Source organism: Balaenoptera musculus, chromosome 18 (genome assembly GCF_009873245.2).
Source record: "Balaenoptera musculus isolate JJ_BM4_2016_0621 chromosome 18, mBalMus1.pri.v3, whole genome shotgun sequence".
In the NCBI taxonomy this organism is placed as follows: Eukaryota; Metazoa; Chordata; class Mammalia; order Artiodactyla; family Balaenopteridae; genus Balaenoptera; species Balaenoptera musculus.
In genome coordinates, this window is record NC_045802.1 from 21398641 (window position 1) to 21542819 (window position 144179).

A 144179-nucleotide genomic window follows, 5' to 3' on the forward strand; every position below is an offset into this window, starting at 1 on the left:
GCCCCCAGTTCAGGGAACACATCCTCCTCCTCCAAGAAGGTTGCTTCTCACCTACTGGGTGGGCTCTAGGAGGGGCTCGGAAAAGTTCTGTTGTAAAGGTGGCTTGAAGGGTTGCATTAAATTACCACTTAGAATGGCAAGTGCAGTCAATTATTTAATGAATCTTCCACTGCAGGGTTTTGGGCTTTTGTTTTCTTCAAATTAAAAGTAAAGCGGGGGCTTCCTTGGTGGCGCAGTGGTTGAGAATTTGCCTGCTAATGCAGGCGACACGGGTTCGAGCCCTGGTCTGCGAAGATCCCACATGCCGCGGAGCAACTAGGCCCATGAGCCACAACTACTGAGCCTGCGCGTCTGGAGCCTGTGCTCCGCAACAACAGAGGCCACGATAGTGAGAGGCCCGCGCACCGCGATGAAGAGTGGCCCCCGCTTGCCACAACTAGAGAAAGCCCTTGCACTGAAACGAAGACCCAACACAGCCAAAAAATTTTTTAAAAAATAATTAATTAATTAAAAAAAAAAAAAGGTGAAGCGGGGGGCTTCCCTGGTGGCTCAGTGGTTAAGAATCCGCCTGCCAAGGCAGAGGACACGGGTTCGAGCCCTCGTCCCGGAAGATCCCACATGCCATGGAGCAACTAAGCCCGTGAGGCACAGCTACTGAGCCTGCGCTCTAGAGCCCACGAGCCACAACTACTGAGCCCGTGTGCCACAACTACTGAAGCCTGTGCTCTAGAGCCCGTGCTCCACAACAAGAGAAGCCACCGCAATGAGAAGCCAGCGCACCGCAATGAAGAGTGGCCCCCGCTCGATGCAACTAGAGAAAGCCTGCACCCAGAAACAAAGAGCCAATGCAGCCAAAAATAAAAAAATAATATAAATAAGTTTACTTTTAAAAAATGAAGGGAAAAAAAAGCAATTTCAGTGAGACTCTGCTTGACAGTTTTTCAAGCCTGTGGAGTTTCATTTCCAGCTCTACCCCCAGAAGAAAAGCATGTCAATCATGGACAGGTGTCTGCAGTCAGGAGGGGGTTTCTGCTGTTCTGGGAGTGAATGGGACCAGAGGTGTGAGGCCACTCACGGGCTGCAGAAAGGGACAGTAAACACTGAACTTGTGGGGCAAGGTTGAGCCTGCTCTGGCCTCTGGCTCACGGGCTCCCCTTTCTCTTTAACTTTTTAGTTTATATTGGAGTATAGTTGATTAACAATATTGTGTTAGTTTCACGTGTACAGCAGAGTGATTCAGTTACACGTGTATCTCTTCTTTTTGAAATTCTTTTCCCATTTAGCTTGTTACATAATATTGAGCAGAGTTTCCTGTGCTATATAGTAGGTCCTCGTTCGTTATCCATTTTAACTATAGCAGTGCGTACATGTCAATCCCAAACTCTCCAACTATCCCTCCCCACCAACCCTTCCCTCCTGGTAACCATAAGTTGGTTCTCTAGGTCTGTGAACCTGTTTCTGTTTTGTAAATAAGTTCATTTGTATCATTTTTTTTAGATTCCGCATATAAGCGTTATTATATGCTATTTGTCTTTCTCTGACTTATTTCACTCACTATGACAATCTCTAGGTCCATCCATGTTGCTGCAAATGGCATTATTTCATTCTTTTTTTTATGACTGAGTAGTATTCCACTGTCTATATGTACCACATCTTCTTTATCCATTCATCTGTCGATGGACATTTAGGTTGCTTCCATGTCTTGGTTATTGTAACCAGCACTGCAATGAACATTGGGGTGCAAGTATCCTTTCGGACCATGTTTTTCTCTGGATATGTGCCCAGCAGCGGGATTGCTGGGTCATAAGGTAGTTCTATTTTTAGTTTCTTAAGGAACCTCCATACTGTTCTCCATAGTGGCTGCACCAATTTACATTCCCAGCAACAGTGTAAGAGGGTTCCCTTCTCTCCACACACATGGGCTCGCTTGACAGGGGGAAGGAAATAGCATTTCTCAAAGTCCTTACAAATGACAAGTGCTTTATATGCCTTATCTTTCTGAGTCCCCACATCAATCCTGCATAGTAGGTACAACGCTGTGCATCTCATACAAGTGGAAAATGGCTCAGATCAAGTAAATAACTTACACAAGTTAAACCAGATGGTAAACTTGTGTAAGTAGGACTCCAGAGACCTCCCCACTTCCATCAAACCACAAGTTCCATTCAGCACCCTCGGAGGAGGAACCACAGCAGCTCGGGAGAGAGGAGGTTTGCAGCTGGGGTGGAGCAAAGAGGGGCTGGAAAGAAGCAATGAAATGCAGTGCTGCTAAAAAAAACAAAAACATAAAAACAGCGGCAAAAACCCAGTCATGGCCAAGTCCTGGGGGACTCTGAGTGCTGGAGGGAGGCTCACTGCCCATGTTGAGTCATTAATGGGGAGCCATTGAGGACCATGAGGAAGGGAGTGCCAATACCAGATCTTTAGGAAGGTTCCTCCAGCCTTGATCTGGGGGACACACCCAAATGGAAGGACCCCCTACATACGAACGAGTTCTGTTCTGAGAGCACGTTCATAAGTCCAATTTGTTTGTAAGTCCAACAAAGTTAGCCTAGGTACCCAACTAACACAATCGGCTATATAGTACTGTACTGTAATAGGTTTATAATACTTTTCACACAAATAATACATAAAAAACAAACACAAAAAATAAAGTTTTAATCTTACAGTACAGTACCTTGAAAAGTACAGTAGTACCAGCTACATCACTGCTGTTTTTTTAAAAATAAATTTATTTCTTTTATTTATTTATTTTTGGCTGCATTGGGCCTTCATTGCGGTATGCAGGCTTCTTATTGCGGTGGCTTCTCTTGTTGCGGAGCACGGGCTCTAGGCGCGCAGGCTACAGTAGTTGTAGCACGCGGGCTCAGTAGTTGTGGCTCACAGGCTCTAGAGCAGAGTCTCAGTAGTTGTGGCGCATGGGCTTCGTTGCTCCGCGGCATGTGGGATCTTCCCGGACCAGGGCTCGAATCCGTGTCCCCTGCATCGGCAGGTGGATTCTTAACCACTGCGCCACCAGGGAAGTCCCTCACTGCTGTTTTTAAGCTTGCTTCTGGACATCCTGGGCTTGAAATAAACATACTGTACTACTGTACTCTATACAGTACTGTAGAGTATACAAAAGCACAACCACTTGTAGAGGATGCACATACGTGACAACGTACACCAGACACGTGAACTAACTTACGTGACTGGACACGCAAACGCACGTTTGCATCTTTGAAAGTTCACAACTCGGAGGTTCATACGTAGGGGACTTACTGTATCTGATGGTGATGTCGGCCTCAGGGTTAGACTCTCCCTGTTCTCTGAGCGGGTACACTTTCTCCCTTCCTGTGCACATCTCCTCGTGGAGGAGGCGGCAGAGCGAGGTGGTCGAGAGCTCTGCTAAGCTCTGCCTCTTTGCAGCTGTGTGTCTGGGGCAAATTACTTTCCCTCTCCGAGCTGAGTTTCCTCTTCTGTAAAATAAGCATAATACTATGCACCTCAGAGGGTTGCTGTGAAAGACACAGGAGAAAAAGGTTATGCATCACATGGCAGAGTGTTACACGTCTGTGAATGACACTCATTATTATCACTATTAGGACACATCAAAGTGCCCTGCTTCTTCAGTGCAAGCAGGTCTGACCAAAATCAAAACTGTGAAGAAAGGGCAATAAGCCTTTGGTCTCCTTTTATCTGTACCCACAATTCCCAAGCTGCAAAAACTCATTTGGTGGCAAAACCTGCCCTGAAGTCAAGGGAACCTAGTGACAGACTGTATCTCACTTAGTGTGGGACATACCATTTTACTGCTGAAGTGCCTGTGTGCTTGACGATGCGAGGCTTGGCTACGGTGCCCACCTGTTTGGTCATACAATAGTCTAGCAGTTGCTGTGAAGATATTTTAAAGATGCAATTAACACCTGCTATTAACTGACTTTCAATAAAGAAGATTAGCCTCAAATGTAGGTGGGCCTCTGTATTAGTTTGCTCGGGCTACTGTAACAAAATACCATAGACTGGGGGGCTTAAACAACAGACGTTTATTTCTCACAGTTCTGGAGGCTGGAAGTCCAAGATCAAGGTGTTATCAGGTTTGGTTTTTTCTGAGGTCTCTCTCCTGGGCTTGAAAACCTTCTCTCTGTGTCCTCACAAGGCTTTTTCTCTGCGTGCCCCTGCCTGGTGTCACTTCCTCTTCTTATAAGGACCAGTCATGTTGGATTAGGACCCCACTCTATGACTTCATTTAACCTTAATTATCTCTTTAGAGACCCTATCTCCAGATATAATCACATCGGAGGTTAGGATTCTAACATGTGTATTCTGGGAGGACAAAATTCAGTCTGTAACAGTCTCATTCAATGAGCTGAAGGTCTTAAGAGCAAAAACTGGGATTTCCTGGAGAAGAAATTTTGCTTCCAGACTATAACACAGAAATCCTGCCTGAGTTCCCAGCCTTCTGTCCTGCCCTACAGGTTTTGGACTTGCGAGCTCCCACAATCACCAATTCCTTGTATCAAATCTCTTTATACACAGCATATATATGTGGTATATAATATATGATCCAGAATGGCTAAAGAACATGTGATATACACACACACACACATACATATACACAATGGAATACTACTCAGCCATAAAAAAGAATGAAATAATGCCATTTGCAGCAACGTGGATGGACCCAGAGGTTATCATACTGGGTGAAGTAAATCAGAGAAAGGTAAATTTCATATGATATCACTTGTATGTGGAATCTAAAATATGACACAAATGGACTTATTTACAAAACAGAAACACATTCACAGACATAGAAAACAAATGTATGCTTACCAAAGGGGAAAGGGAGGGAGTGATAAATGAGGAGTCCGGGATTAGCAGATACAAACCACTATATATAAAATAGATAAACAACAAGGTCCTACGATACAGCACAGGGAACTAGATTCAATATCTTGTAATAACCTATCATGGAAAAGAATATGAAAAAGAATAGATATACATGTATAACTGACTTTGCTGTACACCTGAAACTAACACAACATTGTAAATCAACTATACTTTGGTTTAAAAAACTATGATCTATAATAGGATACATATATCACATGTGGTATATAAAGGATGAGTGCTGTGCACACCTGACTTCTGGCTTCTCCGTCAGGGCTCTCCGTGCCATGCCGTCCGGCAGCTGAAGGTCCAGGACCCGAGGGCTCAGGGCACACACTCCTGGAGTGGAGTAGGATTGAAGAGAAGATGGGGGTAATGTAGGTTCTCCAGAGTAGCTCGCTGAATGTAAGTCCTTATTCCGTAGGCACTGGCCCTTTGAACGTGAGCCCCATTCAACGACGTGGAAACTCTTTCCTTTCATTTCCCTCGATAACATGTTTTCTCAGTCTTTAGTGATCAGTCCTTCCTGCCACCTCGTCTTGTCCATTTTCCTTATAAATGATCTCACTCGTGACCCTGAGCTACTAATTAAGTCAGTTAAACACTGTGAGTTTTCTACCTCCAGCGATGCTATAGAAATCGGGGGTTTTGCCGGTAAGTGACGAATCTGTCTGAATATATTAATTACTGCACGACCTGTTAGAGCTTTGAGAACATCCTAAGAGCACTCTAAGAATACCTTGGTAATAAAACATCTCCCTGCCGCCCCCGCCGTGATTCACCTCTTCGTGGTCGGGAGAATATCTCGCACCAAAAGAAAGCCTCCCTTTGTGTAAGGCACTCCAATAGGCACTCAAAACAAGCACTCAGAAACAGAGACCGTGTGAATGTGCTTGCATATTTGTATCTGTGAGGACTGGCCAGGTTATACTGCAGTAAAACAGCCCCCCAAACCCAGCAGCTTAAAAAACAAGTTTCTCTCTTGTTCATGCTACTTATCCCTAGGGGCTCTGTTCTGGGTCATGCTCACATTGGGAGGAATTCGCTGGAATGAATTAGGCCTCCTTCACAGTGACATCAGGGCAGCTGTGGGTCAGAGTCACATGCCAATGAGGCAGAGGAGCGCAGCCTGGAGGTGCTAGGGCACCAGAAAGAGCACCTTTGGGGACAGACAGGCTTGGGTTCAAGTTCCAGCTCCAGCACGTCCCTTGCGTGCAACCTCGGACATGTTCTTTTTTTTTTTTTTTTAATGTTTTAAACAACAGATTTATTGAGGTATAATTTACATGCCTTAAAAGTCACCTAATGTAAGTGTACTGTATAGGTTAATGATTGTAGTACATTTACAGTTGTATGATCATCGCCACAATCTAGTTTTAAAACATTTCCACCACCCCCAAAAGTCTACTCGTGCCCTTTTGCAGTTAATCCCAGTTCCTACCACCAGCTCTTGGCAACCACCAATTTATCTTGTCTCTATAAATTTGCCTTTTCGAGACATTTCCTATAAATATACTTATACAGTATATAAACTATTGCATCTGGCTTCTTTCGCTTAGCATACAGTTCAGGGGGTTCATCCGTACCGTAACATATATTGATGCCTCTCCTCTTTTTGTTGCTGCGTTGCTTCATTTCATGAATGCACATATATTTTGTTTATCCATGCACCAGCTGATGGGCATTTGGATAATTTCCACTTTGGGGATGTTATGAATAATGCTTCTATGAACATTAGTGCACATGTCTTTTTGTGAATGTATGTTTTCATTTCTCTTGGAGAGAGTCTTAGGATTGGGATTGCTGGGTCAGAGGGTAATTTATGTTAACTTTATGAGAAACTGCCAAAATGTTTCACAAAGTGGCTACGCCATTTCAGTTCCTATCAATAACGCAAGAGGGTTCCAGTTCTCCACATCTTTGCCAACACATGTTATTGTTTGTCTTTTTAATTATAGCCATGCTAATAGATGAGAATTTATTAGTGATTTTTGTATATTTCATTGTGACTTCATTTTCTATTTTCCTAATGAGACTGAATATCTTCCATCTTCTTATGTAGTTCCTAGCCATTCATATATCTCATTTTTCTTTTCTTCTTTCTTTCTTTCTTTCGTCTATTCAAATCTTTTTTTTAACATCTTTATTGGCGTATAATTGCTTTATAATGGTGTGTTAGTTTCTGCTTTATAACAAAGTGAATCAGCTATACATATACATATATCCCCATATCTCCCCCCTCTTGCGTCTCCCTCCCACCCTCCCTATCCCACCCCTCTAGGTGGTCACAAAGCACCAAGCTGATCTCCCTGTGCTATGCAGCTGCTTCCCACTAGCTATCTATTTTACATTTGGTAGTGTATATATGTCCGTGCCACTCTCTCACTTCGTCCCAGCTTCCCCTTCCCCCTCCCCGTGTCCTCAAGTCCATTCTCTACGTCTGCATCTTTATTCCTGCCCTGCCCCTAGGTTCTTCAAAACCATTTTTTTTTTAGATTCCATATATATGTGTTAGCATATGGTATTAGTTTTTCTCTTTCTGACTTACTTCACTCTGTATGACAGACTCTAGGTCCATCCACCTCACTACAAGTAACTCAATTTCATTTCTTTTTATGGCTGAGTAATATTCCATTGTATATATGTGCCACATCTTCTTTATCCATTCATCTGTCGATGGACACTTAGGTTGCTTCCATGTCCTGGCTATTGTAAATAGAGCTGCAATGAACATTGGGGTACATGACTCTTTTTGAATTATGGTTTTCTCAGGGTATATGCCCAGTAGTGGGATTGCTGGGTCGTATGGTAGTTCTATTTTTAGTTTTTTAAGGAACCTCCATACTGTTCTCCATAGTGGCTGTATCAATTTACATTCCCACCAACAGTGCAAGAGGGTTCCCTTTTCTCCACACCCTCTCCAGCATTTATGGTTTGTAGATTTTTTGATGATGGCCATTCTGACTAGTGTGAGATGATACCTCATTGTAGTCTTGATTTGCATTTCTCTAATGATTAGTGATGTTGAGCATTCTTTCATGTGTTTGTTGGCCATCTGTATATCTTCTTTGGAGAAATGGACATGTTCTTTATTTTCTCTGAACCTCAGTTCTTCTGTCCAGTGGGATTAACCACATCTCCTAAGGCTGATGTGAAGATTTAGGAGGTGATACTTGGAAAGCGGGAAAGCATTGAGCTCCATGCTTGGCAGAGAACAAGTGCTCAGTCAACGTGGGCATCCTTTTATCCTTTCTGCGGCTCCGATTTCCTCTGAGGCCACCTCCACACGCACAGAGACACACCACCACCACCCCCGGGCAATGAGAAAATCCTGAGTTTTATAAAAATACCATTCTTACCTTAGGAGCCTTTAGACTGGTGTTTTCCCAACTTTTTTGATCACAGCCCCCAGTCAGAAAAACATCTGAATAAAACAATGTGTGGGCTGGTGGGGGGGAAATGGGTACAAGCACTGAACTGCACCTCACCAGGGAGAACGTGCAGGAATCACAAACCCAACACCCCTCTCCTGTGTATCCAGAGAAACTCCTTTGCAGGTGTGCCAAGAAGATGAAGGAGAAGGTTCGTAGCAGCACTGTTTGCAAACACCCAATCTGGAACCACCCCCATGTCTACCAGCCCTGGGGCGGAACATGGATCTTGATGTAGTCATAGGAGGAAAAGTATGCAGCGCTGAAAATGAATGAATTCCACCAATGGGAATAATCCAGCAAATATTGAGTGGAAGAAGCAGATCCCAGAAGAGCTGTTACGAAGAACTCAGAGACAGGCCAAACTAAACTCTGTCTTTCCTGATGTATACATGGGTGGAAAAATTATAAAGAAAGCAAGGCGGTGATTATCATAAAAGTCAGGATAGGATAGCGGCTGCCTCTGTCGGGGAGGAGGGGGAATGAGGGGAGGAGGGTCATTCAGATGGTTTCTAGAAGGCACGGCTCTGTCCTAGTTCTTAACCGTAGTGATAGGAATTCAGGATTTTGCTTTACTAGTCTTTAAAATATATAAATTGTATACATGCTGCTGGGAGTTTAATATATTTCCCAATAAAAATAAAGATTAAAAAGAAACCAAAAATACTTTTTTAGGTCCTACCCCAGTACACACATTTATAGACCTGTGTGTGTGTGTATATACTAGAACAAAAATTTTCCAAAGAAATCTACCTTTATTACGTGAGGTGTATTCATGTGTTTATTTTATTCAATTTGGTTCTTTTTTTTTTTTTTTTTTTTTTGACCGCTCCACCCGGTTTGAGGGATTTTAGTTCCCATAACAGGGATCAAACCCATGCCCCCTGTGGTGGAAGGGTGGAGTCCTAACCACTGGACCGCCAGTGAATTCCCTCAATTCTATTTTTTAATGCTAGTTGTAAACTACTCAACTGATTTTAGACACCCCTAGTGGATCATGACCTATAGTTTAAGAACACTGCCTTAGACTAATGATAAATACCAACATCCCGCCCTGCTTAGATCAGAAAGGCTATTTGAAATATTTGGCAAAGCGCAATGTGGCAAAGCCAGACCTTGTTCTTGGAAGAGGTTTACTGCTTTTGATCAGCCGTTTGCAATTCAATGGCAAAGCTTTTCCTCTGGGGAGCCGGTACGATAAGTGATTGCGGGTTATTGTACTGCAGCATCAGGCACCCGATGAAAAAAAAAAAAGGCTGGACGCAAGAGTTTGGGGGCTGTGTTTCTGGCGTGGAATAACAATGTTTCTGAGAGACAAACTAAAGTGTATCATCAGGAAATGGGCAGTGGAAACTATTTACAGATGCAGCAGGGAGTGAGAATTGCTGTAGGCATCTCTAAAGGAAGAAGGATGCTGAGATGAAAATGGCATTGTAACACAGCCTCCCACGGAAGAGTGTTTTGTTCAGGTGCTGTCCTGCTGTGGTCGGCAAATTATGTGGAGGGAGTGACTTGGGGGTGAAGGTGGTGCTGGCCCGCCCGATAACAGAGCAGCAGATAACAGAGCAGTGTTTGCTGGACAACCAGCAAACACTCCATTAGTGTTTTAATTGCTCCAAATGTTCCTTTCCAGTGCTTCAGAGCCACCATTGCTTTCACCGGTTGAGTGGGACCCTGGGCAGAACAAGCCAAGTCCCCCAACTCAGACCCATGTGAACTGCACATATGCTCTAAGGAGACCAGACGCCTCTGGCCTCATGCCTTTCGGGATCCCTAGAGTGAAGGCCTTGTTGCCCCCTGACTTTCCTGTACCTCCCAAGTTCAGAAACGGTGACTCCCTCACAGGCCAGAGTGGAAGCCTATGGAATGCTGTCTCCAGGGAGACAAAACCCCATCTAGCAAAAGCCCATATGGACTATTGCAAATGGCCTCTGCCTTGGGCTGGTCCCAGGTCCTTCTCTGGAGAGTGAGCAGAGGACGTTAGGCTCTGGCTGCTTGTAAGTACTTTGGGACACATTCCCTTCAAGCCTTGAAAAGATAAGTGGATAAAGCATCCAGGTGTTACCGCCAGGAGAGGTCAGAGCTACATGCTGCCCTGTTCCTGCAGGGAACTACAAGAAGGCAGAGCACAGATTCTGGTAAATACCTGGCGGGTAGATAGTGTCAGGACCTGTGACATGAGCTGCCAGGAGGCAAGGACATCACTTGGGCTCCAGACGGTCCTGCAGTGATGCCAGGGCACCCAGTCATAGGGGTGTCCATCTAATCACTGGGGTGGGTTGCACTAAGACAACGGCAGGAATGAGAGAAAATGAGAAAGGAGAAATGACGAACTCTCACATTCCCCTGCGTTCTTGACAATCACTGAATATTTATAGCCAGCATAATAAAACTTGGGGTCCCCTGTCCCTTTCATTGCAGCATTCCTCTTCTGAAGCAGGAAGGAGAAATGGTCTGCATTCTTGGCGCTTTACAAATCCATTATCATCTTACAGGCAGAGAAGCAGACCAGCCCCAGGTACAATCAGCCCATATATTCTCGGCCTTCCTTCTGCATCAGGGTTTACAGCAAGGCAGAAAATTAGGAACCTCTCCCCTTTGAAAGAACCCACAAGGGAGGTTGGCTATGATGACATGAAATGTGTCCCCTTTGTCCCCAGAAAACTGTTAATACTTCTTTGTGTTGTGGATAAGAGCCTGCGATATTGCAGCTCTGTGTGTGTGTGTGTGTGTGTGTGTGTGTGTGTGTGTGTGTGTGTGTGTGTGTGTGTGTGTTTGCATGCACATGTGTTTGCTCACACAACACAGAGAAGAGAGAGAACAAGCTTCTGAGAAAGACCAGAAAGGGATGGAAACACAGTCTATGAAGCAAATGTTGACATGATCAAGACCAGGTATCACCTTCAGGGAGCAGCTTTTATTTCATGGGGTCCTCTTCCCAGTAACCGTGGCTCTTGGCTCTTAGCCCAGCCTGTTGATCAGTAGTGCCTGCTTCTAACCTACTTTGTAGAGAAGATGCATATATACATTTTAGGTAGCCCCTAAAAGGAAAATCAAGGTTTGAGAGGCTGAATATGCCATAAAAGCTTTGTGAAACAAAGACTATGTTTCACAGTAAGTACACACTTCGTGGTAACAACAGAAATTAAGCTGCGGTGGGTTTTTCCTATCCTACTTGTAAATGCACCCAGTGGGTAATAAGCCATGAACACATCCAATAACTCTAATAATTGAATAATAAATAAGCATTGAGTCAAGACAGACGGTATGAGGGCGCAACGCCAACAGGCAGAAGCAGCACCTCCCCAGGTGGCACAAAGGCAGGTTGAGACAGATCGAAGAGGAAGTATTAGGACAACCCTCTGTATGTAGATTTCCTGTCCTTGGCATTTGTCCAAGACACGTGGTGCAAACAACCTCCTAAATGCACACCTAGCACACACCTCCGACCTCCTTGCAGCTCTAAATGAGCCTGCTGAAACCGTGGTTGTTCTGGTGTGGGCTTAAGATAGCCACTGGCAGCTGCAAGGCGATTGCCTGGAGTACTTAGACCATCACAAAATTGCATGGATTCTGACTTCAGCATCAATCAGCTTCTTCCCTGAGGGGGAAAAAAAAATGTGTGCAGTGGGGGGCAGGGAATTAGGTTATTGAGTTGGAAGAATTAACATAATGGAAGGAAATGAGGAGCTACAGAAAGTGCACGAATTCACTGCCATATATAACTCACTCCTGGAAACATTTTTTTTTTTTCTTTATGATCCCTGGAGGATTTGACCCAGTGATTTGGGGGCACTTGGGAGGCGCCATTTAAATCTCAGGTAAGGGAAGAGTGGCGCTCCTTCACTGAAGAAAGACCTACAGGTACCAGAGGAGTAAGGAAGGAAGGGCTGGTGCGTGTAATGAAATTCGTAGCTCACGCTTCTTGGGGGAGCTCAAGTTGGGGCCACTGCCGAATTACAGGGGCAGTCTCCCTCTCCCAGGAGCTCTCATCGGGGAAGCCATGGCCACCTTTAACAGAAACACCCAGAGCTTGCCTCTGGCCATGCTCCTTTGGACCCTGGGAGATGGGGAGGGGCATGGGGCCAGCAAATCGCTGTACATTCTATTCACGTTATTAGCACGTCCTTCAAAGAAGTGACAAAGTGCTAGGATATCGTTAGAAATGGAAGATACGGTCTCTTTCAGCCCACGATGTAAAACTACACCATGAAAAACAGTTCTATGAGCACGCATATATTGATCCAACAGTTCTCTGTATTCATTTTACGCATTTAGCATGGTACTCTGTGCACAGGTCCTCTGCTGAAGGTTGTGTGATGATTGGAGGACAGAGGAGGAGGGGGAGAGGGAGAGGAGGAGGGGGAGAGGGAGAGGAGGAGGAGGAGTTGCTGCTGAGGATGGCTTGGAATCGTCTGGTGCAATCTTTTCTGTAACGAGGATGGATTAAGTGATCTAGACTACTCCTTGTAATCTACGAGAAACCACTTTGCTTTCCTATTCAGTCCAAAAATTCTATAAACGTGAGTATTGTACCTTTCAGGATTGTGCACATAACAGTCGAATAATAAATACCTATGGACTGATTTTACGAATCCATTTCATAGACCTTAAGTGGAAGGACCTGTTCCACCATCAGACAGCTTGTCAACAGTGGCGTGCAAACAGAAATGGACCAGGCTGGGTCCCAGATACAGAACAGGCCCTTGAATAATGAGCCCTTTGGATTGCATTGCTAAATTCACCTTTTCTGCTGAGAGGGGAAGCGTAAGGAAGCATCACAGTGGTGATGTTAGGGATATCAGAGCCATCTCCTCTCTTGAAAAGGAAGAATCACATACAACCACTGAACCATTAGGAGACTGAAAAATCAGCTTTTGTTTTTCCTAAAGAGCTTCAACTTCTTGTTCTCTCTGTCAGTGGAAGTGAGGAAATTTTGGGCCCTACTGTCTATTATTCATTCATTCAATGATTCTTTTTTTTTTTTTTTTTTTTTTTTACTGAATATCTGCTAGGTACTGTACGTCATCAATGCCAAGCCAATGTAGAAACTGTCAGTGTCCTCAGGGAGCTTGCAATCTAGTAAGAGTCTAAGAAGTCTTCATATTTTACTACAATGCAAGGCAGAATAAGTTAAATGCCCTGAGAGAAATGCAAATAAAGGCTAGTAGGAGTTCTGAGGTGGTAGAGACATGGTGAGAGAAGAATCTATCATCTCCATGATTAATGAGAATGGGGAGAGGCAAGTGGCCCATCAAAACGCTGACTGCCTGGCCTCCTGAAGCCCATCTGAGATTGCAGATACAGGGGTGTGTGTCGGCCTTCCTGCCTGCAATCCCTTTCTCCCTCCATCTTGACTCATTATTTGCTGCCTCTTTAAGAAATAGAGTGATTTTGGCCGTCTGCTTGGTGTTTCAGGATCTAGAAGCCTGAAACTACTTCAAGTGGCCCTAACATATGTGCAGTCAGGAGACTAAACCTCTGATTACAGGTCAACGGTGCAAAAGGAGAACAGGGTAACATGATTATACGCTGGCATTTCTGCAGTGTCCAATCTGAAAAGTGCTGGCTGTTTTCTAGGTTATCTACACTATGAGCACTCAGGGTGAAATGTCCCAGTATTATCAAGAAATAGCATCATTTCAAGCCCTGCTATTACATACACTAAAAATATCAGGTCTCATGGTTGGCCAAGAGGAAGAAAAATTATCAATTCTGCTTACAGAAACACACACACACACCTATCAAGGTTTCTCAGTGCCACCTTTGTTTATACTCCTGACTTCTGGTTTTTGCCATTAACCCCAGAAACTTCTTGATGAATTTTTGTTAACAAACCTCAAAGACTGCAGTCTTTATGACAATATGGGTGCTAGGGCCTCTTATGGGATTAAATGGCTGCTTTATCTTGCAATGGTTCATGATCTAGACTTGTTAGAAAGAGCTCTCTGGTGTTGGTGTCTGCTAGGATTTCCTTTTTTACAAGAGAGAGAAAATCAATCTGAGAGGTTACTGTCAACACTGACGTTAAAACGCCAGTGGAGGGTGAAAAATAACAAATAATGCTGAGTACAATTTTCCTCCTCAGATGTCCTGATGGGCCTCAAGAATACACAGCACTCACCCTTCTAATCAAGGATGAGCAGATCGTAGGGCAGTAAATAATATCCAGGAAAGGCATTTTCCCCCTTGATTTTCTTAGTTATATTGATACAAATAATCATACACTCAATGTAGAAAAATAGAAAATACAGATATTAAAAAGAGTTAACCAACCAACATTCTATCACCCAGAGAAGATGACTGTAAATATTTTGGTGTATATCCATTGCTATAGATTGAATGTTTATGTCTCAAATATAAATTCCTCTGTTGAAATCCTAACCTCCAATGTCATGGTATTTGGAGGCCATCTCCAAGGGCCTTTGGCAGGTGATTAGGTCACGAGGGCAAAGCCCTCATGAATGAGATTAGTGCCCTTACAAAAGAAACCTCAGAGAGCTCCCTCTTCCCTTCCGCCATGTAAGGAGACAGTATGTAAAAGACCGCCATCTACGAATCAGGAAGTGGGTCCTTAGCAGACACCAAATGTGCCCATGCCTTGATCTTGGACTTCCCAGCCTCCAGAACTATGAGAAAAAAAATTCTGTTGTTCATAAGCCACCTTGTCTGTGGTATTCTATTATAGCAGCCCAAATGAACTAAGACATCATCAAAACTTTTTCACATATCTGTGTGTGGTTATTTTTAATGGAATTAAATCTAAATTTAATATTTTGTGACCTACTTTTTCCCCTTAATGTATCATGAATATCTTTACACACACACACACATGTGCACACATCATCAGCTTATTATTTTTAATGGTTAAATAATATTCTACTCTCAAGATGGACTGTAATTCATCTATTCGATCCTGGATATCATTGGACATTTAGGCTGCTTGCAGGCTTTCACTTTTAAAAGAAGACCCTAATGAATATCCCTGTACATATATTTGCGTACTTGTCTGTTACTTTCTTAAGGATAAAGTCCTTAGAATGGAATTACTAGGTATCTTTCCCTTTTTTAAGCATTTGCTAAATATTTCCAAACTGTACGCCAGGATGTGTACCGACTTACACGTTTAGCAACAGTGTCTAAGTGAGTCTTTTTCCCTAGGTGCACGAGAGGCACCTTTTAAAATCCTGTGTATCATCTTTGCCCTTGAACTCCCAACCAGGACACACTCCTTTCCCGACTGCAGCTTACAGAAAGAGCTCTGTGCCACTCGTGTGCACCAGACAACAGCTGAGATGGGCTGTCAGGACACAGCGAAATTTTGCTCAAGAGAAAGAAAGAAAAGAGTGAGGTGTCAGCCTCAGAGGTATGTGGCTTGGTTCCCTCTTCCCTTCCTTTTGGTGTTAAAAGCAGCAATACTTTCTGTTTCCACAGCAAGGTTTCAGCTTTCAACCCTTTTCCAGATTCAAGTATAATTGATATCTGTGCGCTTTGACACAGATGATCGTGGCAAGTCCTCCCCGCTACCTGATTTGGTGCAGGTGTGATTATCCGCCTCACTATCGATCAGGACACTTGCCTAAGTGGCAGGGTAGAGTGTTGAACCTCTGGTCTCCAGTCTAGAGCTCCCTTTAAATATTTCCCTCTTTCACTTAATATTTAAGAGATTGGAATAAATACATTATTAACCCCAGGACCTGTGGTAGAAATTGCCTTTTTGACATAATTCCTGCTATCAACTTTTGCTATGCTTTGACTTTCTCCTAAAGAAGGGTGCAGCACAAATAAAGAAGAACTGAAATCTGGTCCCAGCTATTTTGCAGATGCCATGAAATGAGCTGCATTAATGGAACTTACTTATTGTGTGAGTGACTCTCTGGGGTCATGGTGACTGACTCGTAAGGAGGTACCAATGTTTGGACAGTGCTCTAAGGGGCCCCGTCATGGTCAATTTGATCTGTCAACTTGGCTAGGTCATGGTACTCAGATATTTGGTCGAACATAACTCTACATAATTCTGTGAAAGTATTTTTTGATGAGCTTAACATTTAAATCAGCAGACTTTGAGTAAAGCAAATTACCCTCCATAATGTGGGCAGGCTTCATCCAATTAGCTGAAGGCCTTAATAGAAAAAACTGATTTCCCCTTAAGAAGAGGAAGTTCTGCCTCCAGACTGCCTGTGGACTTGAACTGCAGCGTTGGCTCTTCCCTGGGCCTCTAGGCTGCTGGCCTGCCCTGCAGATTTTGAACTTGCCAGCATCCATGATGTGTGCACCAATTCCTTAAAATAAATTCCAACCCCCCAGCCCCTGCTCTCTCTCTCTCTAATACATAGAGATTATATATATTATATATAATTATATATAATATATATAATTATAGCTATATGTAATAGAGAGAGATAATATATAACATATTATATATGTATATAATATGTATACATATTATATATGTAATATTACATTATATATATATATATATATATATATATAAAATCTCCTGCTGGTTCTGTTTCTCTAGAGAACCCTAATACAGGTCCATTGCCAACTTGTGACATAACTTTCTGGTCAGGGTTTCTACCTACTCTAGTGTCACTTTCAAATCCAAGAAGCAAGCACAGGTGAACTCCATTCCTTCCCACTTTTCAAAGACATGTTCAAAGACAAATGAGGACGATAATAATAATAGCATCACAGAAGCTGTGCCGAGTTCATAACCCAACACTAGGAGGCTGGCCCTGGCGTCCCCACTGACAGAGAGGAACCTAAGGCCTGGCGAAGCCGGGCCACCTACTTCCATCCTTGTAAGTGTGACTCCAGTGAAATAATAGATAACGAGTAATGAATAAGCAGCTGGGATGGCAGGCCTGGGGTCAGATCCAGGCTCCCCTGACTTGCCTGACCCTCAAGTTCAGACTTTTGATCTCTAGGCCATTCTGCTGCGTTAAAAGTGGTTTGGCATTTGAAAAAATATTCAGCCTCAACTGGGCACGAGCAGGGCTCTAAATTCTCTTCCCTTCTGAGCAAGTGAAAACTGCCCAGAGACTGTTTCAGGTTCTGAACACACAAAATGAGGTTCAGGCAGGAAAGAGAGTCTTTTCCCTGAGCCAGGGCGTCAGAGCTGTGAGTTTCTCCAGTTCGAGAATGATTTTGATGCTCAACATCTGCCACCGATCGTCTCCGTAGCTCTGTCTTCATCTCCAGCTCTGATCTCTCTCTGAGGCCATCACATGCAGATCTGGGCTCCAGCCCTGCTTAACTCGCCCTGACTCAACTCTTCCCAGGCTCCCAGTGTCCCCACGCGGGCTGCCTTGTGGCCAGGGAGCCCTTGGCTGAAAATATCTCCAGCACACTCCCCAGACCTGCTGCTCTCTTTCCCTCCTCACTGCCACATTCTCCTTGCTTCATCCTCTTCCTTTGCAGGTAGAAAGATCTGGAGGCAGGAGCCAAGGGGAGGAGAAGAGGAGGAAGAGGACCAAGGCTATTCCTTTCCTCTCTTCTTCCCTTGCAAATCCGGACACAGTCAAAACATAATAAGCATCTTTCAGCCACGTGAATAGATGCTGCAGTAACTGTCACAAGAAAACATCAAGGTGTTTTAACACTCAAGGGGATAGAGCTGTAAGAAAGCCCCGTCCACCGCTGTTTGGAGTCACAGACGGGAAAATGACAACATGACAAGAGGGACTGCGTTCCTATTTAGTTCGAGGCAGATTACAATGTGAAAAACACCATTTGCCTTTCACTGATGACACTTTAAGCATTATGGAAGCATGTTCACCCAGAAAATAGTCAATATTTTACAGTATTCTTTCCTATTTTCCTAGGAAAGACATACAGAATCATTCTGCCTCTTTATTTCTCCTGTTTTCTCCCTCCCCTCACCCTCCGCAATGCCAGAAGCAGCTGCTGTTGCCTTGGCAACATTACAGAATAAACTTGTTGCTTTTGGACCATCTGTACCCAACCTGGGCTATGTCGAGGTGGTCTGTTTCCTTTTCCTGTTCATCACCTACCAAAAGCCAGACTTCATAATTCAGATGCTGACCTTCCTCAACAGTTATGTGAGGGCTAACTTCTCACGCCCATCTCAGAGTTAGAAGGGCTGGCTTATTCCTTTGAATTCAGGTCTTTCCCAAAGGACCCTTAATAAAATATATGCTTGTTACTAGGGAGATGGGACCCATCAACACACTACAATGTCATTAGTCAGTGTTCTTGCAGAAAACAGAATCTCAATGGACAGCACAGGGCCACCACATGTAAAACAAGTGTTAAAGTAAGATGCTTTTTTTCCCCTCACTATAGACATATTTTTAGTAATTTATCTATTTGTCCTTATTCCAAGAGATAGTGATTATAAAAATATTTGCATCTTAAAACAGATTTGAAAAATACAATATTCCAAAATTACCAATAATCCTGCTACCCACACACATTGTTACTATTTTTGAACATTTTTTTCTCTTGTGCTATATGTTTCTTCAAAAAATAAGACGGATTTGTTTTATAAATACAATTTTATATTCTGATTTTCCTAACTTAATATACATTGGGCATTTTTGCACATTGTAAAAACTGTTTGGAACATGATGTCTTTCTCTCTCCTTTTCCCCATCCCTCTCTCTCTAAGCACTGTTTCATTTATTTATTAAAGAACCTGGTCATTTTTCCTGTAGAGTTTCCTACGCCCTGGATTTTGCTAATTGGATCTCCATGTTGTCATTTATCATGTTCCTCTGTCCCCTGTATTTCCTGAAAATCAGTAGCTACATCTCAAAGATTGATCAGATTCATGTTGTTACTTTGGTAAGAATGCTTTGTTGTGACTTCCCAGGAGGTACGCAATACCTCGTTGTCTTTCTGTGATGTCAGCAGCCAATGATGATCACCGCCCAGATCCATTACTTCATTAGGAATTTCAAAAAGGTGAATATTCTCATTTTACCATTATTTCTTCATACGTTAACTGCTATAAAGAGATACTTCTCCTCATTGACTATTTAATTACACTGAGGTACAGTTCATCGAAGAAAGGCAGGATAAATACCTTATTTATTCCCTTTATTTGCCAGTTATCAAAATAATGAATTAAGTGTCAGGCACCATGCAAAGGGAACTAATTAGTTTTTCTGGTATCATTATGAACGTGTGGATTTAAACATATTTGATGTGTTTCAGTCCATTGCAGTTATTATTCTTAATCATGCTCCAACTGTCCCATCTTCAGGCAGTGGGAGCCTCTTCACATTGCTTTCTGAATCCTGAAAAAGATCCTCGCATTTATTTTCTAGTACTTTTAAAAAAATTGCATCCTTACTTTCTGTTGTTATGGGATGTTCCAGGCTCATCTGAAGCATTTTCTGCTCCAGATCTAGAACTAGCCATTTCTTTAAAGAGATCTAGTTTGTTTGCTTTTAAGTGGGAAATTTTATATAGAATCTGGGTTTTAAGGTATTCATTTTCGAGGTCTTTTCTGTGGACAGAATTAAGAAACTTTGCTTTTGCTTTCCCCTGTCCCTCCTCGTCCTCCTCCTCTCCTTCTTCTCCTCTGCCTGCTCCTTAACATAAAATATACCGTTGCAATGATTGCCATTTGAATTCAAGATTACAGTATTTTTTCTAACCTCATCAATCTTACACCTGTGGCTCCTTTCCCTTACATCAATGACGCCAACATAATTACTCATTTGCTTCATTAACAATACACACACATCAAATTACCGCAAAACTAATGGTTCAAAGCAACAATAAACACTAATTATGTCACAGTTTCTATGGATCAGCAAATCAGAAGCAGTTTAGCTGCACAGTCTGGGTCTGAGTCTCTCATGAGATTGCAGACAAGATGTTAGCCAGGGCCACAGTCATATGAAGGTACGAATGGGGCTGGGAGATCTGCTTCCAAGGGGACCTACTGACATGGCTACCAAGTTGATGCTGGGTGTTGAAAGAAGACTTCAGTGGGTCTCAGAGGGCTGCTGGAGGGTCCAGATGGCATGATTTCTGGCTTCCCCCAAAGTGAGCTATTCAAGAATGCAAGGTGTAAATGGCAATGCCTTTGGTAATCTAGCCTCAAAAATCACACAGTGTCATGTCTACCACATTCTATTGTTATAAGTGAATCATTGTATATGGCTCATATTCAAAGGGAGAAGAATTAGTCTCTACCCACTGAAAGGGGAATGTCAAAGAATTTGCAGGCATATTTCTTTTCACTCTCTGGCTGCAACTTAATTTACATTATAAATGTAAAATACACTCACCCCTACCAAAGACTCCCCCAAAGTCTTATTCTCTTACAGCATCAGCTTGAAGTCCATGATCTTGGTACTAAATCAAGTACAAGTGCAGAGAAGACTCCTCAGGTGTCCTAGAGAACAGCTTCTCGAGTACAGTTCCTCACAATCTGAAGACCTATGATCTAAAAAGAAAAGTTAATTGCCACCTACACACACACACACACACACACACACAACATCCAATGGTAGGGTAAGCACGGGATAACTACCATGGACCATCACCCCACCACCACTACCATCATTCAAAATAAAGGAAAATAGGAGACACACAGAAGCAAAAGATAGGAAAATCCATCAGGGCAAATGTTGAAAGTTCCTTGTTTAGGACTCCAGGTCTGAAAATGAGTCTCCATAGCTTTAAGCTCCAGCCTCTGAGCTCTTGTTTCCACCCTGTAGATCATCCTCTCTTTTTCATAAAAGGTAGCCCATGTTTTCTACTGAAGAGTATTCTCAGCTTGCTTCCTACCAGTAGAAGCTTCAGGGTCCAAAGGCCTCTTATCATTTTATACTAATTCTGCCCCTTTCAATCCAATCCACGTGGTACTTCTGCCAGTTTACTTCTCTTAAAAACTTTATGGATCTCCTATGATTCTGGTTGTAGCCCACTCAGACAAAACCACATTCACAAACTCTTCCAAAATAGGCCCTTCTTGATCTTGGGCTTCTATTCACAGTCTTTTTGAGGCCCTTTAGGCTTTCATTAATACTCTCAGCTTCTGTCCACTGCCCAATTCCAAAGCCGCTCATAAATTTTAGGGTTTTGTCATGGCAGCACCCCAGTCCTGGTATAAATTCTGTATTCGCTATCTATTTCTACATGACAAATTATCCCAAAACTTAGTGGCTTAAAGTAACACTAAACAACTATTATGTCACAGTTTCTGTGAGTTAGGAATTTGAGAGCAGCTCAGTTAGGTAGTTCTGGTGGGAAGTTTCTTATAGGTTGCAGTAAAGAATTTGACCAGAGTTGCAGTTATCTGAAGGCTTGACCAAGGGTGAAGGATCTGCTTCCAAAGTATCTCATCTGCACGGTTGGCAAGTTGGTACTGGCTGTTAGCATGAGACATTAGTTCCTTTCCATATGGGCCTCTCCAGAGGGCTAGTTGAATGTCTTCATGGCATGAAGTCCGGCCCCAGAGCAAGTGATCCAAGAGAACAATGGGGAAACTGGAATTCCTTTGATGATCTAGCTTCAAAAATCACACATCATCATTTCCACACTTCATCAGAAGTAAGTCATCAAGTCTGGTTCACATTCAAGGGGAGAGAGATTAGGCTCCACTTTCTGAAGGTGGTGATATATTTTTAAACCACTACAGACACTACCACCAGCAATACATTTGTTAAATTTTTTGAACTTCTTCTTGTCTTTGGTGTACATTTTACTATGGATTTATAGTCATCTTACTGTGTTCCAAAGTAACTTAAAATTGTCTTTTCTGTGTGCATATGCCACCAACTTGTAAAATAGTTGATTTGTTTTATTATGGTTTTGACTTTTGAGGATTTCTTTTTTATTTTTGTTTTATAATTTTATAAAATAATTTCAAAGTTTTGAAGTCCAACTAAAGAACAAGATATATTCAGATAAGTCTAGCTTTATTTTTGCCTCCTCTATCCTCTTCCCTTCTCGCCCCATAAGTAACTTTGTTAGTTTTTAATTCATTCTTCCATTTTTAAAACATAAATAACAAATAAATAGATATTCCCCATTCTAAGATAAATATTTTCATGTTATGCACAAAATTCTTCACATTACTTGTTTTTTTTAAATACATTTATTTATTTATTTGTTGTGTTTTTTTGGGGGGGCTGTGTTGGGTCTTTGTTCTGTGCGCGGGCTTTCTCTAGTTGCAGCGAGTGATGTGCGGGCTTCTCATTGTCGTGGCTTCTCTTGTTGCAGAGCATGGGCTCTAGAGCGCAGGCTCAGTAGTCGTGGCACACGGGCTTAGTTGCTCCGCGGCATGTGGGAATCTTCCCGGGCCAGGGATCGAACCCATGTCCCCTGTATTGGCAGGCAGATTCCCACCCACTGCGCCACCAGGGAAGCCCCTCACATTACTTTTTTTTTAATCTACCAAGATAACATGAATTCATTGCTTAGCAGTATTTGAAGATAACTGTCATTTCTTTTTATGGTTAATTGTCACCATTTTATAAATGTATATAGTTTATTCAACCAGTCCCCTATGGAGGGATAATGTGGAGGTTTCTAGTCTTGTACTATTACAAATAGTGCCACAGTGAATAGCTTTATGCATACGTCTTTCTATATTTTTTCCAGAAACCTATTTTTACAGCTATAATTTATTCCATGCTGTGGCTAGATGTACCTTAAATTACTTAAGTCTACTTAAATAATTTTGGACACATAGGTTCTTTCTATTATTTCCAGTAGTATAAGTGATACAACAATGAACATCCTCATACTTAAATATTTGTTGACATTTCTGTTTATATCATAAGAACAGATTTCTAGATATTTAGTTAGTAGGTCAAAGTTTATGAACGTTCTTAGGCAGTTAATGCATATTGTCAAATTGTTTTCAAGAAAAGGGTACAACAAGTATACACTCTCAGAGGCAGTAAATCTCAGTATCTGGCACTGCAGAAATCTGGGGTCAAATCCTACCTTTACCGTTTACTAGTTAAGTAACCGTGGACAAGTTAATATTCCTGAGCCACAGCTTTCTTGTCTGGAAATGAGAAGAATATCTGATGGGGTTATTGTGAAAAGGAAAATAAGATATTTGACTGTAGATATACTTGACTACAAAGGCCAACTATTTAGCACACTGCCTGATATCTACCAAGCATTTAAATGTTTATTATTATTATTCACATCACCAGCAGAGGACAATGTCCTTCTCAATGAAGATTCATCAGCCCTGGTTATTATTGTTTAAAAATAAAAAGTGCCAATTTGACACATAAAAGATGCCATCTTGTTTTAATGCATTTCTTTGATTTCTAGTTCTATTGAACATCTATCATTTATTTATGAATTTTTAAATTTCTTCTTCTGTGTACTCTGTTTATATCCTCTGTCTATCTTGTTTTATATAATTTTAGTTCTTTAAAATGATATACAAGAGTTCTTTATTAGGAATACAAATCTTTTGTTGTCATAATTGCTGCAAATATATCCCTCAATATTTTGGGTGCTTTCAATGTCAGTTGTCAGACATTATTTTGACATAGAGTTTAACATTTTATGTAACCAAGTATTTTCCTTTGTGATTACTTCAATAAACTTTTAAAATCTTTATGAATACTTCACTACTTCAAAGTTCAATTATATGCTCATCCACATGTTATTTCAGTATAATTGGGGCATATACCTTACATACAGAAAAGTGCATTGATCGTAAGTTCACAGCCTAAAGAATTTCCACCCAACAGATATATCCATTGTATTGTTTTCTAGGGCTGCCATAACAAAGTACCGCAAACTGGGTGGCTTAAACAGCATAAATCTATTGTATTGACAGTGCTGGAGACATCTTAGAAGTCTGATGTCAAAGCGTCAGCAGGGTTGGTTCCTCCTGGAGGCTATGAGGGAGAATCTGTTCCATGCCTCTCCCTTGGCTTCTGGTGGTTTGCTGGTCATCTTTGGTGTTCCTGAGCTTATAGATGTACTGCCCCAATCTCTGCCTTCACGTTCACGTGGCGTCCTCCCTGTGTGTATCTCTCTATATCAAAATTCTCCCTTTTTATATGAGCACTAGTCATATTGGATTAAAGCCCACACGAATGACCTCATGTTAAACTGATGACCTCTGTAATGACCCTATTTCCAAATAAGGTCACATTCTGAGGCACTGGGGATTAGAGCTTCAGCATATCTGTTTTTAGGAAAACAATTCAATCCACAATATTCATGAAACTAGAACACAGATCAAGAAACAGAACCTACCTAGCTTTCTAAAACCTACCTCATGTCCCCTTCAGTTGTAACCCCTTGCCAAGGTTACCACTCTCCCTCTCTCCTGCACCGTGGATAACCTATTCTATGTTCTTGAACTTCATATAAATGGAATCACACAACATGTATTCTTTTGCATCTGGCTTCTCTACCTCAAAACTGTATCTGTGAGATCCATCCATGTTATTGCATTGTTGCATGTAGCAATAGTTTATTCTATTTTTTTAATGTAGTATTTAACAAAAGAAGGAAAAAAATCATGTAATTTATCCATTTTATTTTTGATAGATACTTAGGTTGTTTCCAGTTTTTACCCATTGTGACTACAGTTGCTATGAAACTATATTATGAATACATTGCAATGAAAATCCTAGTACCAGTCTTTTGCTAAGCACACGCTCACACCTCTGTTGGGAATATGGAGCGGGCTTTCTGGGTCATCGGGTACCCATATGCTTGGCTTTACTAGATGCTTCCAAGCAGCTTTCCAAAGTGGTTTCCAGCAGTGCATGAGAATTTTGGTTGTTCCATATGCTCACCAGAACTTTGGGTTGACTTGGACAAAAATTTTTTTGATGAGATGATGACAATGACGATGACAATAGCTTCTCATTAAAGTTATTATGAAAACCAGTCACTGGGCTGGTTATTTTACTTATATTATCTCACTTCATCTTTCAACTACTTTACAAGGGAGTCATCGGCTTCATTTTTACAGACAAACAAAACTAAGCATCAGTAAGATTACATAATTTACCCAAAGTAACAGTAAGTAGCAACGTAGGCTTTCAATCCAAATTTGTCTAATTACCAATCTCTGAGACTTTCTGGTCCAGATAAAATGTAAATCTGGTTGCTATGGAGGTGAAGGGGAAGCCTTGGGCACCGTAGTGCAGCATGAGAGGATTGGTGTGGCTACCACAGAGGGGCCAACTTAGTGGCAAGAGGCGAACACAGCTGTAAATCTCTACACGAAGGCTAGTCTGTGCCACCCTGTTTTGCAGACGTTAACCATGAGCATTTGTTATCAGGGTTATAGCTTCAGACATTTCCCGATGGATGATTATTATGAGGACTGATTCCGAGAACAGATGGGTATGCTTAATATTCGAAAGTAGAGTGATGTAAACCAGTTTGGGGGTAGAGAGTAGGACAAAAGGTCAGGTCTGGGATTAAGGAAAAGCATCCATAACAGCAGGTCTGTGGCACTGTTCTCACCACTGATGTCAATACGCACTCCTTAGCCCTTCAGCCCGCACTCCCAGACCCAGTGTCCAGGTAATACCAGGAACACCCACCCTTAAGAACATAGCAAGAGTCAAGTCTGCTCTTATCACGTCCTCTGCTTTTGTGACCCTGGATGGTAGGGTGAATATTCATGGGGAAAAATATTTCGTGGAACAGGAAGGAAAAACATTCTGAAGATAATCACTCTTCCACCAAAGACACTCAGTAGACTCAAGTATTGAAAGGCTGCTTTGAATCAGGCACTGTGCTGGGTTCTTCCAGATACATCATCTTAGTCTTCACAATAACCTTGAGAGGGAAATAATTTGCTATTATCCCCATGTTACAGGTGTGGGAACTGAGCCTAAGTGAGGTTTTAAGAAACCTGTCTGAGGTTCCCCAGAGGTAGAAACAAACAGCATAATAGTTCCATTCTAACAAAGGATGTAGAAAGAAGAAGTTCGGACCTTCTGAATTATGAACTAGGGGAGTATGGTCACTTTTATTTATTTCTTTTAAGGAAGGCAATAAAAGAATACTGAATGTTTTCCTGCTGAATTGCTGAAAGCTTGTTCTGGAAAATGAAAACTTTAGAAAGAGCATTCTGGTATTGTAGGTCAGCAACTCTTATTTATGAACCATATTATGAATGGGTCCAGGGACTCATATCCTATACAAGCATCACATAGATGAGGTTCTAATCAGTTCAAATGTTGTCATCTCCTAATTTTGTGCCAGCGCAATTATTCTAGAAAGTACAAAGTTTCCATTTTAATTGGTGCTTGGCTTATTTGTTTCTGAACACATTGGTTTGGTTTTAAACTCAAGTGAAAACGAACACACCTGGGCTTTGTCCTGGTTTCAGGAAAACTGTGCATTTTTTCCCCCTATACTTTAGTCAGTAGTTGGTTTAATTGCCTGACCAGGTCACAGATGTAGGTGTCCCAGGTGTGCGTATGCTTTGCCTACATTACAACCCAAGTACTGTAGCCAGAGTGGAGCGAGAGCCAATCAGGAAGAAGCAATGGGCTCACACTCTGCGTGTAATTCACACCCAAGACTGATGCTCACCCAGGCTCACCGCGTCTGGGCTGGCTTCCCAGCGGAGAAACAACCAAAGAGAATGAGAAACACAGCACATGCAATTCTCCTGCTTTAGTCCCAAAGACTGACTAAGCCATCAGAGCTTGTTCCCCCCAAACCCTAAGACTCCTCGTGTACTGCTCAGGAGCCTTTCCTGCAGAACCAGTGGGTGGGCTTAGCGCCTCTACCAGCCCAGTTCTGGAGAGAGAGGGAGTGCGGGCTGAGGGCTGGAATGCCCTCTGCCTGCTCCAGCGCAGAAATGTGCTGCTGGCATTCGCAGAGACAAGCGAATGATGTTGTATGTGTGCTCTCAATCTCTATTTTAACGTCTCCAACAATCTAGTGGTTAATTAGCAATTTGCTGCCCACCCAATATGCAAATGAATGGCAAGCAAAAGCCCTCCGCATCTGTAATTATTTTGCTGATTTACAAGCCACTCTCCTCTCTGTGTAGGTTTTTCTGTGTGTGTGCATTCATGCATCAGGGATTTCATTATTTTTAGAAGCATACTCTGTACACTTTTATGCTTTAATATTTTCAGGCCTCAGTAATTACAGTATTATAGATATACATATATTTTTCCCCCCTCAAATCCAAACGCATTTATTTGTCAGGAATGCTTTTTCTCTGATAAAGAGTGGAGAGTAAGATTTATCAAGGGGCTGAAATCCAAACTGCAGAGAGAGTCAGAGCACAAGATTGAAAGATGCACGTTTCTGCTGTTGCCAAACCCTTATCTGGAATCGGAGGAGTCTTGTAATATTTGATTTTCTCCCAAGCAGCTCTGGTGAATCAAGCCGCGATCTGCGTTATCCATCTGCTTACTTTGGAGCAGGGTGTTTTGGCGGTTTAAATGCTTTACGTTTTTGCCAGTGCATTAAGAAAGCCTCTCGTGTTAAATTAAGTCAATTAATAAATGGAGACACATTAAGCAATCAATTTTGTCAGCCTATCTCCCCAGCATTATGTATGGTTGGCTGTAATCACAAGATAAATGCAATGTGCTGATCTATGGTAATGTTCAATAATACATTCTCCGCCAGGCTCAATTCATCAGGGAGTTTCGGTAGGGGAGGCATTTGTTATTGGCTGTCTCTGCACCTCAAGGATAACATTTCTGTCCTTTTGATTGGCCGCCTCACTGCTGCAAGATTCTAACCGTCTTATTTTGATGATGAATATGAAGGCACACTAAGCCGGGCTGGAGCGTAGTGTCTCAGAGGCTGCGCTCCTTCCAGAGCCCAAGGACTTACAGCTTCCTCCGCTGCCTTCCTGCGCCAACAACCTCCCCCCCCCCCCCCACCAAAAAAAAGTTGTGATGCTTTTCTTCACCCAGTGCTTTGGGGCTGTGTTAGATCTCATTCACCTCCGCTTTCAGCATTACAAGGCTAAACGGGTGTTCTCTGCCGCTGGGCAACTTGTCTGCGTTGTAAACCCCACGCACAACCTAAAGGTGAGTGGCTCTCTCTCTCGCTTGATGTTCCCGCGGCTTGGGTTCAAGTCCATCCTCCGGGGGCGTCTGTGACCCTCCCGCGAGCGCGGGGAACTCGCGGCAAAGGCTGGTCCGCTGGCGCCAGGACGGTGTTGGGTACCCGGAGCCGGTGCCTCGGCGCATTCTCCCTCTCTTGGTGGTTGGATGCTCTCGGCGACAGTGTGTTGTTTCCCCGACTGGCAAGAGAAACTGGAGTGAGAGTCTTTTTTTTTTTTTTGTCCACGCTGTCAGCCGAGGAGGGGGGTGGAGGTCAGAAGTGAGGGCGGTGGAGGAAGCAGGGGGCTTGCCCCTCTCTCTCCCGAATATTTGTGGGCAAGTGTTTTGGAGACAGGATTTGAAAAGTTATCCAAATCGCAGCCTGTCCCACGTGCTGGAAAGGCAGGCAAGCACACGGATTTAGGAAGCCCCTCTGGCTGCCGCTGAAGTAACTGGGGTCGGGGTCGGGGGGCAGGAACCCCGAGGCAGGGATCTGGGAGTTGGGGAGAGGGCTCCTTCTTCAAAGTGTTTTCTCCCTGTGCTCAGACTCGGCGTGAGTGGGGATCGGGGGGCGGGGATGTCGGGAGGAGTTCGTCTTCTTTCCTTCCTTCGAGCTAGATGCGCCCGGTGCGCTGAGGACAGGAGGGGCAGATTTGCTCCAAGAGTATCGAAGTGAAACCGGCTCCGAGCTGCCACTGCCCGAATCACCGCAGGCGCTGCGGGTGCCTCTTTGCTGTGGCCGCCGCCGGGCTGCGCTTCTGACGCCGCTGACGCTGCGTCTGTGCCTTTAGGTCAATGCCCTTTAAGAGAACAGCCAAAATGTGGGCTGGAGGGACCGCTTCACATCACCGCCAAGACTGGGGGAAATGAATGCAGAGCCCCTGGCTAGGGGAGGCAGGGAAGACGGGAAGGTAGGGCGGGAGGGGCGGTGCGAGGGCGCAGCTGAACTCCCCCCGCCCCAGTGTGAAGGTCTGAGCCCAATGGGCTCTGTCCCCAAATAAACGATGGACTCGTTTGGGAGTTGCTTTCCTGTCCTCATTATACCCAAGGCGGAGTGATGGGGGAAGGGCATGTCTGCAACTGAGCCACGGAAGAGTCTCTGCCAGAATAGATCTGTCATTCTGACCACTGCTGTTGGGCAGGAGGTATTGCCTGTTGCTCATCGCTGTATAAACTCCTGCAGCCAGACTCTCTTCAGCTGGCGCCCTGCAGGCCAGTGCTGAAGGAGGCCTCCCTGCAACGCCCCCCCCCCCACCTTCCCCACAATTCCTGGAAGTCCTCAGGAGGGACAGCTGCCTGGAGCCCCTGGGGCCATATGCCAAGGCCACTCCTGGATGGAGGGGTGATGCACTACTCTGGGACAGCTATGGTTCTCCCGACCTAGCAACCGGCTTCCTGCGGTACCCAAGCTGTGACTAATGCCATCTCCCTCAACCGCTCAGCCTCCCCAATCTCAGTCCCTCCCTCTCTCGCTCTCTCTCTCTCTCCCTTTCTCCCTCTTCCCCTCCCCTCCTCTCTCTTCCCCTCATTCTCCTATTTTCTTTTTCCCTTCATGGCTTACTTTTATAAATGAGAATTCACCCCCAGTCATCCTTGGCAAAGCGAGTGTATGATGTACATATTAAAATACGATTCTGAATTCCATTTTATGGCCACTTTTGAGACCGCATTCAAACTCCCATTATTTTGTCACTTTACATTAGTTAGTTCCCTGTGGCAAGAAATTTTGTTTATCCCTGTTTTGCATTTTAAAACCTTTACAAATTTTTTATGAGACTTAGCATTTCCAAAGTTTGAATTTAGATGGTTTGTTGGCTGCAGCAGGTGATGGAGGGGAAGAAGGGTGCTAAGATCTTGGTGTGGGGTGGAGTGAAATGCATCTGTGTGTATGTTTCTGTGATGTCAGCCTGGATATTGACAGGTAGTCCTGCTGCCCGGACTCAGGAGTCCAGAGTCAGTGTCGGAGTCCTTGGGTCAGTGCTGACTAGCTGTGTGACCTTGAATGACGCGATGTCTCTGAGCTTTCCCTTCCTCACCTTCAAAATGAACCTATGAATCTTTAGCCTGCCTCTTCCACGACTCTGTGAGGCTGAAAAAGAGATGATACTCGAGGTAGATGTGCTTTATAACGGTCTCCTCCAAAAAAGATTACATTATCATACATAATTTGTAGGGTTCCATTAGGAACTTCAAAAGTTATCACTTAAAGCCTTCAGCCAACTTAGTAACATAAAAATAGGTGACATACGCTTTGAGAGGCTATTCCCCATGGCTCACTTTTTCACGTACATTCTCATTTGGCTTTTCATTTCCTATAAAAAGCCACTTAGAGATTTTGCTCAGATGAGTGTCACTGCAGATAAACAAATCAAATCGACGGCCGCTAATGTTACCAGGGGTTGCAGCAGGACACACAGGATTTACAGAGTCTGTACCAGGTGGAGACAGACCTCTGCATCCCAGGTTGCCCCTGGGGAGGTCTCATCCAGCCTCCAGGTGGCCCATCAGGTAAGTTTTACCTGCTTCTCAAACCTGAGGGCTAACAACCCTTTGGAGCTTATAAAGGAACAGTTCTCTAGGAGCATTGCTGCCCCACCACCGACATTAAAAAAATGCATAAAACCTCGAAAGAAAGCGCTCCTTCTCAGCATTCCTTTCCATAGACAGACCACAGAAATATGCCTTAGACGTAATACGCTGTGATCCACATAGGAAGAAAAATTCTTTTTTTAAAGAAAAAAAAAACAAAAGCTGTGGCAATGTGAACCCAGAATAGCTATTGATCTGCGGTGCTTCCCCGCATTCTGTATGACAGGCTGGTACATGAAATGGTGACCAAGGACAGAGAGACTGCAACCTTGCTTTCAATTTTCTAGGTTGCATATTGCTACAAAGAGGGCTGGGAAGCCTGTGTTTTTCTTTGTGGAAGCATTTCTTGCACTTTGTCCTTTCCTGGGCTTTCCTGAGAATGCTAGCAGTACTTTAGGACCTGAGGCAAGTGCTGAGTTATGATCAAAATTCACTTACTGAGCAGAGAAAATTGTGTATTTACCATGCTTCTATGGGTCACCTTCATTCTCAATTTTATTATGGCGATTACTCGGTAACCTGGGATTCCTTCAAGCAAGCTGATGCCTTTCCGGGGAATGCAGCCAACCCAGTTAAAGCCATTACACTCCTTAAGCCCACCCTACTTTAAAGGGGTGTTTAGAGTCGCTGGCCTGGAATTAGGAGGGTCTTCTGCTTCAAGAAGAATCCATAGCAGAGCTGGCTCTGTGGACTGCAAACGGCACTCTGTGTTGCCCTGTGTCTGTCTGTCTGTCTCTGCCTACAGGGATGGCTCCTTAAAGGGATCAGGCCCCCCACTTCTCCTTCCCACCCCATGAAAAGGGACCACCAAGGAGCCGGTGATCTTGGCTGGCTGCCATCTGCTTTCTCATTCATGGAGGTCACTGAAATGTGGCCCACGGGCTGCAGGCTGGCACCGGGGAGGATGTGGGCTCCTGGTGCTGATTCAGCACTGCTTTCTCCCTCGTGTCCTTTGCGTGTTTCCAAACCAAGAAAGCCTTTCTCTCCTGGCCCCTCTCCCATCGACACTCGCTGCTTGTACAATGCCCTGCCCCGGGCAGCCCTCCCTGCTTCTGTCCCATCCCCAGAGGTGCCCTTTGAGGGGTGACCTGGCCAGTCTCTGCACCCAGACCTCTCCAGGGAAGGGTCTGTAGTGGCAGCCAGACCCCTCTGGGGCCAGCGCTCAGCGCTTCCCAAGCGGACAGGCGCTGAGCAGAGGCTGGCTGGGCGACTTCCTCCCTGTAGACACAGTGCTGGATAAACCAGGTTCTGAAAGAAGTCTAGCAAAACACTTTCTGGCAGGCTTCCAAAAGGCCCTCACCAGGGCCAATGTCATTGCTGAGACCCCCAGCGCCCTCCCCGGCATCCAGACCCGAGGGCGGAACCTCCCCACCTCTCCTGGGAGGCTATTCATACCTCCATCCAGCCGGTCCAGTCCCTGGAGCTCTTTTCGATTATTACCCGTTAACCTTGAGTTGACAGACAGACAGACAGACATACACACACTCTCACAGTCATGCACACACACACAGTGGGAAGGGCATACGGGACAATGATGGCTTTAATTTGTGCCTGACAGATACTAAATCTAAAGTTAGGGCATTTTAGTGCCATCACTTGAAGCATCCACGTGCCTTTCATTCTGAGACCAACCCGTGTGGATGAATGCGTTATGAGTGATGGTGGGGCTGGGAGGTGGGGATCATCCAAGGAGGGAGCCGAGGAGAGGCGGGGGCCAAAGGCAACCCTCACCTCTACCCTTCATGGGCTGATCTTTGGAGATCCCGCGCCTGCCCTGGGGCTTTCACTAACTCTGCTTGACACAGCATGGCAGGCAGCTGAAGGAACGCTAAAGACAGGAACATCGTTTTTAGAGATTTAGAGGTGGCCCTGGAGTATTCAGCCTGAATAACTAGTTTAAGGCAGTTAAAGGCTTCCGATAAGATTGTTTCACAGCCAGGGTGTGGGTTACTCAGCTCTTCCTGACACAGCCATGTCTGAGGGTCGCATCCCCAGTCCTCTGGACATTTCACCATCTTCCTTTGCTGCCCAGGCTGGAGGCTCTTCACAGCTCAAACAGCACCTTAGACGGGGGTGGGGAGAAAGGATGAGGAAGGAGCCGAGCTGGCTGTCCTCACTCTGTGAGCTTTATTCTAAAGCCTTTCCCTTGCCGCCGCCTCCAGCCCTTTGGTTTCTGTGAATATTATAAGACACTCGACACTGTAGGCACAGAGCAGTCACGCGGCTTTTCTGGTTAATGGTGATTGCAAATGAGCCTCCTGAGTCACGTAACTGGAGGCGCGAGCCCCGAGCAGCTACTTGGTGAGCAGCGTGCTGGTGACGGGGATGCAGAGGAGGCAGAAGCTGGCGCAGAGGTGATGTGAGCCCCTTGCCTCCGTTCTGCATTTATCCGGCAGCCCCGGAGCAAATTTTGTGGCTCTCCCTGCACCACGGTCCCTCAAGCTGCAGGGACTGTTTGGAAGACATGAGAAAACAGAGACTGAAAGCTTTCTTTGAAATCCACAGAGAGGTCAGAGTTATTTGGATGGCTTCCCTGGGGCAGGGCAGAACAGTTTCTCTAGCAATTAACAATAAGAAAAAAAAAAAAATTAACTGTCTGGGATGGTATTTTACTCTTAGCAAAGTCATCTGGACTCAACCAACTCCGTCCCCCAAAGGGGAAAGGGGGCCTGTTTAGACACAAAGTGCCACACGGAAGGGGTGACCTGGAGAATGGAGCTCCATTCGCTATGGCTCAGAGAGTGATGGGGAGAATGTCAGAACTGGGAGCCTGAACCGTCTTAGTTTACAGTTGAGGAAACGGAGGCCAGAGAGGGCAATGACTCGTATTCGGTTCCTACGGCTGCTGTAACAAATTACCACAAATGGGGCAGCTGAAAATCAGAGTGATCTATTTCTCAGAGAAATCAGGAGGCTGGAAGTCCAGAATCAAGGTGTCAGCAGGGCCAGGCTCTCTGCAAGGCTCCAAGGAAGAGTCTGTCCCTTGCCTCATCTGGCTTCTGAGAACTCCACGTGTTCTTCGGCTTGTGGCCACATCCCTCCAATCGCTGCCTCTGGGGTCACATGGCCTCCTTCTCTCCTGTGTGTGTACATCTTATAAGGATACAGGTTATTGCATTTAGGGCCTACTTGGATAATCCAGGATAAGCTTCTCATTGCAAGATCCTTAATTTAATCACACCTTCGGTCATATAATATTCACTCTTTTGCTAGTTAAGGTAAATTCACAGGTTCCGGGCATTAGGATGTGAATATATCTTTTCAACCCACTGCTTGACTTTTGCAGAGTCAACCTACTTAGTGACAGAATTTAGGAACCAGAAGTCACCTCTCCTGATGTCAGACCTAGATCACCTGTGCTGCCCCAGGCTGCCTTCTGATTAGCCCTAACTAAATATCCCCTGCTTGGGTGCATGCTGTGGAAGCAGAAAATTGCGGGGACCCCCCTTCCTGCACCCCATCAGGCCCAGGCCAGCAGTGTGACCCCATGGGCTGCACCACACACCCACCATCTCCCCTTTGTCAGATCCACGTTTCCTTAGCAAACTGGAGCCTCTTCACCATCTCCCTCCCTTATTCCCCTACCCCCTCCATAAATCTTTCCTTTTCTTTTTTGAATTCTTTTAAAAACAATATAATTAACATGGATGCATGCACATCATATTTAAAAATCAAATGTAAAGAGATACACTGTCAAAAGCATAGAGCATAGGGAATTCCCTGGCGGTCTAGTGGTTAGGACTCCACGCTTTTCCTGCTGAGGGCCTGGGTCCAATCCCTGGTCGGGGAACTAAGATCCTGCAAGCCACGAGGCCAAAAAAAAAAAAAAAAAAAAAAAGCATAGAGCATTATATTTTGCCCTTAGTACATATTTTATAAATCCACCAGATCAATATGGGGAGAAGCAATGGGTGTAGGAAAAAAACATGGGCTTTGGGGCAGACAGGTCTGAATTCAAATCCAGACTGTGCCATTGGCCGACGTGTGACTTTGAACAAATGACTTCGCCTCTCAGAGGCTCCATTTCCTCCTCTTTAAAAAGGAGAAAAGAACGCCCACCTTGTGACCACCTAGAGGGGTGGGATAGGGAGGGTGGGAGGGAGACACAAGAGGGAGGGGATATGGGGATATATGTATATGTATAGCTGATTCACTTTGTTATACAGCAGAAGCTAACACACCACTGTAAAGCAATTATACTCCAATAAAGATGTTAAAAAAAGAACGCCCACCTTCTATGGCCGCTGTAGGCGTAAAGGAGTTCACAGAAGGAAAATGTCTGCCACAGAGGAGAGAGTCCGTAAATAGCAGCAGTTATTGTCAACACGGGTCATTACGATAAAAACTAAAAGCCACTCCTGGGAAGCTAGAGTCAACTCCCCAAAACCCCACCTTCTGTCCTTCTCCGCCTCCCCTCCCTCCCTGCAGGCCTCGGTGCTTGCTGTTCCTTGGTATTCGTGAATTGCCCTTGGCCTTGAAGAGATTTTGAACAGGACAATTTCTTGCCTTACGTAAAAGTCAGATTTGTCCTTACTACCTAACTTCAAAGAAAGCCCTGAACCCTGCTTGGGTTCTGAGCCCAGAAGTGCAACGGGAGAGGGGCTGGGGCTGGGAGGACACGTGTGCCTGCGGTGGAACAGGGGCTGAGGAGCTGGTGCCCGTCATGGGAGCCAGGAGACGTGAGGCCCCTTTTCCTCCCACCCCGGGACAGGCCCTCATGACTTATGCATGCCTTCTTTTCATTAGAGGCAGCTGACTAAGCACGGGGGCAAGCGGCCCTGTGAGGGGCGCCTGATCCGGAGGGCGTGGGTCTGAGGCTGAGTGACACCACTGAGAGATGCAGCGGGGTGGGGAGAGGTAGGTGGGCACAAACTGCAAGCGCCCTGGGAGACTGGACATTTTCTCTCTGCCCTTCAGTTCATTCTGCCTTGAGGAGGTAGCTTCCCTCTGAGCCGGGCGGGATGAAGGGGGTTGATGCTTAATGGAGGATGCAGCCCCTGGCATCAAGGGCAGGCAAGAGATGCTCTGACCTTCCTAAGCCAAGAAAGAATTCCTGGATCCCACTGTCATCAGACACTTTTTAAAAAGCACAGAGGTAGGCCACAGGGCTGAGTTCCCTCACTCCAACCTGAGTTTCTACACACACACACACACACACACACACACACACACACACACACAGAGTCAATGGAGGTTCTGAGATGCCAACCTGTTTGTACCCTGAGTGGTCTCTGAATAGCGCAAGATCACAGGGTACAGGGCTTCCCTGGTGGCGCAGTGGTTAAGAATCCATCTGCCAATGCAGGGGACACAGGTTCGAGCCCTGGACCAGGAAGATCCCACATACCGCGGAGCAACTAAGCCCCTGTGCCATAACTACTGAGCCCGCGTGCCACAACTACTGAGCCCGCGTGCCACACTACTAAAGCCCACGCACCTAAAGCCCATGCTCCACAACAAGAGAAGCCACCGCAATGAAAAGCCCGCACACAGCAATGAAGAGTAGCCCCTGCTCGCCCCAACTAGAGAAAGCCTGCATGCAGCAATGAAGACCCAATGCAGCCAAAAAAAAAAAAAAAAAAAAATATATATATATATATATATATATATATATATATATAAAGATCACAGGGTACGAAGCCCAGTGGATGGGGAAACCTGGTCCCCAGCACTGTGGAGGAAAGGACGGAGATGAACAAGATCCCTCTCCCCGACCCAACCTGTAACTGACCACTTCAGCCTCAGGAAAGAGGTAAAAGGTAGAAGACAGTGATGGGCGAGAAAAGAGTAACATTCTAGTTGAGGTCCTGGAGTATGGGCTTTGGAGTCAGACTGATCTGGGTTTGAATCCAATGCTGTCACTTCCCTTGAGTAATCTCTTTGACCTCCCTAAGCCCGCATTTCCCCAACTATAAAATGATTGTCCTGAAGGTGAAATATCATGATACACATAAAGCGCTTAGCATAGCACCCAGCACCTAACACATACTCCATAAATGGTAACTATCACTGCTAGTAAGTGGAGTCTCTTAGAGATGTTACCTGATACACAAGATGTGACCAAGATTCTTTTGCCCAACTTGTATGAGTGATCAAACTTCTACTCAAACTGGATGTTGGGGGAAAGAGAGGGATGGGTCAGCAGTAAAACGACCTGTCTGTTGAGTGACCAAGATTTTGAGCATGGCAGGTCCAAGCTCAGAGAACCAGAGCCATGCTCCAGTTCCAGGTCCTGGTCTAACAGATGAGGCCCAAAGGGGTGATGCCCAAGGTCACAGCTGATGAGGGGCAGGGTCCACCGCTCTATCTGTGCCACCGCACTGCTGGGGGGTAGGGGCGTTGGATAAGGATGCTTCCTGTCTACTATGACCCACACACACTGGGCATCTTCCCATGGGGTCCTTGTCCTCAGGACCTTGCCAAGGTATAAAGCAGCCGGGTAAGAGTGGGGCGTTACAAAGGCAATGTTCCTCATGTCTCTAGTGCTGGCACAGATACACAGTGAGTAGCTGGGATGAGGCTCTAAGCGAAGTCACCCAAGCCAGGGAGCCATAACCCCAGGCTTTCAAATAGCAGGGTGGATCAAGTTCTGCTACAAAAGGCTGCATTTGCATCTTGACCTTGGGCCCAGGATGAAAGCACCATCAGAAACCAATCTGAAACCAGCCTAATGATTTTAGCAGAAGAACAAGGTCCTTGTGGATAATTTAGAATTGTGGTGTAACAGGAAATATCAGTTTTACTTGCAAGATGCTGTATCTCAATAATTCCTTGGTCCTTTAATGTATGTTTAATCACGAACCGGTGATTAGGAGGGAGCTGTGAGCCGCAGAGCTATCTCCAGGCGGCACTGGGAACTCCAGCCAGGAGACACTGGCCTGTGGAAGGGACAGGGCCCCGCAGGACGAAACTGGAGAGTGCCCTCTATGGAAGGGAAAGGCCATCGCAGACCACGTTTGGGGAGGGAAGACGGGGTTAGCATGGCATTAGGAAGGCTCCACAGAGACAGAACCAAATCAGATCAATACCAGATTTTACAAAAGACCGGCCAGTCCATCTAGCGATCTGCCCAGCTTTGTAGCCAATGCCATGGTCCCTCAGATCTAATTCCTACGACTTCACCAAGGATGTGCTGGGAAGTCCGAGGCAAGTAGCCACTCAGAACCTCGCGTTCCCTGTCTATAAATTAGAGGTATATTGTGACTTAGGCTAAGCCGGCTACATATCCTGAAACCCACAGACTGTAGTTTTCTGCTGTCACAGTTATGCACACAATAATAACAATAATGATCAGAAAAACCACAAAATAGCTACCATTTATTGAAGGCGTGCTATGTCCAGGAACTGTGTTAAATGCTATGCATTTAATTCTCCCTAGGAAATAGTATATTATCATTCTATCAAAGCAAAGGAAAGGTAAAGAGTTTACTCAATCTTACACAACTGTTTGTGGCGAAGCCGTTTAAAATTAAAATCCTGCACTTTTAAGCACTTCTTGGTATGTCACCCTTCAGTGTTCTCTTTTCACAAGAAAAAACTGGCCATAGGACTAATATTGAGTATATTATATTTCATTTAAAAATACTGAGCTAAGATCCTGTCTCATTCACCCTGTGTCTGCATACATCAAACACACACAGATGCCCCAGCTCTTGGGGGCCGATCCTGGGAGACACGCTCTAGGCTTCCCTGGGCTGCCTGGTGGAATGGAGCCCTGTAGCCAATGGCAGTGACTTTGTCCCTTCCTCCTGCTTCCTGGAATCACTTCCCAAATAAACCACTGCATCCAAGTTTTTATCTCAGGCTCTACTTTGGGGGAACCCAAGTTAAAACTACACATGTGTATATGTTTTTGAATTAGCTCACGTTTATTGAGCACTCACTAAGTGCTAAGTGTGATGCTAAGTGATTTACCTGAATTGCCTTTTTAAAAATCCTCAGAACAACGCCGACAATCTATCCCCAAATTACACACGAGGAAGCTGAAGCACAGAGAGATTAAGTAACTTGTCCAAGGATGCATCCAATCAGTGGTAGAGTTTAGCTGGTGCTTTTAATCTTTGTTAAGCTGTCTCTCCCTCTCGGTCACAGAACTGCTTACCTGGAAGCTTCTACAAAGAGCCTAGCCTTCCAATTCAGGCTCGATAAAAATTATGATTTGCATAAAATACTTGAAGGAAATCTTGGCAACAACTTTATTTAAGTGCACGACTCAAAATTATCCTGCAGAAAAGGAAGTTTGTGCTCCATGATCATTTTTTTAAATGGGTTACATGGTTGGACAGCAGGACAGAGCATCTGAAACTAGCACTGACCCCCAAATCTGGGACATGTGGTCGTCCTGTCAATTCCTCACTTGCTTCTCAACGACAATGGGAACTAGTTGACCACGTCAGAAATGAAAACGTTCTCTAAGCACTGGGATAGCATTAAACAGGCCACTTTTTCTCTGAGAAAAGAAGAAAGAAATCTTTTTATACAAAAGCAAAAATGTCCTGCAAGAGAATGTGGCTCTTACCCTGTCACACCTGTTCTCTGAGAGATCCACAGGCCTTTGAAATTTCCTTTCCCATTAGCAGCCATACTTTATTACTAAATTTATTTTTTTAAACTAAAATCGAAGAGGAGCGAAATTCTAATGACCATTTTCTACCTCACTTAACTGAGCCTCTACCTTGATTAGGGGAAGGGTCGACCCTTCCCCTAATGCTCTTCAAACATTTCCTTTTTCCAAAACTGCCGTGGGAAGAACTGAGTTGAGGGAGGTGTCCGGGGGAGAGGTGAGCTTCTGGGAGGAGGGCGGAATGACGTTTGTGAGCTTTGTTCCCAGGGTACAAGCTGGAGCCGCGAGGGGCAGCGTCTATACTGACTGCAGGGGGCGCGAGGAAAACGCTCGGCCAGGCGCTGTGGAGGGGAGGCCGCCAAGGTACTCCCCCAGGGTCACCTCATCCAGCAGCTCTGACATCTGGGGAAAGTCACAGAGGCTGCAGAGGGCTCACGGGGGACACTGACACCAAGGAACTAAAGGAATTCTGTGAGGAAAGTGCCTCAGACTTGAGCGATGTGCCATCACCACCGTTCCCAGCCCCGCATGATGCCCCTCAGGGTGACGGCCTGAAGGACCACAGCGGGGGCAGGGGGCTGGCACTGCGGGCACCTCTGCCGACCCCAGCCCTGCCCGGCCTCCCCGCAAGCAGGAGGGCACACTATACACACAAATAAACTCAAAGGGGCTTAAAGACTTAAATATAAGACACAACACCATAAAACTCCTAGAAGAGAACACAGACAAAAAAAACTTTCTCTGACATAAATCGTAGCAATATTTTCTTACATGAGTCTCCCAAGGCAAAAGAAAGAAAAACAAAAATAAACAAATGGGACTTACAATCAAACTTACAAGCCTTATAATCAAACTTACAAGCCTTTGCACAGCAAAGGAAACCATCAACAAAACGAAAAGACAACCTACAGATTGGGAGAAAATATTTGCAAACAACGCCACCAACGAGGGCTTAATTTTCAAAATATACAAACAGCTCATAGAACTCGATATCAAAAAAACAAACAACCCAATCAAAAAATAGTCAGAAGACCTAAATAGAAATTTCTCCAATGAAGACATACAGATGGCCAACAGGCACATGAAAAGGTGGTCCACATCGCTAGTTATTAGAGAAATGCAAATCAAAACGACAATGAAGTATCACCTTACATGGGTCAGAATGGCCATCACCAAAAAGTCTACAAATAATAAATGCTGGAGAGGGTGTGAAGAAAAGGGAACCCTCCTACACTGCTGGTGGGAATGTAAATTGGTGCAGCCACTATGGAAAACAGTATGGAGGTTCCTTAAAAAACTAAAATATAGAACTACCATATGATCCAGCAATCCCACTCCTGGGTATATATCTGGAAGAGACAAAACCTCTAATTCAAAAAGATACATGCACCCTAATGTTCACAGCAGCACTATTTACAATAGCCAAGGCATGGAAGCAACCCAAGTGTCCATCAACAGCTGAACAGATAAAGAAGATGTGGTACATATACACAATGGAATATTACTCAGCCATAAAAAAGAATGAAATATTGCCATTTACGGCAACATGGATGGACCTAGAGATTATCATACTGAATGAAGTCAGACAGAGAAAGACAAATATATGATATTCCTTATATGTGGAATCTAAAAAATAATACAAATGAACTTATTTACAAAACAGAAACAGACTCACAGACATAGAAAACAATCTTATGGTTACCAAAGGGGAAAGGGAGGGATAAATTAGGAGTATGGAATTAACAGATACACACTACTATATATAAAATAGATAAACAACAAGGTCCTACTGTATAGCACAGGGAACTATATTCAATATCTTCTAATAAGCTGTAATGGAAAAGAATCTGAAAAAGAATGGATATATATATATAAGTGTGTGTGTAACTGAATCATTTCGTCTACACCTGAAGCTAACACAATATTGTAAATCAACTACAGTTCAATTAAAACAAATCAATAACAAAAGACAAAAAAAACAGAAGCTGCCTCATGAAGCCCAAGCGATACATCTGTTTACGGTAATTAAATAAATGTCAGTTGGACCCTTCTCAGCGTGCTGGCTGAAGTGGGTGCCAGACACCTGAGGCTCTCCAAGAACCCAAGAGAAATGAGAGCGGAAAGGCGGGCTCCCAGGGACTCACCACGGCTCCACGAAAACGCTCTGCCAAGGATGCTTCCTCAGAACCGGGAGGCAGGAGCCCTCATCTGCGGTCTGGCTCCGTTCCCATGGGGTCCTGGGCGAGTCATTTAACCTTGGCTTCTCCACCTGCCAGGTGAGAGGTGACACTTGCTCTGTGCCTCCCTCCCGGGTGACCTTGGTGTGCGGAGGACCGCTCTTCACTGCTCACCTCATCCACACGCGGTCTCTTTTCAAAGGGGTTTGAGACAATTGAAGCCAAATGGTAGCGTGAACAGGTGAATAAGATGGAAGAAAAATGGAGGACGCGAGCAGTTAATGTTAAAGCTTAACCCATTTATCGTGACAGAAATTCAGTAGAAACGTGAAATTCTACAGATGTATTTTAAGCACCTCTCCGTGTACTGGAAAGATCATGGCCTTTGGACTCAGACGTGCTTTCAAATTTAGTTCCAATAGTCATAGCTGTGTGACCCTTGGCAAGTGAGAACCCCTCTGAGCTTCAGTTTTCTTGTCTATAATAAGACAAACGCTGCAAAGCTGGTGGAGGATTAAATGTGACAAATACATGCAAAAGCACCTAGGTCAGTGCCCAGCACGTAGTAGTGCCCTCGTGGACGTTGATTTCTTTTTGCCTGCCTTCCCTCCTTCCTCTTTTCATTTTTTTTTTCCATGGTAAATAAGGAAGTCTCCAGGAAACACTTCTGGCATTATTTGAATAGTGGGTTAGAGGAAACTCTCTGAGAATGAGAAAGTTTGAAATTACGAAAGGAAGAGAGCCTTGTCATGCAGGGAAGGGAGAAATCTTCAAGATGGGAAATGACTCAGTTAACTTATCCAAAGTCACCAGATGAGTCTTTTACATTCTCTACATCGTATTTTCGTTATCTGGGTGTAGGATTAATACAATAGGTTCTCTCTACACCTGAGATCTCCCAAGGGTCTGTGGAAGTAGAACAGGGAACACCTGGCAGGATGTTTTTTCCATGTGAAGCTGGGAAGACCAGGGGCAGGGTCACTGTTAGGGAGCGCAAGGGGCGCAACTCCAGACAGACGTGAAACTTTGCAACATCAGGACACCTGGGCGGTCTAGGGGGCGCTAGAACCCGCCAGTCCCCTGTTCCTGGAGCTGGCACTGGACGGCAGATGTCTGCACATTTTCTACTAACCAATTAGAAAGTAAAGATGATAAATGCAGCTCCTTCTTGCACTCTGAGGTCACGTGGGTGTGTCCAGGCCGGCAAAGAGACAACCAGCAAAATTCCGGGCAACTGGCTGGTATCAGGGGTGCGCAGCCACAGGAAGCAGCCCGTGCTGCCTCCTCTGTGAAGCCTGTCCTGATAACCCCTCTCCCCAGGGAGAATCAAACCTGCCTTGTCTGCCTCAATGATCCCTGAATTGACGTTCATCACAGCCCTCAGACTCTTCCACTCCATGCAACCATTTGCACATCTGTGTCCCTGTCACACACGGTGAGACCCCCCAAGGCTCTTGTATCCCCAGGCCTAGCGTAAATGACCATCGCACACTAGGTGCTTGGTGAATGCGGGTCTAATTAATAAATGGAAGACTCAGGACTGTAAGAACGTGGTAAGGAAGCGGGAGAACTGAGCGGGTTAGCAAGACAGAGGCTCAAGAGCAGGGAAAGAGACAGAGCCTGTCTCCTGAAACCTACGCTAAGCTGGAAACTTAGGAGGAGGACAGTCGGGTTACAAGGCCAGAGCTAGACGAGCAGTGAAATTTGACCCAAGCCCCCAAGGTCCCTCCTGCTTGAGGACAGTGTTGGGTTTCTGAGCCTGGACTGGGTCTGGGCTCACAGTTGGGGTCAGTGATACAATCAAGTGTAGTGTGATGCTGAGGGAGGGACTCTGGAGCCACGCTGCCTGGGTTCAACCACTGCCTCCGCAGCTATAAGCTGTGCAACGTTGGACTTGCAATCTAGCTTTTTTCTGCCTCGGTTTTCCCATCTGTAAAATGGGAATCGTAACAGTAGTACTTGCATCCTAGGATTGTTGTAAGGGCTGTTGTTGTCATTACCAGATGCAAGGGGGGCACACTTAGTCCACAGGTCCTGACAGTGATGCAGTGTAAGAGGAAAGAGGAATCTAGTGGGTTCTGACTTCTATCCACTCTATTACAGCTGCTCTAACTTAAACTGGGTAGTTGATCACCTGCAGGTCAGTTCTCTCTCTACATGCTGCTGAGAAATGTTTTAAGGTCCACTTTGGGAGAGTCTGGGAGTCACTACCGTGATGGTACCACGGGTACTTTTAAAAGAACATGGGTTTGGGCTTGGTTTGCTGGTGTATTCAAATGAACCAGTGGGCTTTGTGGTTTAGGCTTTCTGTCTTTATATTCTACCTAAAAGGGACAAAAGAACATTAAAAAGCTCCTTTAGATGTTAAAGTTCCTTTTTGTTTTTAAAGGCACATTTACTATGAGCCAGGCACGCTGTTCTAATTACAAATATTAACTCACTTAATCCTCAAAATAACCCTGTGAAATAGGGCAATAACTATCACTAGTATACAGATGAAGAAAGAGGCAGAGAGAGGGTAAGCACTGTGTCCGCAGCCACACAGCAGTGAGGGGTGGAGCCAGGAGCATGAACTCAGGAGCCTGGCCCCAGAGCTGCTCCGGTGTCTCCTGTTACTCCTGTTATGCCAGAAGATCTAAGTTTGGGTAAATTCACAGGAAGGTAAGCGGGCCTCTCCCAGCCCAGGGTGGGTTGAGCTGCCTGATGGTCCTAGGGTAGCTCTGTCTTTCCTGCTAGAAGGAAAGAAGAATCCCACAGACCACATCAGACTCCCTGGGTTGACTCCAAGTGGCCCAGCTTTGGAAGGGAAGTTCTGTGGCTCCCCAGAAAAGGAGCTGAGAACCCAAGCAGACAACCCCCATGAGGTCAAGGGCACTGCCTACCAGCTATGGGGCCTGAGCTCCCAGGGAGCACAGCCCTGTAACCTGAGACCTTAGAGGTAGATGGCTTTTTCCCCTTGGTTTACTATTACCTCTCAGATGGTCCCTGACTCAGACAGAGGACTGGGGGCCTGGGGGACCTCCTCCCTCTTCTCAGCAAGTGGAGGGAGCCCCAGGGAGCCCCACGGATGCTGGTAAACAGGTGTATGTGATTGTCAGGCCTTCACAATTGGACAGCCTTTCCTTTCCCCTGATAGAGATAAATGTTGATAACTCAGTGATGATGATAAAAATTGTAAAGTGCCAAGCACAGCATGTTTAGTTACAAAAGCCAGGAAATAATTGCTGCAGCCTTGCTGCTAAGAAAACCAGTTGTTGAGTCCAGGATAATTCTAGTAAGAAACTGGCATCCAGGGATTAATTGTTAGAATGTAATGACCGCTACAACCCAAATTAATGAGAACAGAAGGCAGTTTCCAATTTGAATCTCAGGAATGAAACAGACCTTGCCAGGATGGCTGCTACAGAAAAAGAGAATGGAGGACTTTTTTTTTTTAACCTCACTACTGATTGGGCGAAAAATCAGAAAGCATTTTGCAAGAACAGCTTCTGAGAAGACTAGCCAAAAGTCTGTGAGGACGCCTCGGGAAAACTCTTGAATGATTAGTAAAAGCCTGGCTGAGGTCGTCCTAGAATCCCTGAGCAGGTTTGGGGGCAGCAAGGCAGGGGTGAATCATCACCGCGCTGGGGGAGAGGGAACGGGTGCCAGGCGTGGAGACAGACCCGCCCCTGACACTTCAGCTTGACCTTCAGCAGATCACCTCTCCTTTCTCAATCTGCCCCTTCCTGCAAATCTGGGATGGATTGCAGCACTTACCCTGCCAACCTCAATGGCTTATTGTGAGGATCAAACAAGAAAATACCTGGCAAAGTGCTTTGTGATCTTTAAATCACAATGTGGGTGAAGGGTATTATTTGGATAAATTACCCCCTTCCACATCCTTTTGTTTGCTTAGCCCTTGTTGTTCTAAAAAGGACTCAAGGCAACCTGCCTATTTTTTCCTCATTTCTTGCAGAGTTATAAGCACTCTGTAGAATAACTGTCATGGCGAGCAGTGTTCAGCACCAGAAAAGACCCAGGATGGTTTGCTGGGTCCACTGGACAGGAGTCTGAGGGTCCCGGTGGGAGAAGAACCCTTAGCAGGTCTTCAGAGCATTGAACATGATGGGGAAACGAAGATGGGGTAGCCCATTTGTTCATGTGTCTACTTACTGAGCTCCTGCTATGAGCATGTATTTATTGAGGACCTGCTATGAGGATTGGCTCTATCATGGAGAGAGAAAAAGGACCCTCAAAAGATACCTACTTAACAAATACCCATGGGAGAGGTCCCCAATTCTTCACCAGTTTCCCAGTTCTTATCCATTTCCCTCCCATCTCCATCCCTCTTCCTAGCTGACATTGGTAATAGAGAGGCTGAGCAGGGTTCCCCTGAGTTCTTTCAACTACCTGGAAATGCTCATCACAAATGAGGAATCCCAGGACTGCCTGCCGGACTTGAGTGGTCAGAGTAGGTACTGAGAGAGGATGCAGACTTGGTGCTCCTAGTCAACGGAAAATCACAAGCGTTGTCAGAGGGTGTGGTGAAATTGGAAACCTTGTGCACTGCTGGTGAGCCTATGAAACAGAGCAGCTGCTGTAAGTAACAGTATGCAGTTCCTCAACAAATTTAGCACAGAATTACCATCCGACCCGGCAATTCCACTCCTGGGTATATACCACAAAAACTGGAAATGGGCTCAAACAGGTAATTTGTACACCCATGTTCACAGACGCATTAGTCACAATGGCTAAAGGGTGGAAACAACCCGTGTCCATCAACAGATGAATGGATAAGCAAAAGCCATATGGTGTGTCCATATAATGGAATATTGTTCAGCCATAAAGAGAAATGAAATTCTGACATACGCTACAACATGGATGAACCTTGAATCTACAATGCCTTGTACAATAAGCCAGTCACAAAAACACAAAAACTGTATGACTGCACTCATATGAAGTATTTCAAATAGGCAAGTTCATAGAGACAAAAGGTAGATTCGAGGGTACCAGGGGCTGAGGGAAAGTGGAACTACGGAGTTTTTGCTTAATGGTCATAGTTTCTGTTTGGGGTGATTTTTTTAAGTTCTGGAAAGAGGTAATGGTGGTGGGCTGTACAACATTGTGACTGTAACTCATGTCACTGAATTGCACACTTAAAACTACTAAACATGGCGAATTTTGTGTTATATATTTTTTACCATACCAAAAGTATACTTTGTTCAAAAAAAAAAAAAAAAGGTCAAGTCCTTGAACTTGCTGGTCATAGCAGGGCCCTGGCTTACCATGGGTAGCTTCACGCCGCGCCTCTCTCCCCCTCGCTCTCCGGCCTCTTGGGCCTGGTTCAGCCTTCCTGTTCATCTTGCTCTCTCGCATCACTGGGCCTTTGGAATGCTCCTGTACCCGCCCAAAGCAAGCCTTTTCAGACCACCCAGGCTAGGTCAGGTTCCTTGGTTATATGCTCTCAAAGCCCATACTCTTTCTCTTCAAAGTACAGCCTCCAGTGATGGGATATTCCAATGCTGCTTGACTCCCCCTGGCTCTCCCAGGGACAATGTCTGTTTACATCTCTCCATTTTAGTGCCATTGCCCATAGCAGGCCCTCAGTAAATAAATATATGCTGGATGAAGAAACACATGAAAGACTGAGCTAGTGCATCTTCTTCTTCCCACCTCCTCCATCATCTCTGTCCCATGATTCATTATCCACAGGGCTTAGGTCTGTCTGAAATAATCTGAAGTATTTATTTCTTTATGTATCTGTGGTGTCCCTGCCTTCTCATTAGAATGTGAACCCCTTCAGGGTAGGGCCCTTTTCTGCCTTGTCCACTGCACTACCCCCAATATAGAACAGTGCCTGCCATATTGTAGGGCTCAATAGATATCCATTTGATCAATGAATAAGCAGACCTTCATTAGCTCCTGCCTGGATTATCTTCTTCTCGATTTCATGGTCTCCATATCAACGCCAGAGTCACATGGCTACAGATGTTGATTTGCCTGTGTCCCACTTCCGCTTTAAGCCTTTAGTGCTCCCCCAGGGTCTGGAGGTACGGTCCCTGTTCCTGTTAGAGCATACACTGGCCTCTCCTGACACACCCCATGTCACGGCTCAAACCTTCCCAGGCTGGAGGGCCTTAAGCTCACTACACAGACCGTTCTTAACTCACGCTGTTCTCTCTCCCCAGAATACCCTTCCCTGCTTCTTCGTCTGGTTAGTACTTTCCCACCCACCAAGACTGCTCAGATGCCATCTCCTTGCAGGATCCCTTTCCCAAACCTCTATCATGATACGGAATTGTTAACCGCTGGGCTCCCCCACTAGACTTGAGGCAGGAGAGCTGGGAGCAAGTTCCGCTCATGTCGGGACAGGACTCACTGCTCGGCATATGGCAAGCCCTCAGTGAAGACGGGCTTCACCAAACCCAACTGTTCAGAGTGAACTTGACAAGGACAAGAATGAGCTCTTGATTGAGACCAATGATCGCAATTCTGTAGAACCACCCTTGGACCAGACAAAAGGGCATTTTAAGCCCCGAGCTCTGCAGGTCCCACCTGGCCCTCCTCATGCTGTGCCCCAAGCCTGTGGGGTGAGGAATCTGCAGCCGCAAGTGAATGTTCCTACCTGGGGCTCGCACCTTCCCTTCCAGGCCTCTCTCTGGGTATCCAGAGCTTATCTTTTGCAGATCTGTCCTTCCGACCGTGCCCCAAGCCACCAGTGTGCTGGGCGGCTGATTAAGGAACGTTAAGGCTTCCTTTTTGTGGAGACCGTGGATAGAACCACAGCTGACTCTCTACCACCATGTTTCAGAATTCTGAGGAGTCTGAGCTCTCTAAATTCAAGCTTGGTCTTCTAACGTGTTATGAAGATGTTTACTTATCAAGATGGAAAAAAAAAAAAAAGTACCTTATCAACCTATTGGCTTAGCTGTAACTCTGAAACATCTCGACAAGTGGTCTGTGGGCCTCTATGTTACCCTTGCCTGGGGTCTCCCTAATGTTAAGGGCAGGCCTGACCTCACCACCAGGAGAGGGGCATCATGGAGTGTGGGGCTCGTGTCTCGAACGCAGAAGCCTCTAGAAATACAAGGTATTTTTTTACTCTAAACAGAGATTTTACATATAACTGAACACATGATATAGATAGGATTTATTAGCAGGGCTGAGAGACAGAAGCACCTCTCGGTCTTCCCTGAGGAAAAAATGCAGGAAGGGAAACAAGCAAGATTGTTTTGTCTCAAACTAATTGATGGCAGAAAAGGAATTACTGGAGGGTCGGGGGGAGACGGAGAGAAGCTTCCAGAATGCTGGAAGTGTTCCACATCTCGATCAGAGTGGCGGTTACTGGGTCATGCACGTGTTAAAATTCACCAAGCTGCACACTTGAGATTAATGCACTTTACACACAAGCAGTTTTGGGAGTCAGTCAGCTGAGGCTGGCCAGCTCCATGCCCACAAGCAAGTCACTTATCCGCTTAAACCTCAATTTACTCACTGCGTAGTGGGTAAGGTCAACTCCCTACCTCAGGGTACTGCAGGAGGGGGAGGACGTGCAAGTGCTTCATCACTGGTGGTTATTATATTATATCAGCGACATTAACTACTTGTGCATTAGCTATGTAAGCTGGTGCTTAAAATGCTTGAAACTTTGAAAGGTACGGATTTGTTTAAGGTAGAGTTTTTCTAAATGCAACAAAATGAGTTAGTTCTGTCCAAAACTCTCCTCTGCCTGACAAGACTGTCAATACCACTTATTTTCACAGACTGATTTCTTGGAAACCACACTTGGGTCTAGGTGTCAACTTTTCTGCGCGGTAAGCAGGTTTCCCCTTGGCCATCAGGCATTATGATGTGACTGGAATTCAATCCTAAGGGAAACTAGAGCCCACTGTGGAAACTGGCTTATTGAAAAAGACTTTTATTACTCTTGCAGTGGACTTCACCTTGGGCCCCCAAAAGAGGCCTGGTCCTGGTTGCATTGATTCCTTATGGTAATGTCTCAGCTCTAATCTAATTCCACATGTAAGCTCAGAGGATGTGGAGAGATTTTTCTGACTGTTTTATATTAGGTAAGCCAAACCAGGATAGCAAGTTTTGAGTCTCAGAAAATATTGACTATGCCTTCTTTGTTATACTGCTGTTAAATTATGCTGTTCTCTAAATCCAACTTCCAAAGGAGAAGTGGGCTTCTCCTAGAGTCCTAGAAGCTTCGAGAGCAGCATCTGTACATCATCAAACCTTTACCTGGTGCCTGCCAAGGACAAAGGACCATCACAGGTACCATGGGAGGAAATAAAGAGGATCTCGGTTCTCAAAGAGCTTAACTGGCAATCAACCCCCTCAATGACGTATCAGGAATGTGAACTTCAACCATGGAGATGGGCGTGGGTGCAACTAACTGCAGTATGAGTCAGGCCAGGACCAATACTCAAGAGAAGGGTGGGAGAAGGAACCAGAACAGGACACTCACGTAGGCAAGGCACAGTGCGGCTGCTTTGCTTATGTCTCATTTAATCTCCCCAACAACCGGGCAAAGCTGCTAGAATTATTCTCATTTCACAGATGAGGAAACTGAGGCTCAGAGAAGCTAAGACACAGCCCAAAGTCAAAGTCTCTAACAGAGGCAGGACTGGCTACATTTGTGAGGCACAGAGCAAAGTGAAAATCTAGGACCGTATGTTAAAAAATTAAGAGTTTCACAGCAGTGGCTGTAGTGCATTAAAATCAAGCATGGGACCATTCCAAGTGCAGGGCCCTGTGTACCTGCACAGTTTTGATGCCCATGAAGCCAGCCTTGAATGGAGGAGCTACAAAGAATTGTGGAAGGAAAGAGGGATTAATCTTGGTCGGAAAGATTGACAAAGTGAAAAGCTTTATTGATAGGGGTGGCAATGAGCTGGAAGGGGAATGTCACTTTGATTTCATATAGTCACACCCAAGACCACCCTGGTGGTGCTTTTTAACCTGAGCAAGATGTAGCCAGGAGCTCAGGTATCTCCTGAAGCTTATGAGACTAAAGAGTCTGTCCCAGGAGCAAGCTGCCAGTGCTTGGTTTAGTTCTTTGCTGTCTGCAACTTTCCCAATCCCTCTGAGAACTCTGTGACCTTCTGGACCGGCTCCAGGCCTAGACTGGACATGTCTGCCTAGTTCCCTATCAGTTAAGAATAAGTTGAAAATAACAGAATAATTAAGCATCAGTGGCTTGAATGAATATAGGCCTATTTTTCTCACAAAACAAAGTCTAAGAGTAGATAGTTTCTAGCGTTAGTTCAGATTCTCAAAATGTCAGTATTGGCATCTCTGTGATTCTCCTGCCCTTTTTGTCAGGGTATCACCTCATGGTTGCAATATGCTTACTGTAGCTCCAGCCATCTTGACTGCATTCAAGATAAATAGAAGAGGAAAGGGTGACACTACACACAATAGGGAAAGCAAAAGCTTTCTCAGGATCCCCACCTCCCAATGGTGGCCCTTGAAGCTGCCATGAAGTACTATTAGCCATGAAATAAAGAGAACTGGCGTTGAGTAGGTCTTCAGCCCGTTGGTTACTCTATGGACAAATCTAGTGCCTGGTGTTCATCCCAGACAACCTGTATGTCTCCCAGAAACAGTCCTAGGGAATCTTCGGGTCACGGTTGGCCTGGGTATCAATCTGGGGGTGCCTGTTATCCCAGGACTGTGGGCAGCTAGGCAGTCTTCAAAGCGATGACCTGCTGTCCCATGGCACCTCACCTCTTCCCTTTAGGGCACTTACAACTCACACAGAGGATTTAGGTCTTTCCAAGGATGCCCTTTCTCTCCTGTGGGACTATAAACTCCTAGAGGGAAAATCCATGTTCAATTTGAAGAAATGTATTTAAGGATGTCAGTTGTTAGGAACTGAGATTTTGCTGCAATCCATTAATGCATAATAAAGGCTGCAGCACAAGCCACGAGGACAGTGGTAAGAGAAAGCATAGAGTTCCTGTAATAACACAACTTGGAGAGCGAAGGAGGGCTTGCAGAGAAGGCTGTTGACTGATCCATCCATCCGTCCATTTAAATGTTTATTTAACATTAGGTGCCAAGCACTGTCCTAGGCTCTGGGGATATATTAATGAATAAGATAAACAGGTCCCTAATCTCACGGGGCTGATCTCAATCTAGTCCAGGGAGGAAGAAAAATAAAGCTCAAGTAAATAAACAAAGATATAAGGTAACATTACATGCTTTACAGAGAATTACAAGCTTCTATGAATTGGGTCATCCAGGAAAGCCTTCTCTAAACAAACTGCAGGTGACTTCAAATCTGAATGAAGAGAACGTTTCCAGAACCAGCCCTGCAAGGCTTGGGGGAAAACACCTTTCGGGCAGAGGCTGAGGAGAAAACAAGAAACAAAGCTCCAGGGCTGGGGTGTTGGGAGCCAGAGGGAGGCAGGCAGGGACCTCTGAGTGCTGAGGGTCCTGGGCTTTGTCGGCGAGTGTGGGGAGCCTCCGGATGACAGCTGGGTCTTAGAAGATGAGTCCAGGTAGTGAGGAGGGAGCAAGGGGAGGGGTCATCCTATGGACAAAGCAGGATAATGACAAAGCCCAGAGGCTGTGCGTGGGCAAGTGTGACGTGGGGGAAAGGGAACGTCCTCCGAGACACAAGGGGCCACTGACAAGCGTCCCTGTCCTAGACCCTTGGAAACTGCCTGGGGGAGAGTGAGTGCGGAGAGGTGTCTTAAACTCAGGGCAGAGAATGCCAGTGGGAGACCCTCTAGAGGCGTCGAAATATCCAGAAAAGAAATGACGAGGACACACACCTTGGAGGGGGCTGGGTGGTGGGAAACACAGTCGATCTGGGAGATGAGTAGCAAGTAGAAAACATGACCGGGCTTTCATCTTTGGACGCTCCGCAGGGCCCACCTGGTACTTTACCTGTTACAAGCGTGCTCTGACGGCAGTGGAATGAATGAACAGATGATGGGAGGCTCAGAAGCTCCAGAGAGGAGCGAGAGGGAAATTAGTTGCAGCAACAGAAAGGGCTGCCTCCTAAGTCACTTTCTGTTTACCAAGATGTTTCATAAAAGACACTGACTTTTTTATTTTCCCCTACCGTTACCTTCGGCAGGAAAGTGAGCTGGGAGAAGTGGTCATCTGGAGCACTAATTTACAAAGGTGTGAAAAGGTCAATTCAGATTTAACACTGAGCACATCACCCCGACTTGGCTGGGAGCAGGGCTCCCAGCTTTGGTGAAATCGGTTTCCCCTCCTGTGTTTTATGGTGAGCAGCGTGGTGGGAAGCTCTGGCGTGGAGGCTGTAATCCCTTCCCTGCATTTTCTCCATCATCTTCCTTCCCATTTATTAATGTGATGTTCCCAGAGTCGAGATAATGATTTAAAAGCTCTAATTTTGTTACATTCTGAAGCCTGTCTGCTATCAAGGCTGACTGTAATGAGATTTGGGAAGGAGCTGGGCTCTTAGCTGGGGTCAATTCATCTCTGGGAGAAAGTGCTACCATCAAAACGCCCAGGAATTATTAGCACTTAGAGGACAGCTGAAGAGACCTATTAATGCGAGCTGCCTGGGGAGTCCTGAAGTGTGAGGTGCAATTATATTTCTTATTTATTTCCTCCGGCTTCATATTTAAGGGTGAAGAAAAGATGGGTAGATAAGATCTCGTGAAAATCACTAAATATTTAGTGATGCTGTCCCAGCGCCTTGCCCAGGTACCACGTTCTGGCACTCCTAGACGTGAGCACATCAGCACACGCTAGGTCTCGCATCCACTTCTCAGCCCAGCCCTGCAGACAGGAGAGGATGGCCTGTTTTCCATTTTCGTTTTTTCAAAATGAGGAATCTGAGGCTCAGAAAGAATAAGTCCCTTTCTCTGATAAGTGGTAGAGCAGGATTTAAAGCTGGATTTTCCATTCCCGGTGCACGGTTTTTATAAATCCATCACACCCCTTTCTTTACACGCCAGGCTCTGTGTGATGCAGTCTGGGGGTCCGGAGAGATTTTAGCAAGTGGTTTCCAACCCTGCCTGCATGCTAGACTCAGCTAGGAAGCTTTAAAAGAAGAAAAAAATGTCAAAACCTGGTCCCCACCCCCAGAGATTCTGCTTTAATTAGATGAGGTCAGGCCCAGACCCTTTGAGCATACAGAGACGGGAGAGAAGGAAGAATGTGGGAAAGACACTGAATCTTAGGGGGGCCGTGGTTACTCTGTTACTATTTTTATTATTATCAATGCTTTAGTGACTGCAAGAAAGGCCAGGTGCCCTGCCTGCTTCTGGGCCTTATCACACTCAATCCCACTAACAACCCTCCGAGGCGGAGAACATAATTGACATTTTCAGGGAACTTAATATGGCACAGTGAGACGAATTAAGGGCTTGGAACTAATAGGAACTGACTTCAAAACCAAGTTCTGCCGGTTTCTATTTGTGTGATTTTGAACAAGTCACTTAAACCTCTTTAAGTCAAATTTGCCTGGTTTGTAAAACAGGATGTAAAAATTGCCTAAGTTACAGTGTGTGGAGATCAAATGGAAGAAAGCGTGTCTTTGAACTTTGTAGAGTCTACTATGTAGGCCATCAAAACAACGACCTGATGATACTACAGAGGAAAAAAACTGAGGCTTAGAGCAGGAAGCAATTTGCCCAAGGTCACAGGCGGGTCGGACACACTCCTGATACAAATCCGTATCACCTCCTCTACTGTGGACCTATAGGATTAAACCACCAGATGCACATTTTCATGGTACCTGGTTGCCCTGAAGGCATCTGCATCTTTAGACCTCAGACTTAAAGGAAGGGTAGGATAATGTGGGCGGAGAGGAGTAGTAAAGCTTCCTAGCGTCTTTGGATGGCTAAGTCTGAGACCAAAATGTTGCCAGTGCTTGGGGGTTCACGGAATAGACCAAACTCTCTGGGGCCAAGAGTTTACATTCAGATAATTGGAAAATTTTAAAGCTGGAAGGCATATCAACTGTAGGTTTCACGAAAGAAAAGGAAATGGGAAAAACTCCAGAGGTAGAAGGAGACTTAAGGTTTCTAAAGTAGTAGCTATAAAAAGACTTGCCTTGGAAACTGGGGCAGACTTGCCTTGCCTGTAGCGGGTCTGAAGATCAGCTGAAATAGCAGACTAGCGCTTCTCAGCACTGGCTGCATATCAGAATCACCTGGGGAGCTTTCGCAAGACTCCAGAAGCAGATTAAGTCAGCAGGCTGGGGGTGGGCCAGGCAGTAAAAGCTCCCCAGGCAAATCAGTTGTGCAGTTAGACCTGAGAAACCACCACTCTGAAGCATCATGCAAATCTGAGCTGTGATTATGTTATTATGCAAGTACCCCCAAGACCATGATGGAATACAGTGCCCACCTTCTACTGAGGTTCAAATAAGAGCTAACAGCGTTATCTACAGCAGAAGGGACCAGTTAAACCAAAGCAGGAGCTGTCTGGCCTGAGGGGGGATGAAAAGAATCCCTTGTGGTTGCCTCTCTCTAGGGCAACCCAAGCATAGACTTCCACGACCATGTGACCTCCAGCCTTCATTTGCTCTTTAATAAAGGAAATAAGTAGAACCCCACGGAGCTAATATTTAAGGCTGGGCTGGAGGCCATGGGGGCAGGAGGTGGAGTTGGAGAGCACTTCAGCTTTCAGACCAGTTCCTCCTGTTTCAGAATGAGGATGAATTTCTATCTCCCAGGTCTGCGTACACCCAGCTCTCACACAATAGGTATTTGTCAACTGTACTTAGGATATTGACTTTTTAAAAAATATCGTTTTTCTGATTGTATGAAAAATACACGTTCATTTTCAAAATTTGGCAATAAAAATATTAAAAACTTAAATTGCCCATAATCTCACAGCCCAGAGGCAATCCTTATTAATATTAATTAACATTATTTATGCCTTTTTTCCCCATTCTCTCTCTCTCTTTCTCTCCCTCTATATACTCACTTGATAATGAAAACTTTAGCTCACTTTTTCATGGTATTAATCACTCTTGAGTAATAATCAGAGCTGAAGCTTAAATCAGAAAAGATTCAAATTCAAATGCAGTTTATTACGTTACAAGAAAAACCCCTTTAGCTCAGTGTGTTTTCACATGATCCAATATGCTGCTTACTAAACAGGCATACCTCGTTTTATTGTGCTGCACAGATATTGCCTTGTTTACAAACTGAAGGTTTGCGGCCACCCTGCATTGCCAGATGATAGTTAGCATTTTTTTAGCAATAAGTTATTTTTAAATTAAGGTATGTACATTGTTTTTTTAGACATAATGCTATTGCACACTTAACAGGCTACAGTATAGTGTAAATGTAACTTTTATATGCACTGGGAAATTTAAAAATGTGTGTGACTTGCTTTATTGCAATATTCTCTTTATTGTGGTGGCCTGGAACCGAACCTGCAAGATCTCTGAGGTCTGCCTGGACTTTGAAAAAGTAATGAGTGTTTACTGGGGAAATACAGTCACCTCTAAGAAATTCACATTAGAGCTGAAGAACAAGTTCCCAAATCACATTCCAGAAAGACTGCAATTTTTCTGCTCATTGTTCCCCAGTTATGGGAGCAGGATATCAGACGTGTGTGGGTTGAGACCTCAGTGTCTTCAGAAGGTGCCCTGTGAGTAGCTGAGCAGGTGTCAGGACTAACTCCGGGGAGCCTGGGCTGGTAGCTCCAGGAGCCAGACTTCTCTGAGATGCCCTGGGTCCCACATGTCCCCCGCAGCGGGGCACACATTCCCCAGGAGCGAAAGCATGTAATCCCAGTTAGGAACACACAGGTATGATGCATTCCCTGACGATGGCCCTCATAAATCCCTCCTGCCTCTTCCCCAGGCCCTCAGCCCTGCTTCCTGGAGGGTGGTGCTGAAAGATAAGAACCAGAAATCAATTTGGCACGTGAAGAAGCACCTCCAGGTATCTTGCAGGGTACATTTGTTCTGTTCTCTCTTCCTACGCAGCTTGCTGAGCTGCAAATCGCCCCCTTCACTGCCTTTCTGCCCCACTTCATTGATTATCAACCCAATAATCCATAACAGGTATTTCCTGGGGGCACCATCTAGGTGATGATATAATTAAGAGGGCTACAGAGCTGTTTAAGTAACACGTGCTTGTAATTTTTATCTTTGTATAGTTAATTAGGACAACAGTTAAAATTCTCTCTAGCAGTTTTCCACCTCAACGTCTGATTATTCTTATGGCACTGACATTTCTGATGGCCTACTATGTGTCAGGCACTGTACTAGATCCTGGGGCAATACGGTCCAGGCCTTCAAGGAGCTGAAGGCTTATAGCTGTGGAGACAAGAAATCAAATAAATGTAACAGGCTGTGATTGGGCTATCAGTATCTGTGTTAGTTTCCTAAGGCTGCTATAACAAAGTACCACAGCTTAGGGGGCTTGAGCCTAAGAGATTAATTGTCTCATGGTTCTGGAAGTCCAAAATCAAGGCACAGGCAGGGTTGATGCTGGGAGGGAGAATCTGTCCCACATCTCATTCCGGCGGCCTCAGGAGTTCCTTGGCTTGTAGATGGCGCTCTCCCCGTGTCTCCACATCCTCTTTCCTCTGTATGTGTCTGTCTTTGGGTCCAAAATTATCTTTTGATAAGGGCACCAGTCATATTGGATCAGGGCCCACCCTAACAGCCTCATTTTAATTTGATCATCTGCAAAGACCCTATTTCCAAATAAGGCCACATTCACAGGGACTGGGGGTTAGGACCTCAGCATCTTTTTTGGGGACACAACTCACCCATAATGGTACCTGTATCTATGTACAAAGCACAGAGGGGAACACAGAAGAGGAGCAGCAGAGCCTGCTGGGAGAGTTTGGGAAGGAGAGGACTTTGCAGGAAGACACCAGCAGCAGCACGTCAGAGAGGTGCCCCACAGCTGGCTGTTCCCCGGTGAGGCCGCTCCAAGGACCCCAGAATCTGGGGCAGGAGGAGAAAGAGAAGCCCCTGGGAACCCAGAGACTCTCACAGAAGCAGCCCTGGTGGAGACTCTTTCTCCCCAGGTTATTCAGGATGTGAAGAAGGAAGGGAAGGTGGTGGGAAGAGGGGCAGCGGCTGCTCAGAAGGACTCTGGAATCGCCAGGCACCATCACCCTGAGCAGACCTGCCCCTACTACTTGTGAGGCCTGGGGCAAGTGGGAGCCCCCATCTCATACGTCAACACTTTGCAAAGAGCGGCCCCACGAGCCTTCAGCATCTCGATGAGGGGAAGCAGGCGAAGGTGAAAGGTGCGCTCCGTTACCCGTTCCAAGCAAGCGTAATCAGAAGGTGCGCCCCGGAGGGCTGCCGTCCTGGGGCTTCTGTTGATGTTTCCATCCGGATGAATGCCATTCCTAAAGGGTTTTATAACTCAACTGGTCTAATTTATAACAACACTTTAAAAAACAGATACATGCACATAATTTTCCACTCCACTTGTTAGTGGAAATAAGTGGCTGTAAACACCTCTTTTCTTTTGCTGGGATATGAACACCGGATAAGCATCACTTCGCTGTCTTTATTCCAGTCTGGTCACCAGGATCCTAAGGTGAAGAGGCTGGCAGAACCAGGGCCAGCAGGTTGCCAGCCCGCAGGGCACCATTCCTGTGGCCTCTCCCCTGGAGCGGAGCAATGGAGCGGCGCAAAACAGACACAAACTAGAGGGGGCTTCAGCCTCGCTCCTCTCTCAGTGCAGGCCTAGCAGGGCGGCTGCTGGGGCTTCACTCCTGCCTCCAATCCACCTGTGTGAATCTGGGTGATGCAGCTAAGTTTCTCTGTGCCTCAGTTTCCTCATCTCTAGCACGGGGTTGAGGATGATTCCTAACTGGTGGCTTTGCTGTGAGAATGAAATGAGATCATGCATGTAATGTGCTTCCCTTGAGGGCTGGCTCCTGGGAAAATGTTACGTAAGTAGTACCTGTTGTCATTTTTATTATGAGGCTCCCCATGCTGCCATGTCACCTTAACTGCCGCTGTCAGTTGTGTGACAGATGAAGAAACCAACTCCCAGGAAGTTAATTGACCTGTCTAGGCTCTAGAGACCCGGGGCAGGCATGGAATTCGGGGCTTTTTTCCTACCGAGTCCTTTGCGATCATAGTGTGAACACCTGTGATCAGCAGAAAAAGCCAGAAAGCATGGTCTTTCCTGGTGGATAAAATGTAACACTTTCAAATGAATCAAGGCAACCTAAAGGTGCCAGGGCTTATCCAGTGTAATAGTCAAGGTTCTCCAGAGAACAGAACCAATAGGATTTGTATCTATCTATCTATCTATCGATCGATCAATCAATGTATCAAAAGAGAGAGATTTATTTTAAGCAATTGGCTCACATGATTGTGGAGGCTGGCAAGAACAAACTCTGCAGGGCAGGTGGCAGGCTAGAGACCCAGGGAAGGGTTGATGTTGCAACTAGAGTCTGAAGCAGACTGCAGGCAGAATTCCCTCTTCCTCAGGGTATGTCGTTCTGTTTTCTCTTAAGGCCTTCAACTGATTGGATGAGGCCCACCCACGTTGTGGAGGGTAATCTGCTCTACTCAGAGTCTACTGATTTAAATGTTAATCTCGTCCCCAAAATATTTACCTTCATAGCAACATGTGCACTGGTCTTTGATCACATATCTGGGTACCATGGCCTAGCCAAATTGACCCATAAAATTAACCATCACATCCAAAAAAATGCAGCAGTGCAGGCCCTACCTAACAAGCACCCACAGTGATTTTTTATTTCTGCTAGGTCTCTGCAGGAAAATAAACTCATGACTTCCCCCAGCAGCCCAGAAAGATCTGAGCAGCATGGGACTGCGGGGAGGAGCCGAGATGAGGATGAAGCCTACACACCGCGGCATTACCTCTGCAGGTGCTGCAGACTGCTCCCCTGTTTCTCTTCGCTTGCCCAGTTCTTGTTCATTCCCTGAGAGGTCACTTCTTCTGGGAAGCCTCCCCCGACACTCTGAAATGGTGCTCGTTTTCCTCTTAAATATTCCCTGGCACCCAGTGACCACACCGTGCCAGGGCACTTCTCCCATGTAACGTCACTGCTGGTTACTTGTCAGTTGCTCACACTGGACTGTCAGGGCTTCCGGGACTACGCTCCACAAACACTTGTTGAATGGATGGATGAGTGTTACGGACTTCATGTTTGTGTCCCCCCCCCAAAATTCATACACTGAAACCTTAGCCTCCAAGGGGATGATATTAGGAGGTGGAGCCTCTGGGGGGTAATTAGGTTTAGACGAGGTTATGAGGCTGGAGCCCCCATGATGGGATTCGTGTCCTCCTTCTAAGAAAAGACTAGCGCTCCCTCCACCATGTGAGGACACAGCAAGAAGACAGCCATCTGCAAACCAGGAAGAAGGCTCTCACCAGACACTGGAGCTACCCACACTCGACCTTGGACTTCGTAGCCTCCAGAACTGGGAGAAATAAATAGTTGTTTAAGCCACCCAGTCTATATTTTTCTGCTACAGCAGCCTGAACTAAGACAGACGAGTGAATGAAAGAATGAATGACTCTGGGGAGTTCCCTGGTGGCCTAGTGGTTAGGATTCTGGGCTTTCACTGCTGTGGCCTGGCTTCAATCCCTGGTAGGGGAACTGAGATTCTGCATGCGGTGCAGCCAAAAAAAAAGAAAAAGAAAAAAAAAAAAGAATGAATGATTCTATAAGGCTAGGAAGAAGGGCTTGTCAGCATAAAGCTGACCAAAGGGGCCTCAGACGCAGGACCCCGGGAAAAACAACTTGCAGTGTCTTAGTCCGTTTGGGCTGCTAAAACAAAGTACCACAGACTGATCATCTTATAGACCATAGAGATGTATTGCTCACAGCTGTGAAGGCTGGAAGCTTGAGATCAGGGCGCCAGCATGACCAGGTGGGGGTCTCTTCAGAGTCATATGTCCTCACACGGCAGAAAGGGCAAGGAGATCTCTGGAGCCTCTTTTATAAGAGCTCTAATCCCATTCATGTCGGTTCCATCCTCATGACGTAAGCATGTCCCAAAGGCCCCACCTGCTGTACTAATACCATCACGTAGGGCATTAAGATTTCAACATATGAATTGGTGGGGGACGCAAACATTCAGACCAGAGCATCCGGGTTCCCCAGCACCAAGGGCAGGGATTTTCCTCTTGCTCCTTACGCCGTGGAAGCCAAACAGCCTCCTTCCCACCTGGCCCTCTCCCCTTCTCAGCTGCACGAGAGCATCACAGAGCAAAGAGCTGAGGCCGGCAGTGAACCAGGACCCGGTCCTGGGGCAGACTCAGCGCCCTCCCGCTGGTCTGGCCAACCTGCTTCTGAGTGCGGACTGTGCCGACAGCAAGGGCTGGGTACCCTCTCACTTCCCAGCAGCCCCCTGGGAGCCCAGAAGGCCTGGGCGGGCCTCCGTACACTGGCTTCCTTCCACTCCTGAGAATAGGCTGCGGCCTCACATTTCCAGCCAGGAGGGGCTCAGCACCTTTATTTGCTGCCTGCACTTGAGCCCGTGAAGACGCCCCCAAATTTCTCTAATTGTGTTAACTCCCTGTGCCTGTCATCCTCACAGGCTTTTGTGCCCCTAGATCATCAGAAAAACACACAGAATTCCTGCTCACAAGTGCTGGGACCTTAGGCCTTGTTCTCAGCACTCAGCGCAAGCTGCCTCACCTGGATGCCCTGGAGATGGGGAGGTCGGTCTGTCTATCTATCTCTCTCTCTCTCTCTCTCATCTACCTATCTATCTATATCTAGATATATAGATATACACACACGCGCGACCATATGGGTCACAGAAAAGCGCGGCAGTAAGGAAGCAGTTCCCCAGGCTCCCAGTGATTCTATGTCATGATAACGATCATTATAATCATTATCATATTAGCCACCCGCTGCTCCAGAATGACTGTCAGGATTAATGGGATGCTGTTAACAAAGTCCTTGGGGAAAGCTCTTTAGCAGGCACTGTTTTTAACCTCTTTCAGGTGGGGCGGGGGGGGGGGGAGAAAGGATAAACTAGGAATGGGACCACATCCTGGCCATCGCCCTGCCATGTCCTAGCTGCAAGGCCTTAGGCCAGTTGTGTCACCTCTCTGACTCTGTTTCCTCATCCATAAAATGGGCTCACAGGGCTTGTCCGTCCTCTCTCCTGGGATTTGGGTGAGGACAAAAGGAGATCCTGTAAGTGAGTGCCCTGTGAAAACTAGCAAGCTTGGGACACATCCCCAAGCCTGACCCTGCATTACCAACCTCAGGTCATGCTTCTGCATCAAACAGCTTGGGAGTCCCCTGGCAGCTCCTGCTCAGAAGTCCCTAGTCTGCTCGACATGACTCGCTTGTTTCTTCTCTGCCTCCACGGGTGCTGGGAGGTGTCCTTTGGATGAGTGGCTCTAGGCTAAAAGGAGCACATGGGGAGAGTTAGCTCCTGTTCTCTGAATATGTCCCTCGGCATCTATCCCTGCCAGTCGACAGCTGAGGGATCTCTGAAAGTTCAGATGGAGGCTTTCCACAGGGTTCCAGAGCAGAGCTCAGGCCCTGAGCCCTTCTCACAACAAGACCAGGTTAAAAGCTCTCTGGTTCCCCAGAGACAGAATCACCTTCCCTTTGGAAGACTCTTGCCCTAAAATGACCTCTGAGCCCTAGGTCAGTAGAGGTTGATGTACATAAGGAGCGGAAGTTAAACCAAGAGCAGCAAACTCCAGGATAGGATGGCCCTGGGAACCTTGGAAGGAGAAACTGGAGCAGGTGACAACACAAGTAGTTATTTCCTGTCTGCAAGAAACTTCAGGACGGGACGTGTACCAGGACCACAGTTTCATAGCCTAAGACCCTGAAGTGGTTTCCTGAAATTAAAAAAAAAAAAAAAAAGTCACCCATAAGAGGTGTCATTTAGAGGGCACTAAAAATGCTTTTCCAGAACATCTGTTTGTCCTATCAACAAAGCCTAATTACAGAGTTTTCAAAATCTAGTTAGGCTGAAAACATTTTTTTTTGGCCGCGCAGCACGGCTTGCGGGATCTTAGTCCCCCGACCAGGGATAGAACTCGTGCCGTCGGCAGTGAAAGCACAGAGTCCTAACCACTGGACCACCAGGGAATTCCCTGAAAACATTCATTTCTCTAAGGAAATGTTCATTGCCTCCCTCATGGCCAGAGTACCAACTACCACCACCCTTCCCCCCCTCCAACTAGTCCTGCCTCGTTAAGTTCCAGAAACAATCACCACCACCACCATCATCATCACTACCACTACCAACACTGATTAGCAACTCCACTGTCCCAGATAATGTGCTAAGGTACATGACTCTCTTTTCATTCTTAAAATCACCCTATGACAGAACTTCTCTCATTGTCCTAATTTTACAAAGGAAGCCCAGAGAGGTTAAGTAACTTTCCCCAGGTTGCACAGCGAATGAACAGCTGAACCAGAACTCCAAAATTCATGCTCTTAACTTCTCTATTTTACTGCTCTTGGGCATAACAGAATAGCTCCTCAACCATATTCCTGTGGAAACCAACCAGAGAGATACGGGCATGCAAGCTGTCCATTTTCTTTCTTTCTGACTCTGGGCCTGGTTTCTGTCTGTCCCAGTCCCTTGCAGGTGCTGTACATGCAGACCCTCACTCTAACTAAAGAAAATGAACCAGAGGGCCCAGGGGAACTTTGTAAAGTTTGTTGCTTCGTATCTCCAGAACTGCCTGTAACTGAATCGGTAGTGACAATTCACAGTCAAATTTTCACAGTAGAATCTGTTCAGAGTAATCATTTTGGGAGAGTATCAATTCTAGATTCCCATCAGTCACACAAGTAGAGCAGCACATTGTTTCTCTAAGGGTTTGTCTCTGACTCCAAGCCTAGAAGTGGAGAAATTGACTAGCTCCACGCAAACACTGGGCTAAAATTCCAGTCTTACATCACTCCCTGTTGCAGCATTTTTCTATTTCCTGAGTGTGATTTGCTCTGATTCCAGGACACATCAATACCCCATGTCTAAGCCACCAAATCAGCCACTGGTAGCAGAGTCTGAAGAATGCCTCCTGGATTTTAAGTATCCAGGGTGGTTTGCAGCAGCACTACATCAGCCCGACAACATGAGCCAAGATATATGTGTGCTCCTGGTACAAACCATCCTTCACCCAGGCTCTGTGTGGAAGCCGACTCCCGTGCGAAGCAGAAGTGCATCCATCCCTTCAGCCAGCTAGCCGTTGCGGAGCGTCCCCGATGCACACGGGATAGGGCTGGACCTGCTTGTCTCTCACCTTCACGGAAAGGTGGAGGTTGCGTTGAGCAACCGGAGGGCCCTGGCATCTCCTGGGGGAGGACGCAGAGCTCGGTTTCCTGGGAGGGTCCAGAATGTTGGCTGTGGGCCACTGTGATCTAAGCTGACAGCTCCTCAGCTGCCTTTGCTGAATTGTGCCTTCAGCTTGTTGCCCCAGGACTTTGCACTGGTTTAGGAACTTTGGGTGCTGTGGGTCGGAACTGGCTCAAATAGGGGGCCTGCTGATAGGAGTTCTGAATGGAAGTGGTTTTTTTCTTCTGTTTTTGCTTTGTTTCATTCCTGTCCCTTTCTTTCTCTCTCTTTCTCCCTCTCTCCCTGCTACACACATTATTTTTAAAATAACATTTACTTTTTTAGTGACAAAATCAGCACATGCTCTGTAAGGATGCTTATAAAATACAGAAAACCACTAAGAAAAAAACTGCCTATAATCAATCCCACCCAGAGATAACCACAATTCTGGTGATTGTTCTTCCAGTAAATTTTTAACACAGTACGTTTGATTGTATTTTTATAAGAGGAGCATTAAATAGCATTATGCATATACCGTCTTATCTTTCTTTTTTAAAAATTAATATATTGTAAATATTTTACAAGGTCAGTATGAAGGTAGGACCTTTTTGGGTAAGCACCTTGGGCACTTTTCAGCCCAGTGTTCCCTGACTTGAGTCTCAGCCAGGCTAGAGGAAGATGGTCCAAATTACTGATGCCCTTGGCTGAAACTTTCCTGGCAGTCTTGAAGCAGCTGATCTGCCCATGATCAGGAGTCATGCTTGGCAAAATCCCCATGAGACACAGCTCTCCGTCTCTAGTGGGCACATCTGATTTATTTAGGGCATTTGTTACAACATCCAGAGATTTCTCATTCCACAGATCTGCAGGCACGAAAAACATGTCTAGTACTTGTAATGATTTCCAAACCATAGTCTATAAATTTCCAGGGTAGCCTTAAATGTGGAATGGAAATTATGGAGTCCATTTAAAGGTCTCGGTTCTATAGAGCCCCCAACATCCCCAACTCCCTCCACCCTAACTCCCAACAACTCAGCCAATAACCTTAAGGCGGCAGCCACTGAAAGGTCAAAGGTTATGCAGGGCAGCCTCAGGATTTATGTCCGCTTCAGGACTCATTGACCCTCATCGACTTCTCTTATGTGTCAGGACTGAGAAGGGACCATCAATATTGTTACAACAGAGTTGGAAGCCCACTCATTCCCCGTGAGGGATGTGCTGCGGAAGGTGTAAAACGAGGGCACTCTGGTCTCAGAAGCTTCTTATTCAACTAAGCTCTTTCAGATGAGAAATAGGTACAAATCTTAAACATATTCATAATTTGAGAAGTGCAATAAATGCAAGATTCTTTTCTCTATAACTGAATTTAATATCTATCTTGGGTTCCCATTCCATCAAGAGTGGAAACAATCTTAGCCAAGTTGAAGATTCCCCACTTTTGCCCAGAGTTGTGTCCACGTTTTGAGGGGCCTATGAAGTGATATTCTTTTTTTTTTTTTTTTTTTTTTGGCCTCACTGCACGGCTTGCGGGATCTTAGCTCCCCGACCAGGGATGGAACCCGGGCCCACTGCAGTGGAAGCTCGGAGTCCTAACCACTGGACCACCAGCGAAGTCCCTAGAGTGATGTACTGATCTATGTTTAACAATCAGCTCTCTGGGGGAAAAGTACGTGTATACATATGTACATAAGTTTATTATAAACTTATACAAAGGATGTGCGACAATTCTAAAAAATAATAAAATATACAATATTCTTAATTTTAAATTCCATATAGCCACACAGAATGCCTTGGTTTTGCTGAACTTTTGTACCCATAGCCAACCTATGGTTGCAATTCAGCCATCCTTTGACAAGGTCAGATTACTATGAGAAGTCACCACAGCACTGATGAATGTGTATGATTTCCCTGTGAATGTTGGTTGATAGTTTCTTTTATGTTAACAAGATAAAAGTAAACCAGCAAAGGTAAATATCAGAATATCACTCACTCCTCAATGATTTGAATGACTTCTTGGCTGAATCAGGTAATAATTTTAGAATACTACAAGAATATTTCCTCCATTTTTTGTGCTATTTAACACACCAAAAAAACAGCTATATACACAACACACTTTTAAATGTAATTTGCCTTATTAACATTTTCTCCATTACTTTATTCAATCTACTCTAGACAATCAAAAAAACAGGAAATCAAGCCCTGGTTTCCAGCATTTGCCAATTTTCTAAATACTCTCCTCGTGGCTAATTTCAAGATACTGACCTGACACTATACCTGAAGTTGGGAAGAGATGTTTACCATTATTTAGCATTTCCATCATACAGATAAAGATACAAAGGTTTACAGATATGTAAATAACCTCAAGAACACATATAATAGTAAAATGATTAGGAAGTGACAGCTTCTGAGTATTTATTACCTTTCTTTTTTTAATGTAATTTACCTGTCAGTTTACATAATTTAATTTTAGTAATGGCTGGGTTTAACAATCAGCACATAAAATTCCTGAAACTTTAACAATTAGCTCTTGTGAGCTGAAAGACACTGGCCTATGGGCTGTCAATGATTGGGTTTGGTGGGCATTCTTTCTAGCCACTGTCATCTATCCATACTGACACCCACTAAGAGTTCTTGCTGACCTCTGGTCTCTGGTCATGGGTACGAACAGGTCACCGCTGTGTCCTGATTTCTCTACACACACTGTCTTCTCCAGGTCCATAAGCTGTCAGCTTACTCCTGTCCCTCTATGGACGAACTGGGGATGCAGATTCCAAAACACATTAGAAGACTTGGTAGTATATACTAGTCCATGCCACTCTCACTTCGTACCAGCTTACCCTTCCCCCTCCCCGTGTCTCAAGTCCATTCTCTACATCTGCATCTCTATTCCTGTCCTGCCCCTAAGTTCTTCAGACCTTTCTACTCTAGGTCCATCCACCTCACTACAAATAACTCAATTTCGTTTCTTTTTATGGCTGAGTCATATTCCATTGTATATATGTGCCACATCTTCTTTATCCATTCATCTGTCAATGGACACTTAGGTTGCTTCCATGTCCTGGCTATTGTAAATAGTTCTGCTATGAACATTGTGGTACATGACTCTTTTTGAATTATGGTTTTCTCAGGGTATATGCCCAGTAGTGGGACTGCTGGGTCATATGGTAGTTCTTTTTTAGTTTGTTAAGGAAACTCCATACTGTTCTCCATCGTGACTGTATCAATTTACATTCCCACCAACAGTGCAAGAGGGTTCCCTTTTCTCCACACCCTCTCCAGCATTTATTGTTTGTAGATTTTTTGATGATGGCCATTCTAACCGGTGTGAGGTGATACCTCATTGTAGTTTTCATTTGCATTTCTCTAATGATTAATGATGTTGAGCATTCTTTCATGTGTTTGTTGGCAATCTGTATATCTTCTTTGGAGAAATGTCTATTTAGGTTTTCTGCCATTTTTGGATTGGGTTGTTTGTTTTTGTGATATTGAGCTGCATGAGCTGCTTGTATATTTTGGAGATTAATCCTTTGTCTGTTGCTTCGTTTACAAATATTTTCTCCCATTCTGAGGGTTGTCTTTTCATCTTGTTTATGGTTTCCTTTGCTATGCAAAAACTTTTAAGTTTCATTAGGTCCCATTTGTTTATTTTTGTTTTTATTTCCGTTTCTCTAGGAGATGGGTCAAAGAGGATCTTGCTGTGATTTATGTCATAGAGTGTTCTGCCTATGGTTTCCTCTAAGAGTTTTATAGTGTCTGGTCTTACATTTAGGTCTTTAAACCATTTTGAGTTTATTTCTGTGTATGGTGTTAGGGAGTGTTCTAATTTCATTCTTTTACATGTAGCTGTCCAGTTTTCCCAGCACTGCTTATTGAAGAGGCTGTCTTTTCTCCATTGTATATTCTTGACTCCTTTATCAAAGATAAGGTGACCATATGTGTGTGGGTTTATCTCTGGGCTTTCTATCCTGTTCCATTGATCTATATTTCTGTTTTTGTGCCAGTACCATACTGTCTTGATTACTGTAGCTTTGTAGTATAGTCTGAAGTCAGGGAGCCTGATTCCTCCAGTTCTGTTTTTCTTTCTCAAGATTGCTTTGGCTATTCGGGGTCTTTTGTGTTTCCATACAAATTGTGAAATTTTTTGTTCTAGTTCTGTGAAAAATGCCATTGGTAGTTTGATAGGGATTGCATTATATCTGTAGATTGCTTTGGGCAGTATAGTCATTTTCACAATGTTGATTCTTCCAATCCAAGAACATGGTATATCTCTACATCTGTTTGTATAATCTTTAATTTCTTTCATCAGTGTCTTATAGTTTTCTGCATGCAGGTCTTTTGTCTCCTTAGGTAGGTTTATTCCTAGGTGTTTTATTCTTTTTGTTGCAATGGTAAATGGGAGTGTTTCCTTAATTTCTCTTTCAGATTTTCCATCATTAGTGTATAGAAATGCGAGAGATTTCTGTGCATTAATTTTGTATCCTGCTACTTTACCAAATTCATTGTTTAGTCCTAGTAGTTTTCTGGTAGCATCTTTAGGATTCTCTATGTATAGTATCATGTCCTCTGCAAACAATGACAGTTTTACTTCTTCTTTTCCGATTTGGATTCCTTTTACTTCTTTTTCTAATCTGATTGCTGTGGCTAAAACTTCCAAAACTATGTTGAATAACAGTGGTGAGAGTGGGCAACCTTGTCTTGTTCCTGATCTTAGTGGAAATGGTTTCAGTTTTTCACCATTGAGAACAATGTTGGCTGTGGGTTTGTCATATATGGCCTTTATTATGTTGAGGTAAGTTCCCTCTATGCCTACTTTCTGGAGGGTTTTTATCATAAATTCGTGTTGAATTTTGTCAAAAGCTTTTTTGCATCTATTGAGATGATCATATGGTTTTTATCCTTTAATTTGTTCATGTGGTTTATCACACTGATTGATTTGCATATATTGAAGAATCCTTGCATTCCTTGGATAAACCCCACTTGATCATGGTGTATGATCCTTTTAATGTGCTGTTGGATTCTGTTTGCTAGTATTTTGTTGAGCATTTGTGCATCTATGTTCATCAGTGATATTGGCCTGTAGTTTTCTTTCTTTGTGACATCTTTGTCTGGTTTTGTATCCGGGTGATGGTGGCCTCGTAGAATGAGTTTGGGAGTATTCCTCCCTCTGCTACATTTTGGAAGAGTTTGAGAAGGATAGGTGTTAGCTCTTCTCTAAATGTTTGATAGAATTCGCCTGTGAAGCCATCTGGTCCTGGACTTTTGTTTGTTGGAAGATTTTTAATCAATTTCAATTTCAGTGCTTGTGATTGGTCTGCTTATACTTTCTATTTCTTCCAGGTTCAGTCTCAGAAGGTTGTGCTTTTCTAAGAATTTGTCCATTTCTTCCAGGTTGACCCTTTTTTGGCATATGGTTGCTTGTAGTAATCTCTCATGATCCTTTGTATTTCTGTACTGTCAGTTGTTACTTCTCCTTTTTCATTTCTAATTCTATTGATTTGAGTCTTCTCCCCTTTTTTCTTGATGAGTCTGGCTAATGGTTTATCAATTTTGTTTATCTTCTCAAAGAACTAGCTTTTAGTTTTATTGATCTTTGCTATCGTTTTCTTCATTTCTTTTTCATTTATTTCTGATCTGATCTTTATGATTTCTTTCCTTCTGCTAACTTTGGGATTTTTTTCTTCTTCTCTCTCTCTAATTGCTTTCGGTGTAAGGTTAGGTTGTTTATTTGAGATGTTTCATGTTTCTTGTTTCTTGAGGTACGATTGTATTGCTATAAACTTCCCTCTTAGAACTGCTTTTGCTGCATCCCATAGGTTTTGGATCGTTGTGTTTTCATTGTCATTTGTTTCTAGGTATTTTTTGATTTCCTCCTTGATTTCTTCAGTGATCTCTTGGTTATTTAGTAGTGTATTGTTTAGCCTCATGTGTTTGGTTTTTTTCCAGTTTTTTTCCTGTAATTGATATCTAGCCTTACAGCGCTGTGGTTGGAAAAGGTACTTGATATGATTTCAATTTTCTTAAATTTACCAAGGCTTGATTTGTGACCCAAGGTATGATCTATCCTGGAGAATACTCCATGAGCACTTGAGAAGAAAGTGTATTCTGTTGTTTTTGGATGGAATGTCCTATAAATATCAATTAAGTCCATCTTGTTTAATGTATCATTTAAAGCTTGTGTTTCCTCATTTATTTTCATTTTGGATGATCTGTCCATTGGTGAAAGTGGGGTGTTAAAGTCCCCTACTATGATTGTGTTACTGTTGATTTCCCCTTTTATGGCTGTTAGCATTTGCCTTGTGTATTGAGGTGCTCCTATGTTGGGTGCATAAATATTAACAATTGTTATATCTTCTTCTTGGATTGATCCCTTGATCATTATATAGTGTCCTTCTTTGTCTCTTGTAATAGTCTTTATTTTAAAGTATATTTTGTCTGATATGCAAATTGCTACTCCAGCTTTCTTTTGATTTCCATTTGCATAGAATATCTTTTTCCATCCCCTCACTTTCAGTCTATATGTGTCCCTAGGTCTGAAGTGGGTCTCTTGTAGACAGCATATATACGGGTCTTGTTTTTGTATCCATTCAGCCAGTCTATGTCTTTTGGTTGGAGCATTTAATCTATTTACATTTAAGGTAATTATCGATATGTATGTTCCTATTACCATTTTCTTAGTTGTTTTGGGTTTGTTTTTGTAGGTCTTTCCCTTCTCTTGTGTTTCCTGCCTAGAGAAGTTCCTTTAGCATTTGTTGTAAAGCTGGTTTGGTGGTGCTGAATTCTCTTAGCTTTTGCTTGTCTGTAAAGGTTTTAATTTCTCTGTCGAAACTGAATGAGATCCTTGCTGGGTAGAGTAATCTTGGTTGTAGGTTTTTCCCTTTCATCTCTTTAAATATGTCCTGCCACACCCTTCTGGCTTGCAGAGTTTCTGCTGAAATATCAGCTGTTAACCTTATGGGGATTCCCTTGTATGTTATTTGTTGCTTTTCCCTTGCTGCTTTTTAATATTTTTTCTTTGTATTTAATTTTTGATAGTTTGATTAATATGTGTCTTGACATGTTTCTCCTTGAATTTATCCAGTATGGGACTCTCTGCCCTTCGTGGACTTGATTGACTATCTCCTTTCCCATATTAGAGAAGTTTTCAACTATAATCTCTTCAAATATTTTCTCAGACTCTTTCTTTTTCTCTTCTTCTTCTGGGACCCCTATAATTTGAATGTTGGTGTGTTTAATGTTGTCCCAGATGTCTCAGATTGTCCTCAATTCTTTTCATTCTTTTTTCTTTATTCTTCTCTGTGGTAGTTATTTTCACTATTTTATCTTCCAGGTCACTTATCCGTTCTTCTGCCTCAGTTATTCTGCTATTGATTCCTTCTAGAGAATTTTTAATTTCATTTATTGTGTTGTTCATCATTGTCTGCTTGCTCTTTAGTTCTTCTAGGTCCTTGTTAAACGTTTCTTGTATTTTCTCCATTCTATTTCCAAGATTTTGGATCATCTTTACTATCATTACTCTGAATTATTTTTCAGGTAGACTGCATATTTCCTCTTCATTTGTTTGTTCTGGTGAGTTTTTACCTTGCTCTTTCATCTGCTGTGTGTTTCTCTGTCTTCTCATTTTGCTTAACTTACTGTGTTTGGGGTCTCCTTTTCTCAGGCTGCAGGTTCGTAGTTCCTGTTGTTTTTGGTGTCTTCCCCCAATGGGTAAGGTTGGTTCAGTGGGTTGTGTAAGCTTCCTGGTAGAGGGGACTGGTGCCTGTGTTCTGATGGATGAGGCTGGATCTTGTCCTCCTCGGGGGCAGGACCAAATCCGGTGGTGTGTTTTGGGGTGTCTGCGAACTTATTATGATTTTAGGCAGCCTCTCTGCTAATGGGTGGGGTTGTGTTCCTGTCTTGCTAGTTGTTTGGCATGGGGTGTCCAGCACTGGAGCTTGCTGGTCGTTGAGTGGCGCTGGGTCTTAGTGTTGAGACGGAGATCTCTGGGAGAGCTCTCACCGACTGATATTACGTGGGGCCAGGAGGTCTCTTGTGGACCAATGTCCTTAACTCGGCTCTTCCACCTCAGACGCTCAGGCCTGACACCCGGCTGGAGCACCAAGACCCTTTTGGGAAGTCTGAGGTCTTCTGCCAGCATTCAGTAGGTATTCTGTAGGAGTTGTTCCACATGTAGATGTATTTTTGATGTATTTGTGGGGAGGAAGGTGATCTCCACGTCTTACTCCTCCGCCTTCATGAAGGTCCCCCCCATCCCTTTTTGTTGCCAAATTATATGCCATTGGATGGATATACTACATTTTCTTTATCCATTTATCAGTTGATGGGCATTTGGTTTTTTTCCAGTCTTTGGCTATTGTGAATAATACTTCTGTGAACATCTGTGTGAAACTTTTTGTGTGGACTTAAGTTTTCATTACTCTTAGGTATGTACCTAGGAGTGGGTCATATGGTAATTCTATGTTTAATGTTCTGAGGAGTGGTCAGAATGTCTTCCAAAGCAGCTGTACCAATTTACATTTCCACACACAGTGTATGAGTGTTCCAATTTCTCCACCTCCTCACCAACACTTGTTATCTATCTTTTTTATTTTAGCCATCCTAGTGGGTGTGAATTGGCATCTCATTGTGGTTTTGAGTTGAATTTCTCTGAAAGCTGATGACATTGAACTCTTTTTATGTGCTTATTGGCTATATATCTTCTGTTGAGAAATGCATATTCAAATCCTTAACCCATTTCTTAATTGGGTTATTTGTCTTTTTGTTGTTGAGTTGTAAGAGTTCTTTATATATTCTGGATATGAGCCCCTTATTGAATATATGATTTGCAGATAGTTTCTCTCATTTTTTGCTTTATCAAATATCTTTTCAACATCAAGGAAGATAATTATGTAATTCTTTTTTATCTATTTATATGGTAAATCATATTAACAGCTTTCTAATATTGAATCATTCTTGCATTCCTGATATGAATCCTTCTTAGCCAAGGGGTATTATTCTTTCAACATGCTGCTACCATACTCTATTTGTACTATTTTATTTAGAAATTTACACCAATATTCATAAGTGAGATTAGTCTAAGCTCTCTTTTTGTGCTATCTTCATTAAATTTCATTATTAATATTTTGATGGGTTTCTAAAAATCAGATTTCCTTTTAGTCTGCTTAACAATTTAAATATGATAAGGATCATCTGTTTGGTAAAGATGTGGTGGAATTCCTCTGTGGAGCCACCTGGGCCTGGTGGTTGCATCTTGGGAGGGTGTGAGAGAGGAATGACAGCTTCCTCTACTGCTTCTTAGATTTTCCATCTCTTCTGAGATTACTTTTGTGAACTCATCTCTTCTAGGGAAAATATACATACATTTGCATAGGCTGAAGTAAAACAGTGTTTTATAATTTTTACAAATTTCCTCTCTGCTTATTCTCATTTCATATTTGTACACTGTCCTTTAGTAATGACTCAAGGTGTTCTCTGGGGGAGAGGAGACCCCTCTGTGTGTCCCACCTTTGCCCAGTAACCCCAGTGGATCAATTTAAATGTGAGACAAGAAGTTAGATCCTGTTTGATCAACCCAGGCTCTCCATGCAGGACACTTGGTACATGTTCCACCAAGTCAAGAGCCATTTTCCTCTCCTTCTCATGAATGTTCTTCTCATTTCCCCTTATTCCCTTTGAGTGATTCCCTGAACAAACGTATGCTAATCAAGACTTAGGAAGTAGCTTATTGCTAAATTTGAATAAGGTCTGTAATTTGTTAAGAGCATTGCACCAATTTTATTTTCCTGATTTTGACAATTGCAAGATGGTTATACAAATTGTTAGCATTAGGTGAACCTGGATTCACGGTACATAGGAAATCTCTGAAATCTTTTTGCAACTTTTCTCTAAGTCTAAAATGAGTTCAAAATAAAAATATAATTAAAGAAAATACCTGATAGTGTACACAAAACTTGAATGTATGACTTTACAGCCTAAGATGGAGTATGTGCAATATAAAAAAAGTCTTTGCTTTTTACAAATAGATTTGTTTTAATTCATATGTATTTATAGAATATTAATATATTAATAGTAGGAATGGTAATAATGAACTTACCTAAATTACCTATAAAGTGATTTTATTTTTTAAAATGTAATATGTAAAACCATTCTATTTGTAAAAGTTCCAACCACAATTTGCTTTCTAGGAATCGATCTGTTTTCAGTGTACAACTATATGCATCTCTAAAAAGGGGTGTATATAATTAGATAAAAATATACATTTTAACTGCTACTAACCTTATATCCCTCTTTACATCCCACCCCATCTATGTGTCAAATTTTTAGTAAGAAATTTGCTTATGTCAGCCTCTTCCCCTTCCCCCTTAAAATCCTTTAGTGGACCCACCAAAGCCTTCATGACAAGACCTGAACTCCTTAGCAGGGCATCCACAGCTCCATGGCCTCTTCTGTGTCATTTCTCATCATTCCCACCCACCTTGACCTTGACCACCTCAACTTCCCAGGCTGGCTGAATTATTTGTAGCCTTCAACTCTGTTGACATGTCCTTGCTTTTTGTCTACCTGAATGTCCTTTCCTTCTCCCCACAACCTGCCCTTTGCCAAGGTAGTCCCCACTTGTCCTTCCAGGCTGGGCTCAGCTATCAACTCCTCCATGAAACTTGCCCTGGCTGGACTTCTCTCCTTGTCTCTCCTCTGCTCCCACCACTTCCTGGCCATATTTCTACCATAGCACTGACCACACATGTATTGTAGTTGTCTATTTTCTAGCCTGTCCCTCCATCAGACTGTCCTCTCTTTAGAGGGCAGACACTAGGCCTTATTTATCATTTTATCATCAGGATGTATCACAGTTCCTGGCACATGGGAGATGGTTGATAAAGTGTGCTGAGTGAATGAATGAATGAATAAAATGAAATCCATACACTCCAGCTTTAGGCAAATCAACAGACACTCTTGATCACCTCTACATACCCACCAGTGACCTGAGCAAGTCAGAGTTGTATAAAGTGCAGCCCCCATTTCAAACTACTTCAAAGAGTAAGTTGCTCCTGCCCAGACGCTACTGAAGAGGCTTTGTGATCCAAGGCTGCTCAACCCAGAACTCCTGGTTCTGCCTTCTTTCGCTTGCCTAGTGCATATTAATTGGGGACGGCAATGTGCTGAATGCAGAACTGGAGCTAGCATGGCACTTTCATGAAGCTCTCCAAGGTCTCTGCTCTCTGTTTTAAAATAGTGCATCATCCCAGAGAACCCCACCCCCTATCCCAAAACATGAACCGTGGCTCCTAGTGACAGCCAATGTGACTCCCCAGTCTAGTGTTTGAATACCTTGGCTGAGAATCATACTAATAATCCAGAAGCTTTTCCCACTCTCCTTTCTGCTCAGGGACCATACTCCAAGAAGCAAAAGAAAGATTAACTCAATAGTTCCTTCCCTGGCTCACCCCACTTTGCTCTGTAACCTCACCACCCTCATCATCAGGTCAGGGCCTAGTGGCTGGGAAAAAACTAGACTCCTGTCATTCTGCCACTTTATTGAACCTTAAACTCTTTTTTTTTTTTTTTTAATCAATTTTCTGGCTGATTCTTGATACTGGGACATTCTGATAATGTCTCAATCTCCATGAAGAGCGTTTTCCCCTCCTGCTACCTGCATCTTGCAGAGTCATTATGGACCAGCAGAATCTGCTCCAAAACTCTCAGCCTCTCTGCCACTGTGACACTAGGCCAGTGTCTTGCTGCTGGCCTAGAGCAGTGCCTAGAATGTAGGGAATATCAGCAAATGTCATCAACTGGGTGACAAGTGCACTTGACCTTCCCTATATTCAGGATTACATGAGACACTAGGCATGAAAACACTTTCAACTGCTAAAGGGATGGTTTAAGGCAATAGTTCTTGACTGAAGAGAAGGCAAAACAATGAATAATGTAACGTGTTATTAAGTATCTGTTGAGCTCCTGCTGTGTGAAAAGCTCTACGCACACTATTTCCATTATAATTTTCAGTCACTAATATTAGAAAGCATGGCATATTCAATACACCCTGCGTATCATGATCATGTATCCAGGATATGAAACCAATCCGAAGTGAATCCCCATGCTACCCCCGACCCCATCTTGCTCTCAAAGCTCTCGGTAATGTGGTCACACCTTTCTAATTCGGCCTTATTTCTCATTATTCTGCTAAGGCCTCACCAGTCCGTGAAAAGACCCGCTCCTCACCAAGCTCACGCTGTTCCCTGGCCTCCACGAGCACTCTCTTCCCAACCCTCCACCATCCAGCTCTCATCCATCATTTCTGGTCCATTTCAAGGGCCAACCCCTGCACAAGCCTCGCCCTATAACTCAAGCCGTTTGATACTGGAGGGAACACAGCCTGCATCACTCCATGCTCTCTTATATCACAGAAACATATGGCTTCACATACGGCTCGTGCTGGCAAGCCCCCTGATGGCCAAAACAGCGACGTTTCTGGGCGTGTCCCCTTCAACACATCACATGGTGTCCAGCATACTCTAGTTGCTTCACAGGCGCAAGCTGGTTGATAAGGACCCTGGGAGAAAATGGCCCGGAGCCTACAATCAAAAGTGGACACAGGGGCTTCCCTGGTGGCGCAGTGGTTGAGAATCTGCCTGCCCATGCAGGGGACACGGGTTCGAGCCCTGGTCTGGGAAGATCCCACATGCCGCGGAGCAACTGGGCCCGTGAGCCACAACTACTGAGCCTGCGCGTCTGGAGCCTGTGCTCCGCGACAAGAGAGGCCGCGATGGTGAGAGGCCCGTGCACCGCGATGAAGAGTGGCCCCCGCTTGCTGCAATTGGAGAAAGCCCTCGCATGAAGACCCAACACAGCCAAAAATAAATAAATAAATAGATAAAATTAAAAAGAGTGATGTTGCCTATTAGTGAACTAAGGGTACACTTTAAGAGTTATCACCCTTTAAAAAAAAAAAAAAGTGGACACAGGCAGAATTGGCCCTTCTCGTGGGAGGGTCGCGGAAGCTAGGCCCCATCCCCCCTCCCTGCTGTGAACATGGCACTGGGAGAGGTCACCCACAAAGACAGTGTTCTACCTCATTACCAATTCAGTCCCCGTGGAAACCTTTGCCAGGGCCCTTAATTTCTTGTGTTAAAACAACACACGAGGTGACCCCAGCACAATCTCTAATAGGTAGCATGGGTCAACAATTATTCATTTGTACTACAGCTTTTCGCGTGACGGGCTGAGATGAAAACTTGTCCTCTTCCTGGCAAGAGCTATAAATTAGTTTTATGCTACTGTTAAACCCAGAGGCAAAAAGGGGAAGGGATTGGAAGGGGTGGGGAGGGTCAGTGAATAAGGCCTGGCTGCTTCCAGGGACAAAGCTACTTCTTGGACCCTGTGGACAAGGGCAGAGGGGACAACAGAGGACAGTGAGATTGGGCCACAAAAGAAATTGATGCAGAGACTCTGAGACAAGACAGTGAACTCTTTGAAGATCTGAACTGAATCTTAGTTTCCTTTTTATGCCCAATATCTGGCAGGTCTGCTGAATGAATGAATAAATGATTGGATGCATGCAACTGTATCTCTCAACCAGATGTTCACAAAACCAATTATGCCACCCTCCATATGAGTCTTCCATGAGTTCTCTGAGGCCAATGGAGCCAATAAAAATGCTGGTGCTAATCAACATTGTTTGACATGTACTGTATTGTTCCATAAGCTCTCAAATGGAAAAAACAGTGTACAAGACCATACATATAATATTTAGGTATTTATGTTTAAAAGGCATTGAAAAAAATACCCACCAAAACATTAACAGTGGTACCAACAGGATAGCACCCTTCTGAGTTTTCTATTTTCTTCTTTATACTATGCAGAATTTTCTGAAATTTCTTTGACCAGAATACATTCCCTTCTGATCAGAGAAAAAAAAAAGTAAAACAAACAAAAAAAATCCACCATCAAGCCATAGTTAACTGGGCTAGAAAAAGAGAACAGTGGTGTAGATCATCTAGAAGATGGGGAAAATCATCCACGCTTGACTTTGGAATATGTTACATGCATTTTTCCCCCAGAAGATTTATCTTCCTAATTATGCTTTGCTCTTTACTTAATATCAGGATTAGTTCTAAGTCCCTGAGCTCCCTTGCCAACTAATGAGCTGAACTGGATGGCAAGAAAAAGTCAGCTTGGAGTCAAATGAAATACGAGCTGCAGATAATCCACAGGCGGATACTTGAGCTTTGGCTGCACACAGAGAGGGGGTAGGAAGCCCTGGGGGGCTCTGTTCCCCTGCTCAGAAGCCAGGTTCCCAAGGATCAAAACCCAGCTTCACTACTGCTAACCCCAAAGTTATAGGGAGAGACCCTATCCTTTTTTTTTTTTAACATCTTTATTGGAGTAAAATTGCTTTACAATGGTGTGTTAGTTTCTGCTGTATAACAAAGTGAGTCAGCTATATGTATACATATATCCCCATATCTCCTCCCTCCTGCATCTCCCTCCCACCCTCCCTATCCCAGCCCTCTAGGTGGTCACAAAGCACCAAGCTGATCTCCCTGTGCTATGCAGCTGCTTCCCACTAGCTATCTATTTTACGTTTGGTAGTGTATATATGTCCATGCCACTCTCTCACTTCGTCCCAGCTTACCCTTCCCCCTCCCTGTGTCCTCAAGTCCATTCTCTACGTCTGTGCCTTGATTCCTGTCCTACCCCTACGTTCATCAGAACCATTTTTTTTTTTTAGATTCCATATATATGTGTTAGCATACAGTATTTGTTTTTCTCTTTCTGACTTACTTCACTCTGTATGACAGACTCTAGGTCCATCCACCTCACTAAAAATAACTCAATTTCGTTTCTTTTTATGGCTGAGTCATATTCTATTGTATATATGTGCCACATCTTCTTTATCCATTCATCTGTCGATGGACACCTAGGTTGCTTCCATGTCCTGGCTATTGTAAATAGAGCTGCAGTGAACATTGTGGTGCGTGACTCTCTTTGAATTATGGTTTCCTCCGGGTAGATGCCCAGGAGTGGGATTGCTGGGGAGAGACCCATCCTTTCTGTGCTCTAGTTTCCCGGGATGCAGATTGCTGGTGATAATGGTCCCCGCCTCCTGGAGCCAGAGGAGGATTAAAGGAGATGATGTGGGTAATGCACTTAGCCCAGGCCCTCAGCACGTGTCAGCCAGGACAATTATGTTGGGGCACGATTTGCATCCATATAATACTTTCTTCCAAATGGATTTCACCATTTAAAACACATTTTAACATCTCCTTTCTATCCTCTAGTTGGAGGGCAGGTGCCAACATTCTCATTTTACAGTTATGGAAATGAAGACCTGGAAAAGTAAAAAGAGTTGCTTTGGGTTTTGGAAGGAGTGGAAGAATTGGGACCACGTCTCATTTCTCTAGGAGCCTTTATGGCCAGGTGCCCCTGTCCCCACCCCATCACACATGGTCGGGTGTTCAACTCTACGCCTCAGTTCCTTTCTTAGCCAACACAAGGAAATTTAAGTTTCCTCCCAAGGCTTGTCCACTAAGACTTGGGAAGATTAGCCAAGAAATTACTGTTAAGTGCTCGGCCAAGATCAAATGCTGTGGAAATGCCGAGTTCCAGTAATGGGGAGAAACTGAAGAGACTTCCATTCACTCTGACTCTCTGTCAGGAGGCTGGCACGTTAGCAGGGCTAGAATTGAGGACTCGTCATTTCCGTGTTTTATGGAGGAAGGTCTTTGTGCCATTATCAATTTATCTCCTTTCCGAAATATTCTCCAGTGTTAGATTCATGGAAGAATTTTTTGGCCACGGTGGAATGGGGGAAGGTACAGGGAGGAAGTTAAAGTCCTTCCAAACCCCCCTGCCTTTGCAAGTAATTTATACAGAGACCAGACCCTTAGATTCTAGAGCGGATTCTAGCTCCTTCCTCACCTCCCACCCAAGGCACCTTCTTTTCCCTCTTACCTTCCCTCCCCTCCCCGTGGGTTTGACATTAAGAAAGGAGAAAGCAGAAAAGACAGGGCAGTTTGCACTCAGCTTCTCTCTGCAAGACACCGCACAGGGTACTGCCCTGATCATTCTCCTACAAATCCCTGCCTGACCCCTGTGAGCACGTGCTCTCCCTGCTAGGAAAGTCTGCTCTGTGAAGATTGGGACCACATTGTCTTGTGCACATCCCATGGCACACAGTAACAGCTCAATATAGATTTGTTGAATGAATGAGTGAGTGAATGAATGAATGAATTCACTCCGTGACAGCAGAACGGCATGGCTATCAACGGACACTGCCAAAGAGGGTGATGCTTGTTTGTTTATGTATTACTACTTAAAACTCGGAGGAGGAAGCTGCTTCTAAATTCCAAACATGAAAACCCAGTTAAACTAAATAGTAGGAAAATTACAGGCAGCCATAAAAAATGAAGAATTTATTAATTAAAGCTAAACTCGCTCCTAAAAAATGAATTGAAATACTGTGAAAAGAAAGAAGATAAACCAACTTCCCATTCTGTGCTTAAAAATTCCCTCAGAGCATGACATAAATCACAGCAAGATCCTTTTTGACCCACCTCCTAGAGAAATGGAAATAAAAACAAAAATAAACAAATGGGACCTAATGAAACTTAAAAGCTTTTGCATAGCAAAGGAAACCATAAACAAGATGAAAAGACAACCCTCAGAATGGGAGAAAATATTTGCAAATGAAGCAACAGACAAAGGATTAATCTCCAAAATATACAAGCAGCTTGTGCAGCTCAGTATCAAAAAAACAAACAACCCAATCCAATAATGGGCAGAAGACCTAAACAGACATTCTCCAAAGAAGATATACAGATTGCCAACAAACACATGAAAGGATGCTCAACATCACTAATCATTAGAGAAATGCAAATCAAAACTACAATGAGGTATCACCTCACACTGGTCAGAATGGCCATCATCAAATAATCTACAAACAATAAATGCTGGAGAGGGTGTGGAGAAAAGGGAACCCTCTTGCACTGTTGGTGGGAATGGAAATTGATACAGCCACTATGGAGAACAGTGTGGAGGTTCCTTAAAAAACTAAAAATAGAACTACCATATGACCCAGCAGTCCCACTACTGGGCATATACCCTGAGAAAACCATAATTCAAAAAGGGTCATGTACCACAATGTTCATTGCAGTACTATTTACAATAGCCAGGATATGGAAGCAACCTAAGTGTCCATCAACAGATGAATGGATAAAGAAGATGTGGCACATATATACAATGGAATATGACTCAGCCATAAAAAGAAACGAAATTGAGTTATTTGTAGTGAGGTGGATGGTCCTAGAGATTATTATACTAAGTGAAATTAAGTCAGACAGAGGAAGACAAATATGATATCACTCATACATGGAATCTAATTTTTTAAAAATGATATAAATGAACTTATTTAACAGAACAGAAGCAGACTCACAGATTTCGAAAACAAATTTATGGTTACCAAAGGGGAAACGTCGGTGGGGGGAGGGATGAATTAGGAGCTTGGGATTAACATACAGACACTACTATACATGAAATAGATAACCAACGAGGACCTACTGTAGAGCACAGGGAACTCTAGTCAATACCCTGTAATGACCTTTATGGGAAAAGAATCTGAAAAAGAATGAATACTTGTATATGTATAACTGAATCCCTATGCTGTATACCTGAAATTAATGCAACATTGTAAATCAACTATACTCCAATAAAATTTAAAAAAATAATAACACACACACAAAAAAAATTCCCTCAGAGCTATGCCTCCCCCCTGCCCCTCCTGTGAAGTGGGTCCATGTTACCAGGCTCTGTCTGGGTACTGGGGACCCCCTACGACTGACAAATCAAGCCGTTAACCTGCAGAATAGGGGAGCCAGATCACCTCTATTACGAAGATGCCCTCAAAGTTTGTTAAAGAACCAGAGACTTAAGAGGAATGTCTGAGGTTCTTAAGGACCATCTATTTGATTCCAAAAGAGATGCCCAGTAGGATCTAAGCGGGCGGGGAAGAGCGGGCCTAGCCCCTTGCTCCTCAAAGTGTGGTCTGTGACCCAGCAGCTTTGGCATCCAGTTAGGAGTGCAGAATCTCAGCCCCGGCGCACACCTGCTGAATCGCAGTCTGCGCTTTCACAGGACGCCCAGGTAATTCGCATGCACGCTGCAGTGTTTGAGGACGACGGGTCTAGCCCACTCTCAGCGGAACAGTGAAAGGAGAGTTTTGCGCCTTATGAAACTGCAAGGGATGATACAGGACAGGGGTCCCCAGCTCCTGGGCCGCGGACCGGTACCGGTCAGCAGGAGGTGAGCGCGGGCCAGTGAGCGAAGGTTCACCTGCCGCTCCCCATGGCTCGCGTTACCGCCTGAACTACCCCGCACACCCACCGTCGGTGGAAAAATCGTCTTCCACGAAACCGGTCCCTGGTGCCAAGAAGGTTGGGGACCGCTGCTATAGGAGATTTATACAAGTGCAGGGCACGTGCCTTCCCTTCTACAACATCCCCTGAGAGCACTGGGAGTGGCAGAGAAATAGGAAGCCATCCCAACCTCCTGGGGTGACCCCAGAGGGGACCCGCGCTGCAGGCGCTGCTCAGGCTGTTGCCATCCTAGCCTGCAAAGGGCCGAGCCTGAGCCTGGGGACCATCTCCTTCCCCTTGGGCCAGCTGGAGAGTTTGGGACCCTTGTAGAAAGTGAGCACCCTCCAATGGGGGAAACGGGACAGAAACAGGACCGATGCTGAAATGCAGCCACGGTGAAGTCTGTAAAGAAATACACCTCTGGGGACAATTCCAACTGCCTTGAAGTACATCGGGCTAATTACCTTTGCGGACACGAATAAACGTGTTCCTTAGAGACGCACGGTGACTGTCATAACTCAAAGATGAATATTGGATGAATGAGTTATTAGGGACTGGCCGGACTGCTAACCTCCCAGGCCCAGGGGGCAGCAATCCTCCTTTCTGCCTTCCCATGTCCGCCCCCTTAAGCCTAACTAAGATTTGCGTTAAATATGTACGCAGCTACTGGGAGAGCTTTAGAGTCAATAAGACACCGGCCCCCGTCTCGCTTAAGGGGATTGACTTGGAGCCATCAGCAGGGGTGGGGAGAGCCTCGCTGCAGAGACAGGAGGAGACATTTACTCAGCCAGGCCTCAGCCCGCAGCCAGGGGTTAGTCTCCTCTAATCCTTGGTCCTGCTGTCGTATTAGTTTCAGCCCTTAGCCCCCAGTCTAGTCTCAGGGAACGGCCTTCTGCCCCGAGGACCAAAGGGCTAGGCTTGCCAAACTCCAGGCACGGCTGTGAACACCTTCAATCCTTTCCTCTGGTTTCCAGTCTCCCTGGGAGTGTCAGCCAGACCCCACCTTTTAAGAGCAAGGATCTCTAACTGTCCCTGGATACTCAGAGCCTGTCCCAGCCCCATCCTCTGATCGCCCTGGTTATTAGCATCTGAGGCAACCGGATCACTAGAGGATCAAATGAACACGTGGGAACACGAAAGCAAAGGTTTTCTGGGTTCTGCCTTAAGCCCCGTGCAATCCGCCCATTTAACAGTGACCTGGAGACAAGAGCCATTCACACCCACTCTCCCACTCTCTCTCTTTTTTGTTTGTTGTTTGGCTTTTGTTTCTTCACGTATAGCGTGCAGTGAAGTACACAATCTCTAGTATATATCCCGACAGATTTTTACATATATATGCATGCAACTAACCACCACCTGGATCAAAAGTTAAAATATTTCCATCTCCCCCCCTCAGAGGTTCCCTCATGTCCCTTCCTAGTCAATACGCTCCCACACAAAGGTCCCACTGTTCAAACCTGTCACCACTGGTCAGTTATGCATGTTTTTGAACTTCATACACATAGAATCATTAAGTATGTGCTCTTCTGTGTCTAGCTTTTCTTAATCAACATGTTTTTGAAATATATCTGTATGTGTAGCAGTCTTTCATTGTCTTGTGATAGCTAGGTAGCATTCCATTGTGGGAATATACTACAGTGTATCCACCGAAAGGACATTTAGGTGGTTTTTAGACTTCTGGGTACTATGAATTAATCCTTCTATAAATATCCATGTGTATGTTTTTTGATCACACAATGCTCACTTCTGTCAGGGGCTGAATGTAACCAAGACGGGTCTGAGATTTTACTCAATTTACAGGCTCACAAAGTAGCCTGCCCATTTCATGGATGCTGGCAGAAGACGCAACACTCCTGGGTCAGAGATGAAGGGCCGTTTCTCACCCACAACAAGAGCAGCAGCCAGAGTATTTGCATTTTTGCACCAGTTCTTTGAGACCCAATCCCTAAAGGGTAATTAACGCAGAGAGGGCCAAATGATGCCCACACACACAGTAGGGTGTATTACAAATGCTTGGGGAACCCAAATTTTTTTATAATGGCCAGTAAGCATGCCTGCCTTTAGTTCTGGAGGGAGATACAATATCTGTGTCCCAAGACTGTAAGCAAATCTGCCTTTTGCTAGGGAGACACTATCTCTGTATCTCAAGGCTGTTCAGTATACAAACATCCTTGAAAACATAAGTCTGGAACAAAGGACATTCAATGCCTTGCTTACAAGGTGTACAGAAATGCAAGAGCCCAACAGAGAATTGTTTCCCAACAGGTAAATGCCCAGGAGTGGAACTGCTGAGTCAAAGGGGCCGGCCTATATTTAGTTTTAGCAGATGCTGCCAAAAAAAGGGTCCCAAAGTGATTGTACCAATTTACACTCCCATTAGCAGTGTCTGAGGTTTCAACTGCTCCAACACCTGGTACTGTTGATCTGTTTCATTTAAGCCAAACAGCCATACTGATCTGTTTCACTATGGCCATGCCTTTGTTTTTTCAGGAACTCTTCCACGTGGCAGATGTTTAGATGTTATTTATAATGGTGGTTCAGATCAACATGAACATTATTGCCTTTACCAAATTTTCATTTGTCAACTATATATTAACAGCCATATGCCAGGTGAGCAGTGTGCAGTGTAGATATGAGGCGCTGGGAAGCAGACACACAGGGCAAACTTCTCTCAGGAAACACATTTTAAAGACATAGAAAGTAGGATGTGGTTCCTAAGCAGGGGGAGCTGGTCTGAGGGGAAGCACTGCTGTTCAGGCCCGGCCACCATGAGGGGCCCGAGGAGACATGCTTGCTCAGTGGAGGAGAAAGGGGTGTGATGGCGGGAACACGGGAGGGCCAATGACCAGACCTGCTCACAGGATCACCTGAACTTTCTAGCGGGGCTGCACTGACCAGAATGCTAGTAGATGATGATGAAGATAACAGTCATCAGTTATTGAGTACCCCCTATGTTCCAGGCACTAAGCTAGGCTCCTTACACGTATTAAATTACTCTGTACATTGCAGCCAGCACCCACTGGCCGGTGATGAGATGAAAAGATTTAGTAAAAGGCTTTCTGCTAGTGAAAACACTGGTCTTGGATGAGAGTTGTCAGGGAGGTTTAAGAGAGATTTGGAAGGGCTTTGGTGTTTTTATGATTCCATCCAATTCAGTTACGTGTCTAGAAATTATGTAGGGTGAATTTCCTTAGCTTACATCTCGATTAGCTAGCTATTCAATAACAATAATAACAATAGTGATGATGGTGATAATGATAATAGTAATAATATCTTCTTACTCTGGGCTAGGCACGATACAATGTACTTTGTATTTCATTCAGTCCTTACTTCAACCCTATGAGATATTACAATTCCCATTTTACAGAAGAAGAAACAAGTATGGAGAGGTTAATTAATGAGTCCATGGTCTCACAGCTTTTAGTAGCAAAGCCAGGATTCATACCCCAGTGGGTCTGACTTCAAAAATGTTTTCTTTCTACTCTGCAGCACTGTCTTTCCATCTATCCTTAGTCAAACGACACGCTTCTTATTTTAGGGACAGGCTTATAGGAAGGCCTAATTTGCTAAGGATGATTATTGGGAATTAAGCCTGCCGTTGGAAGATGGATTTGTGTGTGTGTGAAATGACCTGGTTCTCTGCTCTAGATTTGTGCAGCTCTGGTTTTAGTACATGGATACTAAGTTGACAATCATCCTGGGAAGGACTGCTACATCCATGCCTGGGGGTAGACACGGTGTTTCCTGACAGTGAGGCCATTCCCAATCCCAACCATCCTCAGGCAAGTCCTCAGGGAGGAAACCAGAATTCTGAGCAGAGGTCCTAAGAAGACAGAGAGGGACCCTCTGCTTCTTTCACAGCCTTGTCGTCTTGGGTCTAGAAGATTTAGAGGAATACAGGTGTGTAGGCATGAGTTTGTCAGCACTGGGAGATTTGGAGACAGACTGGGAACCAGGATGGGACAGTCTTGAAAGTCCTAGAGGCCAGGCCTCATGTTTACACAGTAAGCTAGGCCTGATCGCAAGCACTGGTCCAGGGTCAAAGTCTGGTCAGAGTGAGCTCAGCTTTGTTCTTGCTGCATTTTACTTTGAATCTGCAAATCAGCAGGTCAAAGATACACCCAGGGTCAGGGACACACGTGAGTGAACACTGCTCTCCAGTGCCGCCCTAGTTCCCTACAGACAGCAGAAGTTCATGGTCTCAGCAGCCACAGGCTATGAGAAATTTGCCAGGTCAGAGTTGGACAAAACTCTGATGGGGAGACCTGGGGGCAGGGGGATGGAGGGAGGGGGGAACGGGGAGAGTCCCTGTCATATCAACATCCCAGTGACACATTCACTTTACCCAGATTCTCTAAGATGGAAAAGTTTAAGACCCAAAGGAATTTATCCATTCATTCAAAAACAAAAAAACCTACTGAGCTCTTTTAGGTATCAGATAATGTTCTAGAGATACAACGGTGAACACAACCAAATTCCTAGTCCCAAGAAATATACATTGCAGTAGGGAAGACAGACGGTACACAAATAAATATATGACCTATACTATAATATAATGTTATAATTGTATAGAACTGATAAATACTAGGAAGTGAAATAAAGCAGAGTAAGGGGATTGAGAGGGTTTCTTTGATAGATAAGTGAAGGACAGCCTCAGAGTAGAGGTAGTTGTGGAGCAGAGATGTGAATAAAGTGCGAGAGTGAGCCATGTGGGTAGCTGGTATTGTTCCAAGTAAAGGGAACAGACAGTGCAAAGGCCCTGTGGCAAGTGTGTAGACAGCGTGTTCAAAGAACAGCAAGAGGCCAGTGTGCTTACAGCAGAGTAGCAAAGGGATGCAGGGGAAAAAAGATGAGGCAGAGAGTTAGCTGGGGGTCAAAGGATGTTGGTTCTTTTTTTTTTTTTTTAATTGAAGTATAGTTGACTAACAATGTTGTGTTTGTTTCAGGTGTATATCAAAGTGATTCAGCAAAGTGATTCAGTTATACATATAAGAATATATATATATATTTATATTTGTTTTCAGATTCTTTTCCATTATAGGTTATTACAAGTATTGACTATAGTCCCCTGTGCTATAGGTCCTTACTGTTTATCTATTTTATATATAGTAGTGTGTATCTGTTAATCCCAAACTCTTAATTTATCCCTCCTCTTCTCTTTCCCCTTTGGTAACAATAAGTTTGTTTTCTATGTCTGTGAGTCTATTTCTGTTTTGAAAATAAGTTCATTTATATCACTTTTTTGGATTCCACATATATGTGATATGATATTTTTCTCTGACTTACTTCACTTAGTATGATAATCTCTAGGTCCATCTATGTTGCTGCAAATGGTATTATTTCATTCTTTTTTTATGACTAATATTCCATTGGGTATATATACCAAATCTTCTTTATCCATTCATCTGTTGATAGACATGTAGGTTGCTTCCTTGTCTTGGCTATTGTAGACAATGATGTCATGAACATTGGGGTGCATATATCTTTTTGAATTAGAGTTTTCGTCTTTTCTGGGTATATGCCCAGGAGTGGGATTGCTGGATCATATGGTAGTTCTATTTGTAGTTTTTTTTTTTTTTTTTAAGAAATTCACGTTCTTTTATTTATTTATTTATTTATTTATGACTGTGTTGAGTCTTCGTTTCTGTGCGAGGGCTTTCTCTAGTTGCAGCAAGTGGGGACCACTCTTCATCGCGGTGCGCGGGCCTCTCACCATCGCGGCCTCTCTTGTTGCGGAGCACAGGCTCCAGACGCGCAGGCTCAGTAATTGTGGCTCACGGGCCCAGTTGCTCCGTGGCATGTGGGATCTTCCCAGACCAGGGCTGGAACCCGTGTCCCCTGCATTGGCAGGCAGATTCTCAACCACTGCGCCACCAGGGAAGCCCTATTTGTAGTTTTTTAAGGAACCTCTGTACTGTTCTCCATAGTGGCTACACCAATTTATATTCCCACTAACAGTGTAGGAGGCTTCCCTTTTCTCCACACCCTCTCCAGCATTTATTATTTGTAGACTTTTTGAGGATGGCCATTCTGACCGGTGTGAGGTGATACTTCATTGTAGTTCTGATGTGCATTTCTCCAATAATTAGTGATGTTGAGCATCTTTTCATGTGCCTATTGGCCATCTGTATGTCTTCTAGAGTATGTTGGTTCTTGATGGCATGGATAGGGAGCTTGTGTTTTATTCTGATACTGATGGAAAACTATTAAAAGATTTTGTGAGAAAAGTTACAGTCTGTACGAGGCCAAGAATGGATGCAGGAAGACTTGTGTATTCATTTCTCAGGGTTGCCAAACAAAACCACAAACTTGGTGGCTCAAAATAACAGAAATTTATTTTCACACAGTTTTAGAGGCCAAGATGGTAAACATCAGGTTGTCGGCAGGGCCGTGCTCCCTCTGAAGGCTCGAGGAGAGAACCCGTCCCTGCTTCTGGTTCTGGTGGCGCCAGGCATTCCCTGGCTGTGGCAGCTTCGTTCCAACCTCCACCTCCATCTTCACATGGTCTTCTCGTCTGTGTCTGTGTCTTCTCCTCTTCTGTCTCTTCTAAGAACACTTGTCCTTGGATTTGGGGCCTACCTGGATAATCCAGGGTGATCTCATCTTGAAATCCTTAATTTATCTAGATCTACAGAGACCGTTTTCTCAAATAAAGTCACATTCTCAGTTCCAGGGGTTACAATGTGGACACACCTTTTGGAGGCCACCTTTCAACCCACTACATCTAGTCAGGAGGCCATCATAGTAGCCCAGAAAGGCGGTAAGGGTGACTTGCCTTAGAGTGGTGGCAGCCAGACGGTGAGAAGTGGTTGGATTGTATTAGGGTGACAGCTCAATGGAGAGGATTTACTCGTTCATCATCTCCACAAATATTTCTCGGGTTCCTACCATGTTCCAAGCACTGCCAGCACTGAGGATACAGCACGGAAGAAACAGATGCAACACTCAACCACCTGAGCTCACGTCACGGTCCAGCAGCAAAACACATAAGTGTGCTATGTGTCACAAAGGAACACGCAACAGACAGAGCTGCCCTAGTCAGTACAGAACACTGGAGGAATACAACTTAACCAGGCCAAAGGGTACCCCGGGGGCGGGAGATGGGGAGGGTTGAGAGCCCTGGTGGAGAGAGCTGAATTTGTGGAGTTCCTGGTCACAATGTCTTTAAAGAACCAGACAAACAAGGGTGGCATGTGGCCTTGGGGCAGCCTGGCCATCAGAATGTCTCAGACCACCCAGGACATACCGCTGTCCACTCATAGCCTGCGAACACAGCTGCTTCTGAAGTTTGTATTTGCATGTGTAACCATTTTAGCAACCCACCCCCCTCCCTAACTTTATGGCCCCGGATCCTACCATAGCGACACCAGGTACATGAGCAAAATTGTTGCCCACAACCCGAGGTTACCCAGATCAGGTAAGACTGCTCCCAGCATGTGACATACGCCACCCTTGAGTCACCCCCAGGGTCCTAAAGTAATCCTACCCAGATCCCTGCAGTTAATGGGTCTTCAGGTAATTAAATCCTAATCTTTAAATTGCTCATACAGACCCTGGATTTCACTTGCCAGTTGCAGATACAAAAGTCTGACTACTCAAAAAGTTGCTTTTAAGGAAAGGTCTTTCATCTGCAAGATTCATAAAACTCATTAGCATGCTCAAAACCTCGCAGATAAAAGGCAGAGTCAAAATATAAATGGAAATGGAGCAGGATTCCTCTGCTGTTTGGTCTGACTGCAGGCCCGCCCCTAACGTTTGCAGGGCTCAAGGCAAAAGTGAAGGCGGAGGCCCACACGCTGCATGTCTAAACACTTAAAAGATCAAGGTAAGAGACTCTTAAAATGTGGCGTAGCCTCCTCCTTTAACAATTACCCCTTCATAACGATCTGGATGGCCACAACCCCCAGTCCGCAACCTGTCTCACTTTCTTCCTAATGAGGCTTCATCCTGCACTGAAATGAGTCCCAGGCAAAGGCAAGTGGACACCCTAGCCCACACATCCAAGCCCCAAATAGTCCCCCATGGGCCACACCTCATGTCTAACGGTCCGCCTTCTGGATAATGGATGCCAGAAATAGCACAGACTCCCGGAAGCTGACTCAGAGCCATTGGGTAGGGAATTCCAGGATCCCAGTTATCTGGAGTATGGTCTGGAAGGGCCAGTTCAGGGCACTGGGTGGGCACAACCCATTAGTCTCCCCATCTTATGGGGAAGGGGAAAACTGGGGGAGGGCCCATAATCTTTGGTTGGATTGAAGTTACTTCCTGCTGATTGTTAACAGAAACTGGAAGCATGGGGGCATCCAACCTTTAGTTAGGTCACTGGTCCTGCTGAAGTGCCAGAGGGGAAAGCGGGTCTCGATCAATCTAAGAGGGTTAGATTAAGACAATCTAAGACAGTCTGCTGGATCCAGGGTTGATCCAGCAGACTGTCCTTCCCAAACAAATTGTAAGAAACAATCTGCTATTGATAAAGGGAATGCCTAAGACTCCGAATAATCTCTATACAAAGTAAAAGCAAAGAAAGTACCTCACTGGCATGAGAAGTTCCTTCTTCGAGGCTGTTATTTTACTTCCCATGGTGGCAGCTGGGTACATATCAGTGTCCTGCTCCTGGTCAGGTCCCATTGTCCCATCACTGTCGAGTTCTGGGTGAGGAGTCACCAGGAGACCTACTTGATAAGCCAACAGCTATGGACACACGTGCACGCGCACACACATACACATACACACACCACGCCACACATATTTCTACAGGAAGGAAGGGTAGAGAACAGAGCCTCTGACTGAAGACAAGCAGCCTTTCCACGGATATAGTGCAGCACACGGTTCCATTTATGAATCGTTCATTCATTCATTCAAGCAACAAATACTCAGGGAGAGTCTAGTAGACGCCAGACACTGCACGGTGCTGGCATTGCCCATCACGGGGCTAGGCATTGGGCAAACTAAACCCTGTCTCTGCCCTCTGACTTCCAACCTAGCTAAGAAGAGAAAGCCACGCACTCGTGATTTTCAAAACGAGTTGAAATAAAGAATGAATTGTACGGACAGATCTTGACCACTGCTTGACTTCGCAGGTCAGGGAGGGAGGCAGGATCCCCGTCTTACAGGGGCTGATGGTCTCTGTAAGGTGACAATACCAGTCGGGACCATGATGGAGACACGCTGGGCGGCCATGGGCCAGGATCTATGAACTAAAGAAAGGCCTGGGGTGCTTGAGGACTGAGTCATATTTTTTGTTTTCACAATGTCGTCCACACATTTCTTCCCAGCCTCTCACACAGCCAGGGTCTGAATTTATAAGACGACCAGCTCAGTCACGAGCCTTTTGAGACCATAGGACCAGTGCCTGTGTAGACATCTGTATGAATCCCTTTCATTGTTTTTCACCCATGGACCTTGGTTTCTCAAAATTTGATCCAGGCAAATTTTTATCTTCCTCTTTTCACAGTAATAACTCACTTTCCTCTTTTTTTATTTATGGCATATATAGCTCAGGACTCAAGGCTTCTGTGTGTTTGCTAACAAGTGTCTCCTTGCTCAGTTTACATAATTTTGATTGCCAGTGAGGAAAGTTTGTATGCAGTGATCTACCAGGAGCAAGATTCTGATACTCTCAGAGATGGTACCAGACCATGGTGAGTCCTTGACTCAGTGGTCAGAGTCAGGAATAGTCAGGGAACAAGCTCCCGGGCTCGTCCCTAAAGTGCGGAATTCCTCTGAAGTGTTTTAAACAAGATTTAAACAATCTTCGTAGCTTGAAAACCAGGAATTTCATCAAGGAGAGTTCATTTCTACCATCTACTATGCTGATTAACAAACTACTACTTTCACCAATGGAAACCTCTGGAAATGTTAATTAGCAGCATCTGGTGTGGATCAGAAATATGGATACTAACTGAAGCAATTGTAGTCGTTATCTCTGGAGTGTGGCCTTTCGGATAAAATGTTAGGTGATCACCTTGAAGTGAGAATTCCTGATTAGGGAATTGACAGCCCCTGGAGTGTAGGTTAAAAATGTACACATTCCTATCACATTCTCTCTATGAAAGCGTTTTAAAGAAAATTACAGACATTATCATGCTGCCCACACGAAGCTCTCATTCATTCTGTGTTCTAAGTATAACCGTCCGGGGGGGAAAGGAGCAGGAGACACATTTTCTAAGGAAGACAGTCTATCCTGGGCAATAAAAGCCCCGTTGTTGTTTTCTATCTCCATGTAACTTATTTCTCAACTGTTTGCTGGAAGCTTTCCAGAGTCCTCCTGGGTTTCGTGTGCACATGCACCGTGATGCTAGGTTTTGCGGAAGAGGGGTGGAGAGGTGGGCGTCCCAGGAACACTAAACTTTCAGCCTTGACCGTCCTTCCGAGAAACGGAGGGGATTTTTAAAGACTACAGAGTGGGACCTGGAGCAGGTACAGATACTCTCCCTTCTCTGCAGACCTGATTCCCAACTAGGTTCCAGCCTCCCTTCTTTTTTTTTTTTTTTTTTTAACATCTTTATTGGAGTATAATTGCTTTACAATGGTGTGTTAGTTTGTGCTTTTTAACAGTAAATCAGCTATACATATACATATATCCCTATATCTCCTCCCTCTTGCGTCTCCCTCCCACCCTCCCTATCCCAGCCCTCTAGGTGGTCACAAAGCACCGAGCTGATCTCCCTGTGCCATGCGGCTGCTTCCCACTAGCTATCTATTTTACATTTGGTAGGGTATATATGTCCGTGCCACTCTGTCACTTCGTCCCAGCTTACCCTTCCCACTCCCCATGGCCTCAAGTCCATTCTCTATGTCTGTGTCTTTATTCCTGTCCTGCCCCTAGGTTCTTCAAAACCTTTTTTTTTAGATTCCATATATATGTGTTAGCATACGGTATTTGTTTTTCTCTTTCTGACTTACTTCACTCTGTATGACAGTCTCTAGGTCCGTCCACCTCACTACAAATAACTCAATTTCGTTTCTTTTTATGGCTGAGTCATATTCCATTGTATATGTGTGCCACATCTTCTTTATCCATTCATCTGTCGATGGACACCTAGGTTGCTTCCATGTCCTGGCTATTGTAAATGGAGCTGCAATGAATATTGTGGTACATGACTCTTTTTGAATTATGGTTTGCTCAGGGTATATGCCCAGTAGTGGGATTGCTGGGTCGTATCAGCCTTTCTTTGCAGACCTGATTCCCAACTAGGCTCCAGCCTTGACATTATCCCAACGTTCTGATACCTGCCCTGAAACGTTACTCCTCCCCGCTCTTCTCTCCTGTGTGTGAGATACATCGATAGCACGCTGCCTTTCCCCTTTCCCCCGTACTGAAAGCTTCACTTCGTTAATTCTCACAAATAAGGGCATGAGCAAACTCAAAGCACATGCCTGTTGTTTTCTTTTTTAAGCATCTTTCTTTTTGATGTGGACCATTTTTAAAGTCTTTATTGAACTTGTTACAATACTGCTTCTGTTCTATGTTTTGGTTTTTTGGCCGCAAGGCATGTGGGATCTTAGCTCCCCGACCAGGGATCGAACCCATACCCCCTGCATTGGAAGGAGAAGTCTTAACCACTGGACCACCAGGGAAGTCCCGCACATGCCTGTCATTTGAAATTGGGTGCAAAAAATCTGCCTTCAGCTGAAATGCATTAATTAGCATGGCACGGTTCCTGGAATCAAGTGGAAGGAGAGAGCAGTCCTCCAAGTGAGCTCGCTGACCAGAGGGAGCAGATGCTGGAGAAAGGGTCACGTGATTTTCCAGGGGCAGGTTTCCTCTTTGGATGCCAGGATTTGGAGGCATAGCCATTACCAACCATGGGAGTGTGGCTGATGAAATTAAGGGAGGCATTTTTAAATTCAATTACACCCTCAGTGGAAATGGTCTCACTAATGCTTGGGGAGAGAATTATACCCAGTCCATAAAGCCTAACATTTCTAAACCCAATTTTGCAAATTATTCTAAAGGTTAATTCAAGATCTCTCTTCCAAATGGGAAGTTAAATATGGCCAATGGAAGGAAGACATCCGCAGACTGGCTGAGGGGTTTATCAGCCTGTAAGAGTTTTAATTAATGTAATCACTAATGTTGCATTAACAGTTTAGGGAAGGAAAGTAATTACTCACACATCCACTGTATCAGATGGGAAGATTAGAATTCATTTTCCAAAACGATTAGCATTTTGCCAATTAAAAGAATCCCTTCTCCCTGCCAGCAGCCCTGTGACCTCGCTCACCCGAAGATCATTTAAATGAAACATATTTTGCATCAGAAGATAGAGCAGGAAGAAATGGAGAATTAAGGCTGTGTTTATTCTTGGCGCCTTCTCAGGGCACAGCAAGCGCAGGGGTCTCCGCGAGTTTATAATGTCTCGCTTTATTTGCATACTCATTCACTTCAGTCACTTTGGATTATACCACTGGCTGCTCTGTTACTCTGCAGCAATTAAACAACGGAAAGGCCAGTGGAAGACGAGGCCAAAAGGAAGCAAGGGGAGAGTCTGGGTGGAATGACCAAGCCTAGGGTCCAGGGGTTGGACAAGTGCCAGGACTCACTGTTGCCCCATCCTGAGTGACAGCTGGAACCCGCTATGCCGGTGGGCTTGGGCCATCATGCTGCCCGCAGGGGCTCCCTGAAGTGTGAAGCTGTGTCCCTTGGGCCCTCCTACGGACGGTCCCTGAGTGCTGGGTGTCATCTCCGTGCCAAGACCTTGGCAATATGGTCCCACTGCTCTCCAGCCCTGCTCCTCACCACCTCTGCCAGATCCTCTAGTGACAGCCACTTGGAACTTTTCATTTCTTAAAAATCCCATGGTCTTTCAGACCCAGCTCCTTGGAACCTGTTATTCACCCCATCAGCAAACCTTTTGCCTACTTTGTTAGAGCATCACCCTTCCTGCTTCGCCCAGGGTAACTGGCACTTGGCACTGACTAGAATAGCTACGGCCCCCACTCTGCACACTCAGAGCCCCTCCGGTCCTGCATTTTTGCAGTGTGTTGTATTATCCTAATCACAGTGAGCTACTGAGACAGGACCTGGGACCGTACTCTGCTCAGTATTCTCAGCCTGTGCTGAGGCAGTGCACATGTCAGCTGGTGTATCCATTCTTGTCGAATGGCTTAATGATTGTGGGCATATATTAGCCCTCCCTGCCTCCCCCCAATCAGCCTCATCAAAGCTCAGCCTAGGAGGCCCAGACTGGTCGGATCAGCTAACATCACAAAGGAGGGAACTGAGACATTTGCATACAGGTGGACATTCCCTCTTCACATGTGCTCCTCACTGGTGAAGCACCATTTCCAAAGGGGGCTGACCCTCACTGAGTGCACCTCCTGAGCTTCCTGCTGGTAGGTCTCTGATTGCTTTTAGCCAATGGGGGGCACTGGCAGGAGACTGGAGTCGGGGAAGAAAGGGAGGTCGAGGTGTTTCTTCCTCATGCCCTCCTTACTCTGATTTCACATCTCTGATACTAGCTGCACAGAACAGGATGGAGAAGATGGAAGATGGATCTGGAGAAGGGCAGAGAATAACTAGCCCAGAGGCCATTTCTGAGATGGGAATTTCAGGATATTCCGTCATCATGCATCGGCATTGGACAGGAGGCCCCAGCCAAGTGCTATGCTGGGGTCTCCAGACCCTTCTGGTGGCCTGTGTTCAGCCCAGAGTGCTGCCCAGGTGTGAGGGTCAGCTGACCAGGACCAAGGCAGGCAGCTATGGACTGAGGGGGAAGGCCACCGAAACGCTTCATCCCAAACCGTATCCAAATGGAAATGCCATACTGATGTAATACTTGATGTGGTTATTAAAGCTGTTTGACAGGCACTGTTTCATTTGATCCCCTAACAACCCTATGAAATAAATATTTTGCTGATGGGGCAACTGACTTAATCAAGGCTGCTGGACAAGTAAACAGTGGAACAGACCAAAGTTGGCCAACATCCAGCTGGTGATCTTCCCAGGCTATGATCTATATCGCCTTTAACTGATCTGGGCTCCATTCCCACCTGCACCCCTTATAAGCTGTGTGACCTTGGGCAAGTGACTCAACCTCTCTGTGTCAGTTTCTTCATCTAGAAGACACAGATAACATGTTTCTCTCATGATTGCTGTGACCTAAATGAGGGTGGGGGGCTTCTCAGAGGCTGGGAGAGGGGACAGCATTTGGGGCTTTCCATGAGAAGCCAACACCAGGTCCTCTTGAGCGAAACAGAAGAGGCTGATCTTCTGCCGGGCCTGTTGGGAGGACCTGGGAGGGGTCCTTGCACCTGGCTGGTGGAGTGTATGAGCCTGGGCTACTTGTACAATCCCAGGGGATCCTAGGAATTGGCCCCCCTCCTTCACCCATTGACTAAATGATATCAGCCACCAGCAAGCACGTAGGAACTAAGCCAGATTTAACTTTTTTTAAAAAGTAAGAAAATTGATCTTTTCCATGAGAAATTAAATGAAATAATGACAAAAAATATCTACTTTCCACAGCGCCTAACACTTAGTAGATGCTACATACTAGTTACTTCCCTTCCCCGTATTTAACACTAAAGGCTGAGTCAGACTCACCACTAGCAGGATTCTGGAACACAGCCTTTCCTTCAAGGGGAAGACACTGTCCCCCTTGGGACAGGTGGCTTGGCGGGTGTGCAGGATGGGTGACGACAGGCTGCCCAGTAGCTGCCACGCAGGAGCTACTGGAAGGGCCCTGTAGCTCACCCTCCAGGTCGGCTGGGCTCCCGGCGGAGGGGAGAGTGGGGCGAACAACTCCGGAACAGAGCTAGTCGGGCCCCCAGTGTGTGTATGTGTCCCTGGGTGCTCTACAGAAAGGGAAGCTCGCCAGGCCTCCACTCTCAGCCACTCTCTGAACCCGGGGAGATAGAGACTGGCCGCAACAGTGGTGAGTATGAAAGACAGACCATCACCCATCACGCTGGTCCTCTACATGCTGGGAAGGAACCGAAGCGAGGAGGCAAGTGCCCAAAGGCACCCGAAGTCCAGAGGGGCTTGGAGAGCGAACCTGAGGGCAGCCCAGAGAAGGCTGCCACGTGAACGCCTCATGCCTGGAGCACCCTGAAGACCGGCCACCTCCCCTGCACAGCCCAGACCCCACAGACTAATTAAAGAAAAAAACCTCACAGAATGGGGGAGGGAGCTGGAGGTGGGATTATTGAGGGAAGGGCAGTTGCTGTGTTCAGAGTCATGAGGCGTGAACATGAATCCCGTCTTTCACTTCCCAGCTTTGTAACCTTGGGCATGTTACTACTGAGGACTGTTTCTTCAACTGAAAAACAGGAATCGCAGTCCTCGTGCCAGGGAGGAGCCTTTTCAAAACCATAATTAATTAGATACGTACTAACGTCTGTACCACCTACACGGAGAAACGCGGTGTTTATTTTGCTCACAGCTGTATCTCTAGGGTCTGGTCACGGCAGGTGCTCAGTAAATGCTTACTGATACCTGATCAGAAAGTGTTGTCACAGCTCCTGATGTGTTGAGGGCATTGGTGGGCACGCTGTCGTGAAGAACAAAAGGTCAAGAGAGTCTCAGGGTGGAAGCTGGCTAGTGGTGAGTCCCTGGAAAGCTGTTCTGGAACAGTGAGCCTAAAGCAGGACAGAAGTGTGCCTGGTGGAGCAAAGTCCCAGGAGTCATAGCTCAGGCTCCCTCCCTGGGGACTGTGGTCCAGCTGCACACAATCAGCTCGGGGTCCCATGGTTGCCTTACTACCCAGAAGGGCACCGCAGATAGCACAACCCCTGGCAGTACTGGAAGGACAAATAGGTATTTACCAAAATTTTGTTCTAAAAATAATAGTAATGATAAAATAGAGGGGAAAAAATCCATTGAGTTCCAGTGCCTGCACAAAAATATCAACAGTATCCAAAAAGCACAAAAAAATTAATTTCTTTGTTCTTTATGACTAATGACCATCCATGCAAGTTATTTGAAGGGGAAAATTGCCTATTTGAGTATCTAATTAAAGAATCAGAAAGGCATAAATATTGCATTTTCTTGGACTGAGTTTTCAGAATCTCAACCACCCAAGGCAACCACCATGTCGCTCATTGTTTTAAAGTTTTGGTTTTTTTCTTTAAATATACTAATACATTTGGAAAATCTCTTCTTGCAGGAGGAATCTCTTGAAGGAGCTTCTATTTCCGATTGGGTAAATTTACATTCTATCCTGAAATGAAATGACTTGGAGAAGACTTCAGCATCTAAATCTGGCAAAACATTCAAAACAATGAATTTTGTCTCATTAAAGTATTTGTCAAAACAGATAATAACAAGTGTTGGCAAGGACGTGGAGAAACTGGAACTCTCTTAAAGGGCTGATGGGGATGTAGAACGGTGCTGCCGTTTTGGAAAACAGTCTGGCAGGTCTCATTTTTTTTAAGAAATAGAGCTTTCTCTACCGGTCCGGGAGAGTCTGCTTTCCACATTCTGAACACCGGGGGGGAGTCTCAGCCAGGCTGAGAGTCTGATCTCACCGCCACTAATGCTCTTCTCTTTCGCCTACAGTATGTGTCCGGCCGACGCGCCGTCACCCAGAGCGCCCCGGAGCCCGGCAGCTTCCCCCCTCACCTCCTCCCCCCGCTCCTCCGCCACCACGCCCGCCAGCCCCACCTCCGCCACCACGCCCGCCCTCACCACACCCCACACCAGGAGGCGGGGCTACACGCTGCCCAGGTGACGCCCTGCACGTGCCCCTTGTTCTCCTGCCAGTGGGAAGGCCACCTGGAGGTGCTGGTGCCTCACCTGCGGCAGATGCACAGAGTGGACATCCTGCAGGGCGCCGAGATCGTCTTCCTGGCCACGGACATGCACCTGCCGGCACCGGCCGACTGGATCATCATGCAGTCCTGCCTCGGCCACCACTTTCTGCTGGTGCTTAGGAAACGGGAGAGGCACGCAGGGCACCCCCAGTTCTTCGCCACCATGATGCTCATCGGGACCCCCACCCAGGCCGACTGCTTCACCTATCGCCTGGAGCTCAACAGAAACCACCGGCGTCTCAAGTGGGAGGCCGCCCCCCGGTCTGTCCTGGAGTGCGTGGACTCGGTGATCACTGACGGGGACTGCCTCGTCCTCAACACCTCGCTGGCCCAGCTCTTCTCCGACAACGGCAGCCTCGCCATCGGGATTGCCATCACCGCGGCGACGGAGGTCTGCTCCTCGGAAGCTGAGATGTGACGCAGAGGCCCCGCACGGTCACGTGCAGCCGCTCCTTCCCCGAGGAACTCTGCCTGGGCCCTTGGATGTCCGAAGGCCAGGACTCCAGGCTCCTTTCTATTCTTCTCCCTCCTTCTCTCCTTCCTTCCTTTCTTTTTTTGTCTCAGGTACTTTGTGGTATTTGGTATTTGTCTGCCATGGGCATTATATTACGTAAACATCTTGTGATTCAAGATCTTGGTGTGAGGTTTGTCCTGATTTGTTGGCATAGTTTTATAGAACACTTTTAATCAGATTCAGTCAGAATGGTGATTTCTCGCCACCTTCTCCTTGCAATTCCCTTCTCCGCTGCTTCTAAATTCAGCAAAAGTCACCAAGGTCACAAAGCAGACTCTTGGGGTTGAAAGGAGACTTAGTGTCCAAATCATTTGTTCCTTCTCTTTTTAATCTATTTCAGAGTGAGCTAACTCTGAAATGCGTGCCGACAGCAGATTAGGGAACGGGACCTGGCCAGCTCAGAGGTATGTATTTCAGACCAACTAGACACAAGTCTGCCACCTTCCCAGGAACCTCAGGGGCCACGCTGCCTGGACACAAGGAGATGGCGTCTCCTCCAAAGGCCAGGGCGCCGGGCTGAAGGCACCATCACGCCATGTGTCCTCTGGATTGATCCCGGGGCTCGGGGGGAGCGGGCAGAGGTCGAACCCTCCTTTGGCAGGCTGTTATGAGCTTGCTTTCAGCCCGGGCCATCTTTTCCTGCTCCGAAATCAAAGGCCTCAAGGGTTTGGTGCTTTCTTGAAAATCTCTTTGCCCTCTGTTGAGCAAGTCATGGAAAAGGATGGGCAAGATGCAGGGGAAGAGAAGCAGCCGAAAAAGCGAAGGATAAAATTAATCTCCCACCTCTGCGAGGGCGTTCTCTCCTGAGAGAGCTTTATTATCAAGTTATAAAATCCATCAGTCCTTTCCCTGGCGTGGAGCACTTATGTATCAGGCAAAGAGCCCTCTGTGCTCTTGACGGTTCATAGCCAGAACCACGATTCGGCATCAAACACGAGGAACTTGAAGGGTGCAACCAGGTCCCTCTGACCTGAAGGGCTGTCCCCGTCACTCAGACACCTGAGAGGGTCCTCTTTCCTTCCCTTACTTCTAAACCGCTCCGAGGGCCCCGTTCAGCACACACACGCTGTCACTGGTCAGCATGCATCCGGCGCCCCGTTGCAGTATGAATGAAGAGGCCACGAAAATTCATACTGCCTCCAGGTAGATGGCCTTCTCTTATTCGGCTGTCAGAACAATCTGCCAACCTCTTCTTGTGGAAGTCTCTCGTGTTTTTGAAGAAAGTAAGCATGTTTAGTCGACTTTGTGTCTTCTGATGGAAGCTGAATACCTGTAAGCCTTCCCAGTAGGCCCTCTTCCCCCTCCTTTCTGTCATTTTTGTTCTCCCCTCGGCCAATCCCTGGTTGCAGCAGCTGCATGGGGGCCCCAAACCCCACACGACGCTCACCAGTGGACCTTTCGCCAAGCAGACGTTGCTCTCGGTCCGGTTCCCTCACCTGGCCATCTCGGCTGGGTCCTGGCAGGCCTCCCAGTGAGGATTTAGTTTCGGGCAGCTTTTGCCCTGACTGGCCATCAGCAATCTTTTCTCTGCCAAAAATAATTGATCCAGAAACACAACACCCTTCCCCCAACAACTGGGTAATCCTGCAGCCACCTGAGCTGCCAACCCGCAGCTCCAGCTCTGCAAGGGCAGGGTCAGTCGATAGAGGAGCTCCGAATGCAGCCCCCTCTAGTTACACAGTAACCGCTGGGGCCCGGGATCTGAGGTTGTGTTCTCTAAGAGCCCTAAGGAGACCAGTAAACTTCGTGTCACTGATTGAGGCAAACGCCAGGTGCGCAGTCCCAAGGGAAGAGTTGTAAGCTCCTTTCTCTTAGTGCTGTCAGAACATCCCACAGGGCACCAGCGTCCCCCGCCTAGAACCGCACCGCCGGCCTGGGAACAAGCTGAGGCTGGTTGGTCCACGTGAGGAGAGACTGGCTCCTTACTTTACCCCCAGGCCCTTCCCCAGAACCTAAGACCCCCTTGGCTGTAAGTCTGATGCCTCCAGAAGCTGCATTCCTTCCATGGTTCCTGATTCTCCACCACTTAGAAAACATTTGTGTAGCGTCACAGGTGCCCCAGATAAACAAACAAACGAAACCTCATTAAGAGTATAATTACCATCCACAGGGCCTTAGGGCTCGTGCAGACACCACCTCTGCCTTCCTGTGGTGCCAAGTTAGGAGAGCCCAAATGAGAATAACTTCAGGCTATTAGTAGTGCACACAGGCCTGTATTATGAATAAGTGATCCCAGGTAGGAACGGATATTTTTGGTTCCTAGAAACCTTTAGATTAAAGGGTAGAGGTGTGTTATTTTCATCCATCTATGGTGCTCCCAAGAAGCCCTTCCTCTCTATAGCCATGTGTGAAGAATTGAAGAAAAAGGAGCAAACTAGAAACAATGAACAGGGACTAGAAATTGGTACCAACAAAGTGTGCTGTGTTGAGCTTTAGAGTCACAAAGGGCTCCCTCATCTGAGTCTCTGGCGAATCCTTATCAGCATCCTCAATATACTAAACAAACAGAGGTTCAGAGACATGAAATGACCTTCCCAAAGTCACACACCAAGTGGTTGGGACCACAGCTTGAACCTGGCCCACCGACCGCAAACTTGGTGTTCTTGCCAGAGGAAGACGAACACAGAGCAGTCAGCGTGTTCCCACCTCATCAGTGGACTGGGGTCCCAAGGGTCCACTGGGTCTTGGTTCGGGGAGCAGGGAGAGTCTGAAGTAGCTTTGCTTTTAGAGGCATCTCAGCTAGAAGAACTGGTCAACCTGGAAGCAGGGGGAGGGGTGGGAGGGACTCAGGCCCCTTCCTATATCACATCGCCCACTGCAGGTTCCTCATTTTTAGATTCCCAGGAGTCCGCTCAACGCAGAGCCCTGGGATCTGACTGCCTCATGCACACCCAGGTGCTGACTTGATACCCACCCTCTAAGGAGTACAGTCAGCCCTCTATATCTGCAGGGGACTGGGTCCTCGATACGCCCCACCCCTGGACACCAAAATCCACGGATGCTCGAGTTCCTTATACAAAATGCCATAGTACAATGGGAACCCACAGATGCAGAGGGCCAACTGTATTTGCATTTTAAAAGTAGGCCTAGGGATATATGTGAAAAGAATCTTAAAAAAGAGTGGATCTATGTATATGTATAACAGATTCACTCTGCTGAACACCTACACAACATTTTAAATCAACTATACCCCAATACAAATTACAATTAAAAAATAAAAGTAGGCCTAGGGAGACAGCAGCCCTTAACAGCAAGAAATGAGTTACCAGCATTTGAACTTGAGGCAGGAGGTGTGAAGAGAAGGTCATTCCTGCCCTTGAGGCTGAGCCTGCATAAATGGTCAGTGCAGAATGGAAGTCAGGCCATGCAAAGAAGATTGCCTTTAATTATCCTTCTCTCCATGTACTTGCAGCTGGGCTAGACCCCATCACTACCTGTGGCTATTGTGGACCTTTAAGAAACGGATCAGGTTAATAATAATAATAGTACTCATGGCTACCACTTATTGAGGGTTTACTATGTACCCTAGTGAGCTAAGTACTTTGAGCATATTATCTCATTTAATCCCCATAACAACCTTATGAAGCAGGTACTATTATTTCACCCATGAAGAAACTTAAGCTAAGAGGGATTAGACACTTTGAAGGTCACACAGTAAATGGTACAGCTGCGTCTGGAATTCAGCATGTCTTGCTCCAAAGTCCAGGCTTCAGACCAATACCAACTATGTCATTTCTAGAAATTCATGGACCCAAGGCTCAGAAGGACCAGTCATAAATTCTGAATGGCATAGAGGCCTTTTAGTAGAGTTGTATTAAATGTGCCCTTTCATTTCTTCCCTTTCTCCCTCTTTTCCCAGACCAAGGCAGAACGGTGTGCTAGAGCTGGCTTGTGTAACAGTTGTTAAATTTTTTAGGAATTTTACAAACTGTTAAGCACAGCCACTATTAAAAATTAAATTATATAAATTTACAATTAAATAAGTTCTATTAAAAAGAAGGTAATAAATACTCAGAACTCATCACTTCCTAATTATTTCACTACTCTTTTATTTTCTATGCTCTCAAGATTATTTACCCTGACCATATGTGTGTGGTGAACATACTATATAATGATGTGCTACCAACCCCATGTTTGGTGACATCATGGTAACAGCTTGAAACTGGCCACGGTGGCAGTGTTTACCCCATGGAAATTGTCAATGCTATAAGCCAGGGTGTTTCCCACTTGGAGAACTAGCTGTGAAAACATTTACCAGCATACCACTGCCTGGACAGTTCTGATGCACATGGCAGGGTGGGGAGAGGGGACTTTGGAAGGAGAGACAAGATCCTGGTGGCCACACTGACAGGGATAGAGATAACAGCCAAGCTAGCCAAATAGCAAATTTTCGGGAAAACACAAATTGTTCCGGAGAAGGGAGTCTGAGGCCTCTAAGCAACTTCAAGGGCACTCCCTGCCCTATTCCAGATCCTTCCCTATTGCTGTTAGCGTGGGAAGTTCTATCTGATGACTTTCACGGAAAAATTATGGCTTCACAAAACCAACCTACTGCAATCCCAATCCCAAAAGTAAGACCAAACGCTACAAAATTAGAATCTCCCATTGCTTGTCCTTATAGGTCATTTTTCTTACCTCTGTGCGTAGACCAAAACCTAAAGAAAGATTTTGCTTTGCAATTAGAGATTGGAAATATCCAACATCTGAGAATGACACAGTGGGCAGTAGTTGCAAACATCACATAAAATGTATGACCACAGAAATAGGACCCTCACATCCTCAAAGGTGAAGGACAAAAAAGGGAACAGATCAGGGGATGTTACACGAAGGACAGAGCCTAGCGCTAATCTAGCTACTTCACTGCAACCCAACAAGTAGCCTGTTCACAATCCATAGCCTACCTAGACCAACACTCTTTCCAAATTAAGGGTATGGTTCCCACTAGGATAAAAGTCACAAGGAACTCCAGGCTGAGTGCCCTGTAGCAGGCAGAATCTCCAAGGTCAATAGTGAATCAGTTACTCTGATCCCAGTGGCTTCGACATAAGTGAAAGAAGTGAGGCTTATTGAAGCCTCCACTTGGATGCAATTTCTGGTGGAAGGGGAAGGGATTGTGGACTGGACATCAAAGAATTATGCTTCGATTGAAGTTCAGCTACAAATAGCATCAAGAGTAACGTCTCCTAGTAGATTGTTAGACCTTCAGATTATTTGTTCTGAAGATTTCCTTTAAGAATTGGTGAGCTCCCTAGTGTGTTAACCTGGAGAATGGCCAGCCAAGAAAAACTTCACTTGAAAAGAGATCCAAGAATCTGTCGTAGATAAGCGTTGACTTGTTTCCCCAAAATCAGATTATCACATGGGTTACCTACATGGATTAGGGATTGTGTTTTCCAATATTGTATGAAAATATTTTACCTTGAGTACTGTACTATAAACATTCCCATCCCCTTTTTAACCTTTTTTTAGGGTATTGAGATGAGACAGAGAAAGGAAATCGAGAATCACTTTACTTGATCTGAATTGATGTATATATAATTTTCTAGGCTTTCTTATGATGTTAAAGACAAGAAGCAGCAGCAGATTTAGAATTCTACTTTATCTCTATTCTGTCTCCCATGAAAAAATGTCATTAAATTGCATTTGATATTGTTTCCTTGAACCTTTGGAGTTGTTGGTTGTTGTTGGGATTTTCTTCTCTCCATAGGCTACTGTGCGACGTGAGGGAATAGAAATGAAACAGTGCAATTATCAGAAATTCACCAGCTGCCACGTTTGACTTATGTTTCATTATCTTCCTCCCCTTTTCATTTTTGCCTCCATTTTAAAGTCATAATTGGATGTAAGGGAGGAAGTACGGCTGAAGGTGAATAAACGCTGTGGCAGCTAATTTGCCCTCAGTACTATTTCAGCATTTGGTGCTACCCTGAGAAGAGAGACCAAAGCCTCCCTCACTGGCCTTCACTGCCCACCCCCCTCCTCCCAGCGCCCCTTATCTCAGCTCTCCCCTGCCTCTGCCTGACAACAGTATCCCTGAAATTTACTTCTGGGCCTATCAGATCAGTTGTCAAGGGAGCCTTCATGGTTTAATTCTTTACTTTCAGGCCACTGTTAGTTACTCGCAAGATCAAGATTGAGCAAGAGTTTTAATCCTATTGCCTGTCAAGTCATCTTAACCTCTATCTTCTTCCCTACGTTCTTAGTCCCAGAACCTGTTTTCTGCTCTCACAAAGGGTTTATAGAAAGCGCCTTGAATTGATCTGAGTGATCAAAACTGACCACAGGGTCAGCATGAATATTCATGAGCCGGGTTACTTTTCAGGCCACGGCCTTTCTTGGGACAGTTCTGCACACCATGGTGTCCCAAACACTTGCCCTTGCCCTAAAAATACCCTCAGAGATGCACAGTAAGGTTGCTGAGTGCCAGAGAGACACTCCACTGAAAGAAGGGGGAAACTCACCCATCGGAAAGTCAGCGGGGGAGGGAGGCCCACCCCGAACCCACTCTGGGATGCGAGGTTAGTTCTCAGACTTGAGCGTGCTTAAGAATGATCAACAGAACTTGATTTCTGGGCCCTAGAAACCAGAGATTCTCCTTCAGGAGGTCCAGAGCGGAACCCAGGGTTCTGATTTAACATTCTCCCCCAGAGGGTTCTGCTGGAGGTACGTGGCTGAGGGTTAGATTCTCGAATCCAGAACCGAGCACACTGGTGCCAACAGGGGCCACAGGAGACAATACAGGAGCAGATAAAGCCACATGAAGAAGAGAGCCGGTCTTTCCGCGGGAGGACGGAAGGCAGGAAAGGAGGTGACGGGAAGCGATCACAGTTACCTTCAGATGGAGAAGCAGGAAACACTTAAATGGAGTCCAAAAAGGAGAGCAGAGGGGAATTGGGTAGGGGTTCCCTGTAACCGAGTGGCAGAGGGAACTCTATTCTCCTGTCATTTGGGGGCAGAGATGGTAGGTACAGAGGAGTGAGAGAAGGCTGCGCACGCAGGATGCCGGAGCCGTGACCAGGGCTGGCAGACGGGAGCCAGCGTGGAAGGGTCCTCAGCGTTGCGTGTCACGCAGTGACAATCCCGGCAGCCTGGTGCTGACGAAGGGACTGTGTAAATCTTCCCCAGGAGCACAGAAGGGGCTTATCTTGTAAATCCCTGCCAGGTTGGGATGGTAATCCATATTTAAATCTCTGCCCCCAGCCCTGACAGGGAGATACCTCGCAAATCCCCAGGGAGGCATTTACTTATCCTGCAAATCTCCCCAGGATGCCTGAACAGGGGTCACTGTTTCAGGGACCTCTGTAGGGAATGTAAATTATCAGGCCACTTTTGGCAGCCACTCAGAGCTAAGCCCCATGTAAGCCTTGCCTACGGGGCGAGAGAAAAGGAAATCACTGAACTAGTTTCTTACTAGCCTAGAGGTAGACAAGATAAACTCTGTACACCCTCTGTAAGGGGGCCATTGGGAAAAGCATCTATTAAGGATAAAGCTGGGGGCATGCATTACCACCCATCCATGAGGTAGTTCAATCTTCCCTTCTCTCTGCCTCTTCCTAGGTTCCAAATCAACTTTTGTTAATACACAGAGATAGACATTTCTTGATTTTTACATCTGACTTGACACATAATCCTGGCAATTACAGAGTTAAAAAACAAAACACAATCAAACAGGAAATCAAGCACCCCAATACATCGAAATGTTAGGGAATCGTTGACGGAAACCGCTCGCCTTGGCCAGGCATGGTGATAACCGCTTGAAAGACCTCATCAGGAGGTCGCGATGAAGAATGCAGTGTTGCTGAGGAAAGCTAACGAGGAGAATTCGGGAGGGGCCGAAAGGAGGAGGGAGAAGACAACATGCCTTGCCAACCTCCAGAAACCATCACGCTCGATCCATCTTGGCTGAGAGATGCACGCGCCACCGGGAAGGACCCTGAATCAGACCAGCTACGGGCCAAGCAAGATGATTGGCCAGAGACAACCCGGAAACTAACCCCATTACCATAAAACCCGAGACTGGGAGCCGCGTGGAGAGCAGTTCTCCTGGGTTCCCTTACCCTGCTGCTCTCCGCTCGGGTACCCCTTCCCAATAAAATCTTTTGCTTTATCAGTACGTGTGCCTCCTCGGACAATCCATTTCCAAGTGTTTGACAAGAGCCCACTCTCAGGCCCGGGAAGGGGTCGCCCTTCCTGCAACAGATATGCTTCCAGATCATTCAGAAGGTGAGCCCACCACCTACCTTGTGGTCCTGCTTCCTGCAAACAATGACAGAAGGTCGAGGTCAGTCAGCAAAACTCAAGGAAGGTCTCCTGAAACTCTGGGTCCATCCCCTAAACATTCAGATCTGCATCTTCACAAACCCGGGAAAGGTGCTCTGTAAAAAAAGAGAATCAGGAAAACCACTGTCACTGGGGCTGGTTTAGTGATGCGGCCACATTCCGAGGGCGAGGCTCAGTTGGGGAATGGGCTCTAGAGGGGAGAGGGCAGAGGATAAGCCTGCATAGTAAATAAAATAAAAAGTATTTTTATTTGCTAAATCTGGCAAACCTAGGAGGAAAGAGTCCATAAAGTGCATTTGTTTTATTGTGGGTGCAGGTTACTATCCACAGCAGGCCCTCAGGGGCAGTGTCCCCATCTTGCTAATTCTGCCCCTAATCTGGGGAGCCAAGTGTGTGGCCGATTCTCTCCGGCCACAGGGCTGGTGGAGCTGTATTCCCTAGGCCCCGCTGCCGCATCCACGGTGGGCTGTTCTCTGGGTGGGCTCTGGTGGGCTGGAACTTGGCCTCTGCTTCTTAACAAGCCCAGGATGGCTTGAGATCCCAGAGTCTCAGGGGCACTTGGGCACAGGGAAGCCATGGCAATTTAGAAACAGTCGCAATGTGCCATTAAGAAGAGTGCTTCAGCGGGCTTCCCTGGTGGCGCAGTGGTTGAGAATCTGCCTGCCAATGCAGGGGACACAGGTTCAAGCCCTGGTCCGGGAAGATCCCACATACCGCAGAGCAACTGGGCCCGTGAGCCACAACTACTGAGCCTGCGCGTCTGGAGCCTGTGCTCTGCAACAAGAGAGGCCGCGATAGTGAGAGGCCCGCGCACTGCGATGAAGAGTGGCCCCCGCTCGCTGCAACTAGAGAAAGCCCTCGCACAGAAACGAAGACCCAACACAGCCAAAAATAAATAAATAAATAAATAAATTTATTAAAAAAAAAAAAAAAAAAAGAAGAGTGCTTCAGGACAGGAGGTAGGAGTGCCTTCAGCCTAAGCAACAAAATATTACTGAATGCCTATGCTATGTTGGGCTTGCTGGAGGATACAAAGGGAAAAGAAGGTCTGGTCCCTGCCCTCAGGAACGTCTTAGTGGACTCAAGGAGCCAAAATAAATGCATTTAAATGTGCATCAAGCAACTGTCAAATGGTCCAGCAGCTCCTAAGCAGCAGCCCAGCAGCACTGGTTGGGTTGGATTACATGCATCCACAGATTTGGCCAGAAGGAGACAATGAGCCCAAATGGGTTTAGACGATGTACTGTTCACAGTGAGAAGAACATTTTAGTCCCGGTTCCCTGAGCCCCAACTCCAAAAGAACAATGAACAGGTGTTGACTGTGCACAGAGTGGGGATGCATTCGGGGGAGGAACCCTGAGATCAGGAGACTCTGATCTTATACGGGGTTGCTAGCAAACCTGCCCATCCTCCTTTCTGGAGAGAGAGATTATTTTTATTACTCTGGAATATAAGCAAATCTCTCTGAGGAGGGAATACCTCTATTTTTTACTACCCAGGAATGTAAATAAATTTGTTCTAGAAGGAGTCACTGCCTCCAGGCTTACACTGATATTCCTAAAAAGATAGTTCTAGAGCAAACAGCATCTTCATGCCTACACGAGTAGAAACACACAGCCTTAGATAATAAAGAGCTAATGAAGTGATTAAGACTTTAACTGGGGCTTCCCTGGTGGCACAGTGGTTGAGAATCCGCCTGCCAATGCAGGGGACACGGGTTCGAGCCCCGGTCCGGGAAGATCCCACATGCCACAGAGCAACTAAGCCCGTGCGCCACAGCTACTGAGCCTGCGCTCTACAGCCCGCGAGCCACAACTACTGAGCCCGCGTGCCACAACTACTGAAGCCCGCGCGCCTAGAGCCCGTGCTCTGCAACAAGAGAAGCCACCGCAGTGAGTAGCCCCCGCTCACCACAACTAGAGAAAGTCCGCGTGCAGCAACGAAGACTCAATGCAGCCAAAAATAAAATAAAATAATAAATAAATAAACTTAAAAAAAAAAGACTTTAACTGACATGGTTTGAGGAGGAACTTGATAGAAGCTTATATGATTTAAAAAAATGCTTCATGGAGGAAGAAGAACTTGACGTTGTCCCTGAAGAACTTGTAAATAATGTCCAGGACTCCAGCCCATTCTATCTGCTAGGACAAGGGCTGGCCAGATAATAAATATTTTAGGTTTTGCAGACTGTATGCCCTCTACGGCAACTATTTAATTCTGCCATTGTGGTGTGGAAGCAGCCTCAGACAATACATGAATGAATGAGTGTGCTGTGCTCCAATAAAACATTACTTACAAAAGCAGGCAGCAGACTGGATTTGTCTGATGGGCTACAGTTTGTCAACTCCTGCACTGGAATACACAACAATGAACTTTAACACAGATGCAAGGGGATGATCAAATGCTGGAAATGGCAGAAAGGATTCATGCAATGGGAAGAGAGCTGGATGAAGAAGCACTGAATAATGAAGAGAGTAAGAGAGGAAACATCTAGATTAGGTAATTCCTAGGGTCCTTTATCACTCTGAGATTCCATAATTGTTTAGGGTCTTGGTAGAGTAACTATAAACTCTACAGGCATTTTGAGTTTTCTTCCAGATATAAGAATGAAGTTAGAGTCCTATTAGAATCTTAATCTATATATTCACCTCCAAAATTCTAGAAGAGCTAGAGATTCTAGAAGGCCACAGAGAGCCTTCCTCATGATAGCTCCTAGGTTCTCTGAAATAAATGATAAAGGGGACTTTGAGTCTGATGGTCAGTGACCTGTCCAAAACACCAGGATTACTGCTTCATTATAACAACGAGGGGGAATCCTTCAAGTAACTTCCCGGAAGCAGAGGACAATCAAAATACAAGGGTGCTGTCTTGGGAAATCCAGGTTGTCATAAGACATAAAGACTTTGGAATATAAGACTATCTAGTGCCACTCAAATACTTTCTTTCCCAGTGTTTTAAGATGCCCAGGATTTGTTTTAATCAGATATGATAAGATGGTAGACACAGAGACAACTACCTTTGAAAGAAAAGCTTATTACTTATAATTCCCCAGAGGAGGGGGGACCCACCATGCCACACAGAGCCACACAAGGAAGCACCAGGGTTGATCAGGAGGCAGGAGTGAGGGGAAAGCGTCATGGGCAAAAGCCATTTTTGGTACTTTTCTTGAGAAGGAATGGGTGAGGCAGAGGAAACACTGAGCAGGTTTAGAATTAGGTATTTGAATCTCAGTGGCCTCTGGGCTGCAAGGATGGTCTCTCATTTGTTGGACACTTGGCCCCTGGGGTGATTTAGGTGGGGGGGGCCTGATAAAAGGAGGAGGGTAGGGGTGTGGATTCAGGATTGGTTGGTTTGCATATCAAGGGCCTGCTCTCAGGCAAGTTGTTTGCTCTCTCTAGGAATTATCTATCTAACCTTAGGAGGGGCTGTCCCTCTTCTGGGTCCTCAAGGCCCCAGGATGTCAAAACATCATAAAAAATAAAAAATAAAACACATGATTAATACAATTTTCCAGGCCCTGGAAAATTTTGTTCTAAATGTCTGGACAGAAGAATCTATAGACTAAAAGAGTTTTAATTCCTTGGAGAAGGTCATGTGGGCTGAAAGAATTGTCATCTTTTTGAAAATTCTCCCTTCACACTTGGGTGGCTACAGTACCAGCTGTGGAGTGAGGCCCAAACTAAGGCAGTGGGAGCAGCAGAGCTTAGAGACTGACAACAGCCTTGCAGGAGAACAGCAGTTCATAAGGAAAAGGTGTTCAGCCTAGGTGAACGGTGCCCTCTGGAGTTGTGCAGTGCACCACCTGCACAGCTGTACACCAGAGGCCTGAGTGTGAACCACCCAGGACACACAGGAATGGGAGAGTATATCAGTCAAGATTTTTAGTTGTGGACCATAAAATCTACTGCAGCTAGTTTAAGCAGAAAATACATGAGGTAGTTCACAGGCAGGCCAGAGAGTCACAAAGTCAGGGACAGAGTAGCCAGAGAAAACACCCAGCCACTGCACAGAATTCTTCCAGCAGAAATACCACTGTGTTGACTTCTGCTTCTCGATACCTTGATGCTAGGAGGCCAGATGCTAGGGTCAGAAACTCTGCCACAGCTGCTTCAGAAGAGTGAAGGCACCCCAAAGCAGAATACGGCACCCCAAAATGTGACTACAGGAGTTCAGGACATGCCACCCCAAAATATGCCACTTTGGTACATTGATTATTTTGAGCCCTAGGCACTTGGAGAATCCCAAACATTGTACAAGGAAAGGCTTTCTCTGAACTCCCCTTATCTGCTTAAAGACAGATCCTCCAGAAGGAACTCAACTGTCATAAATCCCCTGCCCGGGAGTTTCATCAACCAGGGAAGATGGACTCATCAGAGGAGAGAGAACTAGATGTCGGCACCACACTCAGACAAACTTTGTCACAAACTACCACGCCTCCCATCTGTTCTTCTAAGCGTCCATTCATCGTTCCTAAAAGTCAATTTCTCCCCCTCCCGCCGCAAAGGCCTACACCCCCCTCTCCCTGTCCCTATTAAGATGGTTTTTAAGCCTGAATTCTAAGCCACCTCTCTGAGTTACTCATTTTTCCTGGGTGTCTCCCATGTACACATGAGGTGTACATGTTAATAAACTGATGTTTGTTTTTCTCTTGTCCATCTGTGTTTTATTACAGGGGTCTCAGCTAAGAACTCAGAAGGGTAGAGGGAAAGTATTTTTCCTCCCCTACAAGGGCCAGATATCCCTGCCACTGTGCTTGCCAGGAGATCGAATCCCTAAATCATATGAGGAGTTCTAAATGCCAGGGAAACTAGGCAGAATTGGTCTTAGCTTTCAGGCTCTCTAAGTTCCAGAAATCAAACTGAAAGGGACCGGAATCTGTACTACACAAGTCAACTTACACTACCTGTCACAGTAAAGAATGAGAGGCTTAGAGTTCCAGGAACACAACTGGGGATTCAAAGCAGCTACCACTGGGCTGATCGCCTGAGTTCTGGCTTGTGTCAGTGCCGGTGTGGGCTGGGAAACAAGGGGTGAATAATCTGAAGTAAGAAGCACCAAAATCCTTGAAGTAGACTGCATTTTGCCAATAGACCTATTCCTGAAACAACGAACTAAGTGCCACATATAATATTTACTACTTAAAGGACCCCATTGTGCATCCTCTGCAAAGTGAATAACTGTACTTCTATATTTCTCTCACGCGAAGCTGGATTTAATATATTGAGCTTTCTTATATCAAGGTATACTATCCCCTTGGAGCCTTTAAAAGAACGGAACATCACAAATCTCATGAAAGGAGGCCATAAAGAGTCACAGTTTTGACATAACAGGCATGACATAACTGCAAAATGGAAACTGGCAGTTGGCAGTGCCGCCGTTAAGCTCCCTGCCTTCCAAATTACGAGCTGGAACTCATCAGCTTGGACACGGAGGAAACGATCTGTGTGATCCTAATACCTGGCTGTGCCCACTTAGTAGCTAAAGTCCTCAGAGTATCAACTCGAACGCAGATCCTGGGTCCCACGTTCACATGTGTGCTATAAATACTCACTCAGGTGCTGGATGGGAGGCATAGGTACTTAACGCTCTCATAAAAAGCAGCACGCAGATGGTAATTAATGCCTCACACTGTCCCCAACACGCAAAGCAGATTTGCTACAGTGGCAGCAACTCTGATTTCTGATTTCTTTTTTTTTTTAATTTTTGCCCAGACAGCCGGAGGCCAAAAGCTGTGCATTATGAAAGCTTTCTCTGCCAGTTCCCTCAAATCTCAGCGCATAATGGAGATTGGTTCTCCTTAATAGATTCATGTACTCCTTCCCCAGTGCCTTGTCAAATAATAGCACAGTCCAAGCAATAAGAGAGGAGTCCACACTTACAGCCGGCTCATAAGTGCAACAGTGGGGAGGGGGCTTGTTTATTACCCTGTCTGGAGCAGAATCAAATTATTTATGGACCATTTAGATGCAAATGTATCATTCATTTAGCAAACACGCTGCATATGCAGACCGTTTAGCCAAACAATGGATCTATAAGGACATCCCCCACTAATCTTCGAATATCAACTGTGCCTTTTCAAAGGGGATTTGGATTTTCTCTGAATTGATCAAACTTGACAAGTAATTTCTACCTAATGATCTGGCTAGGCTCTTCTCTCTTCACCGTCTGTAGGTGAGAAATCCTATTGTTTGCTAGTGACGAGGTAATGCAAAACGCTACAGACGCAAAGTTAAGGAAGAGGAAGAGGTGTTTGTGCCCAGGACTAGGTCATCGCAGAAAATAAAACCTTTCTGCAGGATCTGTTTTGTTTGGTTGCCTTGAAATGACAAAACCTTTCCATTCGACACATGCCCCATCCCCCAATCAATTTACGCTTCCTGAGCTGTTTCAGGAGAGGAAGCTGTGAAGAAACCTAAGCCATCTTTGTACAAAGGGAGACAGTATTCTCGCACACCGGCTCACAAGACCGCCTCAGTCCCTGCCTGGGAATTGTAAACCAGCCACTGCTGTTCCAACAACTCTCAGAATCAATGAAAACCACATTAGGGAAAAAGACACCAAATTTGAAAACTCTCCTCGTCCTGGAGTTTATTATCGAAACACCAGCTTGATTCAGTTGTAGTAAACAATTGGGTGAATAGGAGAAGACCAAGGTAATAAGCCCAGCAGGTCAGAGATGTAAAATGGGATTAGAAGAATTTTTCTACCGAGGGCTCGAAGGGAGGGGCTAGGGGGCTGTGTTGCCTTTGAATGAGCTCAAAGGTCAGCCTCTACGTATTCTAATCTCATGACTAAAACCTACGTGAGTTTCTGTCCTGGTACCAGGCAGGTGACCTTTAAAAAAAAAAAATCACATTTTTCTTTGTCCATGTCCAAATGGAAAAATACTTGTGATTTGCCCACTGTCTCTTCAAGGAGCCTTAGCCCCACAGAATCTCCTACCAATCCCAGGAGATCCTTTGGCTTGGTCATTAGAAAACAATAATTAAATTGCCAACACATCCTTTAACTACCCTCCGTTTTACTGGAAGGCCAGTCAACGCCTAGATTCAACTGACAATGATAAAGTGGTAATGATGTGTACCAGGAACATGGGGCCAGATGCCTTTGAAATTTTTTTAAGGAAAAAAAAAAAAAAAAAAAGCCTTGATATTGTTTTTTATTAATTCAACAAATTTTATAAAATGCTGGCTAGGGTATAATTCTCCAAATGCTAAATAGAACACATGCCAAATGAATAGTAAGTCCCCTTATCTATCCCACCCACCCCTAACACTAGACACACACCCACACACACACACACACACAAACACACACACTCTCTGTATCCAAACTAGTTTCCCACTCACCACTCCTTGCAACAATTCTTAAAACCTGCTGCTTTACTTCCTTAACCGCTAATGTCATCCGTTATCTGTGTTCTAGCTTCATCCCTCACTGCTGTAACTACCTCGGCTCTCTCACATCACAAGCTACTGCTTTATTGCCAAATTCAGTGACCTCTTGTTTTAGAGGGAGCGCTCATGGATTTCCGGGAAATTCCTGAGCCCTACCCAGAGAGGTCCACTGCGCGTCTCACACCCAGCCTTTTCCCAAAGTCAATGCTGACCTGCTTCCTCTACCTGCAAGGGAGCCACCCCACCAAACCTTCCATTCTTGAGTTCCCTCCTCCCAGTCACCTAGACTAGAAAGCCAGAGGCATCGTAACACCTTCCCTTATCCCTCCCCTGGCTTTTCCAGTCTACCCTGGTATCCACTGATTCTTCCCCTACATCACTGGCTCTCCAAGAATTGTCCTGCACTTCAGAAAACCCCTCCAGGTATTCAAATCGCTTGTAAAGAGCTCCACTTCACATCATGTTGTATTTGTGGTTGTCACCTCCACAGTGATTTTAGTGTGGGTGAGAATATCCGACTACTTCATACTGAAATGCATGCCATTGGATTACAAATGACTTTCTTGGTGTCTCTCCTTTATACTACACTTAGTGTATTACAATTTCTGAAATTATGAGAGTAGGTTGGTTAGATTATTTGTGAGCTTCATTTCAGGCGAGGTTGGTAAACACCTCTCTCTTGTAGAGCTAGTATTTAATCTTTCCTTTCCAGGCCCACTGGTCCTTTCCAATTGCTTAGCCAGATACTAAAATTTTCATCCGTCCCCTACCCCATCGTATGTCCAACTTCTTGCCTCTCCAATCCTCCCTCTGATCAGATAGGTGATCATTATATAGCACACGTCAGACTGTGTCACTACCCTCCTTCAATACCTCCCCACTGTCTCGAGAGGCAATTCTAACTCTTGAACACAGAGTGTAAAGCTATCATGAGGGGGTCACTGCCACATCTCATGCTGTGTCCCTCCACACGTTCTATGCTTCCGACACTGGGGTGTGTTGACTCCCCTGGTCCTTCACTTATGCTGTTCTCTCCGCTTCAACTGCCTATCCCTCCTCCAAGCATCAGTACAAGAGTCACCCCTCAGCAAAACCTTCCCTGCCCCCAGGTCCCCCACTCCTCTAAGCACGTTACTTAAACCCATTAGAGCACGCAGTTCTTCCCTGCACCATGGTTCTGGTGATTACATACCTCTCCCCTAAGGTGTGGTCCCCCGAGCCAGGACTGTCTCATTTACCTCTGTAGCCCTTCTGATATAGTGTATGCTCGAGAAATACTTCTTGAGTTCAGTTGAAATAGCAAGTCCTGCCAGAGCTAGAAGCATTTTTGGACAAAGATCATCAGTTGGGCAAGACCCAGGGGAGGAAAGTGTGCATAGCCCTATTAACAAGGCTAAATGCAGGGCTTAGAGCCCCCCAGGAAAAGCCTCAGATATTTCCTTCCTGTTATTTTAATTGAAATTAAAGGCACATGTCAATAAATTAATAAGGAATAAATGCAGCATTTTCTTGGGACTTCCCTGGTGGTCCACTGGGTAGGACTCCGAGCTCCCAATGCAGGGGGCCTGGGTTCAATCCCTGGTCGGGGAACTAGATCCCACATGCATGCCGCAAATAAGAGTCCACATGCCGCAACTAAGAAGCCATCATGCCACAACTAAGAAGTCCGCATGCCAAAACCAAAGAACCTGCATGCCGCAACTAAAGATCCCACATGCCGCAATGAAGATCCTGCCTGCTGCAACTAAGACCTGGCACAGCCAAAATAAATAATAAATACAATAAATAAATAAGTAAATAAATATTTTTTTAAATGTAGCATTTTCTTAAAAGCCCATACTATCAGAACTTCCCTGGTGGCACAGTGGTTAAGAATCCGCCGCCAATGCAGGGGACACGGGCTCGAGCCCTGGTCTGGGAAGATCCCACATGCCGTGGAGCAACTAAGCCCATGCACCACAACTACTGAGCCTGTGCTCTAGAGCCCAAGAGCCACAACTACTGAGCCTGCATGCCACAACTACTGAAACCATCACACTTAGAGCCCGTGCTCCGCATCAAGAGAAGCCACTGCAATGAGAAGCCCGCGCACCGCAATGAAGACCCAATGCAGCCAAAAATTAATTAATTAATTAATTTTTTAAAAATTAAAAAAAAAAAAAGCCCATACTGTCAGGCCAGCTCGACTTCCAGAGCTCTGCTCCATAGCAACCCACCACCATCACCGTTTCTGCCCCAGAAGCCCCTCCCGGTGGTGCTGTTGGAGTTGGCGTGACTCTCCCGCCACTGCTCTTCCAGCCAAGCATGGAATCCACGCTCCTCACTCAGTGGTGGGCTTTGGGCCGATGGGGGAAACACTCCGTGCAGTCAGGTCTAAGCAACACTGAGGCACACGCATCTGCAGTGCCCAGCACGCAGCTCTGTCGTGTGCCCCCGCGTGGACCTCCACGGCCACCCAACCCTGGTCTGGATCCTTCCCCCCACCTGCTATCCCTTCTGTCTCTGTCGTCTCTGTCCACCTGGCCCCCTCTGCCTTCTCCTCACATCACCAGTCTTCCCCTCACTCCATCCTCCTACAGCTCTGACCATCTTTCGGGCTCTGGGACCTGCACGGTGCCCCCTCTCTCTTCAAAGTCTTCATGCTGTTGCTTCTACCTGGAACACTCTCCCTCCTGCCCACTCATCTCCAGTTATCTGGGTAATTCTCACTCTGCCTCGAGCCTCAGGGAGGGCTTTCCTGGCACCTCTGATTTAACGAAAGTCTCGCAGGGCTTTCCTGGCACTTGTAGTGCTTTGCATTTGTCTTCTTGTGTGTGTCTGTTCGCCACAGTATCCCCAGGGCCCAACACAGGGTCTGGCACACAGCAGCAAATCAGTAACTATTTGCTAAATTGAAATGAGCTGCATGACTGCGTGGGTCTTCAGGTTTCAGGGGAATATCTACCACAGACCAGACATTGTTCCCAAAGTGTTGGAGAACAGCTCTGAGCAAGGCGGGCAGAATCTCTGTTGTCAAGGGTCTTACACTGCAATGGGAGGAGACAGATTTTAAAAAGACATAAACAGATGAAAAAGGAACATGATTACTTCCAACAGTGATGTTTTTGAAAAAGTAAAATCCTCCCTTTCTCTATTAACTTGTTCAAGTTGCCAAGGTTGCATACATTCCAACTCCCTTGAAGGCCATGATCACCCAATACCTGCACAATATTAGGGTGATGTCAGTAGGGAAGAAGCAAGACCGACGGCCTAGGGGTTGACAGCCAGGGGGCGGGCCACCTTCCCCCACGCCAGCCTCATCTCTCCTGTCCTCTCTGTGTCTATACCACAGCTCCAGCTCAGGTCCTCTTCGATTCCAGGGATTCACAAGCGTCTCTGTCTCCATTTGCGAACAGGAAGACAGGAACCATCACTTCCTCAACCCTGCACACTGCCCAGCCTACAGTAGGAGCTCAATTAACATTTGCTATCTTTGAAAAAGCTGAATTTGAAGGTTAGTGTGCAAAAGTTTAAGTATGGAGCAAGTTGACTTTTGCAAACTCTGAAAAAATAATTCCACACCTCTTGGCCTTTCTGACAGGATCTACTGGGTCCCTGTCTGCAGAGTTGAGGATTGGCTGCTGTGACATCAGTGCAGTTCTGTTGTCGCTCAGCTATCCTAGCTCTTTGGTCCACTGTGCTCCCTTCTCCAGGCCTATCCCCAGGCCCAGCGCCTATGTTGACAATATGTCCTCTAGGGCCCACCAGGGACATGTTCTCTACTCACGCAGGTTTGAGGATGAGAAGCTGGTGACTCTGCTTCCCCATAAGCAACCACCATTCCTCTATACGTCAGAGCCAAGCCTGGTGGTATGGGGACATCCAGAATGTGAGGCAAGGCAGGAGCACCTTGAGAGCCTAGATAAGCAGGCAAGCAACTTCTCCAGAACATGGCATCAAGTTGTCCTATTTCTCTGCCCCATATGGGAGGAGGGCCACCAGAGGGAAAGGAGAGGGAGACCTCAACCTTAGAGCTATTATTTTCATCAGCTACATCTGCAAGGGATGGGACACATTTACAGCTGCAAAAAGAGGACCAGAGAGACATGGCTGACTGCTCGGCCAATGGTCAGCTCAGGCAGGACAACACGGTCAAGGCCCTGCATTGAAAGTGACAGTAGGTTGGAGAAGACCTTGAAAGCTGGCACAGGGCAGGAATAGGGTGAGGAGAGTGAGGCATTCACTTTGGGAGCAAAATTTAAGGGAGTGCCAAAAATTAGTAATCGAGATAAATAATATTTTAATGCAATATTATTTTAAAAATCAAAATTGATGCCCAAAAATTCCATGCAGAAAAAAATTATCAGTATTATAAATAAAGACCAGATGTGACCCTGAACTTTGTACAACCTTGAGAGTGAGTTCCTCACCTGGTCCAGCCTTGATTAGCTGGGCAAGAGACCTAGTGCCCCACATTTGGTGCAGGGACAAAAGGAGGAGGTGTGGTTCCCACCCTTCATAAACTTACAGGTTTATCCTGGTGAAACTAGGATGCGCTCATAACAGTACAACTGCTTGCTGGGCCAAAGGAAGTTGGAGCAATATTTAGGGAGGATAAAATGTCAATATCGCTCAAAGCCCTTCAAAATTCATATGCACTTTAACACAGCAATTCTGCTTCTAAGACGTTATCTTATGGAAATAATAACAGATATGTGCAAAGACATTCATCACAGCATAGTTTATATGAGAGAACTCTTAGAAGCCTCTTAAATGGCCCAAAATAAGGAATTGATTTTAAAACAATAACGAGATATCCATATAATAAAATATTGGGTTGGCCAAAAAGTTCGTTCAGCTTTTTCCGTAACATCTTATGGAAAAATCCGAATGAATTTTTTGGCCAACCCAATACCATTCTGCCCTTTAAAACAATGCTGTAGAAAAATTGTTGATGACATGAGGAAAAGCTCATGGCACACTGTCAAGTGCGGAAAGTAACTGAATATGTATATATGAAAACCCTTGTTAAAGAGCTAAAAATGATTACCTTTGGGGGCAGTGGGATATATGGTGGTTTATATTATATTCTGTATTATCAACATTTTCTGAAATGAATTGTTCTTATAATCGGATCTCAGCATACTCTATTTTTTAAGAAGCAAGGATCTATTTACAGATTAGTAGAGGCCTGAGAGGAAGGAGACGCATCATTCCAGGGACGGCGATGGGCACAGGCAGTGGGGTTGGCCAGGCTGGCTGGAGCTGGGGACGTGCCCAGCTAAGTATGGTGTCCTCGGAGACACCCATGGAGGAACAGGGGGGCACAGAGCCTGGAGTGGAGTAAAGGTTCACCAGACTCAGAGCAGGAAACAGCTGCCCACGTGGCTGCCAATTCCAGAAAGCCCTGATAATCCTAGATCCTGTACACAAAGGATCCAGTCAACCTGTCCCATCAGAGAAGGAAGGAGCCACGGGCATAATTCAGAGCCGTGATGAAAGTTCCAGCAGCTCCTCTGATTAAAACTGCAAATCCACAATTCTCCACCTAATCCCTTGGTGAAAGGGAAGATTAGCACAAGTCCGCAGCCCTGATAACTCCTACTACCCCTTTAAGTCCCATGTAAAATTTCAGGCATCTCCCTGGAGACCCCAAGCTGGGCTATTGCCATTGCTTTCCCACTAATTGGAAAACTATAATAAGAAAGGAAACATTGCCGATTCCATAATAACCTCAATAATAGAGCAGCTTGCCTTGTGCTCCCTGATTACTCTATCCGTTTACTAAATGCACTTGCAGGGCTTGAAAGGATGAATGATGGAGGTTATTGTGAGCCCCTGATGTCACTGCATTTTTCATTATATTAAAACAATAACATTTGTACTGGGGGAGATCATTTGGTCCAGAAAACCTTTGGACTCCTGCGCGCTGGGATGGAGGCTTTGCAAATCTGAACGACTCCCTTTGGGGACATAAAGACATGCAGCTTTCTGTGCCCACAACGGAATCTTTAAACCACAGCGGGAGGAGGGGGTGGCATGAGCACAGTGGCCTCAGTGAAGCTGTCACTTCTTCCTCCCTTTTTGTTCCAAACCACTTCGCATCCAGCATCTGCAGTGTCTTAAGAGGCTATGGCTGTGAGCAGAGCAGGCGAGGGGAAGTCCACGGGGCAGGGAGAGGTCGGAGCGGCTCCATGGGGGCGTGGACGATGCGTCCCCACCCCGCCAGCTCCCAAGCCCGTCACAAGGTCCAGAGAGCTGTGCTGTGGCTGTAGCTCACCCGCTGCTCCTGGGGAAGACCCAGCCACCGCCACGCCCTCAAAGAAACTGCATTCCCAGCCCTGGGTGGCCCTTATCAGTCAAATGACAATACAGGGGCCCAAGGACCCCTAATGCAGAATCCACTGATTTCCTAACTATTTTCCCAACACTGTCCCTAAGGCTGTCCTGCTTTCATTGCTGAGTTCTATGGAGTTAGTGAAGCGAGAGAATGGGACACGGCGGTGCAGAATACTGCAAAGTACGAGGATGTTTACTCTTCTTCAGTCATTCGACATTGCTGCTTCTTGCATTCACTGCACAAAGGTATTAAAACATTCCAGGGCTTGGTGGCGCAGTGGTTAAGAATCCACCTGCCAATTCAGGGGACACGGGTTCGATCCCTGGTCCGGGAAGATCCCACATGCCGCGGAGCAACTGAGCCCGTGCGCCACAACTATGGAAGCCCACGCGCCCAGAGCCCGTGCTCCACAACAAGAGAAGCCACCACAATGAGAAGCCCGCGCACCGCAACAAAGAGTAGCCCCCGCTCACCGCAACTAAAAGAAAGCCCACGTACAGCACTGAAGACCCAACACAGCCAAGAATAAATAAATTAAAAAAACAAACAAACAAACAAAAAACATTCCAGGGCTACTGAAATAGTGGACAATATTACTGGAAATACAATAGAGTGATATGCTTTCAAAAGTATCTGATTCAACACACTAAGGAAAGGCATTAATGAAGTTTTAATGAGACGTCATCTTGCAGTAATTTTACAAGTAATGATTATCTTCATTCCAAAAAACCATGTGAATAACTGTCTTCACAAGCGATGCAGGTAGTTAGGGAGGTATGTATTACTAAAAGAACCAGTCCACTACTGTATAGCAGAGGGAACTCTACTCAATAATCTGTAATGACCTTATGGGAAAAGAATCTAAAAACGAGTGGATATATGTATATGTACAACTGATTCACACTGCTGTACACCTAACAGTAACACAACATTGTAAATCAACTGTACTCTAATAAAAATTTAAAAAGAACCAGTCCACAAATAGGCCACGATCGTTATTTTTGCACAAGAGTGGCAGAGGTGTTAACTGTGGGGCTGTCTCAGGCTTTACACAAAGGAATACACTTGTAAATGGGCAGCTGGTTTGAGAAAAAATTACAGGTGCACTTACAGTGGTAACAAAGGAGGGTGCCTCTGACAATGTAAAGTAAATTTGCATGGCACGGGATATGGCAGATGATACCACCTCCTTCATCTGGAACAAGCACTGGACAATGGCCACACTTGTACTGCAGAGAGGAATCAGGCCCAGAAATAAACCAGGAGCCACGTGGCAAGGCATGCATTAGCCTGAAATGGAGAAGAGAGGCAAGGCTGAAGGATGGAGTATAGCGGGGCCAGGGGAGAAGATTCTGCTGGACAAGTGTGTGGCGGCCCTTGGCACTGTCCTTCGTTTGGCCTAATCCCCAAAGCCACCTCACTCTGTAAAACCCTGCACGTTGGGGCAACACACAATTTTTAGGAAGGGGTCTTCCCCATGCATGACAATTCTTTTCCACACCATAAAAAGAGCTAAGGCTTACCAAGGCAGTCCTTCTCAAGTTTTTATAGGCACATGAATCACCTGGAGATTTTGTTAAAATGCAGATTAGGATTTGCTTGGTCTGTGTTGAGGTCTGAGATTCCTGCATTTCTAACAAATTCATAGATGTTGTGGATTCACCTGGTCCACGGACCACACTTTGAGGAGCAACGTTACGTTGTTACCGTGAGCCAGGCAGGCACTGTTACAGGTGCTTCATGCATAGTGTGTACTCATCACAACAAACCTCTTAGGTAGGTACCATTTTGTAGATGGAGAGATGTAAGCATAGGGAGGTTTTGCAACTTGGCTAAGGTCACACAGCCAATAAGGAACAGAGCCAGGATTTGATCCCTGGCAATCAAGTGCTAGAGTCTGACTTTTAAAAATCAGTGTTCATTCTTAGAGATATAATTCCTCATACACCCCTATCCCACAGTGAAGTCATATACACAGGTTCTGCTTTCTGCCTGCGGACATTTCTTCAACACAGTTATTTGGCGACATTTACAGAGCGAGTGTTTTGAGCCAGGCCCTGGGCTAAGCTCAAGTTTGTAGAGAGCCGGCCCTGCCTAGAGGAATGGGGGGAGGCAGGCGGGGCAGTGGGACAAGTGATCTGACAGCTCTAATGCAGAGTGACCCACCCTGGGATCACAAAATGCATTGGATAAACTCGCATGGGTTACACTGTTTTCTTCTCCCCAGGGTGGAAGGGAAGGGAAGGGAAAAAGAGGGAAACTAAGATTTTATTTTTCAAAAGCCTAATACGTGATAAGCCTTGTACATGTATTACCTCATTTAATCCACACGTCAGCCTGAAATATAGGTGATATTCTCCCCTTTAAAGCTGTAACAGACCCTGCCCAAGGTCACAGAGCTAGCTGAGTAGGAGCTGGCATTTGAACTTGTCTATAACTGACTCCAAAGCTGGTATTTTTCCCGTATGCCGTTTTTCCTGTTATGTACGTATTGCTGTGAAACTACCCCAAAACTTAGTGGCATGAAACAACATCCACGTGATAATGCTCAAGGATTCTGTAGGACAGGAATTCAGAAAGGGCACAGCGGGGAAGGTTAACTGCTCCACAACGTCTGGAGGACTCACTTCCAGGGGGCTTCTTGGCTCACAGGTCTGGTGACCGAGTCAGGAAGGATGAGCTTGTCCAGCTGGGACCGTCATTTGGAGTGCCTTCCATGGGGCCACTCATAGCAGTCTCAGGATCGTCAGACTCTACACAGTGGCCCTGGGCTCCAAGAGTAAGTGCTTCCACCAGCAAGGTGGAAGCTGCATGACATGTAATGACCTAACCCTGGAAGGGTTAGGCATCGCTTCACCTTTCTCTGTTGGTACACCATGGTCACGGAGCGCCCCCGGATTCAAGGGAGGGGACATAGACCCCACCTCTTGATGGGGAGTGTGTCAAAGCACTTGTGACCGTGTTGTAAAACCACTACAATCACTTTCACCCAGAGGAACCACCCTCACAGGTGGCCCTTGCCTTTTGGAACCACATTGAAGACTTTTAATAACTCAGCCCATGAGGAAGTTAACTAGCACAACATGGGTCTACTTGGACCCCACCCAAAAGAGTGAGTTACTGATGGCTGGAAGACATCAATGGGATGAGCTCACCTGTAATGCACCCTAGAGGATAGCTTTAAGGACTGCATTCACAGCGAATCATGGGCCTGGCAATGACCACAGACCCTCCCCCATTAATGCCCAGCACTGCTGTTGAATGCTAGTGCAGAGGACATGGCTGATGAGCAGCAACGGTTTCCCACCCACCCACATCCTTCCTGGACCCACCTCCTCACCACAGGCAGCAGTGGCTCCTAGGTCAGCTGTGATGGTTTAAAGGCTTCCACATCGGCTTGGCATCATCCAGTACCCCCAAGAAGGCCTCGGCTTCCAGGGGACACTTACAGTGGGGACCCTTGCCACCAATAAGGAGATTCTCTCAACCTCTACAGGATATGTTCGCCTTCCACCCTCCCTGGAACTTTACGTCACAAAACCCGTGGCTCTGAAAGGCCAACAAGGAGCCACAGGGAGCCGTGCACCATTCAACATGGCGGACAGGCGAGAACACAGCAAGTAACTGACGGGGAGCTGATTAGACAGGAAGCCATTTAATCGACCTGAGCAGGCACTGCAGACCACTCACACAGAGCTCAATCAGAAACAGTCGGCGTGCGAGAAATACCTCCTTCACTAATCAGCTGGTGCTCTTCCCCCACACAACATGGACTTGTACTGATTTCGGCTTAACAACCTCGATCTAATATTTAGGGCTTCTAACAAAATGGAGTCTGTCCTCCTTCCTTCCTCCCTTCCCTCCTTCCTTCCTCCCTTCCCTCCTCCCTTCCTCCCTTCCCTCCTCCCTTCCCTCCTTCCTTCCTCCCTTCCCTCCTTCCTTCCCTCCTTCCTTCCTCTCTTCCCTCCTTCCTTCCTGAACAATTTACTAGATAATCTAGGCACTAGGAGAAGATCAGTGACCAAAACAGACAAAAATCCCTGCCCAGCCTTCATTCTGGTTGGGAAAAGATAAGACCAATGAGTACACTAAACGGTTTATACATTATGCTAAAATGTGGTAAACGCTATGGGAAAACTAAGAAGACTGCAAACAAGTGTTGGTGGGATGGTAAAGTGTTAAACTGAGTGGTAAGGGAGGGAATCACTGTGAAGATGGTATCAGAGCAGGAATGTGAAGGAAGCAAGGAGGTATCCACGGGGCACAAAAGCATTCTAGGCAGAGACAACAGCCACCTCCGGGCGTTGGGGGGGGCCTGGCATGATTGTGGGACAGATTGAGCAATAAGTCATTGAAAATGAGGTCACAGAGGTATAGAAGGGCCTAATTATGGATTTTGGCTTTCATTCTGGGGGAAGTAGGGAAACAAGGAATTGTAGGGTCTTCACAGCAGAGTCACATTATGTAACTTTTCAGAGGTTTACCTCGGCTGCTGTATTGAGAATGGGCTAGAGGGGGTGAGGGTGGAATCAAGGAGACCGCTTATGAGGGCACTGCAGAAATGCACGCAAGACACGATGGTGGCCAAGACCAGAGCGGTATCCGTGCAGCGGCAGAGACGTGGTCAGATTCTGCATGCATTTGTTGAGTGAACAGAATTGACTGCAGATGGAGATGGGATACGAGAAGAAGAGTGGCACAGAAGAGGACTCCGAAGTTTTGGACCAGAACATCTGGAAGCATGGGGTTTTCATTACCCAAGAGGGGAAGCATGGGAATGGAGCAGAATGGAGAGAAGATGAGGAGCCCTGTTTGGGGCACATTCAGTTAGAGACGTCCACGGGACATCCAAGAGGAGATGTCAGGTAGGCAGTCAGATGGTGTTAACACTAACTTTTGGAGGAACCACCCAGGAAGCAGCCATTTCTAAAGGAATGCCTGAATGCTCACAGGTGGTTGCCAGCAGGAGCAGCTTTTCCTAAAGATATGAAGGTAATGATCAAAATAAGATAGCAAGTCTAAGGTCAATCAGTCAATCAGCATGCATATCCTGGCCACCTGCCCTGTGGCAGCACTGTTCTAGGCACAGGAGGGACGGAGCAGGAGACTCGGACATGGATATTTCCTTCAGGGTATCTTTAACCCCTTAGCTGAACTGACACTTGAGTTGCACCCAAATCAACGAATTCATAGATCTCCACAGAGCACAGATCATGTGCTGGGCACTGGAGGAAACACAGAGAAGTAGCAAGACACAGCCAAGAGAGTCATCCATAGTTAGAGAGGAAAGACATAAGCCTATGAAAATTTAAGGAGAGATCTAGGAAAAGTCACAAAAAAGTCAATGAACTAATGTAAAATAAAGGTAGAAAATCCCTAGCAAATGACTTCTTATTCTGGATGCTTATTGGAGTTCTGAGTATAAATTTGGAGGAAGTGGGTACCTGCTTGAATTTCAGGAAGCTCTCTGCCCATGGTCAAGCTGTAGAACACTCCACCTCTGGTTTGCACAAGCCTTCAAAGGTGTGATGTTTCTCTTTGCCGATAATGGAGTTTAGGAACAATTTCATATGTGGAACCACGTCATTTCATATTGAAAACCACGTCAATGGTTTTCAAACATCAGTGTCTTGGGAACTTATAAAAATTCAGTCCTGGACCACACCTCCAGGGATTTTGATTCATTAAGTTATCTTTAGTCCGGTAGTCCCAGGCTCTAACAACTCACCACTGCAGCCATAGATGGGAATGAGCAGGAAAGCTACCAGGTCCCCCAGGATTAGACTTGGGGAGGGAGCAGTCAATAGAATCTAAGGGAAAGCCTTTGCTTTGATATTCATTTATGATACTAGTGATTCACTGATTTACTCAGAACTCATGAGTTCTATTTCAACCACATATTGTTATACTTTTCACTCTAATGAAACAGAAAACAACAAATATGGTTTAAATCCATTTTCTGCAAAATGCAATGGAGTATATTCACCCAGCACTGCATCAATAACGAAGGAATAAAAGCAACCACTTTGGTTGGACTCTTCCTACTTTTGATGCATTCGGGTGTTGTAATTTTTAAAATCAGGCTGCTTACACTCAGTAACTCGACAACATCCTACCCCAGCCCAGACTATTTTCATGTATCTCTCCTTGACAGGTTTTTTCAGTAGCGAGCTCTATTTTTTGACCCCCTAAATACGAACCACACATTGAAATATTTTAACTATGGTCCTTTGAAGGGGTGGGGTGGGTGACAAGTTCATGTAAACCTATGTCTCCTGGGCTCCACATATTGCACCGAAGCAGAGCCCTGTGGGTTCACTGCTGTAATAACCCTACAGTTTCTAAGATGTCAGAATCAAAGACAAGGTCATGGCAGCCTACTGCTTTCCTTATTTTATGTCTGTTTAAAGACATCAGTTGACACTGAGTTGTTTAAGGATGAAGATCTGCCCAAGATCACGCACTAAAAAGTGGCACCGCTAGGGCTTCCCTGGTGGCGCAGTGGTTAAGAACCCGCCTGCCAATGCAGGGGACACGGGTTCGAGCCCTGGTCCGGGAAGATCCCACATGCCGCGGAGCAACCAAGCCGGTGAGCCACAACTACTGAGCCTGCGCGTCTGGAGCCCGTGCTCCGCAACAAGAGAGGCCGCGATAGTGAGAGGCCCGCGCACCGCGATGAAGAGTGACCCCCGCTTGCCGCAACTAGAGAAAGCCCTCGCACAGAAACGAAGACCCAACACAGCCAAAAATAAATAAATAAATTTATTTTAAAAAAAAAAAAAAAGTGGCACCGCTAAAATTTGAATCCAGGTCTGTATGACTCCAAAATCAATTCCCTTTCCCTTTTTCCCTTGTGGAGGACACACCCAGATCAACCACGTTTGCGACCAGCCTTTTCCCCCAATCAGTCAAACTGAGAAGCAGTGACAGTTCTCTCACCTCCTCTGCTTAGGTCAATCCAGAATCAAATCTGATGGCAAGTTTCTGTGTGCTGAAGAGCTCTTCTCTTACACACACCAAAAATAGTGCAGACGAAATTAAAGGACTCCACCGCATGAGGGGGAGGGAAGGAGTCCCACAGAGCCCCCTCTGGCGAACACTTCATCAGTGGATAGTACATAAAATGTTTACAAATACATTCTTATTCTTCACCCTTTGCAATCATGGTTTCATGCAACCCTCTAAATCACTGTCAATAAAATCAGCTGAACAGCATCACTAGTACAATTTTGGAAACTGGCAGGTGGATGGGGGAGGAGGGGAGGAGGGAAGCAGAGAATGATGGACGGAGCAGTCACTGAAGTCAAGAAAACAACAGGCTAAATTGAGTGCTTTCTAATCTAATGTATTTAAGTCAGACTCAATAAAGCTTGGCACTGATCCCTGTTCACTGTGCTACCGCGATCTCAGCAGATTCTGATTAGTGTATTGGGCGCTTTCTGAAATCCTCTTTCTCGTGGTGGTTCAGACTGAGCTTCATGCAGGTTGTTAATGCCGTTTGCCAATGATTGCTTGTTCTCCCCCCTTTCAGCACATATAGGAATTGCACTTCCTGGTCTCCTGTGGTTGAGTGAGGCCGTGAGACCAGTTTGGGCCCATGAATTGTGTTTCTTCCAGGCAGAAACTTTAACTGGAGGTGCAAGAACTCCCCAGGCATTCTTTTCCTCTGGCGTGGCAACTGCCAACTTCCGGATGGTGGGTGCTGTGTCATCCTGGGTTCTTGAATAATCGCTAGGAGCAGAGACCCCTCAGCAACCTGGGTTAGGCACGTAACATTCGAGTATCTTCCTACATGCCCATGACCTATGGCATGTATCATGCATGAAAAATAAACCTTTATTGGATACACATGAACTTATCTGCAAAACAGAAACAGACTCACAGACTGAGAGAACGAACTTATGGTTACCAGCGGGGAAGGGTTGGGGGGAGGGATAGTTAGGGAGTTTGGGATTGACGTGTACACACTGCTATATTTAAAGTGGATAACCAACAAGGACCTACTGTACAGCACAGGGAACTTTGCTCAATATTATGTAACAACCTAAAGGGAAAAAGAATTTGAAAAAGAATAGATACATGTATATGTATAACTGAATCACTTTGCTGTACACCTGAAACTAACACAACATTGTTAATCGACTATACTCCAATATAAAATAAAAAGTTTCAATAAATAAATAAACCTTTATTGTTTTAAGTCACTGAGATTTGGGAGTTTTGTTACTGCAGCATGCTCTAGCTTATCTTGATTAATTCAGCAACCAAGCTTTTGAACCAGGAACAAGCAAGGAAACTGGGAGCTTTGAGATTGTAGGAAGGCTTTGCTGGCATCACCTTTGAGGAATTATGTTTCCCTAAAATTTTTGGTGTTCCAAGAAAACCTCTATTTCTGGGGTGCTGCAATATGATGATCTTAAAGCCCTGTTGAAGCCTATTTGAGTTTATAAACCCTCTCATGATTCTAGAGGGTATGACTTTCAATACGTGATATATACCCCGACTCCCTGTAGAGATACTCAATAGACATCATACAGACTGAAAAGCTGGGGCAAAGATGGGTCCAGCCCTTGCATCTGTGCCCCCCACTTTAACACAGTGTCGGGATTGCAAAAATGCACTCAGGCTGAACTGCTTTGAACTGGATAGTTTAAATCCCAACCCCATCATTTACTAGCTGTGGGCAAATTGCTTAATCTCAGTTGTTTTCATCTGCAAAGAGAAAATCATACTACTGTCCACTCATAGCGCTGTTGTAAGGAATTCATGAATCGGTATAAGTTAAGGGCTTGGAAGAATGCCTGGCACACAGTAAGCACTATATATATATATATATATGTATATATATATAATTAATATTATCAATTACAATTGTATATTAATATACAATTAATATTATCAATTTATTGTTAATATTATCATTAGTCCATTTTTTCCACCATCTGTGAATTTTTTTTTTTATTAGACAGGTAAATCTGAGGAAGCATATAAAGCTTTTTCCTGGCTGTAAAAAATATTTTTTAAGTGAAAATACGGATTTTAAGCATATTTTTTTCAGTCCCTAAGAATTTGCTAGCCATTCTGCTGCAATCATTCAGATGGCAATGCCTTGGCAGGCATCACTGTAAACACCGTGGAGTCATCAACAGTACACATGCACTGGCCCGGGGGTTTCTATGATTCACAAGGCCAATGTTCGTTATTGGGCTATTGGCCATAAGTGGCTATTATTTTTGGCTCCAGACACCATCATTTTAAGAGTTCTCCTTGCTGCATAGTATTCACAGGTCCCCATGAATATTGGGACATACTGAAACGTTCAGACCTTTCGAGATGGAGGCTTAATTTTTAACTTCCGATTGAACTCAGTGCTCCATTTTGTTGAATGATCATGGGCTTAAGAGTCGTAGGGAAGGAAGCTCAAGGGACAACCAAATGGTGCATCGACATTTTTCGGGGAACGTTCGGTCCCACTTGACTTTCTGAGTAGCTATCGCCAAAGCACCTAATACACTTGGAGGAACTCCCAGAGCTCAGCGTGCTCACAAACACAAGCGCTTACAGAACATCAAGCTTCCCTTGCTGGCCCTCCAGGTGCTCTCCGAGGTGCTAGGGACCCATCGCACGGCACTCAGAATGTGAAGCCCGTGGCAGCCCGATCTGTGCAAGGAAGTTTGGGCAGATAATCATGCCTGAGCCCTCAGTCCCACTCAACTCCTCCAGTTTTGGTCTCTTGCCCAAATGTGAGTCTGTTCTATGGGTTACACTGAAAAAGGAAGAAAATAAATTAACCCTTATTTTGTCCCTGGAAGGTTTGGAGAGCTCTGCTTACTTATTTGTTTTTTAAGTCAGATGGATTGAGGTAAAATGTATATCCAATAACATTTACCCTTTTTAGGGGTACACAGCTCTGTTGCTTTTAATCAGAAGATCCACAAACTTCTTCTCTAGGGTCCTCCTGGGGATGCCAGGGAATCCACTTCAGTAGCTCAGACGCACAAATACAGCTCTGGTCTCTCACTTCTGGTCTTGCATTCTCACCCTTCAATCCCCCAGGCAAGTGATAAAAACCACTTCTGAAAACTTACAAGTAAAGGGCATATAAGCTCTAGTTTTCTATTAGGCCCCAAGAGACTGAAATGGCACCTTCCAGCTCAGCAGAGTCATTTATATATGTATTAATCATGCCTTTTTATTTTCTGTATTTCTGATGCTTTGACATCTGGGGTCTTGCTGACTCTAGAGGGACTGACCCTCCCAGGGCTAGCCAGTTCCTAGAGATAGTAAAACACTTGCCTGCAAGTGTGCCTTTTATATGCAAACTAACCAATCCAGAGCCCACAGCCCACACCCCCATCATCTCCTCTACTGGGCTGTCACACACTGAGCCTAACCCCCCAGGACCAGGTACCAGACAAATAAAGACAGCACTTGCACCCCGGAACCCTAGTCAACCCTAACCTGCTTAACCTGCCTTGCATTTCCTGTGAAAACCCAAGTAAAGGCTCTTGCCCACATTTTCCCCTCACCCCCTCTGCTCCTGACCTACCCTGGTGCTTTCCCACGTGGCCCTGAATGGCATGCCCCCCTCCTCCTGGGAACTGCGAGTAAAAAGCTACCTTTTCCATTGTAACTGTCCCCGAGCTTCTGGCCTCACCATACCTGAACAGTAATAAAATCTACATTTAAAACAATAGACATCTGCATATTATAGAAAGTACATTTCACAAAGTACAAGTCCAACTGACTGTGTGAAAGGCTCTCACTGAGAGGCATGCCAGTGGCTACCTGGATGACCTTCAACACCACCTGCACAGCTGACACATGGGCCAATTCTGACTCCCAGTCACGGTGCCATTAAAAATACAAACAGCTCAGGAAATGGTGTGGTAAAAGTTAACATAAAATTCATTCATTCAAATATGTATTGAGCATCTATAATGTATCAGGTAGTACTAGAGGTTCAACAATAAGTTGTGGTCCAGACCTCCAAGAGCTTCTAATATAAAAAAAATGGTACCCATACATCACCTCATATTCTATAGAATATAGTAGATCGTCAACGTGCTCCTGGCCTCCTAGTTGTGGTGTCATGAGTGGTAGGGGAGGGAAGCTCGGGGGCACCAGCAACAACGCTGCCAGAAAGGAAGCTAAAGTATTGGCAGATGTAAAAGATGAATAAGACCCTCCTGCTCCATGAATACCTTCCCTTGATTCCTGAAACTCTGGCCTTTGGCCTGCCCAGTTACCTCAGGTTTTAGTATTTACCTCAAACTTCCGGGAATTTCTTATTCAAAAAAAAAAAAAAATGTGACCTTAGTGATGTCTTCTGGGTCATAGCCTGCAAGATTTGGCATATCTGCCTTCCATTCTTTGGCCAAGAAATGAAGTCAAGCCAAAACAGACTGCTGGCCCAGAAGACATTCATACCAGAGCAGGTACCACCCGGTGGGATGTCCTAGCGAAGGGCAGTGGTGGCAGAGGAGGGCTTGCTGGTCATAACTGCTGTATATCAAATATTCCCATTTCTCTGTGTTAAGGCGTAGGGAAGGCTTGTCCTTGCTGACTCCCTGTGGTCGGATGGAGCCATGTGACAAGTTTTACCCAATGAATGGTAAGCAGAAGAATGTGTGTTAGTCACTTCTAGACCAAGCGTGTAATTGTTGAAGAGAAACCCTGGAGCTGCACTGCCCAATATGGTAGCCACCAGCCACGTGTGTTACTGAGCACTTGAAATGTGGCTGGTCCAAACTGAGATGTGCTATAAGCATAAAATACTCTTGTGGAAATTATAACACTGGGCTAGATAAAATACATCATCAAAATTAATTTCACCTTAATCACTTTCATTTTGCCTTTTTAATGTGGCTACTAGAAAATCTGAACATATATATGCAGCTCGTGTTACATTCCTATTGGACAGTGTTGCCCTAGAGCTTTTCTCTCCTCTTCTGCATGACTGGGAATGTGCCAGATAAGATTACTCCTGATGACCAGGGTCCTGAGGTGGGAATGACAATGATGTGGAGAGCGCCCTCCAGCTACCCTCAAAGGACATACAGCATAAGCAAGAAATAAACCTTTTATTAATCTAAGCAACTAAGATTGTGTTGGTTCATTACCACAGCAGTCTATTCTAACTGATACAAGAACGATGAAGACACTTGGAGCCAGTCTGGGTAGAGGTGGGGTAAGACATACAGTAAGAAAGGGACACAGAGGAGATGTTTCTCATGTCGTGTCTTGCCTATAATCATCCCTGCACGTGTGCAAACACACACACACACACACACACACACACACCTGTTTATGTCCTATGGAAGAGGAGCCAGGACATGAAACACTCTTTTTGTCCAGTGACATTTCAAATCCACCAGTAGCAGACAAGGCTGCATGGGTCTTATAAAAAACTTGTCTTGTAAGAATGGTTGACGCTGGGGTTTTGGGCTTGGCTGTGTAGCACCCGCCTGTTTTTACCTCATTCCTGTCCATGGAACCACCTCTGATATTTTACTTCTAGGGCTGACAATCATCATAATGCCTCATTCAACCTGCATCCTTGATTCAGTCGGGACCCATGGTGATAGTGTAGGGAAGAATAATCCTGGGATGAACAACTGAAGGGAATTCTGAAAAGGGTGCTATACCAAAGGTGGACTTAGACATTTGGTCTTCAATGAACACTGAGGAAGGGGGATCATAAAGTCCTGTCGTAAAGGAGGTGTGAATGGTGTTTCCAAAAATGGGCTTGCCAAGAATCAGAAATCTAGATTCCCCTACCATTCACCTATCTGCTACCGCCCTCATTCCCTGCTTCCATTACAGGTGTTTATGGCTGTAACGGAATATTTAATTAACAGTGGTTCAAAAGAGGAAATTTCTTTTTCACATAACAAGAAGTTCAGGGATAGTCAGTCCAGGGCAAGTGTGGCAATTCAACAATGGCATTAAGGACCCAGACTCCACCCATCTTTCCTTTCACTTTCCTAAGCAGGTTGCTACATTGCCTCATGGTTGTAAGATGGCTGCTTTAGCTCCAGCATCACGTCTACCTTCATGATGGGAAGAAGAAAAGGGGAGGAACTAGCTTCAGTCCCAACCCTGTGGTACAAAAGGTAGGGCAGATGCCCAGGCCTCACACTTGGGGAAGAAGGGGCATACTTTAGAGAGGTGGGTATGGGGGAGATATACCTTTTTCTCCTAAATCCACAGGCCTTGACTCAGGGTTTCATCAGCTGGTCACCTTTTTGAATTTTTTTTTGCTCAGAGGGGTCTCCTTTTTGTAATATGCACAAAAGCACTATTTATGCTGGTAGACTTGGACCTAGTACCCTCAGTTGAAGGGCCTCTGCTTCTCACCCTCCAAGGATGCCCCTAGCCGGCTGTAATGCTCACTTTTCCTATAAAAGTGACCAAGAGCTTGGAAAACAGTACCTTGGGGTTAGAGTGTGTAGCCCACGACGGGTCATCCCTGCAATATCTCCAGCCCCATGTTAATCTTAATCCCCACCTCTTTCCCACACCATCACCACCACCACCAGCAGCATCCAGAAACACAACAGGTTCTTACCTCTCCTTATGGCAGCTGATTGGCAATTCATTCCCACCAAAATCTTAGCAGATAATGACCAAGCATTATGCCCCTGGGAGCCCCTGATACTAAGAGGCTACCATGGAAGTAGCAAAGCTTTTCCTAGAGCTCGAGGGCCAAGGGTAGTTATGGGGCTGAGAGAAGAGGGCAGCTCTCTGGAGGCAGGCTGTCTGACTCCTGCAATCCCACTTCCGGTTCCGGTTCCGGTTCCGGTTCCAGAGGCCAGATGGGACTTTCTGCCACCCCCCACTCGGAGAGGGAAGCTGCACCCATTCCGTAAAGACAACTCTCACAAATGGCATTTCTGGCTGGGAAAATTGCCCTGCAGCAGAAAGAGCTGGGGCTAATTTAGTGTTCGCTTCTCATCAGCTGAAATGTTTTTATTTTTGGAGAGAATTGGCGAGCCATAATTATTATTGATCTCTGTGACAGCAATCAGAGAAAGCTTTCGTGTACCCTCAAAAGAGCAGGACCAGAAATAGATGCCAACCTCTCAGCCAATCAGAGCTTCTTCTTGCTCTAAATTGATTTTAGAGATGACTTGCCATTTAAAGAAAAATAATAATAATAAAGTTCTACATAGTGAATCTCGATGTGGCAATCACTCCCCTGTCAGTATTTATGGAGCATTCACTGAGGTCCTAGCCATATAGTCTTAGAGAATGTCTTACCTGACTTTCAACAGATGGATATTAATGGGATATTTATTTACAGACTAAAATTAAATTGGAGCTGCATCTTAATGTGCAATTTACATAATCAGCTTTGTTCTGAACTGACGAATTGTTTTCAATAGCTCTTGGGAGCCTTCAGTCACAGCTGCCTCAAAGCCACAGCCACTGAGAATGGAGATTAAACAGTTTCCTAAAGCCAGAAGTCTTGATGAGGATCTATTATCCCATCCTGGAGACCTCGTAATTTCTCTAGACACTGGCAAAGGATCAAAGATCCATGTTCCCTTCTTGCCGTCATTCGGGATCAAAAGAAAGACGTTCAATTTGCATTTGGAAACCATTACAGTCATGGATAATCTCACCCTCACTTCTATAAAGTTTATGGCATTTCAATTTCTTAATGCCTCACATTCCAAACAACACACATAATTACCAACGTACCACACCATGTGCTTGGGGAGCCTGGAGGAAATCTTCCTAATGATGAATTTCATTGTAATACCTGTGCACATAAAGCTGGTTTCCAGGGAGAGCTGATCACAGGCAAGGCACATTCAGAGCCTGGAGGGGTACAGGGAGTAAATGCTCAAGGGGAGAGCCCAGTTGGCAGAACTGGACCCTCAATAAGGAACTGTTATCTCCTTATCCCGACCCCCGCCCAGAGGGCAGTGCGTTGACCAAATACTTCCTGTCCTTCCAACACATCTGATCTTAACCAGCTCCCTGGTGAACAGCATTGCTCCTGCAAGAAGTCACAGCAGATGAACACTTCCTGAAAACTCAAGCTCTTTAAGTTTGCTTTGTTCATTCCTTCAGACAGCCTTAAGAGACAGCAGTTATTACTGGCCCACCACCCTTTACAGATGAGAAAACTGAGTCCTAGAGAAGTTAAGTAATTAGCCCTCAACCCCCTAGTGCATTAAATCGAGTAACCAGAATTTGAACCCAGTCTGTCTGGCTCCAGAATACAAAGGGCTTACCCACCGTGCTCTACACAGTCTCCTGGAGCAAACAACACGGAGAGTTCTACTAGTAAACCTGAGGTTCCCAAATATTAATAGAAATAAGAAGAGGCTTAAAATGAGACTTCCATAACCCAGGGCTGTATTTGCTAACCTTGATTCTTACATTGGGCAAACAAAAAAATCCTTAAAGGAAAGGTTGATGTAAATTATTTATTCATCCATTCACTCATTTATTCATTACAATAGGGCTTGTAAGCTATAGTTAAGATAAAACAGAGAGGTCAAAATCATACCCCACGGGGAGCAAGCAACATACACCACTGGAATCTCTACAAATTGGGGGTTTTGTGATGTCAACTGGTTATCTAAATAAACTTCAATTCTAACAGAAGGGTTCGTATATGTGAAACATATTCCTAAAATTCACTGAGCTCATTAGAGACAACAAATGCGGTAGGAGAAACATACACCTGGAGGAGGGTCTATTGATTCCTCCACCTGCTAAGCACGCAACCCTCAGCTCGTGGACCTATGTTCCATGATGGGATAAATGGCTACTGACATCCTGTTCACTCCTAAAAGCCTAACTCAGGGAACTTCCCTGGTGGCACAGTGGTTGGGAATCCGCCTGCCAATGCAGGGGACACAGGTTCAAGCCCCGGTCTGGGAAGATCCTACATGCCGCAGAGCAACTAAGCCCATGTGCCACAACTACTGAAGCCCGTGTGCCTAGAGCCCGTGCTCCGCAACAAGAGAAGCCACCGCAATGAGAAGCCCACGCACCACAACAAAGAGTAGCCCCCGCTCACCGCAACTTAGAGGAAGCCAGTGTGCAGCAACAAAGACCCAACGCAGCCAAAAATAAATTAAATAAATAAATAAAAATAAAAATTAAAAAAAGCCTAACTCAGTTCCAACTGCAGACTCCACGCTTGCTCTGTAATGATCCAGGAATAAATAGATGAGAGCAAGAGAGTGGTCTATTTCCCCATGGCATCCAGGAAGGTGAGCTCCGCATACATAAGATGCAAAATTAGGAAAGGTCAAACTCTGACTTCTCACTCGGGGTGCCCTTTCATGGTTTCAGTCTGCAGGGGACCCAAGGTCTTCAGCTAAACATAATCCAGTCCTTTATCCTGTAATGCTCCATGTACCAGACCATTCTTGCCTCTTATTGCTTTACTAAAATTGGGCTCACCTGTCCCCTTCCCCTAGGATCCTGCTCTCTACCCTGTGCTAATGGGCACTAAAAAGTTCAGGTGACCTTTTGCAGAGATATTTTACTTTTAAATAGGAGCTCTCTAGAGCTACAGCGCTTAAATTTCAGTTGTGTTTCTAAACGGTGGCAATTTCAGGCCAAGGCAACAAGTTGAGAGAGAAAGGGGTGGGGGGGAGAGATGACCCCTCTAGTGGGTTGGATGGTGGCCCCCCAAAATATATGTCCATATTCTAACCCCCGGAAATTGTGAAGGTGACCTTATTTGGAAAAGGAGTCTTTATAAATATACTTAAGTTAGGATCTCAGGATGAAATCATCCTGGATTACCCAGATGGGCCCTACATCCAACAACATGTCCTTATAAGAAACAGGAGAGGAGACATAGACACAGAAGAGAGCACCATGTAAAGACGGAGGCAGAGATTGGAGAGATGCAGCCACAAGCCAAGAAGCACCTGGAGCCACCAGAGCTGGAAAAGGCAAGGAAGGATTCTCCCCCTTGAGCTTTCAGACTTCAGACACGCTCTTGGAGAGCTGTCTCCCAGGTTGCAGCCCAGTGTTCTTCGTGGCATTCTTCCCTACCAACCCACATGCTTACACTGGGAAAAAGGTGGGGAGCAAATGCCAACATTCTTGAGACCCCAGATCGGGAGGGTGGATCATGAGGAATAGAATCTATACCATCAGGACATGCTTAAGAGAGAAAGTCACAATTTCCTAAGATATTGAAGAAAGGTTTAATATAACAAAGGGAACTGATGGGATAAAGAAATAATGGAATTAAAATGAGAAAAGAAATACTTGGACAAGTTCACAAGTTCACTTCCCTGGTGGCGCAGTGGTTAAGAATCCACCTGCCAATGCAGGGGACACAGGTTCGAGCCCTGGTCAGGAAGACCCCACATGCCACGGAGCAACTAAGCCCGTGCACCACAACTACTGACCCTGCGCTCTAGAGCCTGCGAGCCACAACTACTGAGCCTGCGTGCCACAACTACTGAAGCCGTCACTCCTACAGCCCGTGCTCCACAACAAGAGAAGCCACCACAATGAGAAGCCTGTGCACCGCAACAAAGAGTAGCCCCTGCTCGCCGCAACTAGAGAAAGCCCATGTGCAGCAACAAAGACCCAACGCAGCCAAAAATAAGGGAGGGAGGGAGGAAGGGAGGGAGAGAGAGAGAGAGAAAGAGAGAGAGAAAGAAAGAAAGAAAAGAAAGAAAACAGGAGGAAAACCAGGTTAGAGCAAGGACTACTGTTCTTCTCTATTAAAAAAAAAAAAAAGAACTAAAATTAGAGTGCAAAATGATTTCTATAGGTAGATGATGGAAGACTTGTCACTCAGAACATTTAAAGCTAAATCAGTCTGCAGGATACACATAGGAGAAGCGAGATGCATCACCCAGGCCATTATTCAAATGATTCAGGAAGAAAAAGAAAAATGCTCTTTGGGATTAAAAGAGTTCTCTTGTCTGAAAAATCTGCATTTGATCTTCATGGGGATTGAATTTACCTGGCAATTGCTTGTCTACTTCTCTGTATACACCCAGATTTTTAAATGCATTTAACTTTCTTAGGAGTACCTAGTTGAGGTTAGGAAAACATCCTCTGCCAGCAAGACAATCAAATTACCGTAAAGACGATTTTAACAGATTCCAAGAGTTCTGGAAACCAAAGGTCTCCACCTAGGTGCTCTGAGAGGTGAAATGCAGGGGGAGTTTGTGAGCAGGGCCTGTGACTCCTGCAGCCCCACCATCTTTCTCCATCCCCCTCATCCACACAACAGGGCAGATTATTCTGAGGGCCATGATGTCATTGCTTGAAGGACCCCCTCCCTGTGGGGTCACCTAACCAACCTCGTCTGTAGAAGAAGGAGGCAGGAGGGGGCGCTCTCCATCCTCCCAGAACTCAGTCCCAGTCAGCCTCCCCCATGAGGCTCAGCCAGGAATGTACTCTGCCTTCCTCGAAAATCAGATTTGACCCACGCTTTGCACAAGCTCCTTTACTGCAGTGAGCGATTCCCATCAGCACTGTGTCCTCTTCCATTCTGCTTGTTTGGGTCACGTGTTAGCGTTCCAAGAGATGCATGCAAAAAGGAAGTGAGGTGGGCAATACCTACTGTAAATTTTCTATCTCTATAGTACGTGTAGAAGTAATCAGGAGCGTGCCATTTAATCTTTTTTACTTATATCGCCAAGATAAATGTTTCCATTTAAAAGGTAAAACCTGGGACTTCCCTGGTGGTCCAGGGCTAAAGGCTCCACGCTCCCAGTGCAGGGGGCCCGGGTTCCATCCCTGGTCAGGGAACTAGATCCCGTGGGCCGCAACTAAAGTTCCCACACGCCGCGAGGAACCTCCCACGTGCCACAACTAAGACCCGGCACAGCCAAATAAATAAATAAATATTTTTTTAAAAGTAAAAATAAAAATAAAATGCAAGACCTTCCAGTCTCCCCATGTGGCCCCGCAGATGCCCCGTGATCCAGCCCTTGCCTCCATCCTGAACCTGCCTCCTCTCACCTTCTGCCTTTTTTTTTTAAAACAAGTGAACAGTTTATTAAGAATTAAATGAGGGTATGGAATGTGATACAGACACTCAAGATGGATATAATATTACTACTCACACAAAAAGTTAAATCTCTTTTTAAAAAAAAAAATCACAAGACAAAAGAAAAAGCAATTCCATCATCATAAAGTAAGGTATTTCATGCAAAAACTTCAAAGAAATCCCCAGTCCCCCCCCAAACCCCCCCAAGCTCCTAACAAAAAGCTATCTGAAATATTGCCATGCTAACATATTAAGCACAATATAATCATTCATAGAAAAGCAACACGCTAATGAAGCAATGGATTAGATGAAACAACACGGGCTGCAATATCGTAAACTCACAGACCACGATGATTTTACATGATAAGCAATTCCAGAGTCACTCATAGTCACCTTCTGCCTTGATGCTCATTCAGCCACACTGGCCTCCACACCAGGCTGCTGCTGCCTCAGGGCCTTTGAACATGCCACTCACCTGCCTGGAAAAGTGCCCCCACCCATTCCTCCCTCCACAGCTCCTCCTCTTCATTACAATCTCAGCTCAAGACATCTCAAAGGGGCCTTTCACTCTGGTTTCCAGTCAGCATGAGAGGATCCTGGAAGTTATCATTCCCATCCATCCTAACAAGAAAAACTTTTTACAACCTGAAAATCAACACCTCTTCTTAGACCTGTCAGAGAATTGAGGTCGCAGGGAAAATCACTGCCCCCAAAATTGGAGAGACAGGAAGAGGGTAACAGAATCACAACTTACTGGAGCAGAAACTTGCGTGAGAACGAGTGTTGAGGTAGGAAACTCTGAACTGTAACTGATGAATCGCTGGAGGCTCCGAGCGTACAACTCTGAAAGGGACCCGGCCATGGGGGAACGGTCACACTTTTGAGAGTTTTAGGAGCTCCATCAGATTCTCATGGTGGAGATCAGAGAAAAATCCCCTCGCACTTTCGGCAGAGGGAGGAGAAAGGTAGCCATTTTGAAATACACCAGAACGCTCTGTTCTTCTTAACGAGGCCTGCCCTGAGGAGACACTGTTTCACCAGCACCTAACCTGCTGGGGTTTTATCAGAGCCCAGCCTACCTTGGGGAAGGGAAATACCCAACTCCAGCCCCCTGTAGCCATCCTGTCCCACCTAAAGAGGGGGAAAACTGAGAAGCACTTGTGAAGGTCACAGCCCAGAATCACCAAAAGGTTGACACCATAGGACAACAGACCGCGCTTCCCCTCCCCAACACCTTTGCAACACATCAGTATACATGACATCACATCACATCTTCCCACATCACATCGTATCACATATCACATCACACATCACATCACATATCACATCACACATCACATCACGTATCACATCACATATGACATCACATCACATCTTCCCACATCACATCATATATCACATCACACATCACGTCATGTATCACATCACATATGACATCACATCACATCTTCCCATATCGCATCACATATCACATCACATATCACATCACAAATGACATCACATCACAAATGACATCACATCACATCACATCTTCCCGCATCACATCATATCACATATCACATCACACATCACATCACGTATCACATCACATATGACATCACATCACATCTTCCCATGTCACATCATATCACATATCATATCATATCACATCACGTATCACATCACATCTGACATCATATCACATCACATCACATACCTTCCCAACACATCAGTACACATCCTGTATAAAAACAGGGCAATGCAGTAAAGAACTTCACATCTCACACCTTATTTAAGCAGTCTCAAAGAGGCCTTTCCTGACAATGCTGTCTCAAACCGTACACACCTTCCCGTCCAGCAGCCCATTTCCTATGTCTTTCTTCATAGCATTTAGCATTACCTAAGATCATCTTGCTTACATGATAACTTGTTTATTGTTTGTTTCTCCTACTGGAATATAAACTCCATGTTTGCCCTGCTCCTCAGTGAAACTCCAGTACCTGTAACAAAGCTGGAACAGAGTGAGGTGTTTAGAAAATATTTGGTAAATTACTGAATAACTGAATAAACACAAGCCCGTTGGTCTATGCATCAGTAGAATGACTTTCACACTCAGAACATATATTTTGATCAGTTCCTCTTCTTTGTCTTGGATATTCTTAAGATGCTTTACATTTTTCTTGAAAAAAAAATATATACACATATATAAAATGTGTGTATATATGCATATATTTTATGTGTACACTCTACTCCAGCTCTTTATGATGAATGATAACTTAATATAGCTATGCATACACGTATCATCAAAAGTGTTTCCATATTGAAAGATGTCAGCCACAGCCATTGGGCAGTCGCTATCTGTTTCACAGACATGGAGAAAGCGGAATGTTAGTAGCTGGGAGTAAGACTTAGGGTTAGAATAAGACTTCAGTTCATTTCCCCCCTCATATCCATAATAATATTTTTTGTCATAGTGCCACTTGCTCTATTTCAGACAGATTATTTTTTCACTACATTGTTGTATATCAGTTCTTGGATATTAAAATTTGTTAACGTTGGAGAATGCCTAGCTCTTTTGAACATTAGCAAACCCCTGGAGCCCACAAGATCAGGAAGATGAGTTAGGCTGTGATGATCAAACGTTCCCTTGCTGACACTGTTAAGGATCTGCTGAACCTAGCAGACGGTGTACAGACATGCTCTCTGATTATACCTTCCCACGGTTTGTAACACTCATCCAGGGAAAGCTAACTCCTCCCTACCAAGAGGGCCCCTTTATCAAAAATCACTGCTGTACTCTGTCCTCTTTCTTACTCAAATATCCAGACGCATCACTGCCTTCCTCCCTGACCTTTGCTCCACTAAGAAAGATCAGGAAAGAAAAGAGGCCATTGTAACTTAACCATGGTGTCCTATTAAGGACACCAATGGAGAACATCTCCATCTTGAAGACCTCGGGACACAGAGCCCTAGGTGAACACTTCTGTAGCTGTTGGGCTCCGCAAATCATATTTCTACAGAGAGCACGTCCTCCGAACTCAAGTGTGTGTGTGTGTGTGTGTGTGTGTGTGTGTGTATTTTCAAGATCAAGATGTGAGATTTCTACAAACTTTTGGTCTCTCTAACTGGCAGCATCATTCTCTAGTTCTGACCCTGTACCAGTCTCTTTACACATATCTAATTTAGGAAGTGGTTATTTTCTACCAACCTTAACAACTAAAATAACACTAAACTCTCAGGGCTGCAGAAATGGCGACATAAGACCACAGTGCACTTCAGCATCCAGAGGTTTCCTTTCTAACGTAACAATTCTCACTTCTCTGTCCGCCCCCCCACACACACACCCCCACCCCCGGCTTGCATGACTGAGATTAGAGAAGAGTGTTCAACTGTATCTGTTTTTGATGACATCGACTTCGGCATTCTGATATTTTGGACTTAACACCTCATAATCCAGTGCTGGTGGACAACTTCGATCAGACCCCATTAGCAAAGGGCAGGAAAGCATTGGGTTTTTAGCTAAACTGTGAGCAGATGAATGAGCATTGTAGCTCTCCTCCACGTTCTCTCTTGAGTTTCTTATTTACTGAGCACCTACTGTGTGCCAGGCACTGCACCAGGCAGTAGGAATTCCTAGATGATTAATGTTGTCTTGAAGGAACTCGCAGGCTGGGAGAGGGGACACATACAAAACCAAACTACTTCTTGGTAGTATGGTGAGTGATCTGGTAAAAGAATACTCATGGCCAGAGGTTTGGGGT

The 144179-nt window shown here is 45.3% G+C and overlaps 1 protein-coding gene across 1 annotated transcript; it reads left to right on the top strand.

The window, feature by feature from the left end:
• Positions 1 to 28138: 28138 nt before the first annotated feature.
• On the top strand, positions 28139 to 99528 carry SIAH3 (siah E3 ubiquitin protein ligase family member 3). Its single transcript, XM_036831812.1, has 2 exons — positions 28139 to 28288; positions 98682 to 99528. The coding sequence occupies exons 1-2, from the start codon at positions 28154 to 28156 to the stop codon at positions 99351 to 99353; spliced, it is 807 nt and encodes a 268-aa protein (XP_036687707.1). The 5' UTR covers positions 28139 to 28153; the 3' UTR covers positions 99354 to 99528.
• The last annotated feature ends 44651 nt before the right edge of the window (positions 99529 to 144179 follow it).

Coding starts and splice junctions, on each gene's coding strand:
- SIAH3 (XM_036831812.1), top strand. CDS start 28,154: ATGCTTTTCTTCACCCAGTGCTTTGGGGCTGTGTTAGATCTCATTCAC. Junction 28,289..98,681: donor ACCCCACGCACAACCTAAAG/GTGAGTGGCTCT, acceptor TTTCGCCTACAG/TATGTGTCCGGCCGACGCGC.